A 132,706-nucleotide genomic window follows, 5' to 3' on the forward strand; every position below is an offset into this window, starting at 1 on the left:
GTCACATCTGACTTGAACTGTAATTAGACTATTCTCAAACCCATGGAGGCTTTTGAATGGGGGGAAAAATCATGTGCAGAAATAATTGGAAGACTTTTAGTTCAGTATAATCAATCGTAATCACTACACATTTTTCTGAGCCAGTCACTGTTAATAAGTGTTGAATCCAGGAAACCTGCTTTCAGATACTAAAATATTTATTGAAGATTGAACACTTTGCTAAGCTTAAAAATACCCCAACACCCATTCGTTAACATATCTTTTTTCTTAAAAGAGACTCTACATGGGGAGCAACCTTATAAGCAGGAAATCATTTGAAAAGCATGGGATCTTAGCAACACCATCAAGCCACAAGAAACACCTCTATTCCTGGGAAAATACTGCTAGGAATCCTGGACCCTCAAGGTCCATGGTCAGAATACTCTTCCTTTCAACATGGCTGAAAGGGGGCAGCCCATTCCTTCTTCCTCCAGCTGCTTTCCCTTTTCTGGGTTCCACACAAAGTGAACTTCAGCCAAAAGAGTTTTGCTACAGATGTGACCATACTAATCTAGCCACACTCTTCCAAGGCAGCCTGGTGATGTTCCCTTAGCCCAAGACTGACTCTGCTGAGTCAGTGCCCTAGGATATCCTAATCTCCTTGGTCAGAATTAATGATATTTCTGAAAAGGCTTTCTGTAAAATTCTAAAGAGTGGCTTCCTCCCCCTTCGGGTCCCCAGCAGGCATTCATTTAGCAGCTGTCCTTGAATGACTACTGTGGGAACTATTTGCACTTTGGTCACTAGAGTAAAGACATTCAGAGGTTTTGCCATTCGTGACGCTAATGGTTCCTTTGAATATTACCACTTCATCTTCTCCTTGAGAAAACATCCGCGGTGTTATTAGCATACCTACCACATGATCATAATCTTTTGAAATATTGATGTGAAACAGTAATTCCCCTAATTCGGTTTTAAAGCATTAAACTTTTATCAAACTCTAATGTGCATTGTATCTCAGGTAGTAATAAGGTTGTCATTTCCACCAGGAATAAAAACAAGGGTCGTACCAAATTGACGATTTGGGGAAATACGGAGGAAAGCGTATGCTCGTTTTCCAGGGTCACGATTTTGTATGTAATTGGCCATAGTCTGGGCACTTATTAAATACCAATAGTGCTTTCTCTATTTAGATGTGTCACGTCCATCATCATGTATCAAAAGCATGTTTTCATTTAGGCCAACTGGTGACACAGTGTCCGGCGATCTAAAAAGGTGCTCAAGTAAGTCGAAGGAAAATGTTCTTTTTTTCTAGTTAGAATTGGGATGAAATGGGTGGGTTTTGGGGGGTTTTGTTGTTGTTGTTGTTTGGTTGATTTGGAGTTTAGATAATTTTTTTTTTAGAGTTTATTTATTTATTTGACAGAGAGTGATCCCAAGTAGGCAGAGGCAGGCAGAGAGAGAGGGGAAGCAGGCTCCCTGCTGAGCAAAGAGCCTGATGCAGCTGCTCGATCCCAGGACCCTGAGATCAGAACCTGAGCTGAAGGCAGAGGCTTAACCCACTGAGCCACCCAGGTGTCCCTGGATAATTTTTTTAATGGAAGAATAGGATGTACCATTAGTTTCACAACACAGTGATCTGACAGCTCTGCGTTGTTATGTTCATCGCCAGCATAGCAGCCATCAGTCACCATACACAGCTATTACAATACTAATGACTATATTCCCTGTGCTTTACCTTTTCAGGGATCCAATATTTTCATTCTGTTTAGCTAGATTCTGAGAAATGTTTTGCTTCCTTAAACAGAGAACAGATATCCCTTGTCAAATGCCAAATATCCCTTGTTAAAAAAGGAATATCTCTATAAGGGGAACTACTGTGGAGTAATGCTAAGAAAAGAAATCGTCCATGCGAACCTGGGTGGCTCAGTGGGTTAAGCCTCTGCCTTCGGCTCAGGTCACCATCTCAGGGTCCTGGGATTGAGCCCTGCATCTGTCTCTCTGCTTAGCAGGGAGCCTGCTTCCCCCTCTCTCTCTCTCTGCCTGCTGTTCTGCCTACTTGTGATCTCTCTCTCTCTCTCTGTCAAATAAATAAACAAATAAATCTTTAAAAAAATAAATAAATAAGGGAAAAGGAAAGAAACCGTACAAAAGAAGAAGCAACCTAACCACCCAAGATCTTGGCCTTACCTGCCACAGGAACCCTTATAAAAAACATCAGCTGCATGAGGCCCGACACCAGAGAACACAGCCAATTAAGTTAGCTGAATGCACAGCAGGCTTTATATGCATTCACTAGGCTTTAGACTTTAGCTTCCAGGGGCTATACCAGGGTCAGGAAGGAACTGAGGACACTTGTTAATTAGCAAATTATGTCTGTTTTATATATAAACACTTAAACAGGTTTCTGCTTTTCTACCAAGGATGGTTTTTTTTTTCCCATTTTTAGCATGTACTTTGAAAACTTACAATCTGCTACAAAAAGAATTGATGTCCAGTTTCATAGAAGGCTGTTAGTTTCATCCTGAGGCAATAAGATTTGCATAACATGCATAAAATTTTCTTATAAAGATTGCCAGCTAGATTATTATCTTCATCATTAAAAGGGTAGCTAACAGAATAAGGACAGATTTAAGAAAACATTGTAAAGAAAAGTGGTACATAATCCAAGTGTCACTTTGGTGAAATCAGCACATCCAACTTTTTTTTTAAATATGGTTAATACCGTTGCATGGACTAAGATCAACTTCAACACATAAATGTTTTTAAAACTTGAGAGACATATTGTGGTGCTGTAAAACCAGGAACCATTTGGAAGGAAGAGCATCGCTATTGGTAGGACAATTGCCATAGGCTTTACGAGTAGGAAAAATTTATTTCAGGTCTTATTCTTCAACTTGGGTGCCATAGTTCACCTTTTGAAGCTTGCACTTTCATAAGATGTATTTTGGTTATTTTTGCACTGATTGCCACTGTTGGCTTGCACGTGTCTTTCTGGATACGCTTGCTGCATTTGACATGGTGACCCCTTATTCTTCTCACTACTCTCTGCTCTTGATTTTCCTGGTTCTATTCCTCTTGTGCTATCAGTTTTGTCCTCCCCTTCCTCCCCCCACCCTCCTCCCTTCTTCCTTTCTTCCTTTCTTTTCATTTCTTTTTTTTTTTTTTTGTCTCTCTTTTGAGCCCTTTCCCATCTACCAGTTCCCTTAAAGTTTGATGCCCCCACTAAAATTCCCTTTATTCATCCATGTGGAGGATTATATCACCTATTACAGGATTGACTGCAACTTATGTGCTAAACCGCTCAAATCTTATCTCCAGCCCTGACCTGAATTGAACCCCGAATTCACACATTAAAGCCCTCGACCTATCTACTTGGATATCCCATCACATATCATCATCTGACCCTCCCTTACCCCCATTACAGACTCTTTCCCCTCCTATATTACCATCTAAGTTATTGACAGTCCCACTCCCACATCCACAGAGCATCCTAGAAGCCCCCTACATCTAACCACTGGGTGCTGCTCAGGGCACTTAACACATTCCTCTCCCACTTCAATCTTAATACTGGTGCATAGTTCAAACCATGCTCATGTCTTACCTGGATAATTGCAAAAGCTTCCTAATTGGTAACCTTAACTCTTCCTTAAATCTGTGGCTCACACTGAAGTTAGATATCCAGAAACAACAACAATAACAACAACAAACCCGACCATATTTCCACTGCTTAAAATTGGTCCCCACATGCTATAGAGTCTAAAACGTAAAGACCCACCCACTTCAAATGGTCCATGTCCCTGCCGTATCTGGCTTCTACCTTCCTCTCTCACCGATTCCCAACAACTCTTTACTCTCATCGCATACATCACTTAGAAACAAATGCTTGTTTTCCCCCCCAGACACTGGGCTTCTTCAGTCTTATATGACTTTTCCATATTAACCACTTTGGAACATTCCTCCCACCTTTCCCATTGGTCCATTCTCATCATCCTTCAGATCTAGCACAGCTTCGTTTCTCTCCGTACTCCTCTGAACCTTGAGGCTGGTTCCTTCTTTTGTCAAAGCACTCAGGAGCTAACTGACTGAAATGGATGTGGTCACCCTCTCATACCGAAAACACCTCAACAACACAAACTGCGTTTTTCTCTACACCCCTAGTAGCTACCACAGTGCTTAGAGCATAGAGAGGATGCTCAGGAGATGCTTCACCAAACAACAAAAAATTAAATTTGACTACATGAAGCCTGATATTAAAGAATTAATATTGACTCACAGGCATCACCTCTTTCTTTTCTAAGAATTCAGAAATCATTTAAACTATTCTAGCATTTTTCTAGAGAGTAAGCTTACCAGTTTGCTTCTAGATTTTATTGTGTTTTCTCTGCTGAGGTAACTGAAAAAATCATTTTCCTAGCTTCCATCTTTGGACATCTATCCAGTCCTGAGTGGTTTCTCAAAGTTTACCAATAATGTTCCTGTCACTTCATCTGCAAGTCCCTTTTGTATCTTGTCATGAAATTTCTCCGAATCTGGACATTGAGTTAATATTAAATGATGGTCATGTCTCTTTTGAGAGCTTCACTTGCCAACTTGTCATATTCTTTTTCCTTATTTCCACTAGAAGAGAATTCTCTTTGAAAGGAGATTAAAAACACATTTACGGCTGTGGAATCAATTTAATGTAAGGATGATGTGGTCAAAACATCATACACTCATAAGTGCCCACCCTTAGGGATTACTGCCCCTGTCTCAGTTCTTCAGACAGAGTGAGGCCAAAGAGAACTGGAGATACTGCTGGGCAACGCAGAGGAACTGTTTCCTCTATTTCAACAAATCCCCTGATGCTCAAGACACAGAGCATCTCAGAAGAGTTTCATGAACTTTTTCTCTAAGTGACACCATCCTCCTCTTACATCTGGTATCTGACCATATTCATAGAGACTTGATCCATTTTTTTCTCTGCACAGCAGCGTAAGTGACCCAGATGTGTTTTCCCTTTCTTACTTCTTGCCCTTCCCTGATACCATAGAGAATAAGTTCGGTGCTAAAAAACAGATCACTTTGTCCCAACTTTTTAGAAAAGAAAGCCTTTGTAATAAGTTCAAAATATGTCAGAAGTGAGTTAAAATTATCCATTTGACATTCTTGAGTACTTACGTACTAGCCTCTGTATCCCTAAGGGTATAATGACACTTGGACTATGGTCACTGACCTTGAGAAGCTTATATCGTTCTAAGAAAAATACATAACTATGTGTGAGCTTGTTAGCTTTAGCATTTTGACTTTTCCTGGAATTCGTAAATCAAGAGAAGGAGTTCTAAGGAGACCATTTGAGAAGTAACGTGCATCATGTGCAATATGGAGGACACAGTGAGTGGAGGTCTGGCTTTATCTGGAACATCACAACATAGGAAGCAAGCTGGTTGGCTGCTCTGATGGATAAACAAAAAAGAGGAGCCGCATCAGGATTAGGCAGTATTCCTAGAGTGATCAAGGTGGCAGGGGTGTTGCCATGGACCAAATGTGAGCCTTGCACACAGGAAAGAACCAGAATAAATTTGTCTTAGGCCTTGCCTAAAAGCGCCATCTAGAGGGGTGAACAGTCCTCAGCAGGAGCATTGCCCATGTTAATGGGTTGAGGGAGGATGAAGTGACCAGCAAGAATAGGGAGGCATCATCCTCATCAAAGAAGCAGCAGATGAGAACTATTCAACTGTGGGAGTGAGGGGTCTCCATAGAACACACAAAAGTGGCCATGAGAAACAGAATCCGTTTTCTCCATCATCTCAGACTAGAGAATGAGTTCACCATGAGAATACCCACAAGAAAATACTTCCCTGCTCCTCTTGCCTCTCCCCGCTCTTTCCTGTCCCAAGCTAGGAGATATCAGAAACATTCATCAGCAGCAATGGGGAGATGCTGTGAAAGGTCTTGGCAAGAAGAAAAGAGAGGATGCCGCTCCCCTTCTCTGAGTGCAGAGAAGGTGAGCCAGTAGCAAGTGTGGCCCATCATGCAAGTATAGAGCTATTCAAAATGTTAGGAAGCATGGGGTAAAGACGCCCTGATTCCTTGAGGGAGTTATATACAGCTTCCCAAAGCAGGTAACTCTTACTAACAGTCTTAAAGAATGAGTGGAAATGTGTGAAACTGGCACTTGGGAAGAGAGTTCCAGCTCAGAGAACATCACCAGCAACAGTGGAGACTTGTAAACACATGGTGTATTGGGTACATGGTGAGCTGTTTGATGCAACAGGGCACAGGGCCAGTTGTGGTGCCCAGTGATTCCAGAAAAAATGGACTCCAGTCGGATAAAGAGAGTTCTTGTCCATCATGATAACACTTCCAGTAAAACTTTCCTCATCATTAAGAGACCTACTAACATACATCCTGAGCAAATAATACTTATTACCTTGGTTTCTACCTTCCAAATTTTTTAATTTAACTCAGATGTTTTCTATTGCATTAGGCTTGCAAAGTTGTCATCTCTATGATGTCAACTTTCCATTTACCATCAAGGGTCATTCCTCTGTGGTGAAGCTGCTTCCTAGCTTTTTCATTTTTTTGCCTCCATATTTCACAGTCTAAACAAACATTTGTTTCAAATCTTTTCATGGCAGCACATCTAGTATTACAGCTAGATCTTGTGCAAGGTTTAAATAGTCATCTAGGTTCATAGGCTACTTTCTGAAACACAGAGAGCTGGATATAAACAGATATCCTTGTAAAAGTCCCAATTTTCTAATTGTCAAACTTCCCCCCCTTCAGGAAATATACACTACTCTTCCACCAGCACCACGCCCCCCCTGCCAAAGTCTGATGCCCACTCTGGCTTCCTTCAAACGTCTCTTTCTGGGGAGTCCCTTCTCTGCTTCCAGGGGAGCTTTCTGGCATCTCAACTGATGGAACCCTGCCTCCTCCCAGATTCCTGTCCATCCCCTGTGATTAACAAATATCATGAGAAAAGAAAATGGCAGCAGTCTCTGAATTCAGAACCCTGGTCAGACTGTCCCTCAACATAAAGAGCAATTTCTCCTGACAAAAATCCTTCTAAATTCCCCCACCATCTTTTCCCAAATAATAGCTGACTTGCCTGAGTTACAGCTAGCTGGCCAGTTTTCCCCAATAGGGAAGTTTCTTTATATGACAGAAATCTCTTGAAACAGAAAAATGAACAGAATTCTAACCAACGCTATCTCACTGCACCTCCTGGAGTCAGATTTGTGACACAGTTTGTGTGTATGTGTGTATGTTTTATTGTTTTTGCCTTGAGCCTGTAGAATCTGTCAAGTCTGATGATTGTGACAAATACCTAGGGTCACAGGAGCCAACAAGATAGTTGGCCTGGAGGGCTGAGGTATTCTTAGTTTGTCTTTTGATGCCTCCCCAGAGCCTACCCTGCGCTTTGGGAACGCTGAGTACCATGTGGAGGAAAGTGCTGGCTCCGTGGAGATCTGTGTCTGGAGGACAGGCCCGGACCTTTCCCAAGCGTCATCTGTCACTGTGCGCTCCAGGAAGACAGAGCCAGCAGCAGCAGAAGGTGAGAGGGCCATTTAAAAATTATATCATTATCAAATATCATTATAATTATATCATTATCAAATTATATCATTATCAAGATCTACGTATAGGATGGGGCATAGTCTGTCAACAAGTCTTTCAAGTGTAGTGTGCCTGGTCTGTGTTGATAGACTCTGGTTTTAAGTTTTTCTTATCTGAGCACATAAACAGTCCGCATAGGTAATGACTTCTGCTGTTTATAAAATAAATGGACTATTCAAAAAGCAACCTCTATGATTTATTCCGTGACTGGCTTGTCACGGACCCAAAATAACTTTCCAAAAAAGTTCAGAATATTTGTAGATACCGTAGATTGCTCATAAACAGGATTTCAGACCAGGATATCCCTTTAATGGCTGAGCAAGGCCCATCTCTGTGAACATCCAGGCCCCTGTTAGATGTTAGAAGGATCGAAGGTTTGCACTCCGGACTCAGGCGTTTTCCTTGGCTTCAAGCAGCATGTCCTCACTCACCTTAGCCTCTCTTGATACAGACAATCAAGGCCTAGCCATAAGAGGAGCTAGATAGTTCTAAATAAGACTTCCTCTGGGGAGCCAGTCAGCTGCTCTACCAAAAAATAAAAGAACCCCAAAGGTAGAAAAATGCAACAGGAAAAGAAGGGGAAATTTCCACCTGCATTGGTGTGGTGGAATTGGAAATTTCCACCCACATTTTCTCATTTACCACCTGCGACTTTTTAGTCTTCTGGGTTATGAGCAGTCAGTTAGTTCAGGACTAGCATCATCTATATCCAAGACAATGAGAATATTTTAAGAGAAAAGCACAAATCCTACAAATAAAACCCAGTAAAGTAAAAGCCTATATGAAGTAATGAGGCATAATGAGAATAAAGTAGGCATTTACCTCTGAAAATGTTTGCCGCATGTACCCAGAAAGTTAAGGACAATAAAGAGAGCCAGTTGGGTTTAGAGCACAACACTGTCTCTTAGATGAATTTGCAGGTTATAACCCTCCAGTGAATATATGATAGCATATGGTACATGAAACTAGTAATGATGCTTACAAGGGTGTTTTTTTTTTTTTTGCTTTTTTCCCTTTTTTTCTTTTCCTTAATTTTCAGAGAAGATCATTTTTTACTCTCTGTTTGTGGAAATGAGAATAAATAGATTAATTGGCTCATTGGACTATTTGGCTTGTGCTTGGGAAAATAAATTCGAACTCATTTAAACTCCCCTTGCACACAAGTCATGATCCTTCTGGGAGCTCTCAGGTAGGGACAGACTAATAGAAGTAACACAACTGCTCAGCTTGGTTAATTCACAATAATAATTATGCATACGTGGGTAACTATACCATTATAACTTCTTACATAAATAATAATGATAATTTCTTTGTACCGGATGCCTATTATTTGCCAGACTCCGTGCTAGAATTCTTGCTGTATTATCTCTAATCTTCTCAGCAACTCTATAAAGTAGAAGTAATTACCCCCATTTTGCAGTTAAAGAAACTGAGACTCAAGGAGGTTAAATAATTTGTGCAAATAAGCAATGGACTCAAGATCCAAACCATCGTGCAGAAGATCCCAAGGTCTCTCTCCCTTACTCTTTTGCCTTTACAATTTTCAGTGTAATCTTGTTTTATTTTTCTTAACATAATTATTTAATGACTTTTTTTTTAAGTATTTTCGTGGGTGCCTGGGTGGCTCAGTCGGTTAAGCATCTGACTTTGACTCTGGTCATGATCCCGCATCAGGCTTTGTGCTGGGCTTGGAGTCTGCTTGTCCCTCTGCTCCCCCTCACTACTCTCTCTCTCTCTCAAATGAATAAATAAAATCTTTAAAAAAAAAATCTTTGTAACAATCTCAAACTTACAGAAAAGAGATCAGTACAGTGAAAAAAAAAAAAAACACTTTTTTTTTCCTGAACCATTGAGAGCAAGTTGCCAATAAATTTGCAATCATCTCTGAAAACTTAGAATGCCGTTCCTGCAAAGACATTCTTCTCTGTGACCCCGATGCAAGCATGAAGTCAGGAAATTACCCTGATACATTACCACACTCCAATCCTCAGACCTCATTCGAGATCCGCCAGGTGTTGCCCATTCTCTACGGCAAAAGGGTCCAGTCAAGACTCCCATTCTGTTCAGTTGTCATGTCTGTTGAGTTTCCTTCAACCTGAAATAGTTCCTTGTCTTTCCTTGATTCTCATGACCTTGATATTTTTGAAGACTGTCAGGTTTGGTCTTGTAAAATGTCCCCCAGTCTGGGCTTGTCTCATGTTTCCTTGTAATTAGATTCAAGCTCTGCATCTTTGGCAGGAAAGTTTGCAGACATAACATTGCATTCTCCTTGGATTCTATCAGATGGCACACAGTCTCCATTTAGCCCATCAGTGGTGGCGTTAACTTGGATCACTTGGTTAAGGTGGTGTCTGTCAGATTTCTCCACTATGAAGTTGTTTTTCTTCCTTTGCAATTAATAAGTATTTTATGGAGAGATACCTTGAGACAATATATTCTGTTTCTTGATTGACACATTTATTTCTATCATTTAAAGCTTTCTATTTTATTCCACTGCTTATACTTTATTGCTATCATGACACTTGATGACTTTTTAAATAACTAGCAAAGAAGTTATAGGATCAGGTGACCCAACTTACAAAATAATTAATAATTTAGGAAGTCACAGAAACTCCATGTCTTAGTAAAACCAAGCAGAATGTGGTAAGACCAACCAAGTATCTGGCTAAGGTGAATGAGTGAAACCTAATGAAAATAAAGTTCATGAGAGTGACCTTAAAAATTAAAAATTAAAAAGTAAACTTCTTCATTAAAAATTGAAGTGGCCTTCAGAGAGCCTTCAGTCTCTCAGTGAGATTTTGGGGGAAGTGCTTGGAAGGTGATGTACCTGGTCTCAACATGGAGAGCCCCGAAGAGAACGGGCCATGGTCATGGATGAGTGACTATCATGGCATTTGGTTGAGTATGGAAACTCCCCCTTTCTGGGGATCGAGCCAACAAAATATGATTCTGAGGGTGCGGTGTACGTAGAAGTATGCTATCTTTCTCTGAAGGAAGTTTTCCTCTAAAGGAAAACTTATGACAATGAATCCTACAGTCTCACTATTGACTTTCCCTTTCCCACTAGCTGGAATAGATTATGTTGGCATCAGCCGAAATCTGGCCTTTGCTCCGGGAGCGCGTATGCAGATATTCCAAGTGAGGATCCTTGATGACCTGGGACAGCCCATCTTGGAAGGTCCAGAAAGGTTTGAATTAGTTCTCCAGATGCCAGAGGGTGCCACGCTTGGAGAACCACATAAAACCATCGTTTTCATCAATGACAGCATCTGACTGTAAGCAGAGTGCTTGTAGTTCCCTTGAATAAAAGACTTTAAGGACTTAAACACCCAAAAGCATCTCCTAACAACAGAATGAAACTGTACATATTTAGGTCTTAGCAACTCTGGGATAGCAATGATATTGTACTGCCGTTGGTGTTATATATATTCTGGTGGTATGTGAGAATGTAGTTTATGTGATTGTATGGATACATATAGAGAGAGAGACGTATACAGAGAAAGGATTGAGCCCAGAAAAGATGAGGCTGCTCTTGCTTTCCTTGTCCTATTTTCTTTTACTTTGTTTCTAAAGCTAGTGAAAGCCATTGTCACCAATAAAATCAAAAGTAAGAATAAAAGGGTCGACCTCTCTTTGCCAGTTGGTGCTGGACAGAAAGCACCTTTCAACGATATACATACTGTCCCATTCTTTTAGTGTTTCAGGCTATTGTGATAAGAGTTCCCTAACTGAAATTTGCAGAGAAGCCCAAAGCCCAATTACTCGATTGAATTACTACAATTCTTACTTAGAGCCACTTAGGTGGTAGGGAATCCTTTCATCAGCTGTCCCTTCCTTTGCAAATTCCTTTATAAAAGAGAATAAAAAGGGGCACCTGGGTGGCTCAGGCGGTTAAGCATCTGCATTTGGCTCAGGTCATGATCCCAGGATTGAGCCCCGTATTGGGCTCTCTGCTCAGCGGGGAGTTTATTTCTCCTTCTCCCACACCCACTGCTTGTGTTCCCTCTCTCGCTGTCTCTCTCTCTGTCAAATAAATAAATAAAATCTTTATAAATAAATAAAGAAGATAAAAATAAAATGATTTTTTTAATGTAAATATCATGAAGAAGAATGAAAAGTTGAAGATTTGTGTAAGCCCCAAACTGCCCAATTTGTTCTTAACCAAGTTTAAGTTGGCAGTATAAATACCATCAGCATGCCTCAGCTAATACCACTAAATCAGAGTGTCCAAATTATTTTGAAAACCATATCTTCAATCTAGTCACTATCATTATGCAAATCCTTTTTAAATTTGTGTTTCAGACATGACTAAACCTATTCACAAGCCAACAGGGCACATGATAAAAAACACTTAAAAAAAATTTTTTTTTAAGAAACCTTCCCCACGGATGCTGAAGAGAGGACAAGGAAGCCCTTAGCTTCCATGTGGTCTGCCTATATAGGTAAAGAAGTCCTTATCTATCATCAGGCTGGGTTTTGCTTCCTTGCTGGACAATATCGGCTTCCCCAACCAGAGAGATTTTTCCAAGCTACCTTGCAACTCTTGATCTCACTTGCTCTTCTATAAAATGAGAAATCTGGCCTCTATTTCCAGTTCTAATTCCTGTCTGAGTACTTATCTGCCAACAGGAAATCACCCTCCCTCATCTTGTAATTCGCCCAGCTATCAGGATCAAAATTCTTTTAAACTCGGGATGCCTGGCTGGCTCACAGTGGAGCATGTGACTCTGGATCCGAGGGGTTGTGAGTTCAAGCCCCATGTTGGTTACAGAGATTACTTAAAAATAAAATCTTAAAAAAGATCTTTAGACTCGATTCAATTCAACAGATATTTGTTGGGCTTCTCCAACATGTCAGAAAGATATGAAACCTTCACAAATGGTCAAAAAAAAAAAATAATGAAAAAACAACATACAGGCTGGGATAACTCTCAGACACATCCAACAGTCCCCAAGTAAAGCAACCATCCTGAATTTCCCACTGAGTACCTCTATGCCTAGGAAAAATCCATATTGTCAGCTCTGTAGAGAAAGCCACAGTGGATAAGTTTTGAAACTGAAATTAATCTCAGTCTTTCGGAGTTTTTCCAGACAACCCCTCTCTCTCACTCTCTTGTTCTGCCTTTTGTTAAGGAACTTCATTCAGAAGAATGCAGTATTTATGCATACATCTTTTTTCCTGGGTGACATTACCAATTGTGCTTTCTGTGCAGTCCGCTCCATTCCTAGTTTCCTCCCAGGAGAACATGCCAGGGAAGGAAAATTGTGTTTTTTAGGCTTCTAGGATAAAACCCAGTATATTCTAAATGTGACTTTAATTGTACTAAATGAATGTACATTCTGAGTGAAAGTGATCTAGTGGTCTAAAGGAGTGAAAAACACCCAATTTCCTACCAAGAATAGACATAAACACTATGGAAAATTGGGCTCGTATTCATTCCTCACATATTCTTCCCTGTGCTACATTTTTATGGAATAAAAAGTATATACATTGTTTTTCTCATTAATACTTCAGTTTTCAGGGACCCTGGGTCGCACAGTCACTTGAGCACTTGACCCGTTTCTATTCTGGTTGTGATCTCATTGTCATGGGATCAAACCCCACCTCAGACTCCATGCTCAGCTCAGAGTCTGCTTAAGAGTCCCTCTGCATCTGCCCCCCCCACCTCCATGCTTGCTCGCTCTCTCTCTCTCTCTCTCTCTCTCTCAAAAGAGTAAATAAATCTTAAAAAAAAAAAATACTTCCAGTTTCTTAGGGATTTAGAAAGCATCATGGAGCCATACCAGATGCCCCATGATGTCTCTACTACTGAATTAACTGTATGTGGAACTAACTGTATGTCTCTACTACTGAATTAACTGTATGTGTATATTTTATTCCAATATCCAGGGCCCAGTTTAAGAAGCCCATTCACAGGGTGAATGAAAAACACAGGCAGCCAAGGGCAGTCATTTACTGAAGTGAACAAGACACCAGGCATGAGTCCTCCATGCACTGCTGTACCCACCAGGGCTCAGCCCAGGTGACAATGGACCATGAAGGACAACCCCACACTGATAACTCCACAGTGTATTTTCTACCTGGCAAGCACTCTAAAATTTTTTGCCATAAGGCACCACAATGTTTTACTCCTAAACTTACTGTATTATAATAGTGAATAATTCTAAGCAACCTAAATGTCCCATACTAAAGGAAATTGTTAATTGAATTGTGGGATATCTACTTGATAGAATGGTATGAATTCTAGATTACCAATAATAACGTTGCTATTGCAATCTTTAAAAATATGGAAAAAAGTAAGAGGTCATGCCTAGGAAAGAGAATAAATTTGTGTTAAAGTCAGCATATTATCAGCCATTTTTTTCCCAAACTTACTCTATACTTACATTGGTAAATATATGCAAGTTTTTGCTATTTAGGAAATTAAGCAGGTTATAATGACCTCACTGCTTTTTTTTTAATTAATTTTTTATTTTTTATAAACATATATTTTTATGACCTCACTGCTTTTTATCATCACAGCTTATGACGGAGTCAAATGGGGTCCTCATTAGCCCTGAGTTTAGAAAAATGAGCCGGATACAAAGAGGTATCACCAAAACTATACACAATAGGAGTGAAAACAAAATGTAAGTGGGGTTGAGAAACGGGGTTTCACCATACGTGTCTCTAAATATGATGAAGTAGAGAGAAGGAAACAAAACAAACAGAACTTGATAGGTGTAGTCAGCTGAAAATGGCCTCCAAAGAATGCAGGTCTCCCTGGAACATATTTTGCCTTACCTGGAAAAAAGGATCTTGGCACATGAAATTAAATTAAGGATCTTGAGATGGGAAGTCTCTCCTGGGTGGGCCTAACTGTAATCACAAGTGTCCTTATAAGAGAGTTGAGGGAAATCAGACATAGAAAAGTTTGAGTGATGCGGCTACAAGCCAAGCGAGGCCAGCAGCCACCCGAGCTGGGAGAGGACAGAAGTGGATCTTCTTCTAGAGCCCCTGGGGGGAGTGAGCCCTGCCAACATCTAGACTTTGTCCCGGTGATACTGATTTCCAACTTCTACACCTGTATCCCTGTATAAGTTGAATTTATAATGCTCAGATGAAGGGCAAGTAGCAATGTGATCTTCGTACCCTTGAAAGACTTTTTTCAGAGTAAGGGGCATATATGCAGCTGTCTTCCGTTCTCTTTACCCATTCAGGAATTTCTCTTGACCTGAGGTTCATGTTGGCATTTGAAGGACCAGGGACTCAGAACCTTCCATTCTTAGTTTCTTGACATATCTTGACACTAAGATTTATCAACTGGATCCAGCTGAGAGTAAACACAAACATGCTGGACTTGGTGCAAAGCCTTGTTCTTTGACTCTACAATGGAATATCAATTTAAAAAAAACATAGACAGTCAGAAATCATCACAAAATCTTGCCTCTTCCACCCCACCCCCACATTTATAATGTTAAACTAGGAATTTGATTTCAAACTTACAACCCCCAAAAAGTCTACCATAATTTTGTGTTAAGAATATCTTATTGTAAAATATATATATATATATTTTTTTTTATTGTAAGTCCTTAAAAATGAGTGATTCATGCAGTGACTCTCTACTAACCGAAAAGCTTAATTAACCAGAATTACTCAACCATCTTTCTAGAAATTCAGCAATTTACCCACTATTCTTAATATGATATATTTGTTTGGTAAATGTTAGGAAGCATGAAAAAAAGACAGTTTGCTTCTATAAAAGATGATCAGTATGGATGTGATAGTGTTCTATAAGGAAATGAGATTGGGGTATCATACATTATGTCTCTTTTCTTACTTTAAGTAGCACTAAGCACCTGCATTAATGATTGAATGCAGATTATGCATTTGGCATTTCTAAAAACATCATCAGTAAAAGAAAGGTGGAGTCTATGTCATGTTACACTTTTTATGTCCAGCACTTGACACCATACCTGACACATAGGATTGTGTTTCAAGATTACAAATACAAGAGCAAATAAATTAACAATCCCAAGTCTATGACTAAAGTGCTCTTCTTCTTCCCAGGAATTTTTACTGGGTCAAGGTCCCAGCGGGAAAATCACAGGACACTCAAAAGTATTTAACTGGAGAGTGTTCAATGAGGGGAATATTGCAAATGTGTGGGCAGGAGTAAGGGAATCAAAAGGGGTGCAGAAGCACCGAGAGACCAATGACAGTGTAGAATCATCCCCACCATGAGGCCTGAGGGGCAAGCACAGAGCAGTGTACCAGAGCCTGGAAAGGACAGTAGTTGGATACCTATGGAGAGAGGAACCACCGAAGGAGGCATATGTGCAGGGTGAACCAGGGAATCAGTATCCTAAGCTCTCCGCACCTATACCCTGCTCTACTGAGGGCACTTCCCATCAGGCAGACCCAGCAGGAAGCCAGAGGAAAAGGGAACTCGGTTGCCATGGTTTACTGGACTCATGTCCTGGGGCATCAGAGACATGTGGGTCTGGTGGAGACAGACCAAGATCATAATCAGCTCACAAGGGAACCATATGGACAGCTTCCACAGGACTTCCAGGCCTCGGAGTCTGAGGAACCTCAGCGTACCATTCCCAGGTGGGTGTTCTACATCCAAATCCGAAGGACAAAGGGATGAATGAATGCAATAAAATAAGAACTACAGTTTCTTTGGCACAGTCCCTTCAGGATTGTCCTTAAACATCCCAAAGTGGAATACTGAGATAATCTAATGGAAAATATGGCAAATATACTGGGGCCACATATGGTCCATTTTGCTGTTTGAGAAATGACATTTGTATATCTCTATTTCAGATCACCAGAGCTATCGTGTACACTGAAAGAAACCAAGAGCATCATGCATGTCACCTTTCCTTCCAGCTGTGCCCAAGTGATGTCTCTTCTCACACTTCTGCCTCAAAAAACAAAGACAGACATCTGCTGGCTTTCCACTTGTGTGTATGAACATGGGACCCATTTTTCAGTGCTCTGTGCAACCCAGCACACATCAACCCTCAAAATGGTCACTTGCCCTCCAAGCTAACAAATTCCACAGCTTGTGATATAGACAAAAATCCGTGAGCCTCTAATTTTAGCTTATTCTTACTTCTTTATACTCAGAAATCCTTTAAGCCTTTAATTACTTTAAAACCTTGATGCTGGGGTTTCAGTCTGTAAATAGAATACAATTCTCCTCAAATTGGAGTGTGGGTGCTTCTCAGTGGGTACCAGTCTGGGTGCCAGGATGTGCCAAACAACATCGTAATGAGAAATTTGATTCATCTCCCTCAAGCATTAGTGGTATGTATTTGAGACACTTTACTGTAAACAGATATAGTATGGGAAAAAATTTTCCTTACTGAGACAAGCCTCAAATTTTAAAAATGTTTTGTCATTTTAGCTTCTTGCTCAGCTCCCCACGATGACAGGTATGTGGCCTTTTTGCAGTCAGAGCTACAGTCAGTAGAAATATTTGATCCACCCAGACGTAACCTAAAAGAAGGCATTTTTTCCCTGCCATTTTGTTTTGTCTCATTCTAGGCCTGTAATCCCAAATCTTTCAATTATGAGAAGACAAGAGCCATCTGCTCAGCCAAGAGCATTAATGACACCCTGACCCTGTGTGGCTCGCTGGCCACAGCTCCCAGTGACAGGGACCACAGGAATAAGACCTCAACACTTTCTTCACTGACATGAAATCAATCACACTTGACCCCATCTATGTCCAAGCCAGCTCAAGACTCTAGTGTGCAGCTCGAGCTGTCACTACCATCAGTGATGTGAGGCTAACTCTTCTGAGTCCAGTTGTCAGCATAAGCAAAAAGGATGGGGCATGGTAGTAGCCCAATGGGAAATTCCTTGGCACAAGGGCTGCAGAATGAAAAGAAAAAATTAGAACTGCTTGAAACCTGTGGAAGTTGGTCCCCATCATGTTCACTCTTTACCACTGAAATAACATGATTCCCAATATATGTAAACTATCTGGGAGCACAATAAACCAGATTTGGGGGGTAGGGACTTTTTTTATGCCCGCTTTCCATTTTGTTTCCTGTACTATCATGAGACAAATGGAAGATAAATGAATAAATTGATGCAGCCACTGTGGAAAATAGTATGGAGGTTACTCAAAAAATTAAAAATAGAAATACCATACAATCCAGTAATTCCACTTGTGGGTATTTACCCAAAAGAAATGAAAACACTGATTCAAAGATATATGCACCTCTATATTCACTGCAGCATTATCTACAATAGCCAAGAAATAGAAGCAACCAAAGTGTCCACCCATGAACAAATGGGTAAAGAAGATTCCAGGGGTGCCTGGATTTCTCAGTGGGTTAAGCATCTGCCTTTGACTCAGGTCATGATCTTGAGGTCCTGGGATTGAGCCCCATGTCAGGCTCGCTCTGCTCCTTTCCCTAACCCCTACTCATGCTCACTCTCTCACTCTCTCTTTCTCTCACTCTCAAATAATGAAAATCATTAAAAATAAATAAAAATAAATAAATTCTTCCAAAAAAAGATTCCACATACAGTGGAATATAATTCAGCCATAAAAAGGAAGAAAATCCTGCCATTGGCAACAAAATGGATGCTCCTACAGGCCATTATGCTCAGTGAATTCAGACAGAGAAAGACAAATGCCATATGATTTCACTTTTTTGTGGAATCTAAAAAAAAAAAAAACAAATAAGTACAGAAATAGACTTATAACTACAGAGAACAAAGTGGTGGTTTCCAGAGGGGAAGTAGGAGGGGCATGAGTGAAATAAGTGAAGGGGATTAAGAAGTACAAACTTCCAGTTACAACATAAATAAGTCACAGAGATGAAAGTTACAGCAGAGGGAATATAGTCAATAAAATCATAATAATGTTATATGGTGACAGACACTAAGTACTTATATGGTGAGCAAAACCAAAATGTGTAGAATTGTTGAATCACAATGTTGTGCACCTGAAACTAATAGAATATTGCATGTCACCTATACTTCAATAATTAAAAACAATTTTAACTTTCCAAGGTGTTAAAAGTTTTGTAAGTTCAAGACCAATGCATACATCCACATTAGCAGGGCTGTATGACAGGTTCTCTCAGTTATTTGGAGTTGACCATCCGCCAGGAACTGTGTTAAGTGCTTTACACACATTCTTTCATTTCATCTTAGAGCATTCCTCTTTGGTATGTATTATTATCTTCAGGTGAAAGAACGCTTTTACAGGTAATGAGACAGAGGTTCTGAGAGGTTAGACGGTGTGTACAAAGCCATCTGGAGAGTCAAGATTGCAGCTCAGTCTGGTTCTAGAGCTAGAGCTCCTCCCAACTCAGCCTGCACCGCAATACAGTGCTGCACAGAAATAAAAAGCAAATGTAATAATGTCCCTTAAGTAATGTAAGACCGATAAGGATCTCCTAGACAATAATTTTTAAAGGTTATCAGTATTGCCTTTACAATATCAGGATCAACACATCTCCTACATCTACTTAATAAAATTCATTATATACATTACACACAATATGTACATACAAAGGTAGTGATTTCAGTCATAGAGGTATCTACAACTGAAGTGCTTAACTCAAATAGATACGTGGCTACTAGGAATACATTAACTGAAGAGACTCTTGAAATTCACAGCTTTTATAGTCATGAAAGGAATGGAAAGAAATGGGATAGCCATCTCCAGGCCACAGAATGCGTGCCCAGTCTCAGAGTGTGAGGTGGACAACAGCTTTCTCTAAAATAGAATTCCCCACTGGTGTGATGGTATGGGTAAAACGTCCAGGTCAGGGCTGGGTGGGTGGGACTCCCCGTGAGGGGGAAGCTTCTACAAACCACCCAGACATCATATCAGTGCAAACCCCATGTAACAATTTTTAGCCCTAATAAATCACTTTTTTCACTGGGTCCATGCTCTCTTCCCACTTCTCAGCGATCCCCAGCTAGCTGGCCATTGGAGGCAATAAGTAATCGTCTCTTCCTCCTTTTTATTTTCTTGAGGCATTCCAAAGATGATCTGTTGTGCATTTTACATAAAAAAAATCAACAAATAGGAAACAATTTCACTAAGCACATATTTGTGTGCATGAGTATTTATGATACTTTATGTACACAATCAGATCCTTCAGGGACTAGAAGAAACCCGTCAGACAGTCAGCTGAGTGCCTCCATGAGGAAAGTGTTTCACAGGAAACGAGACCTGTTTGGATGAGAAATTATTTGACAAAAATACATTAAAAGAGGGGCACCTGGCTGGCTCAGTTAGAAGAACATGTGACTCTTGATCTTGGGGTCATGGGTTCGAGCCCCACAGTGGGTGTAGAGATTTCTTAAAAATAAATAACTTTTAAAAAATACATTTAAAGATTATCATTACTAGTCAATTTATTCCAAGCTTTTCTCCCTAGTAACAGAGAAGTCAATAATTTACAAAGACAAAATCACGTCACTGACTCCATTTTCTCATCTGCAAAATGAGAATATCTCCTTTATAAGATTGTCGGGAATAAATGTGATGATGTGTGTACATTACTACTTAGGAGGCACTGGACAAATTATAACTACCATTTCTTTCCTTATTCTTATGAACCCTGGCCTAGCCCATCCCTTAGGTCTTCATTAGCTTCTATTTCCCAGGCCTTGGTCAGCCTTGTCTACTTGGCACAAGTGGGGCTGAAACATCCTCAGCCAAGAATCAATATTCAGGGACTGATGGGGCCTGATTACCCCAATCTGATCAAAAGAACTGTGATGAAACCAAACGCAGATGGTAAGCATCACCATAAAACTAAAGGTTAATAACGGCATTCACTGGGAGGAGAAGGGGGAATCTTGGGGCCATGCCACAGGCAACTGAAGAGCTAGAGATCCAGGTGGCCTCCAGGTGCCCTGGTCCCTAAGTCCTTCCCTAGGCAGGCCACCTCTCCATGTTCCGGGAATGCTGCCTGTCATCTCCTCATGGCTTTGGGCCAACTTCAAGCTCTTGCTCAATGGCACCTGTGTAGGCAACTACAAGTTCTCCAATCTTCTAGACAGCAGTAAGCTCTATACCAAGTATGGCTTCACCACAACACCTGCCAGGCACGGACAGAGGACCCCTGACCAGTAGTGTAACTCCCAGAAATCAATCCCAGAGCCTGCTGGGAGTTTTTACCCGGGTTGTGTGGGCCCCCCTCTTATCAGAACCCTCATCTGGAGTCCTGCCTCTGGGAAATGTGTAATTCCTACGACACCCTGGAACCGTTGGCTGAGCAAGGTGATGGCCAGGTATGCTTGTGAGACTCTCTGCTGGAAGGGGCACAGTGGTGCTCCAGGCTCTGGGACTGAGGGCAGGCGACCCCAAGCAAGGCTTGCAGAAATCCTAAGAGTGGACGATCCCCAGATAAACTGGTTCATAAGTGAGACTTCTCCAGAACTAAAATCCCAAATGAGCTCGGACACCTCGTCATGCACTACCACTAGTTGCCTTATTTGAAATTGACAAAATGCCTTTTTTTTCTTCATTTTCTCATTTAATCCTTAGTCCCATGTGAAGTATTTACAAACACCCCACAGCAAACATAAAAGCACCGGGAATTCCTCAGACAACAGGGCAGAGTTAATACTTGAACCTACATCCTCGCACTCCCAGTTCTACCCTTGCACAGCGTGCGGATAAATAGAGCCTGTGCTCAGGCACCAGTGACAGCGGGTGAGCACATCCACATCACTGGTAGGAAAGGCGTTGTACAAAGAATCCTGGTGGCCCAGGAGAGCGGCCGAGGCTTGAACTGATTCAACTGAAATGTATAGGCCCAAGTGCTGTAAGATGGTGAGTTTGATGCCGGCAGCCAAAGGGTTAATGCACCTACTAAGCACAGCTGCAGCTTCTTACTCACACCTCTTTCCTTTTTGCCTTTAAACGTCCCTGACTCTCCTTCCTTCCCGGAGGTGGACTGGAGGCTTGCCCTCCGGTCTCCTCCTTTGGCTGCCTCTCCAATACCCTTTTCTTTGTCACATCCTTGCTACAGCCTGGACCACTCAGCGGTTGGCTCCAAGGGGCCTCGGGCCGGAGACGTGGGTTTGGTTACAAAGCTAAAGAGCCAGCTGGGAGTTTTTGCCTGGGTTGTGTGGCCCCCAGCTGGCAATGGGAGTCCAGTGGCTGGCTGAGCGTAGCCTCTTCGTCCTAGGGCCTGTCCCGGGGCCCCACCCTGCCTGGGTGCCTCTGACCTTCAGCCTTCAGCTCTGGCAGCAAGGAACCGGTTCAGGGTTTCAGTGTGGACAAACCTGTTGGTGAGTACTTTGTGTGCAGGAGCCCCTGATTCCTTCTTCCCTGGTTTGGCTCTCGGAGCCTCCTTTTTCTTGCTTGATGCAGAAAGGGGTGGCCAGGAAGCCGCTTGTTCGTTAGGGAGGCCAAGACTTCTGGGGAGGAGCCCAGGCTCACAGAGGTCCTCTGGGCTTCATTCGTTTTGCTTGTCCCTGATGCTTTCCATATCCTATGATAAAACCAGCCCTATTCTAACTGGAAAATGGAAAATGACCATTCAATTCCCAAATGTAGCCCTTTGGGCCATATCCCGCCGACCCCCAGACTGGGGAACGTTGAGCTATGAACCTCCGAAAAGAAATAAGGTGGTCTTTGTTCTTGCTGCTACACTGCTTGGCCACAGTATTCCTTAGACTCTGGAGAAAAATGACTAACGGATCCATAAATCCTAATGCTGTCTTGTAATCAGATTTGTAAAAAGGAGATATATGAAAATTAGGCCTTTAATGTGTTCTCCACAGATACCACTAGAACAAAGGCTATAACATTTTGTTTGCGTCTTGCTTGCGAATTTGTTTGTGTGTCCACATGTGATGTAAATGGAGGATAATTTCTCTACCTCCGGATGATACTGCTAAAATTAATTTGTAGAAGAGCTCTTTTTAATTGGTTTAAAGGCCAGCTCTTGTGAGAATTGGGCATTCTAAAACTCAGAAAAATGAAAACGAACCCAAACATTTAAGTTTATATGATCTAGGAAAATACTTTATATCAAGGATAATTACAGCTATTTAATTAAAATGAACAGGTCTTTAGAGGGGTCAGCATTAGTTATAGAAGCCTGTGTTTCCTGAAAGTCCATCTCATGCTAAGTTTTAGGATTACCGGAAATAAGGGAAACAACTCTGTATGCAAGGAAAGCAAGATTGGTTATTTAAATAGAAAACTTGGGACAAACTCTGACTATAAAAGGAAAGTTGTAGACGGCTTTTGTGCAATGGGCATCTTTGGAAAAGGAATTTTGTGCATGGTCATGGGGAGTGAGATGATGGAGATTAGTGTGTAAATAAGTTGACTAGGGAGTGAGCGTCCGAGAACAAGATCAGGTGAGAAGTGAAGCGTCAACAGAAGCCTTAGTTGACTCTCTGAGAGTTCCAAATATTGGGTTACCCCTCAGAACCACCCTGAAATGGGACAAAAGGGCTGGATTCTCTACCCTCCTGTGGAACGATCTTTGGACGTGACCACCTGGTGGGGGGGCACGCCCTTGGCAAGGCCAATCTCTTGGGTCAGAGCAGTCCCACTGGCCTCACAGAAGTGAGGACTGCGGTCTCCTTCCTACAGCCAAGAGCTCTTCATTCCTGCTGGGGATTCTGGTCCGCACATCCCAGCACCCAAAAGAACTCAGACCCTCAAAGTGCCCTGGACGTCCTTGTCTCAACAGCCACACGGGAGAGGACGGGAGGAATAAAGGAGCGACTGCATAATTTTTTAAAATTCACCTTGGATTGAATGGGTCTTCATATCAGAAGTACACTGAATGAGATGGAATTTGGTTTTTCTCTGTTAAAATGACAGTTTTCTTAGATTAGTCTAAATTATAAACGAAGTGGGTTTTCTTATCTTTAATAGAATCTGTCAACAAAAACGAAGTGCCTATTTTGTCTTTATTAGGTCTTTGATGAAAGTTGAAACATCTATGTAACCCCTGTACTTGCCTTTAGAATCTTATTGAAGCCTTTGGATATTTCTGACAGACTTTCCAGAATTCAACTTGTAAAGGAAGTCTTTTCGGCAAATTAGGCTTGTTGATTTGGAATATCAAATTACATGGGAAGCATTGTCAAATAAATGGTGATAAATTTCCTTGGGTTATATTATATGGTTGATGGCTAACTGTTCCAGAAAACATAATTCTTAAGGTTTTACTATGTCCTGAGATAATGTCCTCACCAGCAATTCTAATTATTGAAGTGTGTGCCACAGAATTTCCTTGTCAGGGGCACCATAATAACATACAGGTCTCTGATAGCTTTAGGATCATAAAGCTAAAGAGAGTAGGAATTTCCACAACTAGTGGGAAAACTGCATCAAATAGAACAAGAATTAGTAACATGGGACCAAATGAATTGAGGCAGATGGTTCTATGACTCCTGTTTGAAATGTTGCTGGTTCTCTAACATTTGCTCTTCCAGTTAAATTTAAGGAAACTTTTTTTCTTAAGTGACCTGACTTACTGAAATCTGGTAAAATAATCCTTTGTAAACAAGTATGAAACCTTTATCTTTTTCTCCCTGCCTGATCTCTCCAGAATTCAGAAATTCCTACTGAGTATTCTTCTGTTTTCTTGGCAGCGTATTTATTTGCATAAGTTTAATAAGGATCTGTTCTTATGTCAGGACACAATAGGAAACACTGGTTTTATTATCAAGGCTTTGACCAGAATGTCCTGTTTGAGGGAGATCTGCATAGACTCGGATGTGACCAGACAGCTTTAAGGAACTAACCTCAACTTTATAAAGCCAATGAAACCCCTTGGAAAAATTGACCTGGGACCTTGCTTCCAGGGGTACCAGCTGCCTTCCAAGGGAGTAAAGAAAGTTACTTCCTGGCTGGTACCAGAACGTCAGGTTATTCTGGGGACCCCTAGAAAGGACGAATTCATCCAGACCTCTAGGTATTGCAGATGAAGTTGGATTCCAGGAAACAGATTTTTTTTTTAAAAACTACAAAAACCTGTATGGTCAACTGTTATTGCTGTGCTTATATGATTAACTAGGCCAAGTTAATTATAACTAATTCCAGCCATAAAAATCTACCATTGGGAAATGCAGACCTTGAGATGGTCACAGATGGGGTAGTTTTACAGATGAGGGGAAACCAAGAGCTGGATGCAGTGGTGAGCCATCAGCTATTGTCCATTGCCAAAGACATTAGAAACTGGACGGTTTGATTGTTCCTTTGGGCAGTTGGCAGATCAAGCTGGCAGCCTGTACAAAGACCCTGTATAATGGCTTTAGTACCAGATCTAAATTTAACTAAGTATCCACTCTGGTTTTTGGTTGTTTTTTTTTTTTTTAAGATTTTATTTATTTGAGAGAGAGGGGGAGAGAGCATGAGCATATGAGCTGGGGAGAGGCGCAGAGGAAGAGAGAGAAGTAGACTCCCTGCTGAACAGGGAGCCTGGGATCATAACCTGAGCAGAAGGCAGATGCTTAACCAACTGAGCCACACACGCGCCCCTATCAACTCTTTTTTTTTTTTAAGATTTTATTTATTTATTTGACAGAGAGAAAGATCACAAGTCTGCAGAGAGGCAGGCAGAGAGAGAGGAGGAAGCAGGCTCCCTGCTGAGCAGAGAGCCTGATGCAGAGCTCGATCCCAGGACCCTGACATCATGACCTGAGCCGAAGGCAGAGGCTTTAACCCACTGAGCCACCCAGGTGCCCAATCAACTCAATTCTTAAGAAGAGCTGAAGAATGGGGATTTGAACACAATGCCGGCATTCAAGCCAGCTGAAGGGTGCCTGGGTGGTTCAGTTAGTTAAGCATCTGCCTTCAGCTCAGGTCATGATCCTAGGGTCCTGGAATCAGGTTCCCAGCTCAGCAGGGAGCCTGACTTGCCCTCTCCGAGCTGCTTGTTCTCGCGTGTGCTCTTTCTCTCTCTCCCCCTCAGATAAATAAAGGAAATCTAAAAAAAAATAATAAACAAATTTAAAAAGCCAGCTGGGAATATAATGAAGAAGGGATAATCTTTATCCCAGAACCTCTTATGGGGAAAAAAAAAGTCATATTTACCAAAGCACTCATCATGCGTGAGTTGCTACTCTTCAGTGGATCCAGAAATCTACTGTGGGTCCCAATCTTCAGAGAACTGTTCAAAAAGGTCTTCCAAAAATGTAACATTTGTCCTAAACACAGTCCTAATACTGGGTCTTCACCAGTTCTAAAAGGACATACAACTTCAAGGTACCAGACCTGGAGAAGAATGGCAGGTAGACTTTACTACTAAACAACAACAGGTAATTTTCAATATTTGCTAGTATTTGTAGACCCCTTCTACAGGTTGGGTTGAAGCTTTTCCATACCCTTCAGAGAAGGAGAAGGCCTCAGAAGTTGTCAGAACACCTTTAAACAAAATTATTCCTAAGTTTGGATCGCCGCTACTAAGTCAGAGCAGCATTTGTGACAAAAATCACATGAGCAGCACCCAATGCCTCAGACATTAACAAAAATGAAGTGCTTCCTAGCAACCCCAATACACTGGAAAAACAAAAAAAAAAATAATGGTGTTAAGGGAAGTTTAGCAAAAAGTTGCCAAGAGGGGCGCCTGAGTAGCTCAGTGGGTTAAGTCTCTGCCTTTGGCTCAGGTCATGATCTCAGCATCCTGGGATCAAACCCCACATCAGGCTCTCTGCTCATCAGGGAGCCTGCTTCCTCCTCTCTCTGCCTGCCTCTCTGCCTACTTGTGATCTCTGTCAAATAAATAAATAAATAAAACTTTTAAAAAATAAAAGTTGCCAAGAAACCAACTTGGATAAAGCCCTTGCTAATTGCCCTACTTTGAGTAAGAGTGGCCCCTCCAAGTGAGCAACTACAGTGAGCATCCCAATTTCCTCAAAAATCAGGAATAATCAAAAGATGGGGGATTGAAACAAGTAACCAAAGCCTTACTGATAAGTCGATTAACATGGTTTTTATGTTACATGTATTATCTAATACAATATTATAATAAAGTAAACTAGAGAAAAATGTTGAGAAAATACATTCGCAGTATGCCCTAGAGTGAAAAAAAAAAATCCACGTTTAAGTGGACCCATGGTTCAAGGGTCAATTGTACAGCGTTCCAATGAGCTCAAGTGTGAAAGCCAAGCAGATACCAGGGAAGATTCTGGGTCCATGAGGCTGAGATGCACCTGTGTACATTATCATGCGTTCAGAGCTTTCCTGTACTAAACTCTGGGGCAAACATGCAGCAGGTCAGACAGACCTCGAGAATTAATATCCAGACACAAGAAGCTTTGAAAATTACCTTAGATGAGTTATTTATAAGATAACCAGGAAATACTTTCTTAACCCCTTTCTAAGTTGGTTGCCTGGCATTTAAAATGGCAAGAAGGTGCTTCTCCTAGAGGACCACCTATTCCTTTTGGGAAGTATCCAGAACTGGGATCTGCAGGTCCGAAACCAAGCAGAGTCAACTGCTCGAGGAAAAACATGCTTGTACGCGCAGTCATTGGTGTGAACCTCAACCCATCATATGAAAAGTACTGGACAAAGCAAAAGCATCAAGAGATTTGACCCGAGGGAGAGTCACCTGTAACCAAAGGGATGGTTTATCTCCCTGTGTTTTAAAGTCTTGGTGCTAGAAAACCAAAGATATTTGAACGTATCCTTCAGAGGGTTTAACCCTCTGCCTTCCCCTTTTCAGTTGTTAAAGCTGGTCCAGGCCTTACATGATTCTGTGTGCGCCCCTGTGTGCCTCCTGCATCTTTCACACCCCAGCCTAGGTTGGTGGTGGGCCACACCTTGACCTCCAGTCTAGGTGCAGCTCGCCTTCAGGTGTGACACTGCCACCCCATGGAGAAAAGGGGGTCTGCAGTGCCTCTGAGTCAGAGCTTCTAGATGAGCCTTGAGATCTCTAGGAGTATTTGCAATTCCACCTACTTCAACTGTTTCTTCCCCTATCAGACACAGGGTAACAGATATGAGGAAGGCGCACATGTAAGGGGTTTTTGTTTGTTTGTTTTTTGGGTTATTTTTTTTTGTTTTTTTAAGGTTCATTCCTACTCTGGAGAAACTATTCACAGTCCAGTTTTTTTTTTTTTAGATTTTATTTATTTGACAGAGCAAGGGCGGGGGGGACAGAGATCAGGGGGAGAAGGAGAAGCAGACTTCCCGCTGAGCAGGGAGCCCAATGCAGGACTCGATCCCAGGACCCTGGGATCATGACCTAAGCTAAAGGCAGACGCTTAACCGACTGAGCCACCCTGGTGTCCCTCAGTTCAATTTTGAAGGAATTCCCTCTCACTTTGTTTGGGAACAATTAAGGTTGAGAAGGAATAATGCTATGTCTGCAACACTTAGAAACAGATGAGCAGAAGTACCCTGCAGGACACGTGCCATTAATTTCCTCAAATTTGTTCCCAGGAAAAGAGCAGGGAGCAGTGGGCGGCGTGGGGTGAGGCAAGAAACAGGACGGGATGGGCGTGTGCCCAGAGGAAAAAACCTTTTTGCAACCAGAAAACCTGCTAGGAAGCAAACACACTCACGTACTCCGATCAAAAAGAATCCAAACTGAAAAAGTGAGTTGAGTTTCTCCCTACAAAGTCTGGATGACCAAATGGCCCCTAACCAGCTCCTCGAAAAGAGAAAGTCTGCTGATCTCCAACATACTCGTGAAGGAAAGCTGGTATGAAGTTTTCCTCTTCACAGTAAACCTCTATCAACCATATTGCTCTTTTCTCTCTGCTTGGGCACTATATTCCCAGCCAGCATGTGCCTGAATGAGGAAAGCAGTCCAATAGTCAACCTCGGGACTGAGATTTGCTTCCAAGCGTAGCTGGAAGGTCTAATCAAGGTAAGCTTTGCTTTCAGGCAACACCACCACCTGACCCAGGGGAGTTTCCAGTCTGAGAAGCTTTGACAAACATATCAAGTATCAGCCATAGAGAAACACGCACGGTCTGGAGAAGCCATGTGGCTTCTTTGCGGGATTTCTCTAGGCTTTTTGGAACCAGAGCGTGTCTGATGTGTAACAGTGATGCTCACTATAACCGAGCTCTAGAAAGATGCTATTATCTAGGAGCTATCCTTTTCCCAACCACTCGGCACCTCTCCATCCTTTTCAGGGGCTGCTCAAACCCCAAGCTGATAACCCCTTCCCTCCGAGCCTCTTGAGGAGTACACCCACCTTCCACAGACCAGCACAGCACTGGAATTTCCTCTCTGATTTCCAGTTTGCAGGACCGGATTTAATCTGGGATGGGAACAAAGTTTCTATCAGGATCAAGTATGGCATTAAGCTAACCTGCTGCAGCAAGAAAAATACATCTATAATTGATTGGCCTTTGCAAGCATTCATTAAAGCCCTTTCTGCCCATATAAAACAACCAGCTTTAGTTAAACTCCAAGAGACTTTTATGGTACTGGAGATACAGGCTATGCTGTATTAAACACTGATGTCCTAGAGATAAGACCTATCCATCTTGGGTGCCTTAGAATTAGAGGCAACCACCTAGACCTTCAGTCCTCTCATAGCCTCAATACTCCCAGATGAAGTCTGTCATCAGGGCTCGGGGACCTGTCCAGACACAAAGGATCCCCAGGTTGCCGGTCTTGAGGTGGGCAGAGAAGTTGAGATACCAGTCCACTTCCAAAACCGTACTCTCCCGTATTTTATGTTAACCCACTATCAAGAAGTGATCCCAGTTCTTTATTTGCCCATTTAGAATCCCATCATTTGTCATTTTCTCACTACAATATTGGTTCTTACAGCATAATCTCTTCTGATAATCACAGTCAAGCGAATGCTGCAAGTCCTGTTTAATAGAACTTGAACAGATCCGAGGCTATTGTGGGTTGTCCGCAGTAAAGTTAATTCCGTGTGTTGCTGATTCCACCCCAAGAATGTCTTGCCTATTATCTATTACCTGAAGGATCTCATCACCTTTGACCTTGACATCAGGTTGCAACAGGTAAGAATATTTTGGTAACAGCTATTTATTTCAAGGTTTCTATTAGGTTAATACATGCCTTCTAGCATTTCCTTAATTTGGATTTATCAATTCATATTGGGTTATCAATTCACTCGTTTAAATCTCCTCCTTAAATCCCTGTATCTTTAGCTGTGTCTAACCACACACATGTTCTACCCCCCCAAAGCAATTGACTTGCATATAGCACATCCTCTCAAGGGGATTTTTAAGGCTAAAAGGGGTAGAAAATAAATGAAGTTCTTTTTTTTTTTACTCAATTTTCTGGAAAACCAAAGCAGTATTTCATGTTTTGTTTTGTTTTGTTTTTTAATATTTTATTTATTTATTTGACAGAGATCATAAGTAAGCAGAGAGGCAGGCAGAGAGAGAGGGGAAAGCAGGCTCCCTGCTGAGCAGGGGCTAGACCCCAGGATGCTGAGATCATGACCCAAGCCAAAGGCAGAGGCCCAACCCTCTGAGCCACCCAGGTGCCCTGTATTTCATGTTTTTAAAAGTTGAGATTCAGAAATGTACCTAAGCCAAAGAGAGCTTATGTAACTAAATAAAAGATCAGTTCTTATAACCAGCCTGTGTGAACGTTCAAAGTACTCCATACCTAGCATTGCCTCTCTCTGTTTTGTGAAGGACTTAGAAATACAGTATAGCTTTTTGGTGTGTTTCAGCAACTTTTACAAAATTATATAACTCAAGGTACATTCAGTCGAACTTGTCAAAGTGTTTCCAAAACAATATTTTATAGTTTATAGTAGCTCCCAGCACTTTACTTTGCTAGATATACAATTAAGCAACATATAAGGTGTCCTTAATCACCATTTTAATATTAAGGCTTTGCAGCAATCCTAGTAATTTGAGAAGTCGTAAATGTTTTTGAGAAAAAATATAAATTATACTTATTTTAGAATAATTTAATTTTGAAGACTAAAAAAATTTGGTTTGAGAACCACAGATAACTCCTACTGCTCTTTTACTCAAAGTTCAATTGTTTTTCATATTACTCAAAACACACACCAATCTCCCACCATGTCCTACGAGACCCTACCCTATCCAGCCTCTGTCCCTCCAGCCTATGCTCCACTCTTCCCCTGGCCTTATTCCTTTTTAGCCACAAAAGTCTATCTTGCTGTGTCTCCATAATTCTAGCCTCCTCTGACCTCACAGTCTTTACACTTGTTTCCTCTGCCTGCAGACTTCATGCAGTGACTCACACAGAGCCTCACCCCCTCGCTTCGTGTCTCTGCTTAAATGGACCCCCTCAGAAAACATCCTGTCTGGAAGAACCCCTGTTCCCTAGCCTTTTAAATCCTGTTTGATTTATCTTCATAGCGTTTACCACTTCATGAAAACGTTACGTATCGGCGGCTCCCGGTCAGGAATGATCCTACTTTCCAGAGGAAGCTGGGCAGTGTCTGCAGATGTTTTTGGCTGTCACAATCAGGAGAGTGTTACTGGCATCTAGTGGGTAGAGGCCAGAGTTGCTGCTAAACACCCAGCACTGCACAGACCAGGCCCTGCAATAAATGACCTGCCCAAAAGGTCCTTGGAACTGAGGTTGAGAAACTCTTCTATATAAATCCTTTCTCTCTCCGGGATTAATATAAACTCCATGGGAGTTGGTGTCTATTTTGCTCACTTATTCCCAAAGCCTAGATTTTTATGTATAGATACTAAAAGGAGTTCAGATCCACACAGCTTTCCAAAATACCATACCAAAGACTTGCATGGTCTTCCTTACTGTTGGCTCCACCGACTAGAAAAATACCTTTTTCAGAAAATCCTAGATCAGTAGGAATATTAGCCCTCATACTTAGAAGAAATCTTATTCTTTAAGAAATTTTATTCTCCAGGTGTCTGGGTGGTTCATTTGATTGGGTGACTGCCTTCAGCTTCGGTCACGATCCCAGAGTCCTGGGATCAAGTCCTGAATCAGGCTCCCTGCTCAGCAGGGAGTCTGCTTCTCCCCTGACCTTCCCCCTCTCATGCTTCTCTCTCTTTCTCTCTAATAAATAAACAAAATCTTTTTTTAAAATTCTGTTCTCCAATACACATTAGTCTATAATATGTATCTATTTTTATAAATTACACGAGGATAAGAATTCTCAGATACTTAACATGATGCTATTAGTCATATCATTAAACCTCAAGGTCACTGGGTCTATCCCTTTCACCGTGTTGCTTGGTAAGCTTTGTGTACTAGAGTAGATCTTATTGCTAACTTATTTCCGATTTATAAATCATAACTCTTTTATTTTGAATTATCTGGGTTTCATTACATAACTGTCTTTCTCCTACCTATTAGGTCAGTGACCTAGTTGCAGCTGAATTTGATCTCGATACCCAGATGTTCCTCTTCTCCAAAAAGGAGCTCTGGACCTCTGATGGGTCCATGGATTTCGAGTGTGCTCCTTTCTGAAGGGGAAGGCCCTTCTATACCTAAGGTATGATTTAGAGTTACATTCATAGTTACATTCGTCCATAGTCTTTGGCCTAGTGGTGGCAAATACTTGGCCCATGGAACAGTGTGACATCATTACCTTTCCAGATGTAAATGTGTTAATCAACTATGCTCTCCTTTTCCTGTCAAAACCCCCAGATCTCCAATTATCAGAATTGTCATGAGTGATGAAACTCATCCTGATACTATATCTGATTTAAAATACCACAGAAGCTGCATCTATGATTGTGCTGCCGTTGTCCAAGTGTCCTTCTAAAGATTTTTATCTAAATTTGGTTTTTAAAAAAAAAAATTTAGTCTGTATGAATGTAGGCACAAGAATATCACTTTTGGTAATAAGACTTTGAAAAGTCCTCATTTCTTTGGGGTAAGTAATCTGTTTAAAAAAATAAAACTTTGAGAGCGTAATGGCATCATCTAGCTCAGTAACTTTTATAGTATTTCACAGTTTTATGAGGATGTTCCAGGAGAACCTTCTATTCATCATCAGATGTACTGGCTGACCTTGACAAAATCTGGAAAATGTCTCCTTTAGGTCTCTATGATTTTTTTCATTCTTCAACAGTTGCAATCACTAGCTTCGCATCCAGGAAAGAAAATCAAAGTGCCAAACTCACAAACACACTTTAGCACAGGACTCTCATCTGACTTTCCCCTATGGTCAGCATGACATCAGATTTGTGTATTTTCTTTCAGGTTCAAAGATCTCAGGTAAGGTAGAGGTGGACCCAGTTCAACATTGCAACATTGAGAAGGTGTTCTATGTACAGAAACAGATAAACATGTCCCCAAATATTCCACAATATAAGAAATATGGCTGCTTGGCTGACTTACCCTCCCTACTCCACAGGTTCAATATCCTGGTATATGATTTCTGTTTATATGTTAGCATCTACTCTCTGGTCAGTAACATGCTACCTTAGGGTAAGAGGGGAATGACAGGGTATATATCATTGCTACCAGTGGACAATGCGGCTGGCCAATTAGACACGTCAAGCCCAGTTTCATGACCTTTATTTAATGGTGACTCTTCAAATGAAAAATTTACACTTTAGTCAGAAAGAAACTTATCGACCATTCACTTTTTAATACTAGTGTTTAAAAGCTAAAGCAGGGGCGCCTGGGTGGCTCAGTCGGTTAAGCATCTGCCTTCGGCTCAGGTCCGGATCTCAGGGTCCTGGGATCACACCTTGCATCAGGCTCTCTGCTCAGCAAAGAGTCTCCTTCTCTCTCTCATTCTCCCTCTGTGCTCTCTCTCTCAAATAAATAAAATCTTTAAAAGGGAGGGAGCCCTGGGGGACTCAGTGGGTTAAGCCTCTGCCTTCAGCTCAGGTCATGATCTCGGGGGCCTGTGATCAAGCTCCACATCAGGCTCTCTGCTCAGCAGGGAGCTTGCTTCCTCCTCTCTGCCTGCCTCTCTGCCTACCTATGATCTCTCTGTCAAATAAATTTAAAAATTTTTTTTAAAAAAGCTAATACCAAATATCTCATGTCATCTTTTAAGATAAAGCTCATACCCAGAGACTTAAGTTAGAAAGTGTGGCAATGTGGATTTTGATGCCCAAAGGAAGCACTGCCTCTAGGGAACCAGCCCGTGTCTGATGTTTTCAGCCAGTCCTCCGCTGTCCTCTGCTCTCCTCTGCAGGTATGTGACAAGCAATTCATGGTAACAGTAGCCTCCAACTTCCCTGCTCCTTCACTTCTCATACTTTATAAACTTCCTCAAAGCAGATTTTTATTTGCTTCAAAGGTGACCACTGGGGGAGAGTGGTATATCCACTCAGTTTACACTATCTGATCAAGACAGCATGCATGCAAACAGCATTTGAAAAGAGGAGTCTAGAGTATCATCTGTCCATAATTTCTTTTGCTGGGGGCAAAATGTGGAAACACAGTGGAAGGGCCAATCCTGGGTGCCTGATCCTGTCTCAAAATGTACGTACTGATAAAGACGGGCACTAATATTCAACACATCACCCTGAACCATTCTCCAAACTAATTCCAGGTGACAAGGCTCATGAGCAAATGGGTCTAGAAATTAAGTATGGACACCCAAAGCAGCACCATATCCATCTTAGAGAGCCCGTGTTGTCTCGTTACTGAGCAGCCTCAGGTTAGGGACTTCCCTTATGCTCATATACATGCCTCCGATGAGAAATCTTGACCCATCTGTAAGCAACGTTAAGAGCAATCAGACACTGAAGAGAAGTAAAATAAAATGGAAAAAGAAAAAAAAAAAAAACAATCAGACAGTAACTCCATTGTATAGTTATGGTGACTCCCCAGAAGTCTAAACTGTCTGCTCAAGTTTGAAGGACCTTCTCTGACAAGTGGAGCTTGACCATACCTGGGAAGCAGATCTGGTTGTGTATGCATCAACATGTGAACATAGTTTTCTGACTTCAAACCAGATTAACTGTTTAAAAGTACATCTTAAAAGAATATATAGCAAGATAAATGTGCTTGAGAATTACTTTTACAAGTTCTGAGGTTAAAAACCGTCCTTCCTTTAAAAGAGATGACCCAAATCATCCAAAATCATTGTCAGCAAGTCTAGTTCTCTAAACACCGTTTGTACACCATACTTGTAAGAAGAGGTGGCATACAGCCCTACCAGGGTCTTGGTGCTCACTATGAAAATGAAATTACTCACATGCCATTCACTGAATTACCTACATGCTCTGCATTATTGCCTTTAAAAAAAAAAAAAAGATTTTATTCATGAGAGACGCAGAGGGAGAAGCAGGCTCCCCATGGAGCAGGAAGCCTAAAGCAGGACTCGATCCCAGCACTCTGGGATCACAACCCAAGCTGAAGGCAGATGCCTAACCAACTGAGTCACCCAGGCATCCAGCATTATTCCTTTTACAGTCTCATGACTAGATTTATAAATTTGAGTAAAACAAAGCAAGTCACAATCACAAGTTCAATCATTTATTATTTCCTTTAAAGGAAAGATAAACAACAGGTATTCTGAGATGTACTAATACAGTGCATGTCAAACTTCAATATGCCTGAAGAATTACCTGAAGAGTTTAAAGCTTAAATTTCAAGGCCCCACCTGCAGAGATTTTGATTCAGTAGGTTAGAGTGGGATTTGAGAATCTGTATTTTTAACAAGCTGCAGCTGGTCCTCAGACCACACAGTAGAGCAACACTGCTCTAATATATTGGGGATGTATGTAAATGCTAGTATATTAAAACTCACCAGAGAAATTCCTGGTAAAACTATCCGCCTCTCCGAAATATAAAATAAAAGTATTTCCTCTGAGTTTAGGTGAGGAAAATCATTCAATACTGATGTTACTTTGATGTCATGTTAAAAGATATCTATTGAACAGGCTATTAAGATTTCATTTTGCTCTGGCAGAAAGTTTTAAAACAGTGCTTTGCAAATTTTTCTGTGCCTATGAATCACCATTGAGGATCTTATTAAAATGCAAACTCTCATTCAGCCCATCTGGCCTTAACTTTCTTTTTTATTTAAAGTACTTTTTTAGTAATCTCCACACCCGAGGTGGGGCTCAAACTCCCTACCCCAAGATCAAGAGTCGCATGCTCCTCCAACTGAGCCAGACAGGCGCCCCTGGAGTGAGGCTTTCGAGGCTACATTTCTAACAAAATGGTTCTAAAGGTTCAAAACCTTCACCTAATCACTGTTAAGTCTGAAGATTACTGTGATCTCAATTTTCAAAATACATCAGACTCAGGGTGATTGTCAAATGGAACTTACAATCCTGAGTGATGCGGGAAACCTAAGCAGAAAAGGTGTGAGGTCGTTAGTGTGCTCCTGCCCCTGGCAAGTTGACCAGCCATCAGCAACCACCTATCTTAGGCAGTAATTCTAAAACCCGATTGCCCCAAATCTAAATATGGGGCCTGTGTACCAGTATTTTGGATCTAAATACAGCCCTAATTCCTTTAACTGTACTTTGCAGATACTGGGTTTTGTTTTTGTTTTGACAAATTGAAGGTCTGTGGCAAACCCTTATGGAGCAAGCCTATCAGTGCCATTTTCCCAAGAGAATTTGCTCATTTCATGTCTCTCACATTTGGTAATTCTCACAGTATTTCAAACTTCATTATATGTGTTATGGTGATCTGTGATCTTTGATGCTACTTTGTTTCAGGGTGCCATGAACCATGCCCATCTTAGAGGGCAAAGTTACTGGATAAAGGTTACGTGTGTTCTGCTTCCCTAACTGGTTGTTCCCCGCTTTTCCCCAGACTTTCTGTTAGGGGCTAATGCAGCTGGTGACTTTCAGCTGATACCAGTGTTCACTGACCATTCTGAAAATCCACGGACCCTTCAGAATTATGCTAAATGTACTCTGTGCTCCGTAAATAAGAACAAAGCCTGGATGACAGTACATCTGTTTACAACATGCTTTACTGAGCCTACTCTGGAGACCAGCTCAGAAAAAAGTTCTTTCAAATTACTGCTCATTGACAATACATCTGGTCCACCCAAAGATTTCTGATGGAGACGGAGGAGATGAATATTGCTTTCATGCCTGCTAACAGCATTGATTTTGTAGCCCATGGGTCCAGGAGTCATTTTGACTTTCAAGTCTTAAAATTTCAGAAATACAACTCATAAGGCTATAGTTGGCATAATGATTCCTCTGATGGATCTGGGCAAAGTACATTGAAAACTTTCTGGAAAGGAGTCACCTATTTATTTATTTGTTTGTTTGTTTGTTTGTTTAATGATTTTAGGTGAGAGCAAGTGAGCTAGAGCACGAATGGTGAAGAGGGGCAGAGGGAGAGAGAAAAGCAGGCTCCCTGCTGAGCAAATAGCCCGTTGTAAGGCTCCATCCCAGGACCCTGGGATCATGACCTGAGAAGAAGGCAGATGCTTAACTGACTCAGCCACCCAGGTACCCCAGGGTTCACCATTTTAGATGCCATTGAAAACATTTGTGATTAATGAGGTCAAACTATCAGGAGTTTGGAAGAAGTTGAGTATCACCCTTTGGGACCAATTTGAAAGGTTCACCACTTCAGTGGACAAAGTAACTGCAGAGGAGGTGGGAAAAATCTAGAAGTGGAGTCTGAAGATATGACTAAGCTGCTGCAATCTCATAATAAAACTTCACTGAATAAGGAGTTGCTCACGTGAGCAAAGAAAATGACTTCTTACGATGGAATCTACTCCTCATGAGGATGCTGTGGACTTGAAATGACAAAAAATCTTGGGCTATCCCCATCAACTTAGTTGATAAAGGAGCAGCAGAGTTTGAGTAGACAGACTCCAATTTTAAAGGAAGTTCCACTGTGCGTAAAATGCTATCAAATACTGTCACCTACAACAGAGGAAACTTTCGCGGAAGGAAATCTTTCATGTGGCAAACTTCATTCTTTTAAGAAACTGCCACAGCCATCCCCACCTTCAGCAACCACCACTCTGAGCAGCTATCAACATTGGGCTAGACTCTCCATCAGCAAAGAGTACAATTTGCTGAAAGCTCAAGATGATGGTTATTAGCAATTTTAGCAATAAAGTATTAAGGTATGTACACTGCTTTTTAAAACATAATGCCATTACACTACAGCGTAAATGTTAACTTTTATATGCACTGGGAAACCAACATAGCCATTTGACTCACTTTATTGCAATATTTACTTTATTGCAGGGGTCTGGAACCGAACCTCCATTATCTCTAAGGTATGCCTTTATACTGAAATAGGTTACACTATTTTTTCTAAGCTCGTTCCTTTCTTGAAAACGGTCCTAGGAATCAGGTCATAGACTGATTGACCTAGAGCAAGTCCATCTTTTTCCACTTGATTCAACCTCTTCAGACTGCCCAATGAATTGCCCACAAAAAGACTTAACAAAGATGTCGAGAACTAGCAGCTCCTCAGAAAAGGAATTTATAAATATTCCTTAAAATGTACTAGAATTAATCCCATCTATCACTCTAAGGACATGCAGATCTTTAAAAAAAAAAAAAAAAATTCTATATTTTCTTCTTATAGTATTTAAAAATTTTAATTCTATTTGTTAAAAAATTAAAACCACCAAAATGGTAGGTTAACTGGTTAAGTGTTACATACCAAAAACTGGTCAATATATTGCTACTTGTCATTTATCAATCATACTTAACACAGAACATCCTGTACAGACATTTAGAGGTCCATAAATGCAACTACCCCAAATGAGGGCTGTTTGGTTCAGATTTTCTAAGTAAATAAAACTAACAATATAATGAGCATACGCAAGCACTGCTATAAAATTAACCACATTTTAAGTCTCTATATAAATTTGAAATGTCCTAAATTTTTAAAAAGGCTTGCCACTGGAATCCAAGGTTCTAATTATGATTTAAAATATTGAAGTTGAAAGTAATGATTATATTTTATTAATTTTACCTGGTATCTTCCCAACAGAATATAACCTTTCCAACAAATAATCTAAAACCTTAATTGTTAAATGAAATATTCTGAGTATCAGATTACTGTAACCTTGGTCACCCACATAAACTACCTAGTCTCTTCTAGGTTGGCTTTAGGCACCACAGTACCTATTTTTGGAGATCTACCTCTTCAATTAAAAATTTAGGGTATCAACTGGAAATCAGTTTCCAATTTTGAGTCTATCTTCTCTACCATTTTCCTAAAAGTTACTTTTAGCTATTTTTCCTTCTCTTAATTAGCAATATAATCAGAATTATGGCTTTATTCTTAAATATGTAGTAACAACTAACTGACCTGTGGAAAAGGCATGTTTCATACATTGACTAATTACAATGCTGAATTTAGATATTTTTCTTTCATGCTCTTCTCAATTGTTTCCCATTACATGTTTCTAGCCCCTCAGGGGCTAGACTATACTTGATTCCTTTAACACATGTCCACTCTCTGTTTTACTATTCCTACTCCGAATCTCCCACCCCCACCCCAACCAGATGGTATTAGGCTGTTTCTTTTCCTCTTGAAAGCATTTCTTTGGTGACTTCCATGGTTTTCTTCGGCCTTGTGTTTTTCCAAGTAGTTCTTCCACAATTAGGCCACTGACTCTTAAGAATGATAGCACTTTTCATGAAAAAGTAACCGCCCATAACTGTTTCCAGAATCCCAGGTTAAAATGAGGTCAATTTGGGGGAAGCAGAACAGAAACTCAGATTATCATATCAACTTATCGTAACACTGGGCTATGCTTGACACAGCAACAACTCCACATTTTGGAAAAGTAAGCAGTAAAAGTAATACTTTAGAAATCACCATTATAAATAAAAATCTCAATTATATGTGGGCAGATGACAAATGACAGAAATTTTAGAAGAAATCTAAGGGAAAGAGATAATGTCCTAAGAGGGGAAAATCAAATAAATGGAAAGAAAAGACCACTTAAGGATTATAAAAGTTATATTTATTCACGATGCTACATTTATTGCATTCCCTTAGAAAAATGGAGAACTGTTTATGTACCCAATTTGCACATATAAAACTTTATACAAATTATGTGTAGCACATAAAGGCCTCTGGTACAGCTAAAATCCTGACACTACAATTTGGGTAATCCTGCTTCAAGGTCTCCAGTTTATCAAGTCTGTTCATAGAAAATAAAAACTGGTTATTATACTCAATCTTGCCGTTCACACTTAGAAATTATTTTAAAATATAAAAATTTCAATTATTCTAAAAACTCAAAAAAGGTGAACTGGAAGGGGACACACATTCTGTTACCAATTTCAGTTTAACAGTATGACAAATCCATACCTTATTTTGGCTGAGTCTTTTTAAAAAACAAAAACCACCTTAGTTTTGACGTTATCTTTCTAAGCTGTGGCTGCTTCGAGAAGGTAATTTGTCAAAACATTTACCAAACAATTAAAAATAATATTCCTTTTACAAAATAGTACAGTAACACTTTACGGAACCAGAAAATACTACATGTCTTTGGCTATATAACTAAAAGGCCAGTCTTCCAACAGAAAAGGGCATATTCACACCTCAGAACCAACTATAGAAACAAAGCATTAACAGAAATATGCATAGAATTTAATGATAATTTGTCTTGCCTTTTGTTCCATTCTACCCATATAATAATCAAGGAGAATGCAATTTACATAATCTTCCCAGATGAGACTCTATATAGCACTACAAAGATACCCAAATTTCTGCAAAGGCAAAGTGAATTAAAACAATTACACAACTAAGTGAAGACCAAAGGGACAAATGTTATTTGCAATTTTTTTTAGCTGTTTGCTTGTTTTTTAAGCTTTGAGTGTAGAAATTATAGCTGATAAACAAAGTCACAATCTTCACAAATGGAACTATAATAGAAAAATAAATCAAATGAAACATTTATTAATAAATGAAGCCTGTTTTATTACTTCAAGTGTTAATGATAAAAAAAAAAATTTCAACACAGCTGCTGCATTTAAAAAAGTGGAACTACGTACTATGTTTCTAAGCTCAGTAAACAGATGAACCTGATGTCTTTGAATGACATAACAATTGAGCATTGTACAGTACATCTTATGAAGACCCGTAAATTAAAGAACTACTGGTTTAAAGTTAGTGATTATGGAACATATATATATTCATAGTTTCAGCTTCTTTTTTCTTCCTCGACCATCAGGTGCTCCATCCATTTTACGTTTCTGTGTCTACAAATGAACAGAAGGATTCCTTTTCATCACAAGACTAGTATTAAAGGTAAAATACATCAGCTCTTTACTAATAACTGCTACATAGTGACAAATATTAGACCTTCCTACCCAGAATAATCTTAATTCTCCAAGTTCTTATCTACTCCTTTTACAAACACAAAAAATTTTAATACCAATGAAATAATCTGCAATAGTAAATCAATACACCAAGTATTAACATACCCTGATACCAAAAAAAACCCAGTATTAATTATTCTGACGTTTTACATAAAAAACATTACTCAGGTATTCGTTTATTCATGACTTTCTAAATTATTATTAAATAAAAAGATGACTTCTTCTTCCTCTTAAGATAACTGTTTTCACATTCCTAAGATACCACTGGGACAATAAACTAAATTTTAGAAGTTAGTAAAGGTTGTAAAGCCACCACTTTCCTAATATTTCTTTACATATTCTAAAATTATACCTTGCACTCCCAAGGTAAAGTGTAGGGTCCTGGCATTCACAAGACATACCTTCCCAGATTTTCATGAATCCCCAAATTATGGAATACCATCCCATTATGTGATAATCCCCACATAATGCTGTCAAATATAATTTATACTTTTAAAAGCAACTCAAGGCTATATTTACAAAAAAGACTAACATATCAATGATAGCCAAGTAATGTTCAAATTCTTACAAAGAAAAGTCTTCCAAGAAAATATTTACACTTTCATGAATACTTACTGAAGGTTTTGGTCCCCTCTTCTTTTTCTCTGCCTTCTCCTTTTCTTCTAGTTCCATGTTTTCTCTTTCAATCAAGGTAATTAAGGTGTTACACCTCCTCTGGAGCTCCTGAATTGTAAACATAAATTTATATGGTAAACATGTATTTTCCATCGACAAGTTTTCATGATACCTAGTTTTTAAAATTGTAACATTTTAACAGCATACTACATAATTAAACATTCCCCCAGATAAAATCTAAAACAGCCAAAAGAACTGATTTTCATATATAATCCATGCTATGAAGATAAAGATATCAATGTTTTTACTTCATTCTTTAAAGTCATACTGTTATTTCTCTTAAATCCTTCCTTCCCTTAGAAATTCAAGCAGTAAAAATAATATATGCTATATTGCTACTTAATATCTATGCCTGAGAACTAGATTACATATCTAAAACTTTAAGTGCACCTATTTCAGGGTCAAAATCAACCAGAACTTAAGTGTACATCTTCTTTCCCTTAAAAGTACAGTTACTAGAATTATGGCAATCAGTGTATCAAATGCCAGCTTTCCCAATTTTGGAAAATTAGCCATAGAAGTCTATGATATCTACATCTCTCTCTAGCAATCTAAAATCCTTTGTGGAGGTTGTATAAAGTGTAGCGTAACAGTACTATATAACCCTGAAGAAAATGGAAGTCTATTTTCATTACTGCTGACTGCTTAGTAAGCAAAATGGTTTTCCTGTAAAAAGTGATACTACATAAACTGCAACAAAATCATTTAAAAATACTAGCTTATAGAATATACAAGTTTTAGAAATATTTGCAATATAATCTAGAGACAGAAGGTAATAAACTATATTAAAGTTCTGTATTTAACAGGTGAACTGTGGCACACATGCCAGAATGTGGTACAGATGAGCTAAGGTCTGAATACTCTTGGCTCTAAGGCAAGAGTATTTATCAGAAGGGTCCATACACATAGAATCATTTCTTATGTGTGCTCTAACATGAAACATGTTTGGATATAAGTTTAAGACCATGGCATTATACTGATAAATCAACATGATACGTATTTTGTTTCACTCACTTAAAAAATCATTATTAACTATATAAATTGTTCCCACTTAAAGACAGAAGACAGAGCTGTAAGCAACTGAATCAGTCTTTCCCCAAATTTTATTTATGCATTTTATAGTGCAACATTTCCCAAACAAGGATACACAAATAGTAGCCAGTTGATGTTTAGTGAAAAATAATCCTCCTGTGGTGAAACATGAAAAGACTGTGCAGTGTCTCCTGTCTTGAAGACTGGTAATATAATACTTTAAATACACTGAGAGAAATCTCACTAAAATGATTAAACTTTGCTTACACCAGTATATCCCAAACTTAAGACTACAGAGCATTTTGGGCATTATCATCCTAAAGAACACAAGATGAAAGTTTCAAGCTTCAAAATGGCTAATGCATAATAAAAAGGGCAATTTACTGAAGCTAAACTTCCCTGAATTATAACTTTAGGTCATTAGGAATGGAACTTGCTTCTGAGAAATACGCTAGTATTGAAAATAAAAGTGTTTTACTACCTTAAGCTATATTAAAATAATCCAGACAGGCAGATGCCTGAATGAGAGTTCCTTCCTCACAGAAATGTGTTCATTTATAAAACCAAAATTATCTGAAAAATACAAGTTTTAAATTAGGATCTTCAAATTCAGAAGGTGAAATTGATGCTGGTATTTCCTTCTATTTAGAACCTGACTAAAATATAAAAAACTCCCTATCCTATGTAGTGATGTTAAAAGGTATGTGATATTAAGAGGATGGAACCAAGAAATTTTTCAAGTTATCCATGATATTAGATTGCTAACTGTAGATGAGAACTATTTTCTAAGGAACTGATTTAACCCATGGTACTTACAGTATTGTAACAAAAATGTACTCCAAAGATGGGGTGAAACCACAATTTTCTCTTAGTTACCCTACCTTAAAGAATATTAATCAATACTTATTCTAAACTGTTTGCTACATTACACAGAAAGGCCCAGGGACTCACCATGGCAGTTCTGGACTTAAGAAACCAGTCAAATCTGAACTGAGGAGAGTTGCGAATACACTGTCGTAATTCATCATAAACGTTTTCTTTGTCAAATCCAAGTTTGTGAAGCATACAGATTAGGAAGCGATCCTCTTCTTCAGTGTAGTTTTTTCCTTTGTTAGTACCATATGATATTCTCAGCTGATGAAAAGGTGCTTTGTACCGTCCAATCTATCAAAGTCAAATTTTATATAAAATATAAATCCTACATAATCTGTATTTCAAATTTAGCTTTAGTAAGATTAGCTAAAAATGTTCCATTCCAAATCAGAATTTTCTACCCAAAGCACCTCAACTGCATTATACAACCTCTGCTATAAAACAACTTCAGAGTCTTTATTATTCTAAAGAGAAATACAGGATCAGACTTTGTAGGAAAAAGCTAATCACAGGGAAATTAACCCAGATATAACAACTGAAGTACTAAGATAAACTCCTTTAAGAATATCTATAGCATGTGAATATTGTTCTTTGAAGAAAATCTTCATTTTAAACCACCATTTAATTTCATTATTAACATATAAAATATTTATTTCAGGGGTACAGCTCTGATTCATCAGTCTTACACAATACACAACGCTCATTTCCTTTTAAAAAGTTACTTTACCTCGCATATTCTCAGGTAAGAGTTATATCACTAAGTACCGTATTTATTAATACAAAAAGTACCTTCGTATCAAGTGCTTTTTTGATACTAATTCTTCTTTGAATTCTTGCCTCTCCCCTTTCGATCTGAGCCATAATCTTCTCTATGTCCTGGAGTTCATTGCATCTTTCCCAGAATACAGCTGGTAAGACAGTAAAAGTTGGGACAGATGGGACAGGTGCAGGAAGGGAGAAAATAGAAGTAATTTATCATAAATAATTTGCTAAGGATTAAGAAATGTGTTTCCGGGGCACCTGGGCGGCTCAGTGGGTTAAAGCCTCTGCCTTCGGCTCTGGTCATGATCCCAGGGTCCTGGGATCGAGCCCCGCGTCGGGCTCTCTGCTTGGCAGGGAGCCTGCTTCCTTCTCTCTCTCTGCCTGCCTCTCTGCCTACTTGTGACCTCTCTCTCATTGCGTCAAATAAATAAAAAATATCTTAAAAAAAAAAAAGAAATGTGTTTCCATTTTTCTCATATCTAGTACTATAAATAAGTCAATTATTTAGTTTGTTTCCTTAACTGTAAAAAAAAAAAAAAAAAATGAGATGAAATAGGCGTTACAAGTATCTCCCAACTCTTAAATTTCTGTTCTTGAATTCTAAGCACACTCACAGCACCACAACTGTACCTCCTTGCTTGAGAATCCAAGTGATTTTTTTTTTTAAATGTTATTTATTTGACAGAGATCACAAGCAGGCAGAGAGGCAGGCAAGTAGGGTGGGGCTGGGAGTGAAGCAGGCTCCCCGCTGAGCAGACCGCCTGATGCGGGGCTTGATTTCAGGACCTTGAGACCAAGACCTGAGCCAAAGGCAGGGGCTTAACCCACTGAGCCACCCAGGCGCCCTCAGAATCCAAGTGATTTAAGGAAACACAGGCACATAGTGCTTGAGAAGCATAAAATGAAAGCACATCAAACCTATTCTTATTTTCTCAGCAATACTCAGCGAGGGTAAAAAAGTAACTATGCCATTTTTAAAAAGAGGACATTTTCCAACCCAGTTTTTTTAAAAACACAAAAAAATAAGGCCCTAAAAGTGGAGGCAAAATTTAGCTTATCAAAACATAATTCAGAATTACAAAATCTGAACTCCTCAAAAGCTATCCAGAAATCTGAGAATATTCTTATATTAAAATATTTAAATTACCTGAGTACTCAATAACTTCTTCTGGAGTTTTTCCTTCTACTTCTCTTGCAATATTTTCAATATCATCACGACCCCACTTCTCATTAGCTTTGATAAACTGGTTAAAATCTCTCTTATTCCAATTGGTAAAGCCCTTCAAGGCAATGGAAACAAAACGTTTAACAACAGCACACTGAACGTGGACAAGATAATACTACACGTACCAACATTTCTAAAGTACTAAAACATTTTCAATTACTCCTAGGTTTTAAGTTCTTTTAAAGTGGTTAACTTTTCATACACTTAGACATGCATTTTTAGCAATACATCACATACAGCTTACATAACAGAGGAATTAAGTCTCAGTGAAAGAAAGTAAGGAATGCTGCATGAAAAAGTAACATTTTTGCTGGACTCTGGATTAGCAGGAGTCTGTAAACAGCAATAAACATAGACTAAAGAGCTAAGATGTATAAAGTGAGAAAATGGAAGAAAAATCTTCAAAAATAGGTTAAGGCCAAATTCTAAAAGACCCTAATTAAACCATAAAGACTGTTAAAAGAATACTAAAGAGAGACATGTAATAGAGAACGGTAACTTAGTACTGTTCCAATGCAGAAGAGTCACAGGAAAAGAAAATACAGAAGAAAGGTAATCAAAAGAATATCTACTCTACCAAGGCTGGTGCAAATCTATGATCTTCTCAATTACCTCAATAACTATCAAAATGACAATCAAAGTGACAATCAAAATGTAGCACACATCTATATGCTCATGCTTTATCATTTCCAATTATTCCATTTTGGAAGAAAAAGACATGCATTTTCAGCAATACATCACATACTGCTTACATAACCAAGGAATTAAATCTCAGTGAAAGTAAGTAAGGAATGCTGCATGAAAAAGTAATATTTTTGCTGTATACTTGTACTTCTCTGTATACCCCAACATGACCTAAGCATGGTACCGTACAAAGTGATGATTACTAAATTTTATGTTGAGTAAAGACTATATATATATATATACCTGTGTTAGAAGTTTCTCCTTTTCCTCTAACTCTTCATCATTAAGGGGTTCAGCTTCATCGATTTTAAGCTGTTCTTCTTTTTGTGCCTGTGCTGCATTTGGTAGGTCAGGATTTCGAGGCACCTAAAAAAAAAACTTTAAGTCATCCATCAGTAGATTTTAGAAAGTATGTGATGAACTAAATTCTTAACCAACCAAATATTTTGTATGTTTTAATCCAACCATGAAAAAAAATACTGACATGTCCTCCATTTATTAAATTAAAAACAAACCGGATTAGTTTATGAATAGTGTTATTTCCATTACCTTGTACCCAATAGTTTTTCTGTAATACAAAATTTCTTTTTCCAGTAACTCAAATAAACGCGGAGGAAAAAATTGGAAATCCTGAACGTTAGGCTGTTTTGGAGGCCGAGGAGCCTAGAGAAAAAAGAGTTATCATCTATTAAAAATATTATTTTGCTTTAAATGAATTGTAATCTTCCTTTTTCCTTAAGTTATGATGGCCAATTCTCTAAGCAACTGAATCTATCATTAAAAATGAACTTTAAAAACTTTAAATGCATACATTCACAACTAATTTTAAGAAGAGTTAAGGAAATATACTAGAAGAAGCCACAAAAGATTCTAATTCTCAATCTGATTTAACTGTAAGAATATAAGAAAAAAAGGGAGCCTGGGTGGCTTAGTTGGTTAAGTGTCTGCCTTCAGCACAGGTCATGATTCCAGGGTCCTGGCATTGAGTCCTCTATCAGGCTTCTTGCTCAGGAGGGAGCCTGCTTCTCCCCGCTACTTGCGCACTTGCTCTCCCCACCACTCTCAAATAAGTTAAAAAAATAAAATACTTTAGAAAAAATTGTAAAGATTACATTTCCAATATTTTTGGATATTTTACTGCTCTATCAACTCACCTTGGGTGCTTTAGGTTCACTGACACGAAGAGCTTCCCTAAAATAGGCATCGACAGCATAGTTGGCTTTTCTTTCTCGTTTAGGTGGTTCAATCCACTCTGTGAATGCAATCTAGCATATGGGAAACAATTCATATCACCAACTTTACTTACAGTCACAAATCTCAGTTGAACACAACACATACTGTGTACACCATTACAACTACTGTTTGTAAATAGTAAGATAGTCGTAAAATCCTGAACAATAAGCTTTACGAGAAGAGGACTATGCTACTTTGCTCAAAACTATGTAATTAACTAATACAAAGAACAGGGTCTGGTGAAGAGTATGGATATACAGTAAGTATTTCTTGCCCAAATGGAGAACATTCTAATCAGTGAGAGGGGAGGGAGGGAACCTACAGAATGTATGCTGTAACTCAAACTAGGAGAAAAACGTAGATATGTATTTAGCCTAGAAAAAATTCAGAAGATATACAAGCCTAAATGTTAACAGAAAAAACACTGAGTAGAACTATTTTTTTTCTTCCAACTTGTAGGTATTTTCTAATTTCTCTACAAACTAACAAATATTACTTAAGAAATTAGGACTTTTTCCCCTTCATTACCAGTTAATTCTGTTTAAAAATAATCTAGTAAGGGTGTAACAATTTCATATTACATATAAAAATGTAAAAATGTATAAAAATATAAAAATGAAAATAATTTAGATGTGAATATACAGAAATGACTGCTTTGAAACAAATTTACAAAGCATTATACCTAACACTTAAAATTCCAAGTTCCAAGTAAAATGAAGTCTTTAAGTAACCAAAATGTCTTTCAAAAATTACCTTTTGTTTTTCTCTATAATCCTCTCCTTCAAAGTTATAAACACTTGACTCTGTATCCATTGTAAAGTTTCTAAGTGAGCTTTCACCCATCTTGGAGAGCTTTTCATTCATCTCTGCAGTCTGCAGGGGAAAAAAACAGCTTATCAGATTGAGAATAGAAAAAAAATTTTTCAGCACTATAGTTAAAAATAAGGCTTTACAGTACACAAAAGCTTCTTTTTCTGGTTCACGTAACAAGTGTTTCCTCGGTTCTGATTTAGAACATTTTATATATTAAAAACATTATCATTTAACCTATTCCTTACCTTCTTTGCACCTCTTTCCAAAATACCATCAATATCCTCATCAGTAATCTCACTTTCTTTTGAAGCAAATACATGTGTTGCCCCATGTCTAATCATTTGAAGCATTTCATCTTTCCCAATTTTGTTCAGATTCTGATCCACAAGCCTTCCTGGAAAAAAAAAAAAAAAAAAAATGTGTTGTATACTATTAATTGAACAAAGTTTGTTTTACTGAAAACTTGGAATTTTAAATGTTAGATGTGATATGTATTTTGCCTCAAACTTCAATTAATTTTTTATTTACTTCTGAGAATCGTCATTTTCACATAAAACAATGCCAGAATGTTAGCTGTAACCTTCAAAGTATTCTAAAGTTAATCTATTACATAATGAAGCCTAATGTATACCATCTCAAAAAAATGTATTCTTATACAGGCTGAATAATAGATTTGGGATATTTAAAAATAAAAATTATTAGCAAGATTTTTTTAAGATTATGATGAGATTTTTTAATCTTGCTAAAAAGATTATGATGAGATCATAATTAGACAAGAAGTTTCTAATAAGCAGAAAAACATTAATACTAATACTCCATCAAGCTTTTTCTTAGAAAGTACAAAAAAAAAATGAAGTACAAAAAACCCTTCATATTACCAAGCTTTAGCTAAAGACTAAAATATACATCAATTTCTGAAAATTTCCAAAGCTAATTTTGATCAAAGACATTCAACCTAAGAAAACTAAGATCATGATCTTCAACTGGTAGGAATTTGGCCAACCCTGTAATTTGTGTTTTCAAAAATACAGGAATCAAGACAAACCAAAATACTATAACATAAAGAATTATTTCTACCCTAAAGGGCCATTCACATACACTTACATAAAGCTTCAATTTTTCTATTCCAACCAACTTGTAACAAATGAGTGGATACGGACCCAAGTTGTTCTCTTGGATCTTCAATGCTTTTGTATCATGGCTTTGGATCCCTAACAGAATCCACTAACACCTGTGACTTTCAAAGTTAGGATTTATCTTTAGAACATGTTTCTTTGGTTTGAAAGCCATCTCACTGCTATCAAAATGTTCTCAGTCTTACTGAAACCACTTCCCCATTGGACAGAGGGGAAGCTATTCAGACATAAAGCAGTTCTATGATTTCTCATTATTTTTAATTACATCCCTTACACTCCAAAGACACTAATACATAAGGTATACACCTTGCTATTTGACTAATACAAAGCTACTAGCACAAAACTTGGCTCTAAAATTTGCCCCTCCAAAACCAAAAAACTAAGTAAAAAAACTCAAACAGCTTTTCTAAATTGGTTATAAATTAATTTTCCTTCTTTTTTTAAAAAGTGTTTCACAGATGAGAATAATTAAAAATACTACAAAGCAGATATTTTTCTAAAAACATGAATGAAGAATGTGAGGGGGAAAAGAACTAGCCATTACATTACCATGAGAAACCTTACTGTTTTGGCAGGCTCCAGAGATTTTCATAAGTAAATACTTCACTCTAATAGTTAATATAGCTCTTGGTGTTAGATGAGTCACTTCCTACCTATATGAATGGTAAACAAGTGACCTGCCTCTACTTCCCATGCCAACCTTAAGCTGGCTAAAGGAAATAATGGATGCAAAGTATGTAGCACATTGCTTGGCATGAAGCAAGCACTTGATAATAAAAACTAATAAGCCTTCATTAACTGTTTTCACATATTCAGAGATGTGGCTAACACTACGGTTGGCATTAATAGAATATGAGAGAAATTTAACACTCCTTTCCTTTACTTGGAAATTATAAAGCCGGTTAACAAAATGAAGTCATACAATATGGAATCATCAGTGAACAATATTAACAGTGTTATCTCTCTATCTCTATATAACAGATAAAAAGTACATGCTCATAATGCAAATTTGAGAATGAAAGAAACCAGTATGAGCCTGAGGTTACTGAGGATTCCTACCCTCACCCTCTAGTCCTATTTACATAAATGTTTATTTTGATTCACCCTCCCTAAATTATAACTCCATGAGAGTAAGAATATTTGTTGCTTTCTTTCACCACTGTATTCTCAGCACTAAGAACAATGCCTGGCATCTGGTAGCTGTTCAGTAAACAGCTGCAGACTAGAAAAAAAACCAACATCAGATTCTCTGAGTTTCATTTTTACTTCTTCATTTTACCCCAGCATAATTAATTAACAGAGTGCTTTTTAACAGGTAAATTATACTCACCACAGTTCTATTTAATATCTACCACAATGAATGCTGGGTATTTTATATGTATTTTCCCCTTTAATCCTTAAAAATAAACTTTAATTCTCTTTATCCCCATTTAACAGATGAGGGAACACGCTTAGATAGTATAAAAGAACTGCTAATTGGCAAAGCAAATATGCAAACTTCAACCTTCGTGAGCCCATACCTATCCTCTTATTAAACTAAAGCTTACTATTTTCAGGAATATAAATATTGTTCAGGCTGGCCAGCTTGATTCCACAGATCCTCAATAATAAGAATCTAATAAATCTAAGAAAAAAACATTTGTTTATCCAACCTGGTAAATTTCTTAAAGTTCTAAGGCTTACCTTGCTGAATGACTATTGAATCCAATCTGAGTTTCATCTCAGCACGTTCCACTATTCTTTCTTCCACAGTGTTATCAGTTATAAAGCGGAACACTCTAACAGTCTTGGTTTGTCCAATTCTATGTGCTCGATCCTAGGCAAATAACCATGTCATTTTGATACAGTTAAAAATTACATAAATAGCATTTGACTGTGTATACTAAAAAGCAAAATTAAAATACTCTCAAGTGTAAAAGTTTTTAATATAACAAAACTATTCTAAAAATGAATTTGTTAAAAAAATAAATGTTATTAGATTAGTATTTCTTAGATTTTCAAAGTTTCTCCATGGCAATCAAATTAATTGATTATCTCACAAGTAAAACTTTCAGGAGGTATGAAACACAACAGATGGCTGAATCTGTGAGAAACTATCCTGTTACTTTTACTAGGTAATACTAATACAAAATTCCATGTCTCCAGGGGCACCTGAGTGGGTCCATTGAGCATCTTAACTCTTGATTTCCACTCAGGTCATGATCTCAGGGTCCTGAGACCAAACCTTGAGTCAGACTCCACATGTGGAGTCCCTCTGCCTGCTGCTTCTCCCCTGCCCCCCATTCTCCTTCAGGTAAGTAAAATCTTACCTGAATTTCACATCTCCAAATAAGACAGACAAAATTATGATTAAGTTGGATGATAAACTTTTTTTTCCTAAATCTGTTTTACTTAGGTTTAAATTCAAAATGTTTTTCTATCTAAATCATATATAAATTTTCACTGCTATCAGGGAAAAAAGTGACAAAAATAAAATAACTCCACATATATAAAAATCCTAGTCTTTAAATGTCACCCACATAACTACATACAAGTAGTCAAATTAATCTGAATTCCATTTCTGTTTAATTTCTGTTAAGTTCACAAAACATATTCTTACAAAACATCCCCATTTCTAACTGATCATTTTCCTCAACCACACTTTCAATATAGGATAGAAACAACCAACACCAGAGTTATAATCACCAATACCATGGATCAAGTCATTAATAGTATCAAACTTAAGAATCTGTAAGTTTTCATATTAATCTGCAGATCATACATTTTCTCAACCTCAGAATGATCTTCCTCTTCTAGCCAAAGAACTCCCACACAAGGGCATACATTTTAAGCATCCAACATGATAGGTAGGTTGGTAGCTCACCAACCTATCTCCCTTTCCTAAGGTACAACTATGCTGTAATTTACCAATTACCTTGCACCCAGTTATGCTCTGTGATTTGAGTGCTGACCGGTGACTGTGGGGACACTTTCAGATCTGACCCATTAAAAATTTCCTAGATAATCCTCAACTCTATCCCCCTTCTGCCATCAGAATACACAGGCTACAGCTAGATTCCAAGGTCCTAAGATATGGCAAAGCTGTGAGATTCAGATATCCTGCTTTGAGTGAGAGATCACCTACAAAATACCTTCTCTGAATTATTACATTCGGAGAAAAAATTCTACTGGGTTAAGTCACTGATATTTGCAGACCACTAGATTGCTCTAATGAAAATATCAAGCTCTAAGAAAATATTAAGAATGTATTTACTGTTATCTCTTACCATAGCCTGGAGATCTACTTGGGGATTCCAATCTGAATCATACAAAATTACTACATCAGCAGTAGCAAGATTAATGCCAAGACCACCAGCACGTGTACTTAACATGAAAACAAACTTTGTGCTGTTTGGTTCATTGTATGCATTGATGGACTCCTACAGATATAAAATAAAACAAATGTCAGGAAATTATTTTATCTGGTAATTTTTTTACCTTCCCTCCCTGGATTTTACTTACTTGTCTCTCATCGTGGGGTGTCTGCCCATCCAATCTACAGTATTCATAATTTCTCCACATGCAATAATCTTCCAAAATATCCAATACCCTTGTCATTTGACTGAAGATTAGGACTCGTGAACCTGTTAACAAATAGAACAGCTCATTTTCAGAAGCTTCAAAAGTAAAAAAAAGTATTTAAAAATTTAAGGCTAATCAAAACTAAGAATAACCAGTTATCCCTTAATTCCAAGTTACCTAGTTGGCTGTAAGAAAAAAACTACACATTATTTATTTATCCTAGTCAGTTATTCTCCCCATTTTTCTCATCATGGCACAAACAAAAAAGGATAGTATCTGTACAACACACTAAGATAAACGGAAAAAGTATTTGTTCTGGTCTCGGTCTGTCCCAAGGCTGAGAGAATCAATCTTTTTATTCCAAATGCATTTAAAAATAACCTTCCTCCACCCCCAGCACAATTCTCCCATGTGCATGGCCCTGAACATCCCCTAACACCTACCTAAAACCCATTGCATTCTGGTTCTGAAGACCCAATTCTAGACTGAAATACAACAACACAGATGTGGCCTCACATCTATCTACATGGTTATCTTTCACTGATGCCATGATCCAAGTTATTCAACTGCCTTCCATTTCTTCAGCCAGCTACACAATGTCTTCACAGTAGAATGTATGAAGACCAAGGAGTCATTATAAAAAAATAAAAATTATGAAATTATCTCTTCTTGGAAGCTGAGGCTGGTAATCTGCTATGTCTTACCTTCTTGTAACCAAGATGCCTAAGGATCCTCAACAGTCCCCATTTTCCTTGCAGAGTTTAATATAGCTTTCGTTAATATCTGAGTATTTCTACCAAGTTCTTGCTATTCCCTTTACTACTTAGCTTTCAAGAAAAGCATTTTAGAAAATGTATTTCCAAAAATGGTGTAAAACCTTCTGTTAGAAGGCTGATCATCAATATCCTAAAGGTACAAGTCATTCTTACCAAAACACACAAGAGAAACACAAATGGAAAAATGTGAAATCTGACTGTATTATTTCACATTACAGAATTAATAATTTGTGTATGAAAAGCTTTGATGTCTGGGATTTGCTTCAAATTAATATGGGAGAAGGAAAGCAGGTACGTATAGATGTCAACAAGTTTTGCCATGAGTCTTTAATTATTGAAGCTGGATCACACTAAATACATTCTACATTCATGTATTTTAAACACGTCTCTACACATACTACATACTCATTTTCACATAAGAAACCAGCATGTTATAAACAAAACTGCTTTGGGTCCATGTACATATTTAATAATTAAATTATTGCTTAATTTTATTGCTTAAATTTAAGTAATTTGTCATTTAAATAAGTCCACATAAATAACTAAAAACAATACTATGAACACAACACTGTCTACCAAAGCATCTTGGAACTGTGTATGTGTGGAAAGAGCATTCTTGGCACTTTATAACAAAAAGCTGACATATTCTGAGAAAGCATATATAAAATGAGAACTCTCCCCCAAAATCCAGGAATGTATCAGCCCTAACTACTGATCCCTAAGATTTATAAGCCTAAAATTGGGGGGAGAAATGAAGCTCAGATAACGGATAGAAGTTTTTAAATGTCCCACACTTCAACTTTATAAAAGTGCCATGATTAGTAATTTCAAATTGTAGTGGTCCCTTATTTTACATCAGAATTTTACAAGTTTTCATCACTTCTCAATTTGTTACCAGTAACATAATTACCTTGTTCTTTTAATTTCGGGAGCAGCTTGTCTAACACCACCATTTTGCCACTGTTGGTAACTAGATGCATATCTGTTGTATAAGGTGGACCAGGTTCAGCTCCATCAAAGAGATATGGATGATTACAGCATTTCCTCAACTGCATCAGGATGTTCAATAACCTCATTTTGTCCATCTTCCCTGCAGAGTTTAGTATATCTATATCCTTCATTAATATCCGAGTATACCTATTGAGAAGAAAGATATTTTAAAAGGGTTCATTGTGCCCTGACAAATCCGTTACTTTCCATCCTTAATTTTCTCCCCTACCTCAACCCAAAAATATCTGTAAAGAACCCATCAACTTCTAAGATGTGGTTAGGAGTTTACCATGTATTGTAACATCTTTCTCTTTCCTTGTTTTTCTTTATTGCCCCTACTGTTCTAATGTTCACAATTATACTTTGGGCCTCAAGGTCCAAAACGGTATGTCTCCTTGGGATGAATTAAAACAAAGCAGTATAATGTAACATTTTTACATTAACATAATTTTTGCTTAACATAATTAAGCAAAACTTAACATAATTAACATAATTAAACAAAACTTAAATTTAAGGGGCGCCTGGGTGGCTCAGTGGGTTAAGCCGCTGCCTTCGGCTCAGGTCATGATCTCAGGGTCCTGGGATCGAGTCCCGCATCGGGCTCTCTGCTCAGCAGGGAGCCTGCTTCCCTCTCTCTCTCTCTCTCTGCCTGCCTCTCCATCTACTTGTGATTTCTCTCTGTCAAATAAATAAATAAAATCTTTAAAAAAAAAAAAAAAAAAAAAAAAACTTAAATTTAAGTTTTATTTTTTATTTTGTTATTTTTAAGTAATCCCTACACCCAACAAAGGACTTGAACTTACAACCTCAAGATCAAGACCCACATGCTCTACTGACTGAGCCAGCCAGGCACCCCAAAACGTTAAGTTTTAAACATAATTTTAATTTGTAGTCTTTTTCAATGGAAGAGTGTTAGTATTCAATGTAGCTAGTACAGCATTTGGGTGAGAACAGGAAGATCTAAGAAGGAAGAATCCTGATAGGATAAGGCATGATGATGAAAATAAAATGCAATCAATGTAATTTAAATATAAATAGTACATGGGGGTAGGGGGAGATAAGAGGGCAGTAAAACTATGTATACATGTGTGTCTATACAGACATGTGCACACACACACACATATAGGCACACGTGTGTGTGTGTATATATATAATATATACACATATATAAATATATGTACATATATGTATACACATAAATATATATACACATATATGTACATATATATATACACATATACATAAAATAATTATATGTATTAAAACTATAGCCACAGGCTAAAGATGGCTTGTGAAAAGCCTTAAATGCCTTATCAAGAATGTAAACATCCTACAGGAAAGTGTAATCTATCTAAATACCAAAGTTTCAAGACCTTGAATCCTCTGAACAAAATAACTTCAATAAGCTAAGCAATATATACATAACTTCAGTAATAAGGCATAAAGTATTATTCAAGGCAGACCTTTCCATACAATTCTGACAAAAGTTCACCAATGTTAACCTAGAAGAGATTTCTCTTCCCTTAACACTGACTCACGACACAGCTCTGTTAACTTAGAGCCATACAACTGCTACCCTATAAAAGCCTTCCAAAAGTTTTAAGGACACTTAGGATGGACCACCATCAACAGAGGTCATCTCTTTCCTAGATAATGTGCCCATTTCTTTACATTCTAACCTTTCTGTCTTTTCACCAACAATTCCAGTCCCTTGCATATATTTATCAAGTATGGAATTAAATACACTGAAATGCAGTATAACCAGTGAAGAGTAAGTATGACTATTTATTCTCTTTTTCGAACACTACACTTAATGTTAATATATGCTAAGGTAACAGTATCATTTTCTACAGCCATTTTACATTGTTGATTCATGATGATCTTTCTATCTATAAAAAATATTTAATACTAAGTTAGTGGTTTCTAGCCTTTTGGATTTCATATACCCATAAAACCTTAAGAAAAAAAAAGAAGAAACTTAAAATGTTTTCCACATTTTTATTATGCCCTAGAGAGGTATTTAAAAATAGCTATCTTGTATTACCACCATAAATTCACAAAGGAAATCCTGTCTAAAATAAAACATTCACTCAGAATGGAGTCTTTAAAATTAAATATATGCAACAGCTTTATGGGCTAAAAGAAAGCACCTCAATTTTCTCGTGTCTCTACCATCTCCAACTTCATCAGATTAGTCCTAATCCACAATCCAGTATTTATGAACCACCAAGTTAACTGTATGCCTGCATCTGTGCCACCAGTTCCTTTTCAAAAAACCCAAGTAGAGAGGTTTATATATATATATATCCCTGTTTAATTAAATGCCAACTTTAAACCTTGGATTCATACACTTCCCATCCTGATTATAAGCTGTAAGTTTTATGACTCTGTATGATAAACTGGATTAGCAAGTCCTAAATTACATGATCAGAAAATTATTTTTTAAAGCTTTTTTATTTATTTATTTGACAGATCACAAGTAGGCAGAGAGGCAGGCAGAGAGAAGGGGAAGCAGGCTCCCCGCTGAGCAGAGAGCCCGACGCGGGGCTTGATTCGAGGACCCTGAGATAGTGACCTGAGCTGAAGGCAGAGGCTTAACCCACTGAGCCACCCAGGCGCCCCAGAAAACTCTTAAGGTTGAGTTCAGCAAAGCAAATGGCAATTCCTTGCAGACACAATTAAGGAAAATATAAGTGAAAGTTGATTAGGAATCAATAGTGATTTTAAAACGTCCAAGAACACATACCATTCCCTTTGCATTTTGCTGAGACCCACATAGATTTTAACTTCCTTCTTCGGAGGCAAACTCTTTTCAACATCAGCTTTAATTCGACGAAGGAGAAATGGACGCAAAACCTGAATTATCAAAAAGAAACAGAAATGATCTTATCTATATTATTTCAGGATCTCAAACTGTTTAATAAATACATTGAAATTTATCTGTTTTTAGAATTTCACCCTTCCAAATATAACTGATTCTTACAGAATTCCTGAAGGGTAATACAAGATCATTGCTTATTCAATACATGTAATGAATATACACTTGCTATACTGTTATAAAATACTAGAAGTTTTTTTTTTTTTAAAGATTTTTATTTATTTATTTGAAAAAGTGGAGGGTGGTCAGAAACAGCAGCAGATTCCCCACTGAGTGGGGAGCCTGATTGGGAGTTCAACACCAGGACTCTAGGATCAGGACCTGAGCTGAAGGCAGCCACTTAACTGACTGAGCCCAGGCGCCCCTAAAAACAGTAAGTTTTGATGCTTTCGACATTCACTGTCTTTCCGTTTACAACTAGCTATCACCCTTCCTTATCTATGGATTCAGTGACCTGCATCAACCAGAGTCTAGAAACAGATGATCCTCCTCCTAACATATTATAAGGTCAATAGCAAACTAACATTACATAATAATACCTACGTTACTGACTTCGCTTCATCTCATTGTGTAGGCATTTTATCATCTCACATAATCATAAGGGGGGAGTACAGTATAATGAGGTATGCGGAGACCGTATTTATATAACTTATGTTATGAAACTTTACAATCATTCTATTTTATAATTATTGCTGTTAATCTCTTACCCTGCCTAATTTATAAATTAAACTACCATAGATATGTATGTATAAGAAAAAAGTGTATACAGAGTTCAGTATTATCCGTGGTTTCTGGTACCCACTGGCGATCTTGGAATGTTTCACCTGCAGAGAAGGCGCCAGGGACCTGGGGGCGGGGGTACTACTGTGCTTTCATGTAGATTGTCCAACAGTACTTAAAGCTAGGTCCACATTAAAATGTTTTTATGGTTAGTTTTTAAATTTACTACTCTTTTGGTGGGGGGGGGATGAATGAAATGGGTGATGGGGATTAAGAGGTGCACTTGTGATGAGCACAGGGTGGTATATGGAACTGTTCAATCACTGATACAACACTGTATGGTAACTATATTGAAATTAATAAAAGAAAAAGAAAACTTAATGGAAATAAAAACAATAAAAATTTTACTACCCTTTTCTTATGGAAGTAGAACAAATCATGACTATACAGTTCAATAAATTTCAATCAAGTAAACATGCCCACGTAATCAACTTATCACCTAGATAAAAACAGAATACTGCAGAAACCCATCTTGGAACCTTCCCAGCCACCATCCGCCCTTAAATTTTAACATCATAGATTAGTTCTGCCTATTATTTTTAACTTTACATACATAGAATTATACAATACACACCCATTTTATCTCATTTCTTTTATTCAACATGTTTGCAAAACCTATCCATGTAGTATGTAGTTCGTTCTCATTAAATTTTAGAGTATCTACAAAACGAAAGATTCTCTATTTTTATCTTCCTATGTTTTATTTACACTAGCTTATAAAAATACGATCACAAAGAAATTAAAAACTGGTGAGAAAAACAATCAGCAACACTTCTCTAATGTCATCACGTAAGGAAGCAAGTATGGATAATCTTAGCTGACAGCCAGCATCCACTGCCAGATATGTTACCAAAGACCTTCAGGTCTACTGGGCCCTCTTCTAGAATTGTCCAGGTAAATGTAACTGGATAAATCCAGGTAAAACCAGCAAAGGAACCACCCAGCCAATCCGTAAATTCTAAAAATAGATACTATTAAGGGTTTTTGGTGGGAGAGGGGAGTACTTTGCAGTAACAGATAACTGATACATTAAGTGAAAATGATCTCATTCCTAAGTATACGATGCTAATTCTGAATACCCTTTTCATCAGAAGACCACAGGGAGCTAAGGTGGGAATTTCCAGACAGATACAGAAAGGTAACTACCAGACCTCTTCTCCCCGATTTGATAATCACTTTCATACTACTCTGAACAAAATAAAGGGCAATGCCAGAAGTGGCTGATTCTCTTATGTGGATTGTTTTAGTTTGCTTTACAGACATGCACCTATTTAATAAAGCAAAGTCTACATACACACTCCATACTCTAAACTGAATGCTTACGTGCCTAAATGCCACCTAATTTGAAACAAAGATGTCTAAGAGATTATCAGCTTCAAAAATTTAAAATAATAAAATTTCAGTACATGAGAATTTTAAAGTGGGTTATAATTAATTTATACAGAAACCAGTATTTAAACATTCAGGCTTAACTTTTCGCCTGTTCAAAGACCCACTATGAACCAGGCATTGTGCTAGAGATACAAATGTCTAAGACCGGTTTCCTGCCTTTGTATTTGCAATACAGCAGGAAAAAATCTGTAAATTAAACATTTCAACACCCAGTGCAAAGTCCTATGTTAGACTGCCTTGATAATTAAAAATGGGATAAAAAGAAGCTTCTAAGCTGGATTCACCCAGTATATTCAGTGGAAAAGGTGACATTACCTATACCTATACCTAGTGTTGGACTAGGTATCAGTGAAAAGTAGGAAAGGGGATACCAGATGTGGCAGAAAGGATCAGCACAAAGAGACTGAAATTAGTTCAATGTTTACAGAAAATTAATAGGGTCAGAAATTCTAATAAATTATATTGATATAAAAAGTGAAACAGAAGTTTGAGAATGTCAGAAAAGTTAAATCGTGGGGTTTAGGGAAGAGACTGACACCCCAGCGGACAACTGCAATGCTAAGCAACATATCTGGTCGTCACAAACGGGACATATTACTGGCATGTAGTGGGTAGAGGTGTCAAGAATGCTGCTAAACAGGAAAACCACCTTCCCTGTGCCCTCCCTTCAAAATTACCTAAACCGAAATGTCAAAAGTTAAGAACCTTTGCATTAGGTCATGAAAAGCCTTATATGCCATGCTTACAAGATCTGGATTTATTCTGCTAGTCAGACTGTCATATTCTGGATTCTGTTTGGGAATTATCTACCAACCAACTTTCACTTGTGAATCTTCATTAAAAAGTAAAAAAAGCTATGTATCACAGCAAGAACTTAGCAACTCTGCTCACAATGCACTACTATCAGTTGCTTATACACAGCTGCAGGATTTAAAAAACAAAAGATGGACCCCTTTAGCCTTTGAGAACCAAATCTCTTAGATTTAGATTACTTTTTCCACTCACTAAGTTAGGACTTCATCCTAGGTTCTAATACTAAAAGCACACTCCACAACCCCTCAGCCTCCAGTATAAGATTAATAATTAAGTAACAGGATTCAAATAGATCTAATTCTAGTCAATGTTTTTTTTTTCCAACAGAAAAATAATTCACTAATTTAACCCTCTATCATTTTTCCTATTAGAAGTATGCTTTAATCTTTTTTTAAAGATTTTATTTGTCAGAGAGACAGCACAAGCAGGGGGAGCGTCAGGCAGAGGGAGAAGCAGGCTCCCTGCTGAGCAAGGAGCCTGATGTGGGACTTGATCCCAAGACTCTGGGATCATGACCCAAGCCAAAGGCAGACACTAAACTGACTGAGCCACCCAGGGGTCCCTGCTTTAAGCTTATTCAAAAACACTTACCATATGAAGCCTCTCAACTAGTTTTTGATCCCCAAGGCAATTGTTTGTATCAAACCATGAATCAAAGTCCTAGTTAAAAAAATAAAAAAAAAAAAAATAAAGATCAGAAATATTAACTATAGGCATTAAACATAAAAACCCTATTTATGTTAGATGTAACAATGAATTCTAGAATTAGTATTTGAGCTGTGAACTTCAAAAATCATTTGGTTCAATTCTGTATTTTTCATGTGTCATTGTTAACAATTCATTAGAACTACCTTGAGAATTAGATTAAAAACATCAAGATGACAAGTTTCATAATGAATAGTTGGAAAGTTGTTCTACAGAATTTAAAAATTAATATTCTTGAAAAATCTTATTTTAGAAGACTACTCAGATTACTCAAACATGAAATTTTCAGAGCAGTGTCAATTTTAATAAAACTTATTAAAATTACCAGCATTTCATTAGTATTTGGTAGGATCTGAACAAGGATAACTTCCATATTCTTACCTCCTCAGCACCTCTGGTTTGTATTTGTGCTTTGTTAGTAAACATAATCTTAGAATTATGTTAACTACAACAAAGTTTTCACAGATCACTAAACAAATCAGAGTGATAATCCAGTAAAAAAAAAAAAAAAAAAAAAATCTCTAAAACAAAAACATTAAAATACACAAAAGCAGAACTAAAGTATTTTCCTGAGATTGACTGAATGTCTTCCAAGAAGGCAAATTTCACTATTCTTTTACAATGATCCTTAACACAACAACCCCAAATTAACCCTTTTGGAACTTAACTGAGCTCTTCAAAAGCCACACACATGCACAGTCTCTCTCTCTACCCACGGAAAAATAGTTCAAAAATGAACTCTGGTTCAGCAAAAAATTGTCATTACTGATAACAGACTTTAACATATATATTACGTGCTTAGGTATAACCAATAGTTTGAACATCTACTCAACCATTTTTATCAGGGCAAATAATCTATTTAAAGGTAAAGATTAGATTCCATGTTTGTAAGCCATAAAAAAAAGATGGCTAGACAGACTTTAGCAAATTTGAAGACCATCCTGGGGAAACACAGGCTATGTGAAGTTCACAACAAAGTCATTTGGGAAATAACTTGAGCAATACACCTTAAGGACACAAGCAATCCACGTACAACTGCTGAAATTCAGGGCAATGTGACTACCTATTTGGTATGTGAATCTATGACATTCCAGAGACAAAAAAACAACTGATTCATAAAATGATACTGAAATCAAAAGGCAAAAAAGTAAACTCTCAGGATACATAAAAAACTTGGCACATTACACCAGGATACTTAAAGTAAAAAATTAACAATTATCTCAAGTGGTGCTAAAATTACAATTATCTCAAGCAATGCTGAAAGACCAATTTTATTACAAAAATGTATAGCATTAAACAAAAACATTAAAAATTCCAACCAGAAAACAGTAAGACATACTTACATCTGCTGAATTAAAGACATCTGGCAACAAAAAATTAAGTAGTGACCAGAGCTCATGCAAGTTGTTTTGAAGAGGTGTTCCAGTTAATAATAGTCGATTTGTAGTCTTGAATTCCCTCACTATTTCTGACAACTAAAAGAACCAAATTCATCATTAGAATATTCTACACAATGATCAAATTCTAAATGGAGGCACAAATGATTTTTACTTCCAAATACCAAATTACCTTCGATTTTTCATTTTTGATCCTGTGAGCTTCATCTATAACTAAGTATCTCCAATTAAATTTTTTGAAAACAGATTTCTCTTTTATAAGCATTTCATAAGATGTTACACATACATCCCATTCTCCTGGTAATAAAACATCTCTGACAAAAGCAGCCTGTGTAGGTAGCAAGAGAAAAAAATTACATCATGCAGAAACGAACTACACATTAAAGGTACGGATGACAAGTTAATCTAACACAAAAAAAGGGGATGGAAAATATTAAAAAGGGATACTCTTCTATACTACGTAAGCCTCTAGAACCAACTCAAACTAATTTCATCAATCATTTCTAAGTGTCAAAGCCATTTAATAAAAAATAACCGACAAAACTGATCAGTGTACTTTAAGTTAAGTAAACTAACTCTTAAATGTATTCTCTTCATTTCTACCAGGTGCTGAAATTCTTAGGAACAGGTTTAGAAAGAGAGGGTGGTTTCTGCCATAGAGTGAAAACTTAAAGATGGTTTGCAGTTAAGCATTTTCATTCCTTTCATGTTTACATATCTAATAAAACTTTGTTATTATTACTCTTATTTTACAAGTTAAGAAACTAAAGCAAAAAGTGGTTTAAATTTGGCTCAAAAACATAAAAAGCAACTTAGTAACTTAAAATACACAAAGTTATCTATAAAAGGAGAAAAGCAATGATAGCTAAATAAAAAAAATTAAATACATTATTCTTCAATATAGTACATTTTAAAATCTGAGCTTTGTATTTTCAATAGTATTATTATTTTCATTATTTCCTTCCCAAAAATGTCATGACCATCATTTTAATTTATTTCAATAAATACCATACCAACTCACCAATATATTGTAACTGACCCAGTCCATCTTTAAAAATTACACTATTAATTAGCATTATGCAACATCAATCTAAAAAAATCTAGCTCCTCAATTATCCAACCAATTCACATATTCAAAACTTCTTTTAAGAATAAAAATGCTGTTTCTAGAATGAGAATATAGCCTTTGAGTTTATACAACCAATTCCAAAGTAAAAGAAACAAACTATACACTCATATGGCATGCTACAGTCTACAACTCCTTTCTCCAGAAGGATTCTTCACCACTAAGACAGTATTACATTTGTAAATTACTAATATTTGTGAAGACAAAGTTTATTACTGTACTCTTATCCCTCCTCAGCTGTCCCCCCAAACCTAAATTCAAATTCTTTAATATCAAAAATGTAACAAAACACAAAAAGCTTACTCTTTGTTCTTTATCGCCTATCAAACAAACAGATCTAAGCGTTGGTACCCATCTCTTGAATTCACTCATCCAGTTGTGTAATGTAGACTTAGGAACCAAAACCATATGAGGACCAGGAATGTTTCTATAGTGTTTCATGTACCCAAGAAGAGAAATTGTTTGAAGAGTCTTTCCCAGGCCCTGAAAGAAGAATCACAAAGCAATGAAAATCAAAACAAAATAGACACCCATATTTGTGTTTCCTCCTGATACATATAAATATTTAAAAGAAACACCTATATGGTTTATGATAGCTAACAAATGACAAAAACTTGATGTTTCAAGTTTAGCTGTGTTATGCTTTTTAATCTTCCCATGTCTACGAACAGGTACTACTAACCATACCCATAAGGCTCAGAAGTTTGAATTTCCCAAAGTCATGCAGCAGAGCTACAATGAAGACCCATTTCTTTTGACTCCGTACTTTTTTCAAGCAACTAAGTATTTTAGCACTTAGCTATATCGAAATTTGGAACACTGACTACATATCTACTCAATACTAAACAAAGATAAGTATTTTGAGACAGAACTATAATCACTAATGAATAAATTAACCTCCCCTTTTATAAAAATGAAGGGAAATGGCCAAAACAGTGCACTTTAAGAGTCTACCAAAAGTATGTTTCTCAAAATGTATTTACTTTTAAATTTATCACACTTTCATAAATAATAATTCCTCACAACTGAAGTACAGATTCTGCTTCTGTAACTAAACCAGGTTTGACAGAGGATTATTTTGCTAACAGTTCTGGATTATAATCATATCTTAACTTTTATAAATTTCATGGTACAAAATACTTTAAACTACAAAATATGGCCTTCTAAAAAACTACCAAACATACCATTTCATCTGCAAGGATACCATTGATGCCATTCTCATATAAAGAAATGAGCCAATTTAATCCTCGGACCTGATAATCTCTCAGTTTACCCCATTTAACATCTAAGAATAAAAGAAAAAACACAATGCACATTTTAAAGACATAAGAAATACAGAAAGGCAGTCCCCCCTTCGTTTGATAATTGGAGTTTTAACTTGGACCTACACAGGTTTACTCTGACTTTTCTGTCTTCAATTTCCAAGTCATTAGAGGCAACTGCTGTGATCTGGAGCAGGCAAGGAGTGAACGGATAGGGACAATAACCAAGTGGAGGGGCAGGGGAAACCCACAATTATAAAGCATCAGACTACCCACCCCAATCATTCAGTTCCTATGTTACCCATACACTGGTCCTAGAGACTCACCTTTTATATCTTTTTAATGTTATCACAAGTTTCTTTTTAAGACTGTAATTTACTGAGAGAGAGAATGAGAGCAGGAGCAGGGCAGAGGGAGAGGGAGTAGACTCGCCATGGAGCAGAGAGCCCAACATGGGGCTTCATCCCAGGACCCTGGGAGAATGACCTGAATCAAAGGCAAACGCTTAACTGACTGAGCCACCCAGCACCCCACAAGTGGTTCTAAACCAAGTGTTTCCACCTTCCATGATAATCCAAACAGACATTCTCTGGGAATTTAGTCTTCCTCCTAACAAAGGGGAAATAAGACAGGATATATGGAAACTGTTTTTCCAATACCTTCTCTAAGGTACTAAAAATTTGGAAGAACTAGAACTTACTTACTTTTCTAAGTTCAACAGGTCCTGTAAAGAGAAACAGTATCTCTTTTGGGGTTTACTACACACTTCCCACCTCAGAATAATTACTAAGTATATACATCACAATCACCAGATTTTTTTAACATGCACTCCTGTACCCCATCACCTTTCAAAAAACACTGCTTTAAAATGAAAAGGTAACCAATACTGGGAAAACTAGTTACAATGTAGGAATGTGAGAAAGAGGTAAGACAAACAATTCAAACTTCCTTCCTCCCTTGTACCATATACCTGGCTTTAGTCTCTAACTTCATGAAGGAAATGGAAACTGGTAACTAAAAAACATCTGAAGATAAATACTTTAAACAGGTTGCTGAATTTCTAACCAAGATACTGTCTTGCCTGAAGTTCAACTTGTTAAAGAGTTAAAGTTACAGTTAATTAAACAAGTCAAAACTGTATGTCCTATATTGACCTTTCTAAATTTCTGTTGTTCACAACCACTTCGATCACACAAATCAATTATCAAGTAAGAAAGAGGAAGATCAGGAAAAAAATGCTAGGCTGCAGTAAAGACAAATGTGCCGCCAGACTATCAAGATTATACAGAAATAAAATTCAAAAACCTGGTTACCCAATTTTCCTTTGGAAAACCATTAATAACAAATATTTCAGAAAAAAATTTAAAACAAACTAATACAAAATCTTGACATCAGTTAACAGAAGTCTTCATGAAGTGCTTTTTTTAAACATTACATTTTTCTAATCAGGGGCAAATATAAAGCAGAAACTATTACTAGTTTTACATATACATTCAGGCAACAATAAAAACACAAGGCATGTTATGCCCCTTTGAAATACAGTACCGCTAGCATACAAATATACTACCATTTCCATTAAAAAAAATCTGGTTCACAATCAATAAATTTCAAAAGATTACTAAAAATTCCCTTTATAAATTACAGCCAGGACAAATAAAACTTTAACCAAAGGAAGTCTCAAAAGCGGAATTTTTTTTTTTTTTTTTTTTATTTGACAGAGAGAGATCACAAGTAGGCAGAGAGGCAGGCAGAGAGAGAGAGGAGGAAGCAGGCTCCCTGTGGAGCAGAGAGCCTGATGCGGGGCTCGATCCCAGGACCCTGAGATCATGACCTGAGCCGAAGGCAGTGGCTTAACCCACTGAGCCACCCAGGCGCCCCAAAAGCGGAATTTTAAAAAATCAAATAAATATGTATACAACATACATGATGGAGAATCTTCAAATCGAGTGCAAACATTGGTTGCTTTAGAGCTTTCTGTTAATAGTTCTTCATCTTCCTCTTGCTCTGTTCTACGATGTCGGTAGCTGTCAAGTTCAAAATGAAATCAATTGATTAGCACTTTAAACTTTAACTATAGTTACTATTTCAACAAAATGGTTAAGTGGCTGACCAAGATTCCACAGTAATTTTTTTTTTTAATGTATTTAGTTGACAGAGAGAGAGATCACAAGTAGGCAGAGAGGCAGGCAGAGAGAGAGAGAAGGAAGCAGGCTCCCCTCCGAGCAGAGAGCCCGACATAGGACTCAATCCCAGGATCCCAAGATCATGACCCGAGCTGAAGGCAGAGGCTTAAACCACTGAGCCACCCAGGCGCCCCATCCACAGTAATTTTTAAGAGGCATTTAAATTAAGGCTAGAAAAGTGGAACAGTACAAATTATTAGTAAACTTAAACCTGAAACATTTTACATGGCTAAGATATATATACTATTGTTAAAACAGAGTAACACCTGAAGTAATGGAATAATCTCATTTCAAGGAACTACAGTTAGAAAAATCTCATAATCTCTAATTTAAAGTTATCTTTTTAAGTATTTCTGCCAGAAAATAGCTCCAGAAATCACATTTTAAAAACCGAAACTTTTTTTTATTTGAGAGCGAGTGAGTGCAGAGTGTAGAGGCAAAGGGAGAGAGAAGAAAAAAAGCAGACTCCACACTGAGCTCAGAATCCAATGCAGGGCTCCATCTAAAAACCCTGAGATCACACACCTGAACTGAATGAAACCTAGGAACAGGACACTCAACCCACTGCGCCACCTAGGTAACTCTTAAGAACTACAACTTTAAGAAGGATGAGACTGTGCCACTGGAGACAACATGGATGTACCTAGAGGGTATTATGCTAAGTGAAATAAGTCAGAATGAGAATGACAAATATATGACTTCACTCATATATGAAATGTAAAATAAAAAAGGAATTAACAAAAAGCAAAATCAGAACTATAAACACAGAAAGCTGATGGCTACCAGGGGGAAGACGGGTGGCTGGGGGGGCAGGGGGGGCACTGAGCAAATGGGGAGAGGTACAACCTTCCAGTTATGGAATGGGTAAGTCACAGGAATAAAAAGCAGAACACAGGAATACAATCAATAATGTTAATAGCAATGTAATAGAACAGATGGTAGCTACACTTGTGAATGAACATAGCAGAATGTATAAACTTGTAGAATCACACTAAGCTGTACACCTAAAACTAATGTAACACTTCACGTCAACTATACTCAAAAATTAAAAAAAAAAAAAAAAAAAAACTTTCACTATGATAAACGTATAGCATTATGAATAGAGCTGTGGAATCACTGTTGTACCCCTGAAACTAATGTAACATTGAGTGTCAACCATGCTTCTATTAAGAATATACTGTGTTTTAAAATGAGTAAAAACTACAACTTTCACCAAAAGCTGCAAAACATGCAAAATACTTAGTGCTCAAGCTGTGACCCTTTTTTGTTTGTTTTGTTTTTAAGATTTTATTTGAGAGAGAGAGCATGAGCGGGGAAGAGGAGAAGAAAGCAGGCTTCCCACAAGCAGGGAGCCCAATGTGGGGCTCTATCCCAGGACCCTGGGATCATGACCTGAGCCGAAAGTAGATGCTTAACTAAGCCATCCAGGCGCCCCAAGAAATCCATTTACAAGCATCCTCAGATGTAGTTACCACAGACTTCCTAGGGCAGAATTTATTCCTTCAGGGAGTTTAGGCAGGATACTTTCTTAAGGGGCAGAAAATCCACTCAAGTCAGCTTACAGTTATGTAAGAGGAAATGTATTGGTTCATGTTACTGGAAAGTCTAGGAATTCATAGCTTCAGGCATGGCTAGATCCAGGTGCTTAAACATCCTGCCCAACTCCCCTACCTCAGATGTCCTCTGAACTGCTCTTCCTACAGAATGGCAGGACTGTCATCTTCGAGCAATGACTCTTAAGCTAGATATTTATCAGAATTACTCAAAGCTTTTTGGAAATGCTCAGATTCTTGATCCCAAGAGAGTTGGGACATTCCCCCTTAAAAGCTAATTTTCTACAGTTCTAATATTGCCAAACTTCTTAATCTCTAATGGGCTCAGGTTAGTAAAAAGTACTTACTCTCTAATTCTGAAGCTTCCAATTTTGTATCTTCATTACTTTCAACAAATATTTTCATTTAAATTAGAAAAGACTACATTTAATTTATAGCTTGATTTCTACCAAAACTACATGCTTGATGGAAGAGGATAATCAGTCTTCTCAAAAAAAGCATTCCTCAGAAACTCAGACCAAGACAGTAAATAAATGCAAGAATATTCTTGCTTCTTTTATATGCTTCAAATTAGAATGTCTTAGTATGTTATTTCTCATACTTCTCTACATTCTAACCATATGAAACTTAGTATAAAGATGACCCTCAATTCTAATTTATTTTCCCCAAACTAGGAAAGAACTTTTACTTTTTTAAGAAATAAAATCTCACAGTCTATTATCAAGATGGTATTATTATGGTTATAAAACTGAAGATAAAGGCTCGAGTGAGCTTATTGTTTCAAATTGAGGGTTCACTGAATGATAGAAGGAACAGAAAAACATATTGTTCTTATACTCAAGGACAGTACCATCACCCTAATTACTCTGCATAAGCTAACTTTCCACTTCAGATGGCTTCAAGGATAGAGAAAAAAATCTGTTAACCAATAACACCAGTAAGAACAAGCTGAACAATTTATTATTTACTATAGAATACCTTTATCTTACATAATCTTAAAGCTGTTTCTCTTCATGGAATCCTATTAACCACCTGTATCATAAAAACATCCACTACAGTACTTGGCATTTCTAGAACAGGAGACCAGATGCCATTTAAATAGCTGCAAGGGGTGCCCGGTGGCTCAGCTGACTCAATTTTGGTTCAGGCCATGACCTCAGGGTCTTGAGATAAAGCCTTGCATCCAGCTCCCTACTGGGCATGGAACCTGACTGAGATTCTCTCTCCTTCCCTCTGCTTCCACTCTCTCTCAAAAAAGTTTTTTAAATTTTTAAGTAAAAAATAAAAATACAAATAAATAGAACCAAACTTCTCAAGTCTGAACTATTTAAATACATCTGAAGTGCAAATGTCCCTTTTAGGAATTCTCTAAGTACTAAAACAAAAGCACTCTGGGTATACATAATGGATAAGGCATAAAATATATGAGTGGAATACTCCATATAAGATTAAGGTATTATGGGACGCCTGAGTAGCTCAGTCAGTTAAGTGTCTGCCTTCAGCTCCGGTCAGGATCCCAGGGTCCTATGATAGAGTCCTGGCTCCATGCTCAGCAGGGAGTCTGCTTCTCCCTCTGCCTGACACTCCCCATTTGTGCTCTGACAAGTAAATAAAATCTTAAAAAAAAAAAAAAAACGATAAAGGTATGCTCATGCTTTCTGATGAAAATCCCTTCAAGGTACAGCTCATGCTTCTGTGTTTCCATAAACTGTACAGTAAATTTAACGTTGTTGAGAGCAGTTTGTAATAACCTCTTTTAGATAATTTAGTGGATTTAATTACTGATTATTTTCCATTTTTCGCTTTGGGAATTACATGGTCATTCCAAGGAATTGAAATTACACTACAGCTATTAATATCAAATCTTTCAGTTATAACTAAACATCTTAATTACCCAACCAGCACAAAAATTCCAAGAAACTATTTATGAACTGAACATGAGTTATTTTACATGTTTTAAACAACCACCTAAGGGCAGCATACAACTTGACACTTCAATTTGTAGGACAATTAAGTAATAAAAATTTTAGGGAAGCCTGGGTGCCTCAGTTGTTAAGCAGCTGCCTTCAGCTCAGGTCATGATCCCAGGGTCCTGGGATCACACCCCACTTCGGACTCCCTGCTCGGCTGGAAGCCTGCTTCTCCTTCTCCCACTCCCCCTCCTTGTGTTCCTTCCCTCACTGTGTCTCTCTGTGTCAAAAAAACAAAATCTTTTAAAAAAATTTTAAACAAAATGCCATGGTATAAATCATTACAACATTCCATACCCAAGCAGACTTCAAATAAAAGCAATCCCCTTGATGCCTGTATGTGGTTTATGCCTACAGAATACCCCAAATCAGACCTAAAGTCAAGCTTGGATTATTCTGATTACTTCTGTGTGATTTTAAATAGGCTGCTTCACCTCTACATTTGTTCCCTCTCCAAGGAATAGATAAACACCTGAATTCATAAACAGGATAATGCCATAAAGCTAAAGCATTATACATTATTCTTATTTATACACGTACGGCTACATCCTGTTAAGCCAACTGGGTCCAAGTAAGTAATACCCCTAAAACGATTTTTTTTTAAAGATTTTATTTATTTATTTGACAGACAGAGGTCACAAGTAGGCAGAGAAGCAGGCAGAGAGAGAAGGGAAGCAGGTTCCCTGCTGAGCAGAGAACCTGATGCAGGGCTCAATCCAGGATCTTAGCATCATGACCTGAGCCGAAGGCAGAGGCTTTAACCCACTGAGCCACCCAGGCGCCCCTAAAACGATTTTTTTTAATAAAGTGATTTTATGCCTCTAATGAAGTTTATCAAAAATAAATATTTCAACTATGAAATATAAACTATTACTCACTCGCCAACCGATAACAAGTTTTGTTTTTCATCCTTTTTTATTCGTGGGCGCCCTGGTTTCATCTTCAAAGGTGAGGTTGGAGTCTTCTGAGCAGCAGGCTGGATGAAATGTGCAAACAGCTCTGTCTGCTTTAATAAATATTCAAATCTATTTGCTCGGTCAGTTTGCTGCAAAATAAGTTTTAAGACATGTTTTATCAGAATATTAATATAACATCAGAAATCAAAGTTTCAACATGCCTCTATACAATGAACTCAGCAATAAAAAGGAACAAATTACTGAGACACGCAACAACACAGTTGAGTTGCAATAGCATTATACAAAAACAACAACACAGCATCATACTAAGTTAAAGAAGCCAGAGAAAAACTACATACTATGATTCCACTTACACAAAATTATAGCTAGTGATAGAAAGCAGATCTGAAGTGTCAATGGGATAAAAACAAGAGCAAACTTTTTAGGGAATAACAGAACTGTCCTACATCATGACCGTAAGGTGGCTGACGGCATGAATCTGCCAAAACTCAGATTTAAAGTTGAAACTGTCATATGTCAATTATACATTAATATAGTGGGCCATAAAATATCATAAATTAAGACATTGTTCAATACAAGTGAAGTTATTCAGAAATGGAGAAATTGCACTGATCATTTATCAGTTCAGCTGTGCCAAATATTAAAAAGGTAGCAAGTTAAAAAAACATTTATTAAGGGGTACCTGGATGGCTCAGTGGTACAGCACATGACTCTCAATCTCAGAGCTGAGGAGTTCAAGATCCACATCAGGCACTGGGATTACTTTAAAAAAAAAAAAGGGTCGGGGGGGCATCTGGGTGGCTCAGTTGGTTAAGCAACTGCCTTCGGCTCAGGTCATGATCTCAGGGTCCTGGGACTGAGCCCCACATCAGAGTCTGCTTCTAACTCTCCCTCCCCTCGTGCTTTCTCTAATAATAAAATCTTTTAAAAAATCTATTAAGTTCATGAAATATTCATTAACCCAATGCAGTTAATACTATTCCTTCCTTTCACGTCTAATCTGCCACTTTGAAATGTTCCCTATTATCACACTAAAAGAATGGAATATGAATCAAAAAAAAAACTTAAGATCCTTGAAATCAGCATGCTTCTCCATAATAATTTCCTGAAGACATGCTTCAGTTTTTTGTTTTTGAAAATTACAAACTTTTTTAAAGTACTAAGATTACCTATGTGTATTTTGCAGTATTTCGTTTCTTAATGCATATATAATAAAAAAGCCAAGAACATACAACTATAAAATATTGGGGCTGAAAAAGTCTATTCAATTATTATAATTATGTTTGGAATCAAAAGAAGTAAGCTCTAGAAATTAACTCAGACAGGTCAGAGCTAGACATTTTAAGGCAAAACCTATTCTGCAGTATCAAAAGTCACTAAGTATTCTGCACTTCTTTCAAAAGTTTCAATAAATATCTTCTTAAATAGCTGTTGTAATTCAACAACTACTTTTTTGTACCTACCAGAAAGGCACATTTTTTCTATTATAGTCCAGTATCAAAAAAATAAACCTTAGCGATTATTTGAGATTGTGTCAAAGATAATAAATGCTCAGAAGATAAAGCAGGGTAAAAGGAACTGGAATGGCACTAAAATTTTAATAGGGATGACCAAGAAAATCCCAAGACATGATGTTTTAACAGAGAAGGGGTGCCCCCTGGCCCCCATTGATAGATCTTAACACAAGTCTCTAATTTTCAAAAACCTTTAATGGCTCTTGATGTTCTAGGATTTTCAAACTGCGCTTCATGACCCATCAGAACAAAATATCCAAGACCTTCTACATGATCAAGTTTTGAACTACTGCCTTAAGGAATTATGTATAATTTCACCACAGTTCCACACAACTGTCAATGATTTCAAAACTCTCATCAATGGTTCATCCAAGTGGTAGTGGGATTATAAACTAGTTGCAAAGAACCAAGGAATTCAGAACATTTAAAGAATAAGCTTTCAGGGACGCCTGGGTGGCTCAGTTGGTTGGGCATCTGCCTTCGGCTCAGGTCATGATCCCGGCGTCCTGGGATCGAGTCCCACATCGGGCTCCTTGCTCCACGGGGAGCCTGCTTCTCCCTCTGACTCTGCCTGCCACTCTGTCTGCCTGTGCTCGCTCTCGCTCTCTCTCTCTGACTAAATAAATTTAAAAAAAATATATATTAAAAAAAAAAAAAAAGAATAAGCTTTCAGCAGAATTGTGGCAAAGGTTGAAGGAAAAACAGGCAAATACCTGGTTTAGAATAAGAATATTAAAATTAAAATGATCTGAGATCTTAAAGAGAAAGGAGAAAACTAACAGATCCTTAAAAAGTAGAAACAGAATAAGATTACGAACCTGAAGGACATAAATCATAAAATCAAATGAAAGATTAAAATCAACAGCTTAAAACCAGCTTCCTTCTCTGAGACAAGAGAAAATGACACAGACCAGGTATAGACCATACATATTCGGAAATAAGAAATAAACTGAAGATAGGCCTATAATTAGTTGTGGAAGAAGCCTGAAAATAAGGGTGGTAGAAATGGAATAACAGGTTTATCCAGAGCAGTAACATTTTTAGATAGCTAAATGGATTGTTGCAAAATAAATACTGAAAGCATAAAAGAGTATAAAAACCATAAATTTATTCTGGTACCTATCAGCACTATTATTTAGTTTTCTCAAGTAGTACTCAGCATCCTTGGTTTAAGAATGAAGAGTGGATACTGAGACTTACCTATGGTTTGAAACTAGCAGATGATAAGGGAACTTGCTTAAAAGAAATCAAGATCATGACTGGTGAAAAAGTGAAAAGATCATAACTAGGAAACTGAAAAACTTGGAAGAGATTTGGAAGAGGCCAGATCATTAAAAAGGAAACAAATATAGAAGCCAACAAAATAAGCCATCCAATTAAAGAATACTGAATAGGGCAGTGGAGGGAAGGAAGTATTTATGAGGTTGAACTTGCAAGACTACTAATATTATGAAGTGCTATCATGGACAGCTTGGATATATATTAACATTGACTGAGATAACACTAAGTACATATGTGAAGTAGAGAAAATAAATTCAATTTTGGATATTCCTAAGAAATACCAAAAGGACTTAAATGTCCAACAAACAAATGTTAATAATTTAATGGCTGGAAGCATCTGGGCTAGAGATAAATACTGAGAAGGCTTCAGTTTAAAGAAAACCAGTGACAGAGTCACCTGGCTGATTCAGCCAGTGGAGCATGCGACTCTTGATCTTGGGGTTAAATCTGAGCCCCATGTTACTTAAAAATAAAATCTTAAAGGGGCGCCTGGGTGGCTCAGTGGGTTAAGCCTCTGCCTTCAGCTCAGGTCAAGATCTCAGTGTCCTGGGATCAAGCACCACATCTGGGCTCTCTGCTCAGTGGGGAGCCTGCTTCCCTCTCTCTCTCTGCCTCCCTCTCTGCCTACTTGTGATCTCTCTCTCTGTGTCAAATAAATAAATAAAATCTTTAAAAAAATAAATAAATAAAATCTTTTAAAAAAAAAAAAAAGGAAAAACAAAGCCAATGACAAGGATTGAACTGTCTGAGAAGAAATGTTCAGGATATGATGAAGGAGAACAAAAGAATAGTCAAGTAAATAAGGTACCATCATCAAGGAAAAAAAGATCTCTCAAGGTAAGTGAAAATTCTGAGGAGTGGTCAACAATATTAGACACAAGTGAGATGAAGAATGAAAGTAAAATTAAGCTATAAATTGGAAATTAGATCCACTAATACAGTGTTAACAACAGAACATAAATTGTGAAGGGTATGAGGAAATTATGGGAAGGTGGAGCTGGGAAAATACATCTTTTTCTTAAGTAAGTCTGAGAGCAAACAAAAGATATAGGACAATTACAGATACACACATATATAAAATATAACAGAAATCCTATATAATGTCATTTAATGAAATCTTGCCATTTACAACATGGATGGGACCTAGAAAGTGTAATGCTAAGTGAAATAAATCCGTCAGAGAAAGACAAATACCCTATGATTTCACTTGTATGTGAATTTAAGAAACAAAACAAGAGAAAAAAAGACTCTTAAATATACAGAACTGGTGGTTACCAGAGGGAGTGAAATAGGTGATAAGAACTAAGTAACGTACAGAATTAGTGGGTAACTGTATTGCACACCTGAAGCTAATATAACACTATACAGTAATTACACTGGAATTAAAATAAAAAATAAAAAGTGACATTTATATTTTACATATTACTACGTTTATCAGGCACATTATGTATGCATATACATATCATATATTCAAAAATGCATATATTTTAGGATTTTGAAACTATGTAAGAGATTCAAAAATATCTACTGATCTTGAAGAGAAAATCAAAGGTTGAAGAAAAAGCAAGTTTCAAAAAATACTGGATAAAATATATTACATATCAGATATTGATCTAGAGGAGGAACATATCCCATACATTTATATAATACTATTAGGTATGTTCATGTAATATTTCTCCATTTGCTTTACACAGGCAAGTAACAAAAATTATAGTATCCCATGTTACACATATTTCCACTGGGGATATCTGTGACTCAACTATAAAAGTTAAATGCAGAAGTTTGGTCCATTCAATCACCTAAATAAAAGTTATTACAAACTCTATTTATATACCTAGAGCATACCATTTTTTCTTCATAGGTAGGATCTGGTTCTTGAATTTCTTTTTGCTTTCCAGGAGATGCGTCATCAAATACTTCCTGGTAGGAGGGAAAAATCATGGATTGTTCTTCAAAAATAGTTAACACACCATTATTAAACTAGTTTCTGCTCAAACCACATTCTAAGTAATATATTTCTATCCCAAACTTGCTAGATACTTAAATGGCTATAATCTAATCTGACAGAGTATTTTGATAAAACTAAATGCCACAATAACAACCTATTTAACCCAAATATATAAACTGCATGGCTTTGGCCAAGAGTAAAACACAAGACTATTATCACATCATCCTAGAATAGAATAACTTTCAACAAATCTGTTTCTTTTTCTATTCAATAAATATTATGAAACCAAATTAAACACTATATAATGTGAAGAAATCATGTTTCCTTTTAATCATAAAACTTCAGTATCTGCTGTGCTTCTACATAAATGTCTACATAAATATACACCTAGAAATTACCATCATTAGTCAGCCTGATTTCCATCTTCTCGAACAATACAAAAAATTTATCATGCATCCTAAATCTCTTATTTCTTAACTACAAATTAGTAACAAATATCCTTTCTTGCAAAAATTTATTCACTCTGACATTCAAAATGCCACAAACAAAAACAGCAACAACTACTCCACTAATTTCTACTGATCTGTCAAAAAAACAACTAAAGAACAGTTGGTAAAAGTATAATTTTCATTTACAATGTACAAATCCGTGCTTGGGCAATATGTACTATTATAAAGTTATCTGTGATTTAAAAATTGGGGGACTGGATTTGGTACAGTACCAGAACTGAGAGGTCAAATTACCTAAATTCTAATCTAACTTCATTGCTAAGATCTTTAGGCACCTGTGTCACCTTCAAGCTCATCGCAAATCTCTGGCGTTCACAAATAAAAATGAAAAAGCCACCTACTAGCCTACTTCACAAAATGGTACCAGATATCATAAAAGGTCAAAATATGCCATAATAAACAACAGTAGTCATTATTTCTTTCATAGTTTAAAAAAAAAAAAAAAGAGGGGGGATTTGGACTCCAGGACAGAGGTCCTATGATTATCTGGTATACAGTGTGCCTGTCTACTCTGTTGGCATATAGTCACCTATTAGTCTAATCAACAGTGAAAGACAAAAATTCAGGTTCCATCCACGTTTGCTAAAAAAATCATAATAAACAAAAAATGAAATTACTCCCTAATCAGTACCAAGCAAAAATGAAAATTTAACCAAACACATAGGAAAGCTAGCTAGTACCTCTGGGACGGTCCGCCCTGTCAGAAACAATTTGTGAATGCAGCTTTCATTTATTTTCTAATTTTCAAAATACCCAACTTAAATTCTACTTTCAAACAAGAAAATGAAAATTTAGCTGAACACATAGGAAAACTAACTAATATCTCTGGGAAGGTCTGACCTGTCAGAAACAATTTGTGAATGCAAGCTTTCATTTATTTTCTAATTTTCAAAATATCTAACTCAAATTCAACTTTCAAACAAGAAAAATGCATTTAAGATTGCCAGATATATTACATATACACTCTTAAACCTAGTATTTATCAGTAAACCTCAATGATTTCCCAATTCAGTTACAAAAAAAGACAATGTACATTTACCTTAAAAAAATTTTAGATCAACTATAACATGAAGAGAAAACAATCGAAACTAAAACTTGTCAGTGAAGAAACTGATAAAAGATGAAACTATTCATGTTCCTATACCAAAAAGGTATAACTAAGTCATTCTTCAAGAAATAAAACTGTCAAACATCCTTCTTCTAAGTATGACACGGTAGAAATGTGGGAAATCGGTCAGTTTCAGAAACAGACCTGGGTCCTATCACAGATTCTACTTAACAAAAGACTCAATTTCTTCATCTGGCAAATAAATATGGCCTGGACTTCATTTGGTACTCGTTATTACATCAACATCCATACTTAAACTTTAATTCCACTTATATTTAAAAATAGCAACTGAAAGCCAGCTTAGGCTTTACTCTTTGATATTTAAATAACATCTCTACTGAGACAGTGGTTATTATTCCAAAATTTGAATGACAGACCCTTTTAAGTAAGAAACTGATAAAAACTATGGACGGCATTTCGCAGAGAACCATCCATTTACGCACTGAAAGTGCCAAAGATTTTCAAACCCCCTTACACCAGGGAGCACGAATCTAAGTTAAACAGCCCTGCTAATCCAAAAGAACCATTTAAAACCTTAAGAAAAATAGGCAACACTAAAGAAGAATGTGAAACAAAAATCAGTACTGTTAAGTGTAACAGTACAGAATACCAATGTCCTATTGCACTAAAACCTACCATCACCAAAAAATTATCTTATAAACTATTAGCATAATGTTAGGTCACGCTCGGTTAGACCTCTGGTGCCCAAGTAAAACTTTGGTGCGACAAACGCTTCAATGTTAAACTGCACTTCCATTTACTTATTGTGTTATTTCTGCATCAAGGATCCTTTTTTAGAGCAGTATTACCTTCACCCCTTCCAGCTAAGGATGGAAAAATCCCAGAAGTCTTTGGGCTGCGACTATAAAATATCTCAAAACAGATCGAAGGCCAAGAATAAAATTTGGAAGGAGCAAGCAATCACTTTGTTCCCAGACCTCGCAAAGTCTTGGAGCTCACCCAAGAGACCCGCCTGGCAGCTCCCCAAACTTTCCACCCCCGCATCACTGTCACCATCCTCTGGCCAACCCCAGCCCTTGAAGGCAGGCTCGGCAAGCGAGCAGTACCAATTTTCAAAAAAAAAAAAAAAAAAAAAAGGCCAAGGCCCAAAAAGAGGAATTGCGCTAGACTGAAAGTCAACCGCCCCAGACTCACTAATTCATCCATTCACACTCATCCGTCCCCCTACCCAAATTAGATGGGGGCCCAAGACAAGACAGCTGCTGCTGCGTTGGTCGCTTTCCTCCCTAAGGAACAGTGCCTGGGAGGAGCCTCCTCTCCCTTCACAGGAGCAGCTGCGCCCCGCTTATCCCCACTGCGCATTCGGCCATCCAGCTCTAGCCATTGTTTCTGCCCAGAACAGATACCGCCCCCGCAAGGACCTGGATGAAGAAAAGGAGGCCTGAGTCCTCCGACGCGCAGCTTTTAAACGCCCTCCCCACCCCGCGCATCCTTCCCTCCCCACTAAGAGGCATCTCCTTCTCCCTTCCCGCAAGTTTAGTGGAAACTAAAAGCTAGAATCAGAGACGGGTGAGGGAATTATGGGAGTCTACCAGACAGACACACACACACACACACACACACACACACAAAACCGGGCCGGTCCCGCTCGGCCTCAGTAATCAATAACATCTGTTTAATAATAGCGCTGGAAGATTTGGCAAGAGTCGCCGAAGAGACAAATAATGTAAATGTGAAGTGCCAGAAATCCATGGGAGTCGGCGTGGGTAGGGATAAGCACAAGGACGCAGGAGTGAATCATTCCGGATCCTAAGGGTCTGAGGCCGAGTTTGGATGCTGGAGGGGTAGAGTACGGCTCCGCGTCTGAGCACTAAAATCCCGGCGAGGGAACCAGCTCCTCCTCCCCACTGCGCCCTCTGCCCGCGCCATAAGCCACCCTCACCTCCATCTCGGAGTCCGCGGGGCCGGAGCCAGCCGCAGAGGAAGCCGCCTGGGCCGCGACGCCCTCCGGGCCGCCTTTGTTGCTGCTGTTGCTCACGCTGCTGGCGGCCGAGGCTGCGGGCTTGGAAGGCGCGCTCTCGGGAGGCGGGGGTGGCGGAGGCTCGGCCGCGGACGACATGATGTTCCGTCTGCGTCACCCGCTGCTGCCTGAGGCCCGGGTCGGCAGAGATGAAGAGGCCTAGGCCTCGGTGGTTACGTCGCCACGAGCTGACGGAGGGCGAGAGGACCACCCGAATGCCCCCCTGCGCTGCGGCTCCGCTGCGAGCCTAAGCCGGGCCCAGCAGCCTCCCCCTTTCGTCCGCCTCCTCTTCCGCCGGGCTCGGGATTCGAGCGGCGCTTACCTCACGGCGGGAATCACGTCGACGAGGGTGGGCGGGGCCACCTGGGTCACTGAGGTCAGGGAAGGCGGGTTGATTTACGGGAGGGCGGAGAGTTGGAGTTAGGAGAAAGGAAAGCGAAAGAGAGACCGACGCCAGGAACCAGCTTCGCCGCCTCCTTTTCTTCCTCTGGGAGAAATCACCTATCTCGCCAGCATCCAGGACAACCACCTACGCCACCGACTTTCAACCCTCGCGAGATTAATAGTTGGCTAATTGACTGGGTTCTGGTGCGCTTGCGCGTTCTCCTCGCCTCGCCCTTGGCCACGCCTCCCGAGCCCCCAGCGGGCTCTGGGGCGAGGAATGGGCGGGGCCTGCGGGGAGTGCTTGGGGACGTAGGTTTGCGCGTCCCCTCTCAGGCGTGACGCGACCGCGGTTCCTAACGGCTGTGGTTGTTGGTCCTGTCTTCTGGGCGCGGAGGGGGTCGGTGGCATCACCTGGAAACTCGCCCATGTTTTGCGCGGTCTACTGAAATGTGGAGGCCTCTACTGACCTTAGCACTTTACCGCCTCCGCTTACAGGGGTGATGCCATTAAGCTTTGACGTTGTGATTAGCCCAAGTGACGTCTTATTTTGGTCGTCTCAGGACAAGTTTCCGTTAGTGTGATTTTTTTTTTCTTTCGTCTTCCCATGTTAGCTGTATTAGTCGTTTCTAAATTTTTCTACTTCGATACAAAGCTAAACTGTATTTCTTCCAGATTAATACACTAATAGTAAGCAAACTGCACCCGGCCATGGGAGTGAGAAACACGAGTAATCAAGGAAGAGACACGGTGGGCTGTATCTTTTCTCAACCACCAAATATTAAATAAAAAGTACTTTTCTCCGTAAGATATGTGGCAAGCAATCACTGTCCTGTACATTGCCTTGGACTTTCTTCAACGCAGCCTAAGGGTCACGCGCATCCGTTTACTGTAGAATTTAAGCATATTGTTTTCTATTTGATAACAAATCTGAATATTACAGTAAGTTGTTATCTGCACTGCACAAGCTCTTACTCATCTTTGCATCCAATGTCAGGTATTCTATCAATGTTTATTCTGTAAAGGAGACACACTTTTCGAGAGCTAAGGTTTGAGCTAACTGGTTAATTACCTGCAATGACATTCAACATAATCTTCACATGTAACTCGAAAAGCTACCAATGGGCTGAAGCCAACATCGAACTGTGATTTTAAAATTATTATACAGCCACAAAATGAACTATTATTAACCCTTTAACAACCATTAATTTAGAAGAATGTTTATTACATAGTGTTAATTGAAAAAAAATGTAACAGCTCAAAAATATACATAAAATTTGGAATGATATTGGGGTGTCTGGGTAGCTCAGTCGGTTAAGCGACTGCCTTCTGCTCAATCCTGGGATCAAGCCCCGGATTCCTCTTTCTCTGCCTGTCACTCTGCGTGCTTGTGCTCTCTATCTCTCTGTCAAATAAATAAATTAAATCTTAAAAATCTTAAGAAAAAAATTGGAAGGATTCATAAAAATATTGAAACTCTTGCTAGTGTTTGTTTCCTAATTCTTTTTGTCTGTATTTTTAATTTTTCTAAAATGAATTTGTATATTATTATATGATAAAACTTATTTTTAATAATAAAAATATTCTTTTATGTAAAAAATGTTTGGGTGGAAGGGTAAAAGGTAGTGTCTAGAGTGGTGTCTGACATATAGACACTCCAATAGTTATTTGATAAAAATTTATTTAATATTGACATAGTTAAATAGAATATAACATTTATTTAATATTCAGAATAATTCACCGCTTTATAGTGATGGGTCCTGGTTTGGAAACCCTAAAAATATATGTAAGGATATAAATGGAAAGGTCTTAAGTCTGAGAACTGTTTAAGGAAAGCAATAAATAGCAAAAGAAGCAAGAAATAAAATTGTCTGTAAAATAGCAATTGTCTTAACATGTGCATTTATACTGTGAGTGTCTCATATGAGCATATGAAACCTGTATGAGAATCTTAAAAATTGTAGAGGGAAGATACTTAGAAGAAAGGAGGAAGAGAAACAATGTTTGAATCCTCCCATTGACATTAAGGATAGAAAAATTTTGAGCAGGTTCTAGAAACAGAGAGAAAGAGGAGAAACTACAGAAAACACAGGGTGCTTGGAAACTGAACTATAGGGGTAGTAGCTAAGTTAGGCATATAAATACTTACGTGGTGGCCAGATCACAAAGACCTATTTTTCTTCAAAGACTAATAGGTTATAATAATAACTAGTTCTGGAATTGATAGTATAGTTAGGATTAGTGTAGTAGTAGGAGAGTAACCCGAGTTTCAGGCAAACAGATTCCAGGGCAGGCTCAAGAACTTCTTTGAAATCCATTTTCTTGTCTTTTTATTATCTCAATTTTATTTTGGGCTAATATTCTTACAATGACATCAAAAAAATCAAGGAGATAATGCATGTAGTGTGTTTAGTGTCTGACATGGAGTGAGCTCTGGTTTCAAGTATTAGGTATTCTAATCCTAAAGAATCATAAACCAGTTGGAGGAAGGATAATCAGTCCAGTTGGAGGAAGGATAATCTAATGTTGTTGTTGTTTTAATAAGGAGGAAGGTAAGGAGAATCATGTCAAGAAAATGCTAGAAAAAAAATTCCTGTATTAACCATGTTCCCAGAAACAGAATGTTACAAAGTAAAAACATATCAGTATTCTATCTCAAATATGCAAATACATATTGTTTACACTTAAAATTTCCTGTTAGGTGTAGTAGACAGAACAGACTTTGCCAGAGGTTGCCAGAGGACAAAAGATGCCCAAGAGCAAGAACTCATAGCATTTTGGCCTGTAATGATCAGAGAAAGGAGGTAATTAAGTTTATCAAGAACATAGGAGGAATGCGGAGTCTCTCTTCATCACATATTTATTTTATTTTGTGAAAGCCTAGGAAAATAGTCTGTAACTGCATGACAATAATACAAGAGTATAGAGTTCGTGAGTATCTGTGAATGGAGATTTCTAACAGTAGATACCAGTGATCACATCTTGTATGTGTCATTTTCAGAATTCTAGCAAATGACGTGGGTCATTTGCCATATAAGAGCATTGCAAGTAAACAAAATCATTAACCAAGCTCTTAATAAAAAAGAGGTTTAAAAATATTCCCCCTTATATTTGGTCACCAACTCAGATCAGCATGTGACTTTGTATCTATTGGGTGTTTATACATGTTTTTATATAATCATTTAAAGTTGCCTTTTCTTTAATATTAAAAGTCAAAAATTCAAATTCTCTGTGCCTTTCCTTCCCACTCCTGAAAAACATTTTCTTCTTTATTGAATTGGTTCTAGGTAAAATACTCCTAGGAACCCAAACATTATAATCCAAATTTAAATTTTAACTACCACTCCTGGAATACTTTCAAAAGAGTTAGCTATGGCCAAAGCTATGGTGAAGAAATTTGGGGTTCCTTTGCTTAAGAGATTGAAAGTAAGAAGATGGAAAAATATATGCCTCAAACATAATTCAAAAGAAAGCAGGGGTGGCTTTGTCATTATCAGGGAAAGTAGACTTCAGAGTAAAGAAAATTACAAAGAGAGCATGTCAGTTTACCAAGAAATGTCGATCTACCAAGAACAACCACTTACTTGGTAAAGAACATTGACAGTACTACAGCTAACATTACACTTAACGAGACAATGTTTTCCCTCTAAGATCAGAAATAGGCAAGAATTCTCACATCATGGATATTCAATATGGAGCTGGAAAGGAAAAATAAAAGTGTCCCTATTTGCAGGTAACATGATTATTTACATAGAAAATCCCAAGAAATCTACAAAAAACATCTTAATGCTTAATAAGTGAATTATGCAAGGTTTAAGATACAAAATAAACATTCAAAAATCAACTGTATTTCTATAAATTAGGAATGAACTTGTGGACTCAATGCAAATAGGCTTTTCAACAAATGGTTCTGGAGAAACATGTATAGGCAAAAAACAAAAACAAACAAGAAAAACAAAAAACCTTGAAGGAGATTTTAAAATTTGTACAAAAACCAGCCTAAAATGGATAATCCAATGTAAAACAGAAAACTATTAAACTTTTAGGGAAAAAATAGGTGAAAAGGATATAGAATGTTAAGGATATAGAATGAAGCATGAGTTCCTGACCTTTGAAACCAAACCATGATCAGTGAAAGGAAAAACTGACCAACTGAATCACAAAATTAAAAATATCTGCTCTGGGGAGCCTGCTTCTCCATCTCTCTCTGCCTGCCTCTCTGCCTACTTGTGTTCTCCATCTGTCAAATTAACAAATAAAATCCTTAAAAAAAAATCTGCTCTTGTGAAAAACTGTGAAGAAGATGAGAAGACAGGCCACATAGTAGAAGAACGTATTTGCAAAACACATATCAGACAAAGGATGAGTATCTACAATATATAAAGAACTCTCAAAATTCAACAAGTAAAAATGCAAAAGGTCTATTTAGAACACAAGGGAAAAAATGAAGAGACACTTCACAGAGATATACAGTTGGCAAATCAGCACGTGAGAAGATATTCAACATCATTGGGCACTAGAAAAATGTAAATTAAAACCATAGTGAGATATCACTTCACACCCAACAGAATGGCTAAAATAAAAAATAATGACAATGCCAAATGCTGGTCAGAGACACTGAATCAGACATTACTGGTGGAAATGTATTACAGAGTTTATAGATTAAAAAAAAACACTGAGAATGACTGTTTTCAAAAAAGACTACACTTTTCCTCAAAAAGCAAAAGCATGTGCACAATTTTATTTCTCTGAAACTATTGCTCCTAAGTGTAGTCTCAGTCATTTGTATTAATTGTAACTTTTAACCAAAGTAACTTTTATGTCACACAAAACTAGAGGGCAAGTAATTGTAAACTACATGTCATACACTGCCATTTTAGCAGACTAGCAAAACTCATCAATACACATAACACAGTGTTTTACAGACGAACACATCCTTTATATGATTTCTCAAAATAGTGAAAATAAGCATGTTTATTAATAGGCCCACAGTGATAGCCTCTTTGTAGCATTTAAAATACAAAATAAAAAAATAAAACTATACTTAGTAATCAGTGTTGCAGCACCATATCATACTTAGAAAAGATTTCAACATCCAAAGAATATCTGGAAATTAATTTAATGTAAGTTCAAGGTCACCTAAAGAAATTATCTTCAAGCCAACATACTGTAAAATGTAACTACTATTGAAAATGAAACTGATTCAATGTGGGTAAACACAAATTAATATTTTTAATAATTTTAAACATTAACTGGAGGTAATATTAATTTATTTGATTAATAAACTAGTGTAAATTTAGGAAGAACATTCCTAACCAGAATAAGATATAAGCTTCCATTACACTTAACACTGATAAAACAGAGAAGACATAGCTAGTCTTATTAAACCAATAATATTGAACTAGTCTTGTATGCTAAAGATTCACTTAAATGTTCTGAATTTGTCTTCAAAAGTTACCTTTTAGTTTTGCTAAGAATATTTTTCTTTCCTTTTAGATTCTAGCACGTTGAAAGTATTAGTTCATTGTTTTCTGGGAATTTTAGGAATATTCAATCCAGGTTAGTGCTTACTTACCCTATCAGCCAGTCAGAACAGGATGCTTAAGAGTTTATAATCTAATCTGACAATAACATCCTGAGATGGGAAAGAGCATTACATACTCACACAATGAAAAGTAAAGATCTTTCTGAATTATAAATGTAAATAGAGAGCGCTTACAGTTTCAATTCTAAAATTTCAGCCACAAGGAAAGCAAGAGTAAACACAACATAAAAGTAAGTCTCTGGTCCAGATATCAAAGAGCTATTTTTCCTACAGTAAATTCTTAATTGATTTGAGCTCAAAATAGATAAATGAACACTACAGATAAAATACACTTTTATAGGCAAAAAATACAATAACAAAACTAATATTCTGTTGTCTTTCACCCAGCAGAGACTAGGTCTCTAGAAAACCCTAATTCTTTAAGAGAAATCATCACATGATCAGACCATAAAAACCAAATGGTCAGTCATTGCCGCCACCAATGGAAAATAGCTGATCAGTATAGAAGAACCAAAAACAAAGCACAAAATTAGTAGAGAGGAAAATTTAAAATAGAAAAAAACAACATCACAAATTTGCTGCTTTGGATTCACCTCTAAGGGCCAAGAAAAGATATATGGGCTTCAACTACTCATGACATGCACTTCTCTGGTTCTATTCTGTTCCATTAGACATCTGGGTGGAAAACTTCTGAAACTGTTAAAAACATTTAAAAATAAATAAAATCATGAACTCTCATGGAAAAGAATTTATGTTAGATGCATGCTTTGTTTAACTCACCCGTGAACAAATTAATAAGGTGTTTGAACCAGTTCAAAGGAGAAGTCAAGAAAGCACAAATTTATATGGAGTAAAAGAATGTTGAAAGGAACGTGCAAATGGAGTTTCCACAGTAGGGAAGGGAAGTCCGTTTACTCTCTACTGAATAGGACAACATTTGCATTCCTATAGACAAGAATTATTTTGTACTTGTATCAGTTATTTGTAATTTAGAATTGCAAATCAGTATACCAGAGTGGTGTGCTCTATGCTCTAGATAATTTCTAATTTGCACTGATAAGTGTACTCTGATAAGTGTACTCTTTATCTCCATCGCCCACCTGCCCCCCACCGACTCAACTTCCCTGTAGCAAACACCAGTTCGCTCTCTGTATTTAAGAATGTTTTTCTGGGGGCGCCTGGGTGGCTCAGTGGGTTAAAGCCTCTGCCTTAGGCTCGGGTCATGATTCCAGGGTCCTGGGATCGAGGCCCACATCGGGCTCTCTGCTCGGCAGGAGCCTGCTTCCTCCTCTTTCTCTCTGCCTGCCTCTCTGCCTCCTTGTGATCTCTGCCTGTCAAATAAATAAATAAAATCTTTAAAAAGAAAAAAGAATGTTTTTCTGTTTGTCTTTTTTTTTCTTTTTGTTCTTTTGTTTTGTTTCTTAAATTCCACATATGAGTGTCTGCCTGCCTCTCTGCCTCCTTGTGATCTCTGCCTGTCAAATAAATAAATAAAATCTTAAAAAAAAAAAAGAATGTTTTTCTGTTTGTCTTTTTTTTTTCTTTTTGTTCTTTTGTTTTGTTTCTTAAATTCCACATATGAGTGAAATCATATGTAATTCGTCTTTCTCTGACTGACTTATTTCACTTGGCATAATATCCTCTAGGTCCACCCACGTTGCTGCAAATGACAAGATCTTATTTTTTTTTTTATGGTTTAGTAATATTTCTGTGTGTGTGTGTGTGTGTGTGTGTGTGTGTGTATACACTACATAGCACTTTTTAATTTTTATTCACGGTTTAAATTTCATCAAAGGTATCAATTCTAAGCTCAATTATACTTGAAATACATTCAGCTAAATTGAATTTGAAATACATTTTTATGAGAGCTAGAGAGGATAATTTCACTCATTTGAAAATTTGATTCTTACCTTTTTAGGTATGAAGTTATTATTCCATAATAACTCATTATGAAAGAAGATAAGAACTTAGTATATTGTAAATTTTAAAGAAAAATCTGTCTGGTTTTTGACACGTCTCAAAATAAAAGGTCTTTGGGATGCCTAGGTGGCTCAATCAGTTAAAGCATCTGCCTTTGGCTCTGGTCATGACCCCAGAGACCTGGGATCAAGTCCCACATCTCAGGCTTCTTGCTCAGTAGGGAGCCTGTTTTCCCCTCTGCCTCCTGCCCCCCCAGTTCATCTCTCTCTTTGATAAATAAATAAATAAAATCTTTTTACAAAAAAAAAAATAATAGCTCTTCGTAAGTGTTGAACTTCATCTTCTGTCTATAATAAATGTTCCAAAACGCATGTAAGTGGAAATATTCTGTAAGTCTCTGTTATCAGCCAGGAGACCCACTGAGTTGCACTCTTAAGAAAATAGCACAACTTTAGGTCCTACCCTAAGAAGATAGGGTCGAAGGAAGTGCAGATTGTGTAAGGCCCACATTCAGAAATAAAAGAGAAGGAGGGAAGTCAAAGGAGGCTTCCACTGACTGACTGTTTTGCAAGAGAGTTGGGAATTATAGAACAGGGACCTTGGCAGTAAGAACTTTGTAACTCTTTGTAATCTTTGTAGGATGCTCCTGCTTGTTGCTTTAGTCACTCCTTTTGATGACCATTTAAAATCTAAGTTCTTTTACCATTGACTTTTCTTCTCCCATATTCAGTACCCTGAACTGATGAGTCAGTATATTTGGAAATAGACTGAAGTTTAATTTTGGATTTTAGTTAAACTCACAAGAAAGTAGTTATTTATGATGCTGTAATTTCCTACTCTAAACCAGTAAATCCTAGGCAGCATTTAGATTCCAAATCAGAATCTTAAGATGGAAAGTGTGATAGCGATGGTATCTTATAGCTGGTTGGCATTTTGTTTACATATTGTGTCCATGTCCTCACAGAAGCAGATACCAGGACAGGGTCAAAAAAGCAAAAGATTTATTGGTGAGGAAAAGCCTGCTAAGGATAACAGAAGGAAGTGGGAGCAGGCCGAGAGCTCCTTCAAGAGGAGATGTAGAGCTCCTCCTGAAGAGGGGACTAAAGAGGATAAAGATGGAGGGCTGGGCGCTCCTGTGGGGCTTGGTTGTGCCTCCGACTCTTGGTATTGGCTCAGGTCATGATCTCAGGGTCTTGGGATGGAGCCCCACCTTGGGCTCTGTGCTCAGCATAGAGACTGCTTCAGATTCTCTCTCCCTCTCCTTCCCCTTCCTCCCCTCCCCCTACTCCTGTGTGCTCTTTCTCTCTCTCTCTCTCTCCACACGCTCTCTCTCTCTCTGTAAAATAAGTAAGTAAAAATAAAATCTTAAAAAAAAGAAAAGATGAAGGGCTGGGAAGGAGGAATCCCAATTTACAGCAGAGCTCTAAAAAAGCTATGTACCTATGTGGAGACATCCAGCCATTGTCTCCTGCAGATAAGTCCCATGTCCTATGGTAATGTTCCTGTTCCGGTACCACTGTCTGCTGGGATACCCCAGAAGAAGTATGCCCTAAGAAGAACACAGGGGAACACAGGAGTGATGATCTTTTTTATGGAGGGGAGCTGATGGTGAGCAGAGGATGGAGGGGTTGCAGATGGACCCACAGGGGCAGAGGCTGGCAGAGCTGAGGTCACAGATTCATGGTGGTTTAGGGGGCCAGAATCTGTCACTCTGAAATATGCCACTTTCCTCTGAGGATTATTTTGAGCTAAAGGTAAATATGACTCAAGAGAGGCAGAAAAAAGCCACTCTGGGGCTTCTTTTGTCTGACTAAAGCAGAAACTTCTGAAAAATGAGGAATGCCACAAATCTCCTCTCCCAGGAAAGTTTTATGAATATAAATAAAACTAAAAGTCAGCATCCAGATGCATCTGCACAAAACCTTCCTCCACTGATTTCCCCTGTATATTAACCTTCTCACAACTTACCACCCTTAAGGGCCTAAAAACCTTTTTCTTTGTCTTGTCACTTTCTACAACACATTGTTTTTTTTTATAAGATGCTATATAAGTCCAAGTTCTAGCCACCCCTTCGAGTTACTCTTCATTGGGGTTTCTCCTGCACTACGTGCACCATGCGTGTTGATAAATTATTTGGTTTTCTCTTATCAATCTCTCTTTTGCAAGGCTCCATCCAGAGAATGTGGGAGATAGAAAAATAGAAATAACTTCTTCCTCCCTACAGTCACCAACAAATATATATGACATGTTTTGGAAAGGAAACAATATGTACTTTTAGTAAATTTGTCTCCCAATTTAGTGGACCTCTTTCAACTGATTTTGTACACACACATACTACATACACACTACACACACACTACACAAACTTCAGGGCTCAAAAGTAAAACATAAACTTATCATTGAATCTGTATTTGGATTCATAAAGACCCAACATACTCAGAGTAAGCAAAAATTAAATGAAACAAGACTTGGACTTTGATGATGATTACGGGATGATGATGATAACAAACATAGTGCTCTGGGTGTTCTACATGCACTGGCTTATTTGGCCCTCACATTAATCCTTGTGAAATGGATAATATTTGTCACCATATTGCAGAAAGAGAAAGAGACAGAAGGTAGAGTGGCTTGCAGAGCATTATTACCACCAGTGGTACAATGTGTGATATGGTACATTAATTGGAACAAATTTCATAAGAGAAAAAGATGAAACCTGTTGCTCAGGGCTGGTAGCTTATTATGAATGTGGACATGAATGAAGGCTGCCAAGATGAGAACACCCGGAGGCTATCTATTCAGAACTCACTTTAACAAGGGAGTTAGGTACCATCACTTGCTCTTGGCAGGGTGGAAAATTGGCAGAGTGGGGAGTAGGAAAGCTTTACAGTGGTATGTTTTGATTAGAAACTGTTGGCGTGGCAAAGCTGGAGGTGGACTAACTAGAAGCAGGACATCTTATAAAATTGGTTTGGAGAGAATATTTGGCTTTCTCTGGTTGGTCCTGAGTTTGAGGCAAAAAAATAGGGAAGTTGTCAGTCATGGACCAAGTCCTGACCATTCTGGGCAGATTGCTGTAGAAGTTGTGGTTTAGCTTCTCCAGCTGGGTGCTATAGAGCTTATGGGTCAGAATCCCAATGTCGTATTTTATCAGTTTGTATAGTCTCTTAAGAGGAAAAAGATGTCACCCAATTTATCTTAGTTCTGCTAATAGTAGTGTGCTTCTGTTTAATGGTAATGATGACAAAATGTTATTTAGGTTATTATTCCATATATGTACAGCATGAGGTTTCTTGTAGTAAAAAGTGAAATAAATAGTATGAAAGATATACTTTTTTTCACAAGGGAAGGTTAATTCTAAGAGAAATGAAAAGGTTAGTACCTCTACTAGTTCCTATATTATTTTCACCTGAGAAAGTTCATTTCAAAATATGTAGTTGAGATAGACTTAGAATTTTCTCTAAAAACCATTCTCCAGTACTCTCATTTTAGCTGCTTATACGGTCATGCTAAGTGAAGACAGTATTTCCCATCCTCCATTGCAGCCAGGGGTGGCCATGTAAGTGAGCAATGAGTGCAGTTTTTCATGCTTCACTTACAAAAGAGAGAAGTAAACTTCTGTCTTGTGTAAGCCACTGTTATTTTGAGACCATGTTACACTCCACTAATCTATACTCAATAATACAATGTTTAATTTTTCTCTTGTGTACAATTCTGGCCTTGAAACTGTGGGTTTTTTTGAAACTGTGATTTTTTTTTAACTAATTGAGATCAAGCAGAAAAATGTTACTTAGAGATAAATACTAAAAAATGAGTTTTCTCCATGGAGCTGGTACCCTTTAATGGAAAACAGAAGGTACTTTTCAAGTCCAAAATTCTTTTATAAATTTGTATATAAATATGTGCATGTCACCTGTCCAGAGAAAAGGGTAAATGGTGAAAATACTTCAGAATTATAAGTTTCATACATTCCCAGGGTGAGACAGAGATCTTAAGTATATTGAAATAAAATTTTATTAAGATGCTATATCAAAATATTACATTATTTACTTTCTATGTCAGATATGATTTTGTGTAAGTAAGGATTACTTTCGTAGGCAGAGAGAAACAGGAGCTAAGCACATGGCTGGAAACCTCCAACCACCAAATTTTTAAATATCACTTTAAAAAAAGAAAAAGAAAAAGGGGCACCTGGGTGGCTCACTGGGTTAAGCCTCTGCCTTCGGCTCAGGTCATGATCCCAGGGTCCTGGGATCGAGCTCCACATCAGGCTCTCTGCTCCGCAGGGAGTTTGCTTCCTCCTCTCTCTCTCTCTCTCTCTCTCTCTCTGCCTGCCTCCCTGCCTCTCTGCCTACTTGTGATATCTGTCTGTCAAGTAAATAAATAAAATCTTTAAAAATAAATAAAAGAAAAGGAAAAAAAAAGCCTGTGAGCTTGCCCTGAGTCTGTGGCTTCTGTGGTTGCAGGGATGGGGAAGACTGATTGGTTAGAATTTGGCGCTGTCCCCTGACACCTCTTCAGTAAAAGACAGAAGGATATTAAATGACTACTACTGAATATGAAAAACCTTTTCTCAGTTCCTCAACAAGCTGTTAGGAGCTCTCTTGTTTGCAGAAGAATGGGCCTCTGAAGCAAGCACATGCTGCCCCACTGGGAAGCAGAGGTCTAATAAGGCTGAATAGTCCATGGCCCCAGCTCCACAGATTTAGAAAGAACTGATGAGGGGTGCCTGAGTGGCTCAGTCAGTTAAACATCCAGTTCTTGGTTTTAGCTCAGGTCATGAAGTCAGGGTCATGAGATCAAGTCCTGCATCAGGCTCTGCTCAGTGTAGAGTCTGCTTGAGATTCTCTCTCCCTCTCCCTCTGCCCCTCCTGCTCTCTCTGAAATAAATTAATAAATAAATCTTAAAAAAAAAAACTGATGAAGGAGAATCTGTGTACTTAGTACTGTGATAAGGAAAAAATTCAAGCACAAGTATAAGGAGGGGAAAAATATAGGTTCAAAAGAGAAATTCTCAAAACCAAGCATATCCCCAAGGACATGTTGACTCTGCTCAAGGAAGATATTAAGAAAGAGACTAAATATTCCAATTAGAAAAAAAAAAAGAGCATCAGGCTGGATAAAACTACAAAATTAGTCTCTATGTTACTTGTAAGAGATAAACCTTAAATATAAGGGTACTCAAAAGTTGAAAATGAAGAGAAAAAGATAGTTCTTGCAAATATTGACCAAAAGAAAACTGGTATCATTATAATAACAAGAAGCATTACTAGAAATAAAAAGGAACACTTCATAATGATAAGAGGGTCAATTTACCAGGAAAATACAAAAATTCTAAGTTGATACGTATCTAATAACAAAGCCTCAAAATATAAGGACCAAAAATTTACAGAATTATAAGGAGAACTAGGAAAATCTGCAATCAAGTGGGATATTTCACATTATTTTCTTAGAAACTGATAGAACAAGCAATTAGAAAAATATCAGTATGGAGCACCTGGGTGGCTCAGTTGGTTGAGTGACTGCCTTCTGGTCAGGTCATGATCCTGAAGTCCTGGGATAGAGTCCCGTATCAGGCTCCATGCTTGGCAGGGAGTCTGCATCTCCCTTTGGCCCTCCCCCTTCTCATGCTCTCTCTTTCTCTCACTCTCTGTCTCTCTCAAATAAATAAATAAAATCTTTAAAAAAAAAGCAGTACAGATATGTAAGTGACTATGATTAACAAACTTGACCTAATTAATATATGAAGAAAATGGCATCTACCAACTGCAGATACGCATTCTTTTCGAGAGCCATGAACATTTACTAAATTTAAAACTATGCTGAGTCATTAAGCAAATGTTAACAAATCTTTTTCTTTTTTCAACTAATTGAAACGAGGCCATTTTTTCCAATCATAGGAAATTGAGCTAGAAATCAGTAGCTAAGAAGTTACTATATATTTCTCATGTTTGGAAATTAATCAATACAACTGTGAAGAAATCAAAATGGAAATTAGAAAATATTTCAAACTAAATGATAATAAAAATATGACATGGGATATAGCTAAAGCTAAAATCAAAAACCTAAGCATTCACTTCTATAAGTTATGAAAGGAACAACAAACTCAACTAAAAGGAAGGGTATTATGAAGATAATATTAGGAATTAATGAAAGAGAAAAGAGTTGTTCAGTACATGTCAGCACTACTAGAAGTTGGTTCTTTGAAGATTAATAAAATAGATAAATCCTCAGGATGCCTGGGTGGCTCAGTCAGTTAAGTCTGCCTTCAGCTCAGGTCATGATCCCAGAGTCCTGGGTTCGAACATTTATCAGACTCCCTGCTCAGCGGGAAGTCTGCTTCTCCCCCTGCCTCTCCCCTTGCTTATGCTCTCTCTCTCTCTCTCTCTCTCTCTCTCTCTCTCTGACAAATGAATAAGTAAAATCTTTAAAAAAAAAATAGTTACATCCTTGAAAAGGTCAATCTAGAAAAGAAAAGAAGCACAAATAAAACGTCAGGAATGAAAAAAGAACATCACTACAGAGCCACATCACATTAAAATGATTAAAGCATATTATGAACATTTGACAATAAATTTGAAATTTTATTTGAAATGGACAAATTCTTGAAAAAATATGAAATCCAAAACCAACAAAAGGAGAAATAGAAGTAGAAATGTTGAATAAGTTTATGTCTATGTGAAGTCTCCCCACTCCTACTGAAGTCTACTTGGACTCTGGATTCCAACTATAGCCATTTCAAGGAAGTTGTTCTGTTCCTACAGTTATTCTTCCTTTTCCCAATATCATAGATATCTTTCCCCTTGTTTGCTGGACCATTGCTATCAGCATGCAAACATGGGCTCATGTTAACAATTTTATCCTTTAGTCTTTTGTTTTACAGTGAGCACTTCTTTTTTTTTTTTTTTAAGATTTCATTTTTAAGTAATTAAGTCCCAACATGGGGCTCAAACTCACAATCACAAGATTAAGAGTCCCATGTTCTACCAGCTGAGCCAGCCATGTGCCCTTATGCCTAGCACTTCATGAGTTCTATTGAAGCTATAAAAGCTCTCTGATACAGCATAGTCATTTTTCACCTGAGCAAATTAAGATTAATTTTCTAAAGTTATATGGGAAGTTACTGATCCACTCATCCTTTTACCTTTTGGATTCCAAGTCTAGTGCTCTTCTCAAGTGCACTATTATTTCCCTCCTCAAATATATTAATATAGATTTTTTAAAACTTCATTGGCAAATCACTAAAATTCTCCTATACTGTCACCAACATGAGCTGTGTTTATTTTTTGATATTATTTAGCACAGTAAAAATGATTCATGTTCTACTAAGTATCAGGTCTGACTTTATGGGGTTTGTTAATCACAAGGAAAATCTCATTGCGTAACTATAGAACAAGGGTAACGATAGTACAATACCACAGCTAGGATCTTGACATTGATATAGTCAGGGTATAGAAGGTTTCCAACACCACAGAGTCATCTGGTGTCTTTTTATATCCACACCCACTCTGTCCTACCCACCCCCCCCAACCTTACTGATGCTCTGGCAACCACGAATCTCTTCATTTCTGTACTTTGTTATTTTAAGAATGTTGTACTAAATGGAATCATACAGTATTTGGGGCTGAGTTATTTCACTCAGCGTAATTCTCTGGAGATTCATCCAGGTTGTTATATGTACCCATAATTTGCTTTTTGTTTGTTTGTTTTCTTTGGGTAAATATCCAGTAATGGAATGACTAGATCATAGGGTAGTTCTATCTTTAAGTCCTCGAGGAAGCTCCATACTGTTTTCTGCAGTATCTGTATCAGTTTACATTCCCACCAACAGTGCATGAGGGTTTTTTTTTCTCTCCACATCCTCACCAACACTTGTTTTTACGTTTTTATCTTCACCATTCTGAGGGGTGTGAGGTGATATCTCAATGTGGTTTTAAGTTACATTTCCCTGATAATGACATTGAGCATCTTTTCATCAGTCCATTGGCTAGCTGTATTAAAAAAAAATGTCTGGTCAGGGGCACCTGGGTGGCTCAGTGGGTTGAAGCCTCTACCTTCAGCTTGGGTCATGATCTCAGGGTCCTAGGATCAAGTCCCGAATCAGTCTCTCTGCTCAGCAGGGAACCTGCTTCCCCCTCTCTCTGCCTGCCTCTCTGCCTATTTGTGATCTTTCTCTTTCTCTGTCAAATAAATAAATAAAATCTTTAAAAAAAAAAAAAAGTCTGGTCAAGTCCTCTGTCCATTTTTAATCAGATTATTAGGGGGTTTTTTTGATTTTGAGTTGTGTGAGTTCTCTATGTATTTTGGTTATTAACCCTTTGTCTGATATATCATTTGCAAATACATGCTCCCATCCAGTCAATCGTCTTTCTATTTTACTGATGGTTTCCTTTGCTATGCAAAAGGTTTTCCTTTTGTTATAGTTCCAGTAGTTTAATTTTGCTTTTGTTTCCCTTGCCTGAGGCAACATATCTAGAAAAACGTTTCTACAGCTGATGTCAAAGAAATTACTGCCCTTATGTTCTCATCTAGGATTTTTATGGCTTCATGTCTCACATTTAGGTCTTTAATCCCTTTTGAGTTTATTTTTGTGTATGGTGTAAGAAAGTGGTCCCGTTTTTCCCAGCGCCGTTTATGAAGAGACCATCTTTCCCCATTGTATATTCTTGCCTTCTTTGTCATACGTTAATTGATCATTTAAGCCTAGGTTAATTTTTGGGCTCTCTATTCTGTCCTGTTAATCTGTGTGTCTACATTTGTACCAATGCCACACTGTTTTGAGTACTACAGTTTGGTAGTAATTTGCTCTTTATTGCTAAGAACTCTCCTAATTATTTTGACATTGTAGGAGCAGTGACAATTATCAATAGGTGTCACACTTGAAGGAATCAGTCAGCAGTGATTTAACGATACCATTTTTAACTTCTGTTTCATATAAGTCTGAAAAGCAGAGTTGAAAAGTCATTTAGATTAAATTGAGATCACCTCAGTAGGGGAGATGCACAACAGCAATGGAATCCCCTTGGTAACAGTTGGTTTATAATACTCCATTACAGGGCGTCTGGGTGGCTCAGTGGGTTAAGCCTCTGCCTTCAGCTCAGGTCATGGTCTCAGGGTCCTGGGATCGAGTCCCACATCAGGCTTTCTGCTCAGCTGGGAGCCTGCTTCCCCCCCTCTCTCTCTGTCAGCTGCTCTGCCTACTTGTGATCTCTCTCACTCTCTGTCAAATAAATAAATAAAATCTTTAGAAAAAAAATAATACTCCATATACATTTTCAAAGTGGTAAATTTTAGAAAACACAGTTTTTATTTGATATAATTGTCTCATAATCTTGAAAGCCCTCATAACCATAACAATTACCAAACACCCAGGCTCACTTGAAAGTCTTGCAGTAGCAATGATGACATGGAGTGTTCTGCTGTTCTGCTGAGGAGATACATTGACTGTCGTGTGTTCTAATCCCTTGGAGATTGTCTGCTTGCTTTTTAAAAAAATTCTTTATTTAAACTCAGTTTAGTTAACATATCCTGTATTATTAGTTTCGGGGTAAAATTTAGTAATTCATCAGTTGCAGATAACACCCAGTGCCCATTACGTCAGGTGTTCCCCTTCATGCCCATCACCTAATTATCACATACTCCTTCCCCACCTCCACTCCAGTGACCTTCAGTTTGTTTCCTATAGTTAAGAGCCTCTATGGTTTGCTTCCCTCTCTATTTTCATCCTATTTTACTTTTCCTTCCCTTCCCCTACGGTCATCTATGCTGTTTCTTAAATTCCACATGTGAGTGAAATCATATGGTATTTATCTTTCTCTGACTGACTTATTTCACTTAGCCTAGTACACTCTAGTTCCATCCCTGTCATTGCAAATGGCAAGATTTCATTCTTTTTTGATGGCCGAGTAATATTCTACTGTATATTTATACTATATCTTCTTTATCCATTCAACTGTCAATGGACATCTGGGCTCTTTCCATAGTTTGCCTGAGAATTGTATCCTGGAATTCTCTGGCTGCCTCAGATGCATATTTGGGGGCATTTCTTCTGTTTCTCTATGTCGTCTAAATCCCAGCCTCTAGACCAGGGTTTGGATAGGCATAGAATTCTTAGGACAGGAACAGCCTAGAGTCCTTTCCAGGAAGGGCCGAATAGCCCTAGACAGCCAGAAAAGCCAGGGACACCTGGCACTGTATTGAAGTAGAGGAAGAGAGAGGGACAAAAGCATTTGGAGACATAAAAGAGAACAAGGGTAGAGAGTAAATATATACTTGTCTTCTATCGCTACATAAAGAAACTACCACAAATTTATGGGCTTAAAACAGCATGTATTTATTGTCTCACAATTTTCATAAATCAGGATTGTCAACAAAAATGAACAAACCTTTTGAAAAATTTTAAAGAGAAAGGGAAAGAGTTTTATTCAAGCCCAAGTCAGGATAGCTGTCCGGGTTACGCAACCATCACAAAGAAGAGAGCACTCCAAGGAAGGGACATTTGGTTCAGGCTTATATGCTTTTCCATATAAAGAGTTACAAATTATCATGATGAAGGACATTCCAGAAAGTTACAGACTTTCTCTTATGTTTTTAGTTATACAAGGCAGTATGACTTTAATCTGATGGGAACCATGGGAAACATATCTTTATATTCAGAATGTTCTTTTTTGGTTATTATGTATTTATTTTTTTAACAAGGCAGATAAACAATGTGTGCTTGGGGCAGAAATAGAGCCGATGTTTTGAGGTTTTGCTGAGTCATTTTGACCTTGGTAAATGTTAAAGCATAGCTTCCCTGGGAGCCCAGGAGCAGGGCCCACAAATATTAAAAGTTGAAAATTTCCTTTAGCATTTTCCCCTTTTGATCAATAATCTTTCCTCAGAAAGCATGAATGATCAACTTTATGTTTCATGCCAAGGTGACCTGCTTGTCTGCCCTGGGTCCATTAAGCTCTCTTTGCTAGATATGAATATATATATGTATATTTTACCTAAGGGTTCTCTTATCATAACGTAAATGGTGGGAAGCTTAAAGGTGATATATGTTCTGCCGAGCAGAGAGCCCCATGCAGGGCTCTATCCCAGGACCCTGAGATCATGACCTGAGCAGAAGGCAGGCTCCCCTGGCAAAGCATTTTTAACAAAACACATGGATAGCAAAAGAATTCAAGTAAGTACAATTTGAAGGAACCAATGCAACATTGGAATAGACTTGAATAGACAGGAGAAAAAAAAAATCTGAAGAATCCGTTATATACATCTTGATAAAGTGGTAGGGAAATTTATGATTATTTATGAGGAAAGATGGAACATACGCACCAAGCAAACACATACGTAAAATATATCCCCATGTTTACCTTGGGGTTGAGACTTTACACCAGAGCAGGAGAAAATTCAGTCCCTGACGTCAGGAGGTTACCTTAGGACAAGGAGAAGGGGCTATGGACATACTCCAAAAGCTGGTATGACCAGGATGGGGTCTTAGGCTTGTCTCTGGAAAGGAATTGAGGGCCTTGCTTGTTGCTAGGTTGGAACCTGGAGTCCAGGCTTCTGCAGAGACAGCTAATGAGTTTGTTAGTGGAGTCTGAAAAGACACAATAGCTGATTGGAAGAGACAGTTCTCTGAAAAACAAGCTCTAGACTTTCTGCTAATTTAATCTCATTAACCCTATAGGGCACCGTTTCAACCCCTCCCCCCATCCCCTGAGGTATGGTCATTTTTCAGTCTTGAAGAATCGGAATGATGACCTCTCTGGCTACTTCTTTATCTCCTCAGATAAGCAAGTTTTGAGTGAAGAACATTTTTTGTAAATCTTATGTGTAATGTGCCTATATGCCAAATTAGTTAAAAAGAAGACTACATTTAGAATCTGAATTTCTGGGAAGTCTATTAAAATATAAAAATAAAAATGAAATCAAATTACAAATATAAACACAAATACATAAGCACCCTTATATATAGGGGCCCATGGCCAAGTTGGTTAAGCCTCCAACTCTTGATTTGGGCTCAGGTCATGATCTCAAGATCGTAAGATGGAACACTGTGTTGGGTTCTGTGCTGGGCGTGGAGCCTACTTAACATTCTCTCTCTCCCTCGGCCCCTCTCCCTCCCTCTTCCTCAATATATATTTCACGGCACATGCCTAAATAGGACCACAGATCATTATAAAACTTAAGAATTAATTATCTGTTTAACCAAGGTAGCCATAAGAGATTCTATAAAAGGATATACAGTTGTTAACAAAACTTAGCTCCTTTAATACTAGAAGTTTTAGTTTTCTTATGTAATTAGAGACCTGATAAAAGCAAATATAGAAATTTTGTTTTTCTGGGCAGATGGGGAAAAAAACTTTGTTTGTAATTTCTTTTCTTTTTTTAAGATTTTATTTATTTATTTGACAGAAAGAGATCACAAGTAGGCAGAGAGGCAGGCAGAATGAGAGGGGGAAGCAGGCTCACCACTGAGCAGAGAGCCTGATGTGGGGCTCGATCCCAGAACCCTGGGATCATGACCTGAGTTGAAGGCAGAGGCTTTAATCCACTGAGCCACTCAGGTGCCCCGATAATTTCTTTTCAAGAGCAGATGAACAATCCAAAAAAATATTATCTTTCTAACGGGTAAAAAAGCCAAATCTCAAACCTGTGTACTTTTATTTTTTTTAAAGATTTTATTTTTAAGTAATCTTTACCAGTGGGGCTCAAACTCAATCCTGAGATCCAGTCGTATGCTCCACCAATCTGAGCCAGCCAGGTGCCCCGATGCCAGCGTACTTTTAAAACTCTTTTATTCCAATCTTAGTCCTGACTGTGCATAAAATTCTTTTCCAAAGGTTCCCCTTCACAAACTTTCTACAACCTTTTTTTTTTTTTTTTTTAAATACTGACTTTGTCCTAAGTTTTCACTTCCTAAATAAACAGTCTTATTTCAGGACAAAATTACTTTCTTCTCTCTTAACAAAAAATGTATTCCCATTCTTTACACCTTTCTTACATGTCTACTTTCCTACATACAGAGTTGTTTTCCTTATCATTTTCCAGCAGTCTTAATTACATTTAGCAGAATTTTAACTCTTATAAACCTGTCTCCAGTGAAAAGTGATGGTAACCAAATGTACCATTTTGGACCAGAATTCCTTACATTGGCAAATTTATGAATATATTCCATCATTTTTTAGAAGCCTGTTTTTTTAATAGTGCAATTTTTAAGAAAGCATAAAATATGTTAACTAACAGACCCAAATATCTTTAGTTTTTCTGATGCAAGATAGAAAAATCTTATGGTTTAGTAATTAATGTTTCAGTGTTTAATCTTATTTCAAAAAGACTTAGATATTCAATGAATTCAACCCAATTTATCATTTAATTTAGCAAAACTTCAAAATTTGGGGTTACTAAAGATTTTGAAAGCTATTTTAAAGTTTATCAGTAAAGCTTTTTATTTATATAACCTATTGGCTCTTAAGAATTACTCATGAAAACTTATTGAGACAGACAAAAATCAACCATCCTTTTAAGTCATTTTTTCTTGACAAATTACAATGGAGATAACACAAGCTTCTTTGGCTTGAATAAACGTTGGTAGTATAAAAGTTTTACATTTAATGAGGGTAAGTCCAAAGACATGTCTATTTTATTTTTTTAGAGACATGTCTGTTTTAATTCAACAAACAACCTCGGGTTCGCTTCGGTACTGAAAACGCTGCACCGTGCCCACTAAGTCATTCTGTAACCCACCACCAGTTTTTCCTGGGGCTCCCGTGGGGAAATCCCAAGTGAGCGGTATAGGTCGGGGCAGGGGGGCGGGCACTAGGGCCCCTGACTGCTGATTTGGGAGATGCTTCCGTTTGAACCTCATGAGGAGGTGATCCAACAGTTTGGGGTGCTCTTGGCACCCCAAGAGCAAGGGTGGGAGGAGCAGGAGCCCAGGGCGGGGGGTGGGGTGGTTGAGGCTGGTGTTACAGGGGCGGCTGTGTGAGCAGCAGCTAGAGACGAGAGACGAGAGACGCGGTGCGGAAACAGAGGAAGGGAACGAGAGGCAGCAGGGGTTCTACTGGGCAAGACTGGAGGCAGATTTTAACTTTTGAACGGATATTTCCTATTTTTTAATCTCCATCTCCTGTCTTCTCCTCTTGCAAAACAGACTTTTTCTCTGGTTGCGGTTCAGCGCTCTGGAAGAGGTTGCAGCGCGTTGGGCATTTGTTCTGGGACTTGTGCTTGAAGATGGGGTGCATTTAGGATTTCTAGTGTCCGCCTATCTTCCTCCTGGTCTTCCTCATTACACTGAGTATTGGGAAGAGAGTGAAGTGTCTACAGTTTTTGTTCATTTTTATCTCTTTGACAATCAGTTGGGTTTCTCCCTGGGATGTGTCTTTATTTCATTAAAAAAAAAAAAGATTTTATTTATTTATTTGACAGAAAGAGAGCACAAGCCAGGGAAGCAGCAGGCATCACACCTGGTGATCTCAGGAGATTTGCTCCGATTTCCTGGCTACTACACCAGGAAATGATGACACAAAATAAGTCTTTTTTTTTTTAAATATTAAGATTTTATTTGTCTATTTATTTATTTATTTAAGAAAAAGTGAGAGGGAGGGAGAGAGAGAGAGAGAGAAAGAGAGAGCGCCTGAGAGCAGTGAGGGTGGGCGAAGAAGCAGAGGTTCCATCCAGGGAGTCCAGGATCATGATCTGAGCTGAAGGCAGTCACTTAACCAAGTGAGACACACAGGCACTCAACACAAAACAAGTTTTATTTGAGCCCAAGTTAGGACAGCTACCTGGGATATACATTTTTCACAAAGAAGAGAATGATGTAATTTTAATCTTGTATAACTTCAGTAGAAAACCAAGAAGCAAATAAGTTAGAATTTATAAAATTACCAATTTAAATTATTATCATGTGGGGCACCTGGATGGCTCGTGGGTTAAAGCCTCTGCCTTTGACTAAGGTCGTCATCCCAGGATCCTTGGATCCAGCCCCTCATGGGGTTCTCTGCCTAGCAGGGAGCCTGCTTCCCTTCCTCTCTCTCTCTGCCTGCCTCTCTGCCTACCTGTGATCTCTGTCTGTCAAATAAATAAATAAAATCTTTTAAAAAAATCTTATCATGTGAAAACACATAAAACCACATAAAGCTGAATTCAAGAATCTATTGTACACATAAATATTTGATTTATGTGGAAGTCTCACTTTTGTGTTTATTAACTCAATCATTAGAGATCTCAAAATCCATGGGCCAGGGGATATACACATAGTACTTGTCCACAGCCCTTTGTAGAACTGAAAAATCTTTTTTTCTGCCACTGATTTCTGCTCTTATGTGATCTATCAGATTGCCTACAAGACAGACAAATTCCTTATCATTATTCTTCCCTGTCAGTATTATGCCATATAATTTATGGTCTATATCAGGATGCTTATAAGGGACAGAAAGCTTTTTAAAATTAGTCCAGTTAAACAAGTATAAACCAGGAGGTAGACATCATCCTATGAAGAGATGTAGCCTGAATGTCATCTTAATCAGAGATGCAGGTAGAATTGATGATTTTAGAAGACTTATTTAAGGGTAACTTTAAAATTATTCATTATTAAAGAAAATGAGAAAAACTTTCTGTTTGAGTGAAGTAGAAGTAAAAAAGGGAAAATGGAGAAGAATTTAAAAAGAAAAAGTATAAAGAAGAAACAAGATGTATTAGAACCAAGAGGAAATAAATACAAATATTTATGAAGTCCATCTACTATAAGATACAGAGTCAGAAAAAGAACACATTAGGATAGGATAATATAGGGAAAAAATATACAAATTAAATGAAAAAAAGTTAAGAAGAAAAACTTCAAAAGTTAGGAAGAAATCTTACCTATCAAACTAGTTTATTGCTCAGAGAGATAGAAAATGTCTTCTTTAGAAACACTGTATATTGTTCAATGTGACTGCTTATGGCTGACATGCATGGTTGTTCAAGTTGTGCACTACACAAAGGTCCTACATGTGAATAAGTGCTGTTTATGTCATAGATATTTTGGTAGCCAGCATCTAAGATGGCCTCCAATAATCCTAGCCTGCTGGTACCTGTCCATGTGTAGTCTCCTCAACATTGAGTGGGGCTGACTCTAACTGACAGGATTTTGTGAAATTGATGGTGTGTGACTTCAGAGAATGAGTCTGAAACACATTGAGGCATACACCTTCTTCCTCAAATCACTTGCTTTGGGAGAAGCTAGATGTCAGGATCTTAGCATGCTCAAAAAGACCTATGGAGAGGGGTCCTGAGTGAGGAATTGGAACCTCCTGTGAGGGAGTCATGTTGGAAGCAAATTTTCCAGCTTCAGTGAAGGCTTTAGATCCCTATAGCCTTGGCTGACATCTTGACTGTAATCCCAGACAGAATGGGACCTCCAGACAGAATGAACCAACCAAGATGCTTTCAAGTTCCTGGTCGACAGAAACTGTTTGAGATGATGTACATTGTTGCCTAAGGTCACTAAGTTTTCAGGTAATTTGTTAGGCAGCAATAGATAACAAATGTAGATATCTTCATTACTTTGGATGAGTTGTGTAATTATAGTGATACTTGTCTAATGGACGGCACTGATGTATCTTATTCTAACAAAACCAGTGTATTATAATTTTCCAACAGATGAGATTAGGGGTCAATTACTAACCTGACTGATATTTTGTGTTCCATTTTATGAAAAAGATAAGAATTTGATAACTGAAAAATCTTACTGATTTAATATCTAAAATAATATGTGCTTGTAATAAAAAGTTGCTTTTCTGGCTGATAATGATTATTATATATCTTGAAAATTTTAAAGAGAGAAAAATCCTGTTGGTACTGGTATACTGGCTAAATTTGACAATTTATGTGGCAGTCCAGATATTCTATTTGTTTACTGTACCAAGTGCTATTGGTGATTTCCAATTTAAATCAACAAATATTTTATTTTAACATCTTAATTTTATTTTAATTTTTTCAGTGTTCCAAGATTCATTGTTATGCACCACACCCAGTGCTCCATGCAAATATTTTCATTATATGAAAAATCATCATTAATGAATAAAAAAGCAACTGTAATAAAAATATGTATTTGTAATATAAATATTTTAACAATATATATTATATAGTTATCATATATGTAGATAATTTTTTGTGTGAATATATATGTATACAATGTGATTCTTTATTAATGTAAACTTACATAAATATAAAATTATACCATAAAATATTTCTCTATGGTATATGTAGTATGTATATTATTCTTTCTAATCATACACTGTATTACATAAAATATTATATATAATATATGTATAATGTACTTATGTATTAACACATCTCATAAAAATAGACATTTAAAAAATATATTTACAACATAGATATATATATAACAAATAAATATTTGTATTTATAAATATATGGCATAACTATATATTGTGTTACATAAATGTTTGTTATATAAATATTTAATTAAAATGATAAAATATTTTTATAAATAAATATATTAGGGCACCTGGGTGGCTCAGTCAGTTGAGCAGCCACTCGGGTTCAGCTCAGGTAATGATTTCAGGGTCATGGGATCAAGGCCCCAGATGGGCTCAATGCTCAGCAGGGAGTCTGCTTGAGATTCTCTCCTTCCTCTCTTCTCCTACTCGTGTGTCCTCTTTCTCAAATAAATAAATACATCTTTTTAAAAAAACAACTAATTAAGTTATTACTGTATAATATTGATATATTACTGTAATTAAGATATAAAGGTAAGTAAGAAACAAGATATACTAGTAACTGATAAGTAATTGTAAAAAGTGGGGTTTTTTTGTCTTTATGAACATTTCTTCAATAAAAAATTAATTTCTATTAAAATTTCACTAGTATATTGTTTGTATATTACATTAAAATGCTATAATTCTAAGTTAAAATATTAAAATGTCATATTACACTTCCATGATGTTAGAAGGAATTTTTTCAAGTATACATACCTACCAGAAAAGGAAAAACATACAGTCACTAGAAAAGACACTGAAAGACAATTATGCATTTCATCAATTCTAAAAGACATATTTATTCATGTGCTTATTGTTCATGGGCTCAGTCCTGCAACAATGTCCCCACCTCAGATGCCAGTTGCAAGTCCCCGGCTGTCACTCATACTTCTGACCAACCATTGACGCTTCCACAACCTTCTCCTCAGGGTTGGTAATATGCTAACTGGCTCACAGAACTCAGGGAAACACATTTACTGGTTTATTATATATGATATAATCAAGGGTAAAGATGGCTCAGCTGGTTAAGCAACGGCCTTCAGCTCAGGTCCTAATTCTGGAGTCCCCGGATTGAGTCCTACATTGGGCTCCCTGCTCAGCGGGGAGTCTGCCTCTCCCTCTGACCTCTCCCCTCTCATGCTCTCTCTCTCTCTTTCTTTTGTTCTCTCTCTTTTTCTCAAATAAATACATAAGATCTTAAAAAAAAAAAAAAAAGACCTTCATGGTGAGCTAGAGAAAGAAATTAAATTAAAAAAAAAAAAAAGATACTGATGAACAGCCAGATGAAGGTGTTCGTAAACTGAGGTCTAGAAGGGTCCCCAACACAGGCGCTTTTGTCCCTATGGAGTTGGGATGCACCACCTTCCTCGCACGTGTATGATGTGTTCCCCAAACCTGGAAGCTCTCCGAACCTCATAGTTTAGTTAGGGATTTTAGTTTATTTTAGGGATTTTTATGATATCTTCAATTATTAACTCTGTCTCCAGCCCCTCTGTCCTGTGTGGATGGGAGTGGGGTGGAAAGATCCACACTTCTAATCAGGGCTCGGTGTTTCTGATGTGATCGTGTCAGGTGCATAACACAGATGAGGCAGTTCTTGGCAAGGCCATGTTTAGCATTCAGAGGATCAGCCAATAGATGTTGGAGTAAGATAATGAGAATTTTTTTCATATTACACAAACCACAGTAAAAATTAATAACATTATGGTAAATCATGTGAAATAGTTTCAAATTATTGTTAGATTCATGGATTTCAAAGTGCCAATATTTCTATCTTGGGTAGTTTTGAGGAATTTGTCCAGTAGAAGATAGAGCTAAAGAAAGATTATACACATTTTTAGTAGCCTATTTAAACAAATATCAATCTTGTCAAACTCAAATTGGGAGTTCAGGGACATGACAATGCCATACATCTGAGGCAAATATTAACACATTGAAAAAACATACCCTCAAAAAACAGTCTAGGGCATTGTGATCCTTGCTCTATTTACTCTTTAAACTTGGTAATGAATGAAGCAACAGAAGAATGTCTTTTACACACTGATTTTTTAAAAAATATCATACACTAATTTTATAACTACTTTTTTCATTTCAACAACACATTGACATGTACCCAAAATACATTTACTAAAGAGAAATTTGAAACTACTATCAATACACTATGGGAAAATTGAGATGATACCACCAGGCCATTAAAAACTCAATTATAGCATGTAATTCTTTTGTAAAATTTATTGATGTCATTAATAAAGATGTAGATTCTATATCTTGAGCTATGGGCATAAACTGAAAATCTCCACCTTAAATTTGTTTTCTTAGAATGAAGTTGACATAGTACTTTAAGTAAAAATACTAGTATAGTCAAAATGATATATGACTAAGCACAATGTAAATAATGACCTTGAAAACATCAAGGGAATTAATAAATTCTACAAAGATTCCAAGCTGAGCACAAGTTCTCTGGGGTTCTCAATCCCATAACCATGAGATCACAACCTGTGCTGAAACCAGGGGTTAGCACTCAACCAATTGTGCCATCCAGGCACCCCAATAAATTATTATTTTTAAAACTGATTGTTACTTCATAGTTATTTAGAGTTCCTGATTATTAAAATTAATTTTCTTTTTTTTTAAGCTTTCATGTACTTATTTATTTTAGAGAGAGAGAAAGCATGTGGCAGCAGTGAGTGGTTGGGTAGAAACAGAGGGAAAGGGAGAAGGATGGGGAAGGAATCTCAAACAGACTCTGTGCTGGGCATGGAGCCGGGGGCTCCATCCCATGACCCTGAGATCAGGACCTGAGCCCAAGCCAAGAGTGGGACGCTCAACCGACTGAGCCATTCAGGGGCCCCCGATGATTAATTTTAAAAATACTGATAATCTCATGATGACTCTGAGTTCTCAGTTATTTTAATTTCAATTTTAAATTTCTTTTAATTTCATGTTGAAATTTGATACATAAATTTATTCAGATTTTATTGACTTTACAGATGACTCTTCTGTCATGGCTATTACTGAGAAGTGAATAATACACCCATTTAATTTTTACTCATAGGTTCCAATAGCAGCTTTTACACCTGAGTGTAAGGGGTGAGGGAAACAGCGGTGAGCTGGACTTTATTCTGAAGGTAGTAGAGGGGCCCCCTGAGGGACCTTAGGCCAGGAGTGATGTGATCAAATTGGAGATAAGGAAGATCCATTTAGCAGTAGGGCGGCGGTTCAGGTGAAAAGATGCAGGAGTAAACTAGGGCAGCAGCAGGAGAAGAGAATAGACTTGAGAAAGAACTATTTATTATCTGAGCAGAGACAAAGGACTGAGGGCTGTAAAAATACATTGATGAGAATTCTTCACAATTAAAATAGATCACAAAATGTGCGTTCATAAGCATGAACGTACTGGTAGTATATTTCTTTTCCTGAGCATATTCCCTATCACCACCGTCCCCTGGGCCATCAGTCTCCGTGGGTTGCCCAGCCCCCTCGCCAGCTTTTCTCTATCTTCTTTCTGCTCTAGCCACAAAAATAGGGAGATAGAGCAGACTCCTTCCACTGTGGCCTTTGAGATGTCATTTCAGCTTAGAAGTCTTCCATCTTTGCACCCGTGAAAGGAAAACAATTGAATGTTCGCAGCGGCATTATTCATAACCGTCCAAGAGTGGAAATGATCCAAATGTCCTTCGACTGACAAATGGATCATTAAAATTTGGTGCATCCCTGACATGGAATATTATTCATCCTTAAAAAGAATGAAATAAGGAAACATGCTTCGACACAGATGAACCTCGTACACGTTAAGCTAAGTGAAAAAAGAAAGTCACAAAAAACCTACACAGCATATTGTTTGATTCCACGTATAGTAAATATCCAGGAAAGGGAAATAAACAAAGACAAAGTTACTGGCGGCTGCTTAGGGCTGGATGGTAGGTTCAGGGAAATGGGTAGTAGCTGCTAATGGGTATGGAGTTTCTCTTTGGGGTGAAGAAAATATTCTAGAATTATCTATGTTATGATGATGGTTGCATAACTGAATATACTAAAAGTCGTTAAATGGGTGACTTTTATAGTCTTTGAATTACACATCAGTAGAAATTATTCCTGTTTTAGTCAAACAAATATGGTTGGGAGAATACTTTGAAGACCAAAATACTTTGGTGCTAAATATGTATGAAATCACTAAAGCAAGCACGGGGACCCTTTTTTAGGGCTTAAATAAAAGGTCTAATATTTTGAAGCTGGCTATAACTGAGTACATGACTGTGTGGTGACACACCGTATGACTTCAAGAAACTTCTACACCTGTAAAAGAATTTCAAGTTTAGTCTTTTTTTGTCAGGACTTGACATGCAGATTCAGTTTTATACACAAGAGGGCACTGTCCACCAAATGACAAACTCAAGGCTGCAGGAAAGTAAGCAAATACAATCTCAGGGAAAAAACAAAATATAAAAATAACCGATATTTACAAGTCCCATTAATATATACATGAGTTTGGGTGCCTGCATGGCCCAGTGGGTTAAAGCTTCTGCCTTCGGCTCAGGTCATGGTCCCGGGGTCCTGGGATAGAGCCCCACGTAGGGGCTCTCTGCTCAGCAGGGAGCCGGCTTCCTCCTCTCTCTCAGTCTGCTTCTCTGCCTACTTGTGATCTCTGTCTGTCAAATAAATAAATAAAATCTTTAAAAAAAAAAATATATATATATATATATATATATATATATATATATATATATGAGTTTTCTTATAAGTGCACAATAATTAGAAGGGCAAATAACATGGACATGGGTGGGAGGGTACTTTGGGGACTTTCAATTTTTATTACCTAAGTATAGTTGACAAAAGCTGTATTAGTTTCAGGTGCACAACCAAGTGTTTTGACAATTCCATGCAACTCACCACAGTAAGTGTAATTACCATCTGTCAGCATACAACTCTTATTACAATATTATTGAATAATTAATTGCTATGCTGTAATTTTTAGCTCCAGACATTATTCATTTTTGGTTGGTTGGTCATTGCTTTTTAGATTCTACATATGAAAGTGAAATCATACGATATTTGTCTTTGCCTGTCTGGTTTATTTCACTTATTTCATAATATCCTCTATGTCCATCCATGTTGTCACAAATGGCAAGATCTCATTCTTTTTTTAATGGCTGAGTAATTATCCCATTGTATGTGTACCACATCTTTCTCTGTTCACCTGTTGATAGACATTCAGGCTGCTTCCATATCTTGGCTACTGGAAATAATGCTACATTGAACTCAGGGGCACATCTACCTTTTCAAGTTAGTGTTTTTTGCTCTCTTTGGGTAAATATCCGGTAGTGGAATTACTGGGTCATAGGGTATTTCTATTTTTAATTTTTTGGCGATCCTCCATACTGTTTTCCACAGAAACCACACCAGTTTGCATTCCCACCAATGTAGCACAAGAGTTTACATTTCTTCTCCTGAGAGGATACTTTTTGTTGGATAATATTTTATGCTTTTTGTGTTCTGAACTACGTGATTGTATTGCTTATGCAAAATGTTATATAGAAAAAATACTTTATAAGGAAAAATATTTTGTTCTTATTTAGACTATATGAATTTGATAAAAAAGATGTGGAGAATATATACAAAATATAGAGATTATTTTTAAATGTTTTAATAAATGATTGCCAATTTATACTAAGTTTTCTTTTAAAAATCCTTCTAATGAACTCAAGAGTCTTCCCTTGTGTTATTATTACCATCCTGTTTTCTTTCTTTCTCCTCCCTTCTTTCCTTTTTTCCTTTTTTCTCTTTCTTTCTTTCAATATATAGGGAAGATCTTTTAATTGTTTAATTATTTTTCAATTTTCTCCTACTAAACACTTCAATAGAAAGTTTAAAAAAATACAGTAAGTACTCACCATTTTGACAACAATTTTTTGTATCATTCGTTTCATTTGTTTAAATCTGTTTCTCTACATTTATGTGTAATGTGAGCATTTTTCCCAGATTTTTTTCAAGTTTTATTTTCAGATGCTCTTAATACCTTAAGTATTTCAGTATGCAGCTATTTGATGAAAGATATTCAACTACGTTGCCATAATACTGTTATCACACATGAAAAAATTAAGGGTAGTTTTTAATATAATTTATTATCCAGTCCATTTAAAATTTTCCATTTTGCCTAAAATGTCTTATATAGCTTTCCCCTGCCCCACCACATCAAGGTTTACACACAGTATTGTGATTGTTACTCCTTTTCAGGCTTTTTTGTCTTAGAGCATTCCCTCATTTTTTAAATTAACATATAATGTACTATTTGCCCCAGGGTACAATTTGTTTGTGAATCATCAGGCTTACAAAATTCACAGCACTCACCATAGCACATACCCTCCCCAATATCTATAACCCAACCTTCCTATCCCGACCCCCCTACCCCTGGCAACCCTCAGTTTGTTTCATGAGATTAAGAGTCTCTTATGGTTTACCTCCCTCCCAATCCCATCTTGTTTCATTTCCCCCCATTCCCCATGACCCCCATCCCTGCCTCTCAAATTCTTAATATCAGAGAGATCATATAATAATTGTCTTTTTCTGATTGACCTATTTCACTTAGCATCCACTTAGGTGAAACCATCTAGTTCCATTCATGTCATTGAAAATGGCAAGATTTTGTTTCTTTTGATGGTTGCTATATATATATATATATATGCCACCTCTTCTTTATCCATTCATCTGTTGTTGGACATCTAGGTTCTTTCCATAGTTTGGCTATTGTGGACATTGCTGCCATAAACATTTGGATGCACGTGCCCCTTTTGGTCACTACATTTGTATCTTTAGGGTAAAACACCCAGTAGTGCAATTGCTGGGTCATAGGGTATCTCTATTTTCAACTTTTTGAGGAACCTCCATACTGTTTTCCAGAGTGGTTGCACCAGGTTGCATTCCCACCAACAGTGTAGGAGGGTTCCCCTTTCTCCACATCCTTGTCAGCATCTGTTGTTTCCTGACTAGTTAATTTTAGCCATTCTCACTGGTGTGAGGTGGTATCTCATTGTGGTTTTGATTTGTATTTCCCTGATGCCGAGTAATGTTGAGTAATTTTTCATGTGTCTGTTGGCCATTTGAATGTCTTCTTTTCAGAAATATCTGTTCATGTCTTCTGCCCATTTCTTGATTGGATGACTTGTTCTTTGAGTATTGAATTTGATAAGTTCTTTATAGATTTTGGACACTAGCCCTTTATCTGATATGTCATTTGCAAATATCTTCTTCCATTCTGTCAGTTGTCTTTTGGTTTTGTTGACTGTTTCCTTTGCTGTCCCCAAGTTTTGATCTTGATGAAGTCCCAATAGTTCACTTTTGCCCTTGCTTCCCTTGCCTTTGGTGATGTTTCTAAGAAGATGCTGCAGCTGAGGTTGAAGAGGTTGCTGCCTGTGGTCTCCTTAAGGATTTTGATGGATTCCTGTCTCACACTGAGGTCTTTCATCCATTTTGAGTTGATTTTTGTGTGTGGTGTAAAGAAATGATCCAGTTTCATTCTTCTGCATGTGGCTGTCCAATGTTCCCAACACCATTTGTTGAAAAGACTGTCTTTTTCCCGTTGAACATTTTTTCCTGCTTTGTCAAAGATTGGCTGACCATAGAGTTGGGGGTCCATTTCTGGGCTCTCTATTCTGTTCCATTGATCTATGTGTTTGTTTTTGTGCCAGTACCATATAATCTTGATGATTATAACTTTGTAATAGAGCTTGATGTCTGGAATTGTGATGCCACCAACTTTGGTTTTCTTTTTCAACATTCCTCTGCTTATTCAGGGTCTTTTCTGGTTCAATATAAAATTTATGATTATTTGTTCCATTTTTTGGAAAAAAAATTGATGGTATTTTGATAGGGATTGCATTAAATGTCTAGATTGCTTGAGTTAGCATAGACATTTTCACAGTATCTGTTCTTCCAATCCATGAGCATGGAACATTTTTCCATTTCCTTGGGTCTTCCTTAATTCTTTTCATGAGTGCTTTACAGTTTTCTGAGTACAGATTCTTTGCTTTATTGGTTAGGTTTATTCTTAAGTATCTGCAATTATAAATGGGACTGACTCCTTAATTTCTCTTTCTTCTGTCTTGCTGTTGGTGTGTAGAAATGCAACCAATTTCTGTGCATTGATTTTATATCCTGACATTTTACTGAATTCTTGTATGATTTCTAGAAGTTTTGGAGTGTAGTATTTTGTGTTTTTCACATAAAGTATCATATCATCTGCAAAGAGTGAGAGTTTGGCTTCTTCTTTGCCAATTTGGATGCCTTTTATTTCTTCTTGTTGTCTGATTGCTGAGGCTAGAACTTCTAGTACTATGTTGAATTACAGTACTGTAGGACTTCTAGTACTATGTTGAATCCCTGCTGCGTTCTTGAGCTTAGGGGAAAAGCTCTCAGTTTTTCCCCATAGAAAATGATATTTGCTGTTGGTTTTTCATAGATAGCTTTGATAATATTGAGGTCTGTATCCTCTATGCCTACACTATGATGAGTTTTGATCAAGAAAGGATGCTGTACTTTGTCAAATGATTTTTCTGTATCTATTGAGAGTATCATGTGGTTCTTGTTCTTTCTTTTATTAATGTATTGTATCACATTGATTTGCAGATGTTGAACCAACCTTGCAGCCCAGGAATAAATCCCACTTAGCCCTGGTGAATAATCATTTTAATGTACAGTTGGATCTTATTGGATAGTATTTTGGTGAGAATTTTTGCATCCGTGTTCATCAAGGATATTGGTCAGTAGTTCTTTTTGATGGGGTCTTTGTCTGCTTTAGGGATCAAGGTAATGCTAGCCTCATAAAATGAGTTTGAAAGTTTTCCTTACATTTCTATTTTTTTTTGAACAGTTTCAGGAGAATAGGCGTTAATTCTTTAAATGTTTGTTATAATTACCCTGGGAAGCCGTCAGGCCCTGGGCTCTTGTTTGTTGGGAGATTTTTGAGTACTGTTTCAATCTCCTTACTAGTAATGGGTCTGTTCAGGTTTTCTATTTCTTCCTGGTTCAGTTTTGATAGTTTATGTGTCTCTAGGAATGCATCCATTTCTTCCAGATTGTCAAATTTGCTGGTATATAGTTCATAATATGTTCTTATAATTGTTCTCATTTCTTTGCTGTTGGTTGTGATCTCTCCTCTTTCATTCATGATTTTATTGATTTGAGTCCTTTCTCTTTTCTTTTTGATAAGTCTGGCCAGGAATTTATTAATCTTATTAACTCTTTCAAAGAACCAGCTCCTACTTTCATTGAGGTGTTCTGCTGCTATTCTTTTGGTTTCTATTTCATTGATTTCTGCTCTGATCTTTATGATTTCTCTTCTCCTGCTTTCTTTTTTTTTTTATTTTTTTTTTTTAAATTATTTTTTAAGATTTTTTATTTTTTAAAATTTATTTATTTATTTATTTGACAGAGAGAGAGATGACAAACAGGCAGAGAGGCAGGCAGAGAGAGAGGAGGAAGCAGGCTCCCTGCCGAGCAGAGAGCCCCAATTCGGGACTCGATCTCAGAACCCCGGGATCATGACCCAAGCCGAAGGCAGCGGCTTAACCCACTGAGCCACCCAGGCGCCCCATAGGTTTACGCTTTCTTTACTGCTCTTTCTCCAGCCCCTTCATGTGTAGAGTTGGGTTGTGTACTTGAGATCTTTCTTGTTTCTTGAGAAAGGCTTGTTTTGCTATATTATTTCCTCTCAGGACCACCTTTGCTGTATCCCAAAGATTTTGAACAGTCATGTTTTCATTTTCATTTGTTTCTATGAATTTTTTCAATTCTTCTTTAATTTCCTGGTTGACCCATTCATTCTTTAGTAGGATGCTCTTTAGCCTCCATGTGTTTGAGTTTTTTCCAACTTTCCTCTTGTGGTTGAGTTCTAGTTTCAGAGCACTGTGGTCTGAAAATATGCAGTGAATGATCCCAGTATTTTGGTACTGATTGAGACCTGACTTTTGAGCAGGATGTGATCTATTCTGGAGAATGTTCCATGTGCACTAGAGAAGAATGTGCATTCTGTTGCTTTGGGATGGAATTTTCTGAATATATCTGTGATGCCCATCTGGTTCAGTGTGTCATTTAAAGCCTTTATTTCCTTGTTGATCTTTTGCTTAGATGATCTGTCCATTTCTCTGTGGGGGGTGTTAAACTCCCCTACTATTGCATTATTGTTGATGTGTTTCTTTGATTTTATTATTATTGGGTTTATATAATTGACTGCTCCCATGTTAGGGGCATAAATATTTAAAATTGTTAGATCTTTTTGTTGGACAGTCCCTTTAAGTATCATATAGTGTCCTTCCTCATCTCTTATTATAGTTTTTGGCTTAAAGTCTAATTTATGTAATGTAAAGATTGCCATCTCAGCTTTCTTTTGATGTCCATTAGAATGGTAAATTGTTTTCCACCCCCTCACTTTAAATCTGGAAGAGTACTTGGGTCTAAAATGAGTTTCTTGTAGATAGCATATCGATGGGTCTTGTTTTTTTTAATCCATTCTGATACTCTGTGTCCTTTGATTGGGATATTTAGTCCATTTACATTCAGGGTAACTATTGAAAGATATGAATTTAGTACCATTGTATTGCCTATAAGGTGACTGTTACCTTATAGTGTCTCTGTTCCTTTCTGGTCTATGTTATTTTTAGGCCCTCTCTTTTATTAGAGGACCTCTTTCAATATTTCCTGTAGAGCTGGTTTGATGTTTGCAAATTCTTTTAGTTTTTGTTTGTCCTGGAAGCTTTTTGTCTCTCCTATTTTCAGTGACAGCCTAGCAGGATATAGTATTCTTGGTTGCGTATTTTTCTGCTCTGAAAAATAGGTTTAGTGTTCTGAATATAATGGCAGTCCTTTCTCGCCTGCCAGGTCTTTGTGGATAGGTCTGCTGCCAATCTAACATTTCTACCATTGTATGTTACAGACTTATTGTCCCAAGCTGCTTTCAAGATTTTCTCTTTGTTACTAAGACTTGTAAGTTTCACTATTAGGTGATGGGGTGTGGACTTATTCTTATTGCTTTTGATGGGGGTTCTCTGTGCCTGTGGACTCTGATGCTTGTTCCCTTCACCTAATTATGAAAATCCTCTACTATAGTTTACTCCAATATATCTTCTGTTCCCTTCTCTCTTTCTTCTTCTTCTGGAATCCCAATTATTCTAATATTGCTTTTTTTTTTTTTTTCTGGATCACTTATCTCTCAAATTCTCCCCTGTGGTCCAGTAGTTGTTGGTCTCTCTTTTGCTCAGCTTCTTTATTCTCTGTCAGTTGATCTTCTGTATCACCAATTCTCTCTTCTGCCTCATTTATCCTAGCAGTAAAAGCCTCCATTTTTTATTGCACCTCATTAATAACTTTTTAATTTCAACTTGATTAGATTTTAGTTCTTTTATTTCCTTGCAGGTCCAGAGACCACACTGTCCCCATAAGGGCTCCACCCCCTGCTTATTCTCTGGAGCATTGTCCCTCCTGGGAGCAGACTTCTAAAAGTTTTGATTTTGTGCTCTTCTGCTCTCTTACTTGATGGGAGCCATCACCTCCCCCCATGGTCTATCTTCCCTTATGTTGCCTCAGATTCACTTCTTCCTACATCCTACCTTCTGGAAAGTCATTGATTTTCTATTCCTAAAATTGTTGCTCCTCTTCTCTTCTATCTCCTGTTGAGTTTGTAGGTATTCTGAATGGTTTGATAACTATCTAGCTGAACTCCTGGGACTTGATGATATCTTGTTCTCCTACTCCTCTGCCATCTTGTTCCTCCTCCCCCTCATTTTTTAAAAAAATTAATGATTTTTTGTAAAGACCAGGCAAGTTATGTTATATGGAATGTTTTACATTTGTCTGATTGTTTCCTAGGTATCATTTACATTTTTCCTCTGTTATCTGAAAGTTAGAGTCTGGTGAAATTTTTTTGGACAAGTTTATTTTTAACATTTTTATTGCACACAAAAAACAAAAGCAGCATCATAAATTATTACAAAACACACTTTTACAGATGCTATCCAGACCAATAAATAGAACATTGTCAGCACTCCAGAAACCCCTATGTACCCATTTGTAACTCTTTACCTCTCTCTCACCATCTAATATGATCATTATTTTAAATGATTTTATTTATTTATTTATTTGAGAGAGAGAGAGAGAGATTGAGAGAGAGAGAGAGAACATGAGGGGTGGGGAGGGTCAAAGGGAGAAGCAGACTCCCTGCTGAGCAGGCAGCCTGACCGTGGGACTCTATCCCAGGACTCCAGGTTCATGACTTGAGTCAAAGGCAGTCGCTTAACTAACTGAGCTACCCAGGCACCCAATCACTATTCTTTTTATGTAAACTGAGTCCTTACTTTCTTTATAATTTTACCATCCAGGCATGTATGAAATGCCATGGTATAGTTTTCCCTGTTTTTGAATTTTATGAGTAATATCATAAAATAAGTATTCTTTTGTGTCTAGCTTTTTTAAGTCCATGTTGTCTTTGTGAGATCATCTGTGTGCATGTGAATAGCTGTAGTTAATTCACTTACATAGCTTCATCACAAGAATATGTCTTTTCCACTACTCATGGACATTCAGGTTATTTCTCATATTTGCTTTTACAAATAAAGCTACCATGAACACTCTTGCATCTGTCTCTTGGTATACACATGCTTGCATTTCATTGGACCTATACTCAGGAATATAATGATGGACCAAATTTCATAAAAATGACAGTCTTCAGGGCACCTGAGTGGCTCAGTCAGTTAAGCATCTGCCTTTGCTCAGTTCATGATCCCAGGGTCCTGACCCTGGGATGGAGCCCTGCATTGGGCTCTGGCTCATTGGGGAAGCCTGTTTCTCCCTCTCCCTTTGCCTGCTGCTGCCCCTGCATGTGCTCTCTCTCTCTCCATCAAATAAATAAATAAGTAAATAACATCTTTTGAAAAATGACTTTTTTAAAAGTAGTTGTACCAGTTTGAACCCATTGACATTGTATGAGAATAATTGTTGCAGTACATCCTTGCCAACACTTGGTACTGTCAGTTTTAATTTAATCACTCTGGTGGAGGTACAGAAATATGACATCCTAGTTTTAATTGCTTTTCCTCATTAGGAAGGTTAAACCATTCATGCTTGAGTCTTTTATAGTTTTTGTGAAAATTCTGTTTATTTCTCTCATCTTCTCCCTTTCCTTTCTGGATTACTGTATTTCTCTTACTGCTCTATAACTTAAATATATTTGGGTTATGAGTCCTTTGTTAATTATGTGAGTTACAAATATAATCCATAGTGTGTTTTGCCTTTGATTGTCTTCATGGTGTGAACTGATGTTCTTAATTTTGATATAATCCAATTTATCAATAATTTTGATATAATCCAATTTATCAATCTTTTCCTTTTTGGTTATTATTTAAGAAATCTAAACCACAATAAAACCATCCTCTATGAACTTTGTTATTGTTTTGCCTCTCACAATTTCTGTGGTTTGCTAGGAATTTGTTTATGATGTGAGTTGCAAGTCAGTGTTCTTTTTTTATATGGATATCCAATTTGTCCACCACAAGTTATTGAAAATAACATTATTTTTCCGCTGCTCTGCAGAGTATCTCATGATAAATCAAGTATCCATTTTTTTGTGTTCTTCTGTTTTTGTGCTTTCTCGAGTTTTATTGATGTATTTTTCTTCCTTGTACTAATATTACACTGTATTAATTGCTATGTCTTTATAATGACTCCCAAATTTTGGGTTGTATGTCTTTCACATTGTTTTTTTCTAGAGTGTTTTGGCTATTCTTAGTCTTTTGCACTTCTATAAATATTGAAGAATCAGATTCTCATGTTCATTAAAAAACAAGCAAACAAACAAAATATCTCCTGGGATTTTGAATGAGGATGCTTTGAGTTTAAAGATGAAATTTGTGGGACAACTGACATTTTTACAATAATGATTGCTCAATTACCCAATAATCCATACACACAGCATACTCCTTCACTTGCTTTCATTTATCCTTAACCATGTTTTACAGTAGAGGTTTTGTACATTCTACTTTAAATGTATTTGTAAGTATTATTTTTTATGCTACCATAAACTTCATCTTTTACAAAAATTTCATTTTTGAATTGTTTCTTGTAGGTGCTACAAAAATAAAGTGAATTTTTACATATTGGCCTTTCCTTTAGCAGTCTTCAATCTGTGGATATCTATTGGATTTTCTGCCTGCACAATCATACCATCTCTGAACAATGGCAGTTTTATTTACTATGTCCAAATCATATACTTTTCACTGGCTGGGTCCCTCAGTACAATAATGAACAGATATGGTAACAGTGAACATCCTAGTCCTGTTTTGGGCTCAAAGATAAAGTTTTCAACATTTCATCATTAAGTAAGTGTGAGGTTCACTGACGAATTTTTAAATACATATTCTTTTCTTTATAACAAATTTCACTTTTGCTTCATGCTGCTATGAATTTTGTTTTTTAAAATCAGGCATAAATGTTCAAATTTATCATTGTCTTTCTGCACCAACTGAGATGTTTGTGTAATTCTTCCCCCTTTATTTTATTGATTTGATGTATTACCTTGCTTTCTTGAACTTGTGTATGGCTGGCATTATTTCTTAACTATTTGGTAAAATTCATTTTATTTCATAAGCCTGATTCAATTTGTCAAAAAGTATTTAATAATAAATTCATTTTAGTTGATACAGAACTATTTAAATTTTCTTTTCTTTTTTTAAATTTTAGTAATTTGGTTTTTTTCCTAGCAATTTGTTCATTTTATATAATTTCCAAATTTATTAGCCTCAGGTTGTCCATATTTTTTATCTTTTTAATGTCCATAGCATTTTCAGTAATATCCTGATGTTTTATTCTGACTAGTTACATGCAAACATAGGATTTACTATATTTAGCTATATAGCTTTAATTTTTACACAGCAGTATATCTTGAAAAACCATTAATGACATCAAATATTCTTTCATTGCAACACCTTGAACTTTTTCACACCATGGAAACAATTTTTCAAATAAAATCTCATTTTTATCTTTCAATGTAGAAACAGAAAAAGTGGAGGTACCCTGTTTAAAAGCAAAGTGAAGGGAGAGGGGTTTGGATCTCCCAAATACTTGGTCTCCCTTTTTTTTGAGGTCTTCCAAACTGAGAATTATTTTCTATATTATATAAGGTTACATATTTATGTATGTATAATTTTACCCACCCTCTACTGTTGGATGCTACTAACCCCTTAAAGATAAATTTTTATGCACACCTTATTTTTAAACTTAATTTTTATTTCTTTAGTGGTTTAAAAAAATGAACATTCATTTAGCTAACAATCTTACAGATCATAATTTTTTTATTATGTTCAATTAGCCAACATATAGTACATCATTAGTTTTGATGTAGTGTTCAGTGACTCATTAGTTGGGTATACCATCCAACTGGGTAGGCAGATCATGGCTCCATGTCCTCCCGGGGCTCAGGGCTCTCAGGTTGCAAGTGGGTGACAGCAGCAGCAAATGCCCCCTCTACCCCGTGTGGTGGGCAAGATAGTGTGGAGGTGGGGGCAGGCTCCAGACCCAGCAGGTGTGCCTTGGGAATGGTGGGTGGCCAGAGGACTAGAGGGGAGTGAGTACCCACTGCCCTGTCCTTGCCATGCTCCTCCCGTGCTCCAACTCACCTTGTACACATTTTAGATTAGTGCTTTGGGGCTAATTTCTTGAAATGCAATTGCTGGGCAAAAGATTACATGCAGTTCTAAGACTTTAAGATTGTATTGATCAAGTGCTGTTTAAAAATGTACCAACTTACGATCCTAGACGTAGTATTGAGAGTGTTCTAGTCAACACACCGGTGTCCACATTGGATATTATTATTGAATATTTGAAAATATTGGAAGGAATATTATTAAGTCTCTCAAGATGATGATTCAGGTCCTTCACACCTGAAAAAATACTTATGACAGCAGTCAATGCAAAAAACCCCAGAGTCCAACTGCACATTCAGGCAAAGACAGTGAAGTAACATAGTTTGGGGGCATTTTTCCTGTTTCTCCCCCCAAATTTTCTTTAATTACACATCTTTACAATGTGAAGGTAAGAGAAAAAAAATCAAGAATGCAAGAGGATTAGCTCCTGTGCCACTTTTCAACAGACTTAAATCACTCTAATAATTTTAAACAAAAAAGAATTCAAGATAGTGAATTAAGAGTTTACAATTGCTGCCAGGTGTGAAGGATCTTTAGGGGTGATTCCTGGAACAATGCCACAGAATCACCAGATGTGTGAACCCTCAGGAATCTGGGTTTAGGAAACGACTGCCCCAACTTTTGAAATCAGATCCCATAGCCAGAGTGCCATTAAGGTGCAGAATGGTCCACCTTAGCTGTGAACCAAAGATCAGGAACTCTATTTACTAAGTGCAAGCGGCTAGATTTAATGATATTGAGGCCCCACCAAGTTCTGGCTGCCTCTCCACTGATTGAGTTTCTGAATTTAAGTGATTGTGACTAGCAGGGAGGTCAGAGATGGGCAAAACTCTAGCTGCAAGGATGTCTGGGAAATGTACTGTGTATCTGTACAGATACTGAGGTATGGGATGGCACTCAAAAAAGAGGTTGGATCAGCTATTAAGCAAGCCAATCTTCCTCAAACCCTTTATTTCCTTGATGATATGATGCAGTAATAATTATGAATATTGTTAAGGATTTTCTGTGCCCTGTCTGATCATGTCCTCTTCCCTTATCTGCATTGACATGTGCCATGGGAGGTTGGCCCTTATATTCATCTCTTCGATTATTTCTGGCTGCTAGTCAGTTTTATCCATTGGCAAGTCATAGAAGAAGCAACCTGACTCCCATCCTTCTTGTCTGCTTTTGGTAGTGGTTGTGTTCTCCTACCTAAGGTGAAAGCTTCTGCTCGTGCATAGCTCTTGCTAGACGTCAGTTAGAGTACCCTCCACTTGCCTTCTTAGTTCTAGAAATATTAAAAACTTTTTACTGTTGCTAAGCATTTTTAACCACCTCTTGTTGGTTCCCTTAACCTCACCCACAGAGTAGTTCCTTCACTTGACTCTCTTCAATTACTTCTTTGAATGTGCCATCTTTTCCTGCCAGGAATGTCACTGACATAATGATGGAGAAGACGCAGTTTTTATTCCAAGCTACTTTTGGCCAGGTAGATGAGATAAATATGGCCATCTGTTATGCAATGAACTCTACCTCCCCACCCCCAAATTAATGTTCATGTGCTAACCCTGAGTACCTTTGAGTATAATTGCTTTCAGGGATAGGGTCTTTAAAGAGGCAATTAAGGTTGATTGAGGTCACAAGGGTGATCCTACACTCTATTAAACATAACTTCTAATCCAGTGTCACTAGTGTCATAAGAAGAGAAAGACACAAGAGCTTGCATGAATAGAAGATAGATAGAGTGATGGCCATCTACAAGGCAACGGATAGAGGCTTCAGAAGAAGGGAAACCTGCCAATACCTTGATAATTGGACTTCCAGCCTCCAGAAAATAAGTTTCTGGTTTTAAATCCCCCAGTCTCTGATGACAGTCCTAGCAGACTAATAACACCATCATAAAAGCCAAATAAGAAAATTCTATTAAGAGTTACAAGTTGTGTTACTCTCAGAGGAAGGAGCCATTACTTTTAGGGAGGAGAAGTGAGGGAAATACTAAGTTGTCTCAATCAGAATTTGAAAGTTGGAGAGAATAGCAGTACCTACCTCACAGTATTATGGGGATAAGAATAAATATAAAACACAATGTCTCAATAACTGTTGAATAGCTTTGGATGTTATGAGAACACATAGCTAAACTCCTGAACCTGGGTTTGTAATGGTTTCTTGATGTCCTTTGGCCAACCCTTTCTTATTTATTTATTTATTTACAATTTTTAAACTTTATTATTATTATTTTTTTAAATTTTTTATTTTTTTTAATTTTTTATAAACATATATTTTTATCCCCAGGGGTGCAGGACTGTGAATCACCAGGCTTACACACTTCACAGCACTCACCAAAGCGCATACCCTCCCCAATGTCCATAATCCCACCCCCTTCTCCCAAACCCCCTCCCCCCAGCAACCCTCAGTTTGTTTTGTGAGATTAAGAGTCACTTATGGTTTGTCTCCCTCCCAATCCCATCTTGTTTTTCAGTTATTATTTTTTAAATTTTTATTTATTTTTAAAATTTCTTTTGTGTTCCAGAATTCATTGTTTATGCGCCACACCCAGTGCCCCATGCAGTATGTGTCCTCCATAATACCCACCACCAGGCTCACCCAACCTCCCACTCCCTGCCCCTTCAAAACCCTCAGATTGTTTTTCAGAGTCCACAGTCTCTCATGGTTCGTCTTCCCCTCCAATTTCCCCCAACTCCTTTCTCCTTCCCATCTCTCCATGTCCTCTGTGCTATTCTTTATGCTCCCCGAATAAGCGAAACCATATGATCATGGACTCTCTCTGCTTGACTTATTTTACTCAGCATAATCTCTTCCAGTCCCATCCATGTTGATACAAAAGTTGGGTATTCATTCTTTCTGATGGAGGCATAATACTCCATAGTGTACATGGAGACCATATCTTCCTTATCCATTTGTCCGCTGAAGTGCATCTTGGTTCTTTGCACAGTTTGGCGACTGTGGCCATTGCTGCTATGAACATTGGAGTACAGATGGCCCTTCTTTTCACTACGTCTGTATGTTTGGGGTAAATACCCAGTAAGTGCAATTGCAGGGTCATAGGAAAGCTCTATTTTTAATTTCTTAAGGAATCTCCACACTGTTTTCCAAAGTGGCTGCACCAACTTTCATTCCCACCCACAGTGTAAGAGGGTTTCCCTTTCTCTACATCCTAACACATGTTGTTTACTGTCTTGTTAGTTTTGGCCATTCTAACTGGTGTAAGGTGGTATCTCAATGAGGTTTTGATTTGAATCTCCCTGGTGGCTAGTGAGGATGAACACTTTTTCATGTGTCTGTTAGCCATTTTATGTCTTCACTGGAGAAATATCTGTTCATGTCTTCTGCCCATTTTTGACATGATTATCTGACCTGCCCTTTCAATTCTTAGGTTTGTTCTGATGTTTTAAAGTCCCAAATTTCCAATGCTCTTGAGTTTCATTTGGTTCTCAAGACCTCCCACCCCTGGCCTTATCTCTTAACACCCAACTCTGCTCTTGTGATAGCTAGCCTCTAAGATGCTTGCAGCAATCCTTACTTCCAGGTACTCATGTCTTTGTAATTCTTCTTCAACAATGAGTCCACGTGGACTGTTACAACCCAATGAAGTACAACAGAGAAGACAGTGCGTGGCGTCCGAGCCTAGGTCATAAAAAACACTGAAGCCTATGGTGTTGGGGATCATTAGCTTTGGGGGAAGCCAGCCACCATGCGGTGAAGATACTCAAGGAGCTCTGTGAAGAAACTCACGTGTAGAGGGACACAGGCCTCCTACCAATTTACCAGTCACGTGTGTGAGCTTCCTCAGAAACAGATCCTTCAGCCCCAAGATGACTAGTCTCAGCTGACTTGACTGTCATTTTATTAAAGACTCTGAGCCAGAACTGCCCAGCCAAGACAATCCTAAATTTCTGATCATGGAAACCAAGAATAAATGACTTTTTTAAATGCCTGTAAGCCATTACATTTTGGTGTGTTACAGCATTAGATAACCTTCAACCTGATACGCAGCTCTCCATATTTTGTCTAACCTTCAACCTGATACACAGCTCTCCATATTTTGTCTCTTCCGATATTTTTAAACTCCTCACTTTTACACTTTTACACTTCTCACAAAGCAATAGCAAACTAATAATAAATTGTTCATATTGTTGTCTTTTCAGATGCGCTTTTTCCTCCTTGCCAATCCTATAAGACCGAGCACAGTCTCCATCTCTTTGAAGCTTTTCTTGATTACCATACTTTGAGTCTTCTTCAGTTTCTCATCATTGTGCCTCAGAAGTAATTTGCTGTCTCATATAATTTGTTATTTCACACCACATTTGTAAAGATAAAGATGATGTAAATTTGTTTCCCACATCACGTAGCATAATGCCACACATGTAGAAGCTACTCCAGTGAAACGATTTTTTAATAAGCCACCATCCAGTAGAGCTGAAATGTGAGACAACAGTACTTTCTTCTTAATCTGAATTCCAGAATTATTGTTTTGTCTAAGGATTGGAGTGAGCAGCTTTTGATCTCATTGTTTTTACAAAGTTTTTTTTTTATTTTTTTTTACAAAGTTTTTTAACAGAACTACTGAAAAGTAGTTTAAGAGGTATATAGGATATGTGCCTCACACACACAAGGGAAATTTAAAGCAGGGATAATTAAATAAATGCGTTAAGGTCATAACATGTGACAACAGTCAAGACGACAACCGAGGATAGCAAATGTAATTCTGTTAATAAGATATATGCCTCACCTAGCAAGAATCTAATAAAATCTTTGTTTCTTTTAGCACACTGTCTCCCCCTCATGCCAATTTAATGGTTCCTGAAAGACAAAAATTATGGCTAGCATAAGTAGAAACATGTTTCACTGTTAGTAAATGGCTTCAGAAATCCATCAACACTTTAATTTTAGAAGAGAAGATAATTTTGGAGTAGAGACTGCCAATATATTTCAAGTTAAACCTCAAAATCATTGCTTGGTGTGTGTGTAGCAGGCACTCAGATTAATGAATTAATACTGACATCAGTCGGGGTTTACCAAACAGACTGACAGAATCGACTGATTGTCTACCTGCTCATCCAACCATCTATCCACCTGTCTGCAGGAGAGATTTATTTTAAGGAATTGGGTCACACAACTGCGGGCACTGGCAAGTTTGAAATTTGTAGGGCAGGTTGGTAAGCTGGAAATCCAGGCAGGAATTCTATGCTACAGTCTTGAGGCAGAAATCCTTCTGTGGGAAACCTCAGCTTTTGCTCTTAAAACCTTCAGTACACTGGATGAGGCCTAGCCACATTACAGAGAGTGATATGCTTTAATCACATTTATGACATACTTCACAGCAACATCTAGACTAGTGTTTGAACAAACACATGGGCACCATAGCCTTGCCAACTCGATACAGCCACCACAATACTGTACTTGAGAAAGTGGGCTTTTTTGGGGATTTGCTTTGTTTTCTTTTCTGAACACTGTACATCCCTCACATTGAGTATTCCAAATGTTCTGGGCATCACATAGAATGCAAAATCAGAGAACATGATGCTAAGAGTTAATCAACAACATAATCACTGTAATAGTAATAAAACCCTGTTCTCATGAAATATAGAAACACAACTTAGAAACTTAGTTTCCTATATATGTTCATTTACTTTATTACAAAAATATTTTTTAATATTAAAAAAGGGAAATAAGGGAGGAATGTTACCCATCACAAGTTAATAGAATGCCTCCCATCACTGACAGCTTTTAAGTAAGCAATAACATATCCACAGAAGAGCCAAGTTATTCTCTATAAAACTCTCCTAATAAAACTGTAACTCAAAAAGTGTTTATCAGAGACAGCAGCTTTTTCCCCAAAGAAATAATATGCAAAGAGAAGTGTCACCACCTACAAGGTGACAGGAACACAGATGAGGAGTGAATGATCTCAAAAAAGATAACTTTACATTCCCCACACTGCCCGAATACGATCTAATGAGTCAGTTGCAAGATGCTGGCATGAGTAGGCCAAAGGACCGACATGATCCTTGGTGTTTATGAAGTACTGCAGATGTTTGAAAACTCTCACAGAAATGGAGAAGCCCAGCCAGTTACCACTTCCCAAGTCATGTTTTATATGTATAAAAAGTATTTTCTGATGGAAAAGGCTGATGCAGACCCTTATTTATTGGCCTTTTACTCAACGAAAGGCTGGAAGTACTTGGGCTAAATGAAGGCCTAACAAGGGCCTATGCACGTGACAACCGTCTCAGAGGTTTTTCTTATTGAGTTAGAGTGTGATGATTGTATTGCATCGTGATCTAGTAAGATCTTGGTGGCAGAAAAGGAGTGACCCTATGGAAGTAGGGCTGGGAAAGTACAGCTGACCCTTTAGGGATGCTGACCCCTTCCTTGCACAATTAAAAGCCTACATTAACTGTTGATTTCCCTAACATTTAACTACTAATAATCTATTGTGTGTGTGTGTTTTTTTAAAGATTTTATTTATTTATTTGTTAGAGGGAGAGAGAGAGAGAGAGAGAGAGAGAGAGAGGGAAAGCACACAAGCAAGGGGAGTTACGGGCAGAAGGAGAAGCAGGCTCCCAGCTGAGCAAGAAGCCCGATGTGGGACTCGATCCCAAGACCCTGAGATCATGATTTGAGCCAAAGGCAGACACTAACCAAATGATTCACCCAGGCATCCCTAAATAATCTGTTGACCAAATGCCTTACTGATAATATAAACTGTCAATTAACTCGTATTTGGTGTTATGTGCATTATATACTGTATTCTTACAATAAATAAAGCTAGAAAAATGCTATTAAGAAAATCATAAAGGGGGCACCTGGGTGGCTCAGTGGGTTAAACATCTGCCTTCCACTGAGGTCATGTTCTCAGGGTCCTGGGATAGAGCCCCTATCAGGCTCTCTGCTCAGCGGGGTGCCTGCTTCCCCCTCTTTCTCTGCCTGCCTCTCTGCCTACTTGTGATCTCTGTCAAATAAATAAAATCTTAAAAAAAAAAACCCAAATCATAAGAAAATAGAGCACTGTTCCTATTTACTAAAAAGAATTTGTGAATAAGTGGACCCACACAGGTCAAACCTATGTTGTTCAAGGGACAACGAATAGTAGATGGAAGAATTGTTTTTTTATTTTATTTAGGTAGACTCTAAAGAAGGGTTACAAATATAAACTTATATGTCTTCCTTATTTCACAGTATTGGTATCCAAACTGACTAGTTACAGTCTTGAAGCCAAATTGTTTGAAAGGTTTTATTTGGTAGCAGAAAATACCTACAATTGGATCTTTACAAAAAAATTTGTGCAAAGGAGGGAAAATAAACATACATAAGATTTTGATGTCGAAATTTGGGATGACTATCAACAATTGATGCAGGTCACAACAACTTACACAAAGCTACATCTTTTTAGGGAAAGAAAGTAGAAGCTACGTTAATCCCTTGACTAAACAGTTTGTTCAAACTCATAACAGACATTATAATGAACCTAAAGAAAGTTAAGTTTATGGAAAGGAAGACAAGCTAAATTATTTCAAGCTGTAGGAATACAGAAACATTTTTAGTCAGAGTAAAAACCAATTATCTCCACAACCTGGCAATCAGCTTCTCATGCTATCAAGTCTATAATGTCAACATTATTCATTTACACCATGGCTTTTCATTTCAGAGCTGTCAGTGTTTTAAATTATATACAGATTTACATATAACATATCAGATGTTATTGACAGTCTTACCCTAAGATATGTATGTATGTATATATATGTCTCTCTCTCTGTAGCCACTTGATTTGGTCATATGTACAATTCCTGCTATGGACCCAACTGCTTATTTGACAATAAAGGACAAGACCCACCAGAATGACCCAAAGACAGAGTTAGAAGAGACTTTGTTGTCTCTGAATTTCTAGAGGTTTTGTATTCATTCAAAATACTAATACCGATACTTTCAGTGGGCCAAAGAAAGAGGCACTACGAGCGTTTGAAAGCATCCGAGAATTGAGATCACTGTCTATGGTACAGTGTACAGGCATAAAGTAGCTACTATTTTAAAAAATATCAAAAATACTGTTTTCATTAAAGGGGGGTAAGCAGACAACTTCCTACTAGCAGAAAAATAAATACAAATACTGTGTTCAATTTCCAGTTTAAATGCATTTATGAATATGAAGATTGTGACCCCCATTAATTATAGAGTCCACAAGAAATTGACTTATGATCTTAATGTGCAAGTATAGCAGTGTTTTTCTATCAAATTTAGTCTATGATTAAATACAACGCTATACACACACACACATTCATAGCAGTACCTTATGGAATTCTCTAAAATGCTCACAGTAGCTTATCTGGTATTGATGAAGATGTACAGAGTGTAGATAAAAACCATCTTTTATAGCTTACTAAGTGATACCTTCCATGGGTTAAGTAGCTTAAATTATTCAAGTTTAAATTTCAATTCTTAAAAGCAGAACTGTGCTTTGGTATTCAAAACCTCATAAAATTTTACTGTTTTTCAAAGTAAGAAATAAAAAATACACAACATCAAACACGTGGGAGAAAAAGACTTCTGACTTATAACTCACATGATTAACCAGTGGTTTCCATATCTTGCCTGGCTAAAACTCAGCTTTTTGGAGGTGATTAGGGTTTTAAAAATTTTTGTTTTTATGAATGTGTATTTTTAAAACAGTAAAAATGCACATTCTAATGTGTTACATACCCCTTCCCCCCCCTTTTTCTTAACCACACTGAAGACTGTGTATGTATTAACTTCCACTACAAGAATGGTTTTTTTTAAACCTTGGAATACAACTTCAGCTATCTCTAATTAAAGAACATTCTGAGATGTGTGCTTAAAACCTGCTATTATTTACACTTACTTAAGTTCGTGTGAATCAAATCTTTCCTGATAATATGCAAATAAAACAAATTGGCTGCTGAAGTTTTTGGCCAACTCTATAATGCCAATTACACATTTGTGTTACTCGCAAATTTTATTCCTAGTAATGGATTAAGATAAATCAACTTACATGTGAACCCAAAATATTTACATTGATAAAACAAACTTTTCAGACTTCATGTGTTGGCGTTACACAAAATTTTATTGAAGATTCCACTGCTAAAAAAATGTTTGGAAAATGAGGCTCCATAAGAAACTGTCTTTTAATTCGTTAATACAATGTTTTAATGTGATTACGTTTTCTAAAACTAACTGCCTAATACATTTCAATTCTTAAATTATTCTGCACAGTGGGAAAACTTCTACAAATTAGAGTGCTGCATGTCTTAAAAAATGAGAACTTGTAAAAAATGGAAAACCCACACTAAAAAAAGTCAGTCTATTTGCCTTAGACTCTTGATAGGCAGCTTTAAACAGTATTTCCACCTTTGAATTGATAATGTACTTAGTGAATATATTTACTGTTGTGTTCTAAATCTGAAAATGCATTCATCTTCCACGTAACGCAATTTAGCAATTTTACACAAGTGTGCTGTGTGTTTTAATAGTTTAGGCACATTTCAGTAATTTTGGATTTTATTTTGTGGTTTCATTACAAAACAGCTTACGCACACCAAATCCAAACAGTCTTTTTATTTAAAGATCCACCTGGAAATTCACTCCTGGGTTTTAGTTTTCATTTAAAAAGACGCAAACATTTAAAAGCATCAAATGTTACTAGTCTACAATTCATCTTGTTATGAACATTTTTTAGTTCATGAATTGGGGAAATAAACCCATTACATTGATTAGGCACAGTACTCTGGCCAAGAGACCAGATATCAGGGTACATCTATGTACTTAGGCAACAGTTAGAGGTCTGAATGGAGGGAATCATGCCTCAGCTGTGGGCACGCCTATCTCCCCCCCCTCCAAAAACTGTTAGTAAGTCTCAAATCAGTAAAAGATTGTATGTAACTTAGTTAAAAAACAAGCAAACAACTATACCTGCTTTCTAAATTACACTGCAAAGCCAAAACAGATAAATACAACTATAGCCTCACTATAAAAAATTTGTGGTTTTGATATCCATATCACAGGACCATATTATAGGTGAGAAAGAATTATATAATTCCTTAGGTCGTTTCAGATATCTGGTTGGAAGAGGTCCATGACTATAAGATTTCACATTATAGCAATGCTTCAATATTTCTTGAATTAGGGCAGTGAATAGAAATCACAGTACAAAATCCTTAATTCTTTTACTGGAAAAGCAACAAGTGCTACATATGAGAATCACTTATAGAACATCTATTTTTTAAAATGTAGATATAAAATATTAATTGCATAGGGATTTAAATATAAGGCCAAGAAGAATATAAAGTAAAGCTAAAAAAATCATAGAAAGGGCACTATGGTGTCAAAAGATAGAATTTCATTTTTAAGAGTAATAAATCTGAATTACTGTCTAATTAAAAATATCACAGTATGTTGCTATAACTAACAGTGAATGTTTCATTAGGTCCAAACTGGAAACCAATATTAGGACTTACAAGAACACAACTAAAGCTCATTATCTGAACCTGATCAGTGTATTAGCACATCGGTGCCTGGTACGTACCTGATTAGTTACATAACCTACGTTTTGCAAATAATGTAAAGTTTAATACGCGTTAACAAGTGTGAGAGCACATCATCACTGCATGCTGTAAGTGATCTACAGTCTTACTTGACAGTGTAATTATTCAGTCTTTCCAAGATGCAAGACCCCACCTGGCAGAATCTTCACTCAATGAATCAAAAACACTATAATAAACAAAATATAATAAAGTTCCACCACTCAAAACTAAATGTACATGAACCAGAGAATTAGTTCCTGACACCAGTACATGATTATCCACAGCATTCTGGAAGGCAGTGAATGATGAGTCCAACTGTACTCTATAGTTTAAGCTAATGGTTATCACCTGAAGTTTCGGGTAGAAACGTAAATTGTGGATCTACTTCTCATTTTAATGTTGTTAGAGTGCACTTTAAAGAGCAATTTCCAAATCTAAAAGTAGCTTAGTTAACTTAGTATTGTTATATAGAGTAGTGTGAGGAAAAACAAGAACTCCCAAAGGAATTATGTTAAGGAACATTTGGGAATACCCAAACCAATGTTTTAAATGAAAAAGTACATAAATACAGTAATACTACTAGTGAGTTAACTATGGAACAAATGTTTCTCTGGGAGCTAAACAACACTATTTTCCCATATTATTTACATATTATGAATTGTTCAGAAACCACAAAGCACCATTTACAGTTTAAATTGTTTGATTATGTCTGAAAGGTCCTTTGACTTCAATTCTACTCAGTTGAGGATCTATCTAGAAGTGTCAAGTCTTCTTCAGTTAAACAGGATTTATCTCTACAATTCAGTTCTCTTTTGTTCAGAATCAGCAAAGCAGTATTTTCATTTCACAATCTTGGCTGGTGTTTCTGATTCTGTGGACTGTCTCCCGTCTGTCCAGGCTTCCCGGGTGCTCTTTAGAGCCAAGGTCTTCTGTTGGTCAACCACAACATAATCTACTCTCTCATCAGCCACACTGCTGCCCGAGCCACTGCTCTTTTGCTAAAAAGCAAAGAAGAACACCAAAAAGCCCCACATATAAAAGAGTTCTGAGTGAAATTTAGTCTTAAAATGCAAGACAGTCACATGCTATGAATAACTCTTGAAATCTTATTGGGTCATACACACACATACACACAAAGTAACATTACCTCAATCTAAAAATGTTGTTTTTTTTCCTAATTGTACATTGTTTTCCCCTTAAATTTAAAATTACTATATATAAGAACACAGACTAATGCTCCCACACAGATGGAACTCTTAGAAAAGAGGGATTGCAGACCCCTGGTTCATGTTAAGATACACAGCTTACTTCTCCCTCTAGCTGAAGCTTCACTTTTTCAAGTCCTTAGAACACGTATCAGTGTTTACTTTTGGAGCTAAAAAATGTTTTTTGAAAAGCAGTATCTCAAGAATGGCAAACTACATAGGCTGACAGGATCTCTTACCTTTTTTTTTTTTTAAGGTTTTATTTATTTATTTGAGGGAGAGAGAGACTGCGCCAAGTAGGGGGAGTGGCAGAGGGAGAGAAAGAAACAGGATCCCCGCTGAGCAGGGAGCAGGGCCCTGGATCATGACCTGAGCCCAAAGGT

General features: G+C 37.5%; 3 protein-coding genes across 17 annotated transcripts in view; 1 reads left to right on the forward strand and 2 right to left on the reverse strand.

Annotated features, from left to right (window-relative positions):
- The window catches only part of FREM3 (FRAS1 related extracellular matrix 3), a gene marked incomplete at its 5' end in the record, with an annotated part of 97,627 nt that extends 86,049 nt beyond the window's left edge, over window positions 1-11,578 (forward strand). The window contains 2 exons of the mRNA XM_082727611.1: window positions 7,370-7,519; window positions 10,649-11,578. Of these exons, the coding sequence (XP_082583737.1) occupies window positions 7,370-7,519; window positions 10,649-10,854 (356 nt within the window). The 3' untranslated portion in view covers window positions 10,855-11,578. The remainder of the gene's footprint in view (window positions 1-7,369; window positions 7,520-10,648) is intronic.
- A 27,762-nt stretch (window positions 11,579-39,340) lies between these two features.
- Window positions 39,341-80,443, reverse strand: SMARCA5 (SNF2 related chromatin remodeling ATPase 5). 3 transcript variants are annotated; one of them, XM_082728298.1, is made up of 25 exons: window positions 80,125-80,443; window positions 79,725-79,990; window positions 76,102-76,176; window positions 71,423-71,589; window positions 66,762-66,862; window positions 64,761-64,861; window positions 63,880-64,059; window positions 62,623-62,778; window positions 62,397-62,528; window positions 60,940-61,008; window positions 57,232-57,341; window positions 54,406-54,632; window positions 52,660-52,781; window positions 52,425-52,577; window positions 50,842-50,974; window positions 48,268-48,416; window positions 47,963-48,082; window positions 47,131-47,241; window positions 46,526-46,639; window positions 46,220-46,342; window positions 45,215-45,347; window positions 44,095-44,213; window positions 43,384-43,596; window positions 41,341-41,448; window positions 39,341-40,605 (listed from the first exon to the last, which is right to left on the reverse strand). In XM_082728298.1, exons 2-25 carry the CDS (start codon window positions 79,899-79,901, stop codon window positions 40,540-40,542), a joined length of 3,159 nt encoding a protein of 1,052 aa, XP_082584424.1. In that variant the 5' UTR covers window positions 79,902-79,990; window positions 80,125-80,443; the 3' UTR covers window positions 39,341-40,539. The 3 variants fall into 3 exon arrangements, with proteins under 3 accessions (XP_082584424.1, XP_082584423.1, XP_082584425.1); XM_082728297.1 differs by having other exon boundaries at window positions 79,725-80,443; XM_082728299.1 differs by lacking the exon at window positions 79,725-79,990 and having other exon boundaries at window positions 80,125-80,428.
- A 47,360-nt stretch (window positions 80,444-127,803) lies between these two features.
- Window positions 127,804-132,706, reverse strand: part of GAB1 (GRB2 associated binding protein 1) — a 126,032-nt gene continuing 121,129 nt past the window's right edge. For all 13 annotated transcript variants that reach the window (XM_082726822.1, XM_082726820.1, XM_082726821.1 and 10 more), the window contains one exon: window positions 127,804-132,116. In XM_082726822.1, the coding sequence (XP_082582948.1) occupies window positions 131,958-132,116 (159 nt within the window). In that variant the 3' untranslated portion in view covers window positions 127,804-131,957. The remainder of the gene's footprint in view (window positions 132,117-132,706) is intronic.

Source organism: Mustela nivalis (genome assembly GCF_964662115.1).
Source record: "Mustela nivalis genome assembly, chromosome: 4".
Classification (NCBI taxonomy): Eukaryota; Metazoa; Chordata; class Mammalia; order Carnivora; family Mustelidae; genus Mustela; species Mustela nivalis.

Coding starts and splice junctions, on each gene's coding strand:
- SMARCA5 (XM_082728298.1), bottom strand. CDS start 79,901: ATGTCGTCCGCGGCCGAGCCTCCGCCACCCCCGCCTCCCGAGAGCGCG. Junction 57,342..60,939: donor TAGTTGAGAGGCTTCATATG/GTAAGTGTTTTT, acceptor TTGATAATTCAG/GTTTTGCGTCCATTTCTCCT. Junction 52,782..54,405: donor CCCGAAATTAAAAGAACAAG/GTAATTATGTTA, acceptor ATTTGTTAACAG/GTTCACGAGTCCTAATCTTC.